The sequence below is a fragment of the Vidua macroura genome, chromosome 2, assembly GCF_024509145.1.
Source record: "Vidua macroura isolate BioBank_ID:100142 chromosome 2, ASM2450914v1, whole genome shotgun sequence".
Taxonomy (NCBI): domain Eukaryota; kingdom Metazoa; phylum Chordata; class Aves; order Passeriformes; family Viduidae; genus Vidua; species Vidua macroura.
The window spans coordinates 81476194-81620372 of NC_071572.1; the positions used below are offsets into that span (position 1 = coordinate 81476194).

The 144179-nt window shown below is 38.5% G+C and overlaps 3 protein-coding genes across 6 annotated transcripts; 2 read left to right on the forward strand and 1 right to left on the reverse strand.

Moving 5' to 3' along the window:
* Positions 1 to 9942: 9942 nt before the first annotated feature.
* On the forward strand, positions 9943 to 35089 carry LOC128804045 (putative N-acetylated-alpha-linked acidic dipeptidase). 3 transcript variants are annotated; one of them, XM_053971470.1, is made up of 19 exons: positions 9943 to 10066; positions 11409 to 11517; positions 14549 to 14735; positions 15518 to 15619; positions 17154 to 17279; positions 18616 to 18802; positions 19938 to 20031; positions 21402 to 21500; positions 23256 to 23341; positions 24340 to 24459; positions 25791 to 25873; positions 26167 to 26230; positions 26757 to 26824; positions 28755 to 28846; positions 29658 to 29748; positions 30548 to 30812; positions 31640 to 31721; positions 32989 to 33081; positions 33756 to 35089. In XM_053971470.1, exons 1-19 carry the CDS (start codon positions 9949 to 9951, stop codon positions 33943 to 33945), a joined length of 2256 nt encoding a protein of 751 aa, XP_053827445.1. In that variant the 5' UTR covers positions 9943 to 9948; the 3' UTR covers positions 33946 to 35089. The 3 variants fall into 3 exon arrangements, 2 of the variants coding, with proteins under 2 accessions (XP_053827445.1, XP_053827446.1); XR_008435915.1 differs by lacking the exon at positions 33756 to 35089 and having other exon boundaries at positions 30548 to 30658; positions 32989 to 33078; XM_053971471.1 differs by lacking the exons at positions 9943 to 10066; positions 14549 to 14735 and having other exon boundaries at positions 11509 to 11517.
* A 5888-nt stretch (positions 35090 to 40977) lies between these two features.
* On the forward strand, positions 40978 to 72445 carry LOC128803031 (N-acetylated-alpha-linked acidic dipeptidase 2-like). The gene is made up of 19 exons (XM_053969605.1): positions 40978 to 41065; positions 42553 to 42664; positions 45558 to 45744; positions 47304 to 47405; positions 48203 to 48328; positions 48997 to 49183; positions 50202 to 50295; positions 50626 to 50724; positions 52731 to 52816; positions 53434 to 53553; positions 53962 to 54044; positions 56883 to 56946; positions 58874 to 58941; positions 61961 to 62052; positions 63550 to 63640; positions 64299 to 64563; positions 67772 to 67853; positions 69411 to 69503; positions 71059 to 72445. Exons 1-19 carry the CDS (start codon positions 40978 to 40980, stop codon positions 71246 to 71248), a joined length of 2229 nt encoding a protein of 742 aa, XP_053825580.1. The 3' UTR covers positions 71249 to 72445.
* On the reverse strand, positions 71165 to 95185 carry CHORDC1 (cysteine and histidine rich domain containing 1). Of its 2 annotated transcripts, XR_008435616.1 has the most exons (12): positions 94809 to 95185; positions 91392 to 91441; positions 89304 to 89360; positions 88643 to 88803; positions 87959 to 88059; positions 86967 to 87025; positions 85890 to 85960; positions 85499 to 85604; positions 84258 to 84377; positions 83574 to 83636; positions 82856 to 83049; positions 71165 to 71230 (listed from the first exon to the last, which is right to left on the reverse strand). XR_008435616.1 is itself a non-coding variant. In XM_053969616.1 (11 exons), the coding sequence occupies exons 1-11, from the start codon at positions 95122 to 95124 to the stop codon at positions 82906 to 82908; spliced, it is 1248 nt and encodes a 415-aa protein (XP_053825591.1). In that variant the 5' UTR covers positions 95125 to 95185; the 3' UTR covers positions 81693 to 82905. The 2 variants fall into 2 exon arrangements, 1 of the variants encoding a protein (XP_053825591.1); XM_053969616.1 differs by lacking the exon at positions 71165 to 71230 and having other exon boundaries at positions 81693 to 83049.
* Between the last annotated feature and the right edge of the window lie 48994 nt (positions 95186 to 144179).

The following is a 144179-nucleotide window of genomic DNA, read 5'->3' on the forward strand; positions in this document are numbered from 1 at the left end:
AGGTATTTTTTTAACAGTGGTATAAAGGAGTGGAAGACTGGGCTGAAACAAGGAGATGAGATCCTAGCATGTTCCTCACAGGTGGAATACTCCAAACAAGCTTCAGTGTACTGCCATATCTCCCACTGAGTAGGCATGACAGGGAATGAAAGAAGTCATAAGAAGGCAGAAAAGAATGCATGAGTATCAAAAAGCCTGACCAGAGCCTCTCACATTGAATGCACGAGATTTATCGAGTGTCAGTGCAGTCAGTGGGCTGCATGTCACCAGATGCTGTCAAACTGGGGCTATGGTTTCATGAGCTTAGGCCAGTGTAAATAGATTGAATGTGTATCATTGTCTCTCTCCACAGGCTGAGGACCTGACCTGACCTGAACAGACCAGAAAAAGAGCTATAAGGAGAATGTAATCCTCAAATAATTAATTTATTCCATTGATTTAAATACATTACATAGGCACACTTTTGCACACATATAAGTCCAGATTCCTCACTTTCCCAAATGGTAAATACTGTAACTGCACTTATATAAAGCAAGCATAACTGGAAATCAGAAGACCTAAACTGCTCAATTTACAGTTGTATTTATTTTTGCTGACTTTCTTGAAAGCAAAGCAGTTCTTGTCATACTATAGTCTCGGGTCATTGATGTTATATGAATAGGAGGTGAGTATGCACCAATCAGTGGGCAGTCTGTAGCTGCCATCTGGTGGGTAAATGCAAAAATTACATAAGGAAAAGAAATACTTCCATCTCTCAATCGTCCTTTTTAAAACTGCATTTTAAAAGAATATGTATGTATTATCAGTTGCTTTTATTTAGGAGTTAGTAACATTAGGGGTTAGTAACATTTAGGGGTTAGTACGAGATATTCCAAGAGTCATTATTTACATATGCCAGTTGTCAGGAATTTAATTCTCCTATTTTACCTTTTGCTTCCAGAAATCATCAATTATTGTGTTCTCCCTCCCTGTCACTCACGTAACTTATGCTCTGAAGACTAGATCTAAAAAGACTTGCTATAATAAGCTCTAAGAAGTAGTTGCAAATAGAAGAGCAAGAGATTCTCATCCTTTTTCTAGCAGAATACCAGCTCTGCAGGCACATCCTTAGCTCCTATAGAATCTAAACAGTATTGTCAGACAATAACAGAAGGCATTGATTGGTTGTGATGTCCAGGAGATTCATATTGAGAAGGCCAAGAGCACCAGAAGAGGGGAAGATATGCACATTGTGAGGAAGTCTAATGACTGAGGTTTAATATAGGATGCAATTCTTTAAAACTCAGAATGCAATTCTATAAAACTTATGAAGGATAGATTGCTCGCTTTCACTTCCCCATCAAAACCCTTTCAATTTAGGGCTGTTCCATTTACATTTTCAAAATAGCATTCATTCTCCCCAACTTCCCTATTTCTATGCTGTCTTTTCGAATAACTTTAGCTTATTCCAACAGAAGAACAAGTTGCTATTGGAAACACTTCTTTTTAATCCCTTTCTGTAGGAATGTCTGAAGGAATCACTCTGAGGTTTGGAATGTACAACACAATTTCTCCAAGGAATCAGTGAAATATTGTAAGTCTGACTGTCTTTATTTAAAGTGTTCAGGTGAGAGAAAAATGCTTACACATTTTGACAAAATACTCATGGTAAAGCCTTCAGTCAAATATGTACGGTTAGAGTGCCACATTTCACAGGCATCTCTACATATGCATAGCACCAGTCCTACCTGAGGATGCAGGTGTGCCCCTATAACACAAATTAATAATACAGCACACTGAATCTCACATATGTTCCACATATGAAAACGAATGTAATCTTACTTCAATGATCACATTTATAGACTGGGATGCTAAATGTACCAAACCTTCACAGCTCCTTCTCAGCATCCAGAAATATCCAGTAAGTTCTCATCAACTTGCATATTTTTAGTAGTCTTTTAGCAACAAAACCTAAAGTCTCCATCAATTTCACTGACCATCATCAGCTTCTGATGGGGCATACTGAACTGATCACCATATGTACCTACTGCCATACATCTTTTCACTTCAGTCTTCCATGGAGGTGCAGGAAATGTGTTTGGTTTGCATTTCTCACATCTGTGAAGAGATCTTTTTTCATGATAATGATATTCAGCAACTAAAATAGACTAAGACATGAATGGGACCTGATCTCTAGTGCCTGCCATTCACACAGAAAGAAACAAAAAGATAGACATGGTAGGTCTCCTCAGAGTCACTGTTTTCATTTACTTCATATTTGCAGGTTCAGAGGTAGATGTAATTTTAACTGAACCACAAAGGTGTAGGAATTATCATGTTATCTCTTAACAAGACAAGACGTAAAGATATTTACAACTGAAGTAAGCAATCTTGTAGTGAGTGAGGGATGGTGTGGACCCCACAGAACCAATTTGATTCATCCTGAAAGCTGCCAGAATCTCATTTCAGTCAATTTAGTTTAATGCTTGTTTCAAGCTCCACTAGATGCATTTTCAACATAAAAAGTCTCAGCAGAAGAGGGTTTTCCTTACACTGCTGTGTAGGGCAGCCAATGTGACTGAATTCTTGAAGTGAATTTCTTTCTTCAAACAATATCAAATTCACTGACTGAACATGGAAAAACAGATGTTAGCACTTCCTTTTCACATAGAGTTTCAGAGAACTGATGACATCTCTTTAGAGGTCAGGGCAGGAGAATGCATTTTTCCCCTTACACTGCAGGACATTCACAAGAGGTTTTCTAAAGAGTTGTTTATTTCTTGCCTTGCCTTTCTTCAGCTTCTGTCTTTAATCTGAACTCTGTCCTTTGCTCACATTTTTTTTCTACAGCTGCATATCCTTTTATTGCTCTCCCAATTGCTTTTTTTATCAGGAGGTTGAGTGCACTTCAATCTGTCCTTCGCATGGTGACCACAAAAAGCTCAGGAGTCTGATTTACTTGTGTATCATTCCAATTTCATGCTGGTGTGGTTTCTTTTTAAAAAGACTAGTGAGTAAAACTGCTGTGGTTCAGGCCAACACTACAGATTTGTATGCAGTACTGAAAATCATTCAAGTATTTAGGTGTCTGTTTGGGGGACAGTTCCCAGGCCACTGGGATATTCCTCAAGGAAAGACATTGCTTGAAATATGCAGAAAAATGGAGGAGAGGAAAATCCTCCCCAATTTTTACTGACAGTGGAAATTATGATACAGTAAGTGGAACTTTCTCTGGTAGCATTTCATTTTTTCTATATGCACATAGTGAATAACTATCTTTGTCAAAACTATTTGCCTTTGCAATACCAGCAGTTGCCCATAAAAAGAATTAGTTAGCTAATCATCTGAAAGAAGAACGTAGACATTAGGAATATTACAGTCTGGATTTGGAATATTGTAGTCTTATGACCAGGACACTGGGCTGAGAAATCAGAGAACTTTATGTCTACTACAATGACCTCAGATAAGTCAGAAAGACTCCGTACTTCAGACTCTGTAAAGAATAAAAGATGTATTGTGCACGAAGTTTTTCAAACAATCCAGGAAAAATGGTGCTAAGGCCAAGTATTCTAATTTCTCTGTATAATAAAAGGAATAAAAATAAATAAAGGAGCATGAAACCTTAAACCACAGAATTGTCCCAAATAGGACAAAAATTGAAATAGACCCTGTAAACTTCTTGAGCAAGTACTTATTTCTTACATCTGGCCATAAAAATCCCACTGAGAATTATTAGCCTCTCATTTCTGAGAAAATAAAATTCACAACAGGAAACTGTTAAAAAAATAAGCTTCATATTTTGCATTACGATGTAATCACACAACAAACACAAATGTCCATAACAGCAGTGCCTATTTTTAACTTGTTTTTAAAAGTTGAAGTCACTATATCTTGTTCACCAACAGAATTGAAATGGTTTCCTGCTTCTGTCTACATATACTAAATTTCTTCCAGCTGCAATAAAAAATCTTAAAGAATAAGCAGCTAGAAGCAGACAAACAGCCAAAATGCATACAACAGTGATAATCACAGCAACAAAACTATTCTGTAAAATTCCAAGAATACACACTGGCTAACTGTGGCTCACCATCAATAAGGAGGGTTATTTAACAGGCACTACAACTTAAGTCTGTGCAAATAAGCAGAAACAGGAAAAAAAAAAACATAAAAAAACATAAAAAAAACCCTCTTTTCTTTTGCTCCTGTAGCATGAAAAAGCTGGAGTATTTGCAGGCTTCAGAGCATTCCATTGCAGCTTTGAGGAAAGCAAAAATAGTCAGGATGCTCATCATAAGGCAGCTGCAACATGACTAAACTGCAGTTTATTGATTTCTCAGAGAGGCACATATTTTGATATTAGCTATGTTCTAACATCTGAGAGAATTTCTATACATACATTATTCTGCTTCATCCTCCTTGTTTTCCACTTTGGCACCCCAGTCTTTGGTGCAAGAACAACGAAAGAAAAACCAAACTCCCTTCGGCAAATAGATGCATATTTACTTCTATGACCTCTGTAGAAGTTACTGTTCCAGCATTTCATTAGGAAGCCCCCGAAGATGGGAGCACAACCATTTCCAACACAGTAACAAGTATCACCATTCATGACAGAAGGGAGTCAACAAAAGAGTGCACCTGGATAGTTAGTTACTATGGCAAATTCATTACCCTTTCCTTTAGGTTGTAAAAACTGATTCCCTTGGAGACCTTTAAGAGCTGGGAGAGGCAGAAAGAGGATATAAAAGGAACCCAGAAGAGGAAAGGAGGACAAAATTAGTGAGCCATTACAGTAGAAAAGCAGCCCTGCTCTGTTGCTTTTTTTGAGTCACCAGAGTCACAGGAAAAGGAACCTTATCACAGCAAATACTCCACAGATCTCCAAGCTCATAGTATAGGGTTAAGGTACAAACCCAACACAGCAGGCAATAAAGGTGACTACTACTACTTGAATTCAAATCAAGGAGGTAAGAGAAATAAGGATAGACTTTTTTAGTAGGGTCTGTTTTGATAGGACAAAAGGAAATTACTTTAAACAAGGGTAAATTCAGACTAGATATAAGGAAGAATTTCTTTATAATGAGGATGGTAAAACACTGGAACAGGTTGCTTAGGAAGATTGTGGATGTCCCATGCCTGGATAGGTTAAAGTCAGGATGGAAAGTGCTCTTGAGCAACCTGGTCTAGTTGAAGATGTCACTGCCCATGGCAGGGGGGTTGGATGAGGTGGATTTCAAAGGTCTCTTCCAGTCCAAACTATTCGGTGAACCAATGATTCTAGGGTTACTTAGTGCTTTAAATAGACACAGAACCAGCATTCTGTCTTCTTTATACAGAGACCTGTAGGGAGAAAAATATTATGCAAGCTCACATTTTCTTTCCAGTACACAGCCATATGTGGCACCTTGCATAATGGGATGTTTCAGAAGCACTGAAGTGACTTGTGAAAATCAAAAGCAGGATGGTTCCTAGGCACCTTCAAAGTTTTATCTATGTACTTTCTAATGCAAATACAATGAGAAGAGTATATAGTAGGGGAAAGGAAAACATGAGTTATATATCTACTTATTATTTGCATGCCCTATGTGAATAAAAAGTGTGAAACTGATATTTTGAATTGTTTGAAAATATGAAGCTAGAATAAAATGTAAGAAAAGGTTTCTAGGTGAAAAGTCTTCTAGGTTTCATTTCATGCTCTTCTATTGACATTTTACAACAATATATGCAATTTATTTCACTCATGAAGTATATAACAATAACTTCTATCCAAACCACTTAAAATTTAATTAGTGATTCTTCCTATAGCCTAATAGAGACTTGAAACTTGTTAATTTGGGGGTTTGGGGTTTTTTTCTTTATTTTTTGTTTGTTTGTTTTGGGGTGGTTTTTTTTTATTATTTTTTTATTTTTGTTTTGGTAGTGGCTTTGTTTTTTGTTTTTTTTTTTTAAGGAAATTATTTAATCCTACAGAATCCCTGGGAAAGAGGCAAGTGTTTTTATTTTACTATTTGTTCCTCAAATTTTTAACAGAGAAATAAACAGAGAAACACAGACTTCCACATTTACAAAGCAGCCCACATATTAATTTACAAGCCACTCTCTATTACAATTACAGAGTCATAGGAAAACATTAGAAGGGACCCCAGAAGGTCAATTCAGACCAGCTCCTGCTCAAAACAGAGCTAGCATCCAAGTTACATCAGGTGGTGCAGGGCTTTGTTCAGGTGTTTGGAGAAGTTCCAAGATTTTTTAATGCCACATCTTTGGGCAGCCTGTTTGAGTGCTCCCATGCTGAAGGCCCTGTAATCATGAAACTTCTTCTAGCTGTTTAAAGAAGGCTTGACCCATTTTCTCAGCTTTATAGAGCAGTCAGTAGCAGGTGGCCCCCATGATATCTGCTTGCTGGCCTCCTCTTGAGCCCTGACATAATTCTACAGCAGAAGTCTTTGCATTTAAGCATCTTCTTTTCATCCACTCTCTCACAGTTAAAACTGTAACAAAGACTGGCAGCTACAAGCAAACACACCTTTAATTGACAAGTTATAAAGGCTGGCCTCTGACACCACAGTAGTGTTACCTCCACACTAAACTGGCTCTTCCTCCAGTAGGTTGTAAGTGACATAGCCACTTCTACCTTCTTGGTTTTCTGCCCTAAACAAAAGAATTTGGAATCTCCTAACTCAATCATCTGTCAAAATAGCTTTGTGACTCAGAGTTATGAAAGGCTACTGCAAAAACCATTACTGAGACAACTTGTCCCCATCCTTTCCTAAGTCCCAAATCTGAGTAAACTCAGAGCATACATTTGGTAGGTATATGAAGAACCCTCCCCACAAATATTTCCAAGTGTTAAGTGCAGTAAATTACTGTGACAACATTTTCACATGCTGAAGGGCTAGCAAAGAATAGAGTTATTCTGTGGGTATCTAAAAGGAAAGTAACACAGAAGTTGAACTTACTGTATCTGTGTTTGAACAACACCTTAACATACAAGTAAGTTCCTTAACACCTTCAAGTAAAGATTCTACCATTGGCTGCAACTGATCCTAAAAAAAAACAAACTGTGTCATGATAAATAAGTGGATAATCCTAACAAAAACATTGCCTAAAATCTGCATCACAAAACCCAGTTTGTTTCTTCAAGCAGATGTATTGAAACACAAAAATTTTCATACATTCCTTGAATCTCAGAGATAAGAAAAATTATTTCTAGTACTTTCATTAGTAGAAGATTTTTCACAGAAACAGGAGAAACATCAACCCTTCCTAATTTTGGTTTAGTGAAATGGCTTTGCCTACAAAGTGACCTATATGATTCTGTATAAAACAAGCATAACATTTATCACAATCACCATTTACTCTTGAATAAATTTTTTCTATGACCTTTGACTGCTGCTATTGTATATTTAAAGTCCATAATGTGCTGCCCAAGCTGCAGGCATACTGAAAAATTATATATAAAACATATCAAAGCAGCAATTCAGAACCTCTAAGTGGTGTGGGAAGGTCAGAGTACTAAACAACACTAAACTTTCAACAATATTCTCATCTCAATTTCCTCACTTCTCCTTTCCATCTTGTTTCACTTGAAAAAGTGTGGCCATACTACTACTGGGATTGATTAAATCCCTCTGGAATATTAATCAAGAGTTAAGGTATGTTTTTGTTCAGTGCCTAATCCCATGGTGCTTCATTAACCTAATTTCCAAGTGCTTCAAAAACCAATTAACTGATCCAGGAGCTCTCCCAAAGATGCCTTATGCCCAAAGGTGCCTTGGCCAAATTAATCTTTCTAAGAACACCAGAAGACATATTCATTCTTCAGTCTGCTTAATGCTGCCTTGGTTTCATCATCCACTGGTGAATAGCGGAGAAGTAACAAATACAGGCACAATGCACAGGTACAGGATGGGGAAGGAAAGTAAACTGCAGGGCAGAAGTAAAACCTTCCACCATGCACATTTCCAAATTTATGTTCCCTATATATTATAGGGGAAAGCTGGGGATTCCAGAATAGTTTATACAACTGTCAATAATCTGATGGCAACTTGTCAGGCATCTGAGTTTGATTTGGCAATGTGACAGAGTATCCTGCGCAGAGTATCATATGCAGGGCTTCTGCACAGCAGGGTCAGACTGCATACGATAGGATAAAGTAGGAGACAGGACCAATATAACAAATATAGGCTTTTTTTTTTTTTTACCTTCTGGCTGGTGATTTGCAGGGTTTTTTTGTCTCAGAAAATTTATTAGAAAAAATAATTATATTATTGGTGTATTGCTTTTCAAAGGCACTCCTGCTTTGCACAGTAGCCCTCTAGTGTTCTTGTATCAAGATTTCCTGGCATGATATGTTCAAAGTCCAATGTCTGGAATTCACCCTAAGTTCAGGTTTTGTCTGCATCAGCAAGTAGCATGGCTCAATAAGAGCAGTCCTGTAGAGAGTGCACTGTCCTTGTGCTGCTGCTGAGTACAGACTGCCTGTACTGCATGTGGACGTGGATATAACACAACTTCAGACTTTTTGCGCCTGTCATCAGCTGTCTCCCTAGCAGGCATCCAGCAAGGGTTCTGAGGATGAAAATCCATGCAGGGCTGGTAAGGTCACCTCTGCAGGCAAAGTTCCACTCTGTTCATGGCCTTAAAGGTGTACACTCACCCCAAATATGATGACTGAACTGAATGGAGAGGTTTTTCCAAAATCATACAGTGATAATTTTAAGAGGTGGGAAAAAAGACACCAGCAAAGTCAAAAGTGGACAAAGTTTCAGCCTTGTCCTCAAACTGGCAACTGTGCCTCTCTTTCGGGTTGTGCCTCCATAAAATGGAATGAAACACAGGGCATATAGGTACATGGTAGTCAACCTACCTTCACAGGGGCACACATCTCTTTGAAGAGTCATTATAGCCTGACAGAGTGTGTTAGGTATTAGAGTAAAATGTTTCTTAAAATGTATAATTTAAAATATTGGCTTTGCATTTCTTCCCCCTCAGCTTTGCCCTGCTGGTGTTGCCAGCTCTGGTGTGTGGCCTGTGGAGGATGGCATGGCATGGCACAGTGTGAGAAATCCATGGCAAACCAAGTGTGGAAGTCATTGCTCTGCATTCTCACTGCCCTTTGTAGTAAATAAAAATAACTGTGTGCTAAGGTGGCCAAAAAGGCCAATGGCATCCTGGCCTGTATCAACAATAGCATGGCCAGCAGGAGAGGGAAGTGATCATCTCCCTAAACTCAACAGCGGTAAGATCAAACCCTGAATCCTCTGTCCAGTTCTGGGCCACTCAATTCATGAAGGACATTCCAGCATCCAGAGAAGGGCAATGAAGTTGGTGAAGGCTCTGGAGTGCATGTCCTATGAGGAGCAGCTGAGGGAGCTGGGGGTTTAGCCTGGAGAAAAGGAGGCTCAGGAGTGACCTTATCACTCTACAACTGCCTGAAAGGAGGGTGCAGCCAGGTGGGGGTCAGCCTCTTCTCCCAGGCAACCACGAACAGAACAAGACGACATAGCCTCAAGTTGTGGCAGGGGTCTGGACATTAAGAAAAGTTTCTTTACAGAAAGGGTGATTAGACATTGGAATGGGCCCAAGGAGGTGGTGTAGTCACCATCCTCGGAGGTGTTAAAGGAAGGACTGGATGTGGCACTTGGTACCATGGTCTTGTTGATGTGCTGGTCATAGGTTGGACTCGATGACCTCAGAGGTCTTTTCCGACCTATTTGATTCTGCGGTTCTGTGAAACACAGGACGGCAGGATATCGCAGGGGTGTGGCAGAGGGGAGGCGAGCAGCCCGGAGCGGCTGCCAGAGCTCAGCCACAGCTCACCCAGCGGCCGTCCGGCGGGGCCGGGCGTGCCGGCGGGAGGGCCTTACCCCGGGCGCTGCGGGGCGGGGAGAGCGGGGCCCTCCCGGCCGGGCTCAGGCGGGCGCCGCGGGGCACTGCGGGCGGCGAGGCGGCCGAGCCGGGCCGGCAGCCATGTGGACGTCGCTCGGTGCCCGTTCGGAGTCGGCCGGCCCCAGGGCAGCCAGCGGCCGCTTCTGGGCTGTCGTCCTGGGAGCAGCGGCGGGGCTCTTCCTCCTCGGGTTCCTCATCGGTACAGTGCAGACTAACCCTCCTTCGCATCGGGGGCTCCAGCCGGGGGACGTGGCTCGGAGCCGGGCCGAGGAAGGGCTGGGGTGGGGAGAGAAGCGGGCGGGTTTCCAGCGCCCGGGAGTTTGTCCAGGGGTGGCCGGGGTGAGTCCGCGCTCAGCCGGCCGATACCACCCTCCGTGCCTCCCGCCCTTCACAGCGGGCAGGTGCAGTCACTGACCCTCTCTGGGATATCTCTGTTCTCCGCAGGAGAAGGGGTTTTGTGTCTTTGCTTTGTTTTTCTATTTACTTTTTGTTCAAGTAAATAGGAGTAAAGTAGTGCTGTGGGCAAGAGAAAGGGGCGCTGGGATTGTGAGGAGGGGACAAAAAACATACCCCTCGACCCTGATGCCTTAAAACAGCACCAGCCGCAGCCACAGAGGCAGGAAGGTAAACATGGGGCTGGAGGGGCACGGACAGGAAGGGAGAAATAGTCCCTCAGTGCCTCACCTGCTCCTTGTCCCAAGCAGGCAGGACAGAGGGTTGCTGCTGCAAGAGATTCCCCCTTGCTACCTTCTTTCTAGTTTCACATATGAATCATGATGAGTTTACAGAAGAAAGGAAAACAAAGGAGCCACTTGTATTTTGCAATGCCATTTGGTATGTACTTGGGATTGCTGCCATTGGGAAGCCCCGACTGAACTCCTCTCTTATGCAGAACCTTTTACTGTGCCAGTAACCAGTGCCTCACTGGTGTCAACTTGTTGCCCTCTTGAACCCACTGGTTCTGTCATTCACACTACCCATGTTGCTGCTGTTGCACATGCACTGACTGTGTCCAGTCTGACTTAAAAACAGATGTCAGGAACACTTTCTAGCCAGCTGTTCCTCTCATCACTTACTCTGGTAGTGCTTGGTCAGAAAGGGAAGGATTCCAGAAAGAAGCCAGACAGACCAGAGAGTGTGTTTCCTTACAAAGTGTGCCTGTGTTTCTGTGCATTTTTTGTAAAGCTGCTGCCTTATTATTGTGGTAACTATATAACTGACAGCATGATGTTCTGGTGCTCAAGGATGATAGATAAGTCTCCTTAGCATCTACAGGAAAATAACTGATAAATAAATGTAAGATAGTATTTTATATCCCTCAGCATCTACCTAGACAAGTAAGTTCTCCTGCTGTTTGTGGGACAAACACTGCCATCATTTTGCAGCCTGCATTAGGATGTAGCTGCTTGTATGCGCTGAAATAAAAACAGCTCTAAAATGTAAAATAGTGAAAATCTTGTGGTGACACCAAAGAGAAGTGGTATGTGTGATGGGAATATTGTTCTTATGTTTTTACTTTGGTATTTTCTTGTGTTGTACAGGCTGGTTTGCAAAACCTACAGATAAGAAGACATCTCTGAGTACTCATGAGGACATGAGGACAGCATTTATGGCTGAAATGAAAGCGGAAAACATCAAGCAGTTTCTTTAGTAAGTAGTGTGTAGACTAATCAGTTCAGACAAGAAAAAAAATCAAATGGGAGTCAGCCCAGTGATCACAGAATCATAGAATTGGTTGGAAGGGACATTAAAGCTCCTCTGGTTCTAAACGCTTTCCACTAGACCAGGTTGCTCAGAGCTCTGTCCAACCTGGCCTTGAATACCTCCATGGATGGGGCATCCACAGCTTCTCTGGGCAACCTGTGCCAATGCCTCACCACCCTCACAGTAAAGAATTTCTTCCTAATATCCAATCTAAAGCTGACCTCTTTCAGTTGAAAGCCATTATCCCTTCTTATATCACTGCATGCCCTTGGAAAAGGTCCCTCTCCAGCCTTTTTGTAAGCGCCATTCAAACACTGGAAAATGCTTAAGGTCTCAGAGCTCTCCAGGCTGAACGGCCCCAACTCTCTCAGCCTTTCTTCTCAGGATAGATGCTCCAGCCCTCTGATAATTTTCATGGCCTCCTTGGGACTTGTTCCATCAAGTCCTTGTCCTTCTTGTGTTGAGTCTCAGAGCTGAGCACAGCACTGCAGCTGGGGTCTCATGAAGCAGAGTAGATGGACAAAATCACCTCTCCGACTTGTTGGTCATGCTGCAAACAATTCAAAACAATGGAACATTACAATATAGGTATTTAAAAGTCTATTAAAATTTAATTGATGTAATAAATATTTCTATTTTAGTAACTTAGGTGCTTTAACTACAGGTACTTGTACCTGATTTGTTTTAGGGATCTTGTAAATGGATTACTTTTCTCTTAAGAGAGTGTAGTATTTGTTAAAATCTTATATTTGTTCCAGTCAGTAATAGGACACAAGTCATCATTTATTGATAGGAATTTACTTTCAGTGTAAAGAAAGAGGATCAGCTGTTGTAGGAATAATCAACAAATTTGGATTTGCCTCATACTCCCAGTTTGATTACATAGCATGGAGTTGTACATGTTAAAAGACCATTTTCAGTTTATGGGATTGTGGCAATCCCACTGCTTCCATTTTAAGTGTATTTGCCATGAACTATTGCAGATAAATTAGCTCAAAAGTACAGTCTCTTTGCTATGTAGCAGTCATGTACTGGACTATAACATACACATTCAAAACCAAGTCTTGAAGTCTTTTAAAGTCTTAACCTGTATTTTGACTTTTGCAAAGTCATCTGTTGTTAAACAGCTTTGTGAAAGGACCTTCCTGCCCTTTAAAGTCCCTGTCTCTGTAAGCAGAAAGCATTGTACCTCATTTACTGTCATGTGGCTAGTCCTGCAGTGAAAGACAGCAGATGTTTAGTCACTGCTCAGAACTACCAGTACAGGCAGTCAGATTAGAAGAGAAAATGAAGAAAACCACAATGTTCAGTTAAATGGGAGTGTAATACAGGAAAATGTTATTGCATAAATCAACTTCTAATGAAAATGTGATACTTAAACACTTGTAACTCCTATAGAAAACCATTCTCACTCACAATATCACGTAATTGTGCTCTTGGTTCAGTATATGTCATCCAGAAGATGATACTGTCACTATAACAGTGACTTTTAGTGCAGTATTAAATTTTAGCATGATCAGAGGAACATGGTTTTATTCAGCAGCATTTGGCTGCTAAGAATTTTGTCTAGTTTGGACAAACAGAGGCTGAGTGGCAGCCTCATTGCTCCCTACAGCTTCCTGAGGAGGGGAAATGGCAAAAGAGGTGCTCATTTTTTCTCCCTGGTATCCAGTCATGGGATGCATAGGAATAGTTCAAAGCTGCACCAGAGAAAATTCACACTGGACATGAGGAAGCATTTCTTTACCAAGAGGATGTTCAGACTTGAAACAGACATTCTAGAGAGGTGATCAATGACCCAAGCTTGTCAGTGTTCAAGAGACATTTGGACCATGCCATTAACAAAATTCTTTAACTTGGTCAGCCCTGAATTGGTCAGGCAGTGGGGCTGGATGATTGTTTTAGATCCCTTACAAGCAAACCATTTCTATTTCTATTTCTATTTCTATTTCTATTTCTATTTCTATTTCTATTTCTATTTCTATTTCCATTTCTATTTCCATTTCTACTATTTCTATTTCTATTATTTCTATTTCTATTCTATATATATAGTTCTTTCAAAGTGGATTTCTTTGATGGCTTGGGTCTTATATGAACTCCAGAATTTAAGTTTTTCCTAATCTCACATCCTTTCATAATTGAAGATATAATTTCCTTCATTAACACCAGCTGGTGCTACACATGCTTCTTTGGCATGTTAATGGCATGGTCATATGATAGAATGAGGACATCATGATGACAGCCTCCTTGAACTGAGGGTTTTTTCAGCTGGCTCCACAACTGGGCTTTCACAATGGTCTGGACAATTTTTTTTTTTTTTCAGACAGTGGGCTGTTCATTATTTATGCTCTCTTTCACTGTTTGTTATTCATACTGGCATGACTTTTAAGTCACAAACTGTTGAGTTTTTCTGTCCCTTGTTTATACAGTACTCAGAACTCACTCTGTTTTACTTACCACCAAGACACACTAGGAGTGAACTTTTAGATAAATCAGTATTTGTGCCAAAATTAATTAAAATTGTGGGATTCAAGGAGAACATCTAGTTAATTACATGTAAGGACTAGAGTGATTATGCACATTTCTAAATTGAATACACAAAAATAATTGTACTCAGTTCTTTTATCAGTTCACAATGATAAGGTCTTACTGTGCATAGGAGTGCACAGACCTACTGTAGCTCAGAAGACAAGGAGTAAAGAAAGAACAGCACCCCATAGCTAATGTCATCACACCATTCTTGCTAAACCATTCTGCAAGGAAGATTTAAATACCTGTGCTAGATCAGGACAGCCTGAAACCCTTAATCTCAGTTTATGTGTACAACATAACAATACACAGATGCAGAGAAGTCTTGGTCCTTATTTAGCCTGAGTATATCTGATCATCTCTATGAGGTTTATTTCCAGATAGGCTTAGAGGAGTTCTGATTATGACCTTCAATGCCTGACCCTGCTTATTTCTTCCTTTTCTTTAGCAATTTTACACAGCTTCCTCACCTAGCAGGAACAAAGGAAAATATGCATCTGGCACAGCAAGTCCAAGCTGAGTGGGAGAAATTTGGTTTGGATTCAGTTCAGTTGGTTCATTATGATGTCTTGCTCTCTTACCCTGATGACACTAAGCCCAACTACATCTCAATAATTGATGAGCATGGCAATGAGGTACAAAAACCACCAGTTTTTCCAACCAGGGAACAAAATCACTTTCATGCACCGGGGAAGGCTGTGAGGGAAAACTGTCCTCTGTTCACTTAATGATATTGGGCCTGGTAACAAGCTCATGGAAATCAGGGATTCCAGTTTGCTTTTATATTTTGCATCTTCATTTCATAATATATGTGTTAGGAATACTAATATTTACCCTGATTCATACAGCATCCTGACATATAGGTTAAAAAACAATTATGTAAGAGAATTGCTTCATGTAATTCAATTGTTTGAAAATTACTCTTGTTATTTAGAAAGAGAAAAGAAACCCTGGTCAGCACCATTATTTGCACTGATTCATTATACAGTACCAATGATTCAGCTAAATTCAGTTTCTGGAAGATGAGAATTTAGGTCTCAAGATGTGCTATCACAAGGGGGATGAGTTCATTTCATACTGGCTGAAGTGCACGTAGAAGTTTCAGGGGTGAACAGAATGCAAGCATTTTTACCACTGTTATCTAACCTGTTCTTATCTGCTGTACACAGACCACTTCAGGGAACCCTGTGTTCATTTATGCAGGATTCTCTGTGAAGAGTGGAGATGAGATTTGTAAATTCACACATTGAGCATGCCTACTGAAAAGAATGCCCAATGCTTGCTAAAACTTTGGCCACTTCTTAGGTAGAACAGAGTCCTTTCGATTGCAAATGCTTGTGAAATGTGCTTCTGAATAGAAAGTATTTCTTTTCCATATTGCCTTGTTTACCTTATTCCTTTTCTCCTTTCCCATTAGGTTTTCAACACATCATTGTCTGAGCCTCCTCCTCTAGGATATGAGGCTGTTAGAGATGTGGTGCCACCCTACAGCGCCTTTTCAGCCCAAGGAGTGCCCGAGGTAAGATAGTAGAATGCTACATAGTTAAAGAAATAGAGGTAGGAACAGAAGTAGGAAAAGAAGCAGAGACAGAAATAGAAATAATAGAAATGGAAAAGATGGAATACCACAGTGTACTGTAGCGTAGCAGAGAATATCGGAGAGCAATACAGAATAATTTAAAATTCCTTAGGCTTTAGTTCAAAACCCAACTTGTCACTAGTAGGAAAGGTGACCTAGCTCCAATGTTCTTGGGATTATTGTGATGAAGCAGTGTTCAAACTGAGCAGTCATATATATGTTTAATATTTTTCTCTAGTTTGAGTCAGAACTGGATTTTATTTTTTCTTTTCCTTAAAAACTGTGGTAATAAATCTTTAATATCAGCTGCTGTAAACCTCCCCAGACATTTCTGTAACTATGTGCCATTGTTTCCCATCTTGGTGAACAAATAGACTTTTACATTTACCTGGCCAAATGAACAATCTCACTTTTCAAAATGTTGCTTGCCCAAGCCTCACACTGACAGGTATAGCTGCACAGTGTTGAGTATGCTTGAAAAGCTTTTGCTGACATTTCTAGCTAGCAATAAAGGTGTTGGCTGTGATCTGAATTTAACACTAATCCTTCATGTCATGTTATACAGATAGTATCAGCTGATGAGCTTTCTTTGATAAAGCTGGCCTGTGTAACAGGAGTTTTCTGTTCTATGATCATTAGGGGTTTCAATTAATATTTTGTAAGATTAGAATTTCTTGGTATTATTCTCAATATCTTTCCTTTCTACATGTAGAATAATTTAGGTTGACAGAACCCTGGTCCAGGCTCTGCTTTAAAGTTCCATCTAGAAAGATGCTAATGCTTCTACTCACACAGCTCAGTATTATATCAGTCATGTACTTTGTGATGTTTGTTAATAAGCTGTTCAAATACAGAAAACAAAAGGAATACTGTATTCACTTGCCTCAGACACTCAAAGAAAGCTGGAGAACCAGGTAGATGATCTGTACCCTGGGACATAAGAGCTTTGAGTGTTCCAAGAGTTGAAGTGGGAATTTTGGAAGACAGTGTAAGATAAAATTAATGGGTTTTGACCTTTTGTCATAACATATCACCCAAGAAAGAATAACATCATTGCTTTGTTTGGTTTGATGAGATGTGAAAAATTATGAAAAGTTTAAAGAGCTTCAGCTTCCTTCTTTAGGAAATTGTTTTATTTTAATTAAATATAAAAACTTTGTTTCCAATGAAAACAATACCTAAAGACAAGATCGTCATTTCAAAATCTGATGCTTATTTTCACCTTATTACATAATAGTTTGACAAGACCTCCAGGTACTTATCTAGCGCTCTTAGCAGTAGCAGTAGCATTCTCCAGCAAGCTGTTGTCTGCATTTGTTCTGCAAAAACCACAGGAAGGGAGCATGCATAAAGCTCCTGACTGGGAATACTCAGTGGGGACAAAGCTCTTCTGAGTTCTTATTGTACTAGATCACATACTCCTTTCAACATGCTCCTTGACATTATTGTTTCAAATCCTGCCTCTTTCTCTCAGGGTGAGTTGGTGTATGTGAATTATGGCCGCACCGAGGACTTCTTTACATTAGAACGTGAAATGGGAATTAACTGTACAGGAAAGATTGTTATAGCCAGATATGGGAAGATCTTCAGAGGAAATAAGGTAATCCTGCTGTATAAAAATGTTGCTGCCCTTCTCAGTGTTACTCCCACTTCAACTGCTCTGCCCTTCAGCATTTTCAAGAGATTGAAACACTTCCCTGAGGTGTTCTGGAGATTGTAGAGTAACTGAGTTTCCATAGACCTGTGTTTGAAGATGATTATTTAGTATTTCTAGGATAAAAGCAAATCAGTTGGAAAATGTTCCATATTTTAATATTCATGTCCATGCTATAAATTGTTCCAAAATATCACTAATAGAGTGTCATACACTCTAATTCTGAACTAGACTGTTCTTCCCTGTTGGTTCAGCTGTTGTTTACCATGTCTATATTGTGTTTCTTTATAATGGCTTCTGTACATCAGAGAGAGACCATAACTATATGAAAGCTATTTTAAGTTCTGTATTTGGTTATTCAATGTCCTGTCATATAAATTTATTTTTAAACTACAGTTTATCCTCATTCTCACAGTAGTATTTCTAATGACTGCTTATATACTGAAGAATTTGGTAGCCTATATAAAATCTGGAGAACTGTACTGAAAGTTTTTAAACTTCCTAATGGTGTGCAAAAAGAGGATAGAGGATGAAGGCAAGTACTGTATTTCCTTAAAAAAAAGAAATGAAAAAAACCCTATGTTAAAATGCCCAAATTTAAAACTGTTGAGAATTAGTTGTCACTCTGTCACAATCCATCACTGTCATATCTAGTAGCAAACCAGATTGGAATGTCAGAATGATATATATTATACAGTAATAAAGTCACACAAGAACACTTTTAAAACAGCATGCAGGTCAGTCCTTCTGCCATAATGAGCCTAAAATGCGGTCTTTCTGGAGTTAGTCTTGTTCAGCCAAAGGCAGTTTCAAGCTCTCCAATTACAATCTTCCTATATGGACCAGACCCTGAGATACATTCAGAGATAATGTAAGTAAATAAGGTAGCTACAGGACTACCTGAAAGATACTGTTGCATTAATATGATACAGTTTTTTCTTCGTGATGTGTACATTTCAATAGTCAGCTGATTGTGTTGATCTGGATGACAGAATGCAAACTCAGGTTATGTAGCAATACTGTGGAGGATGTTTTCCATGTCATTGATATTATCTGCTAACTAAAAGTCAAAGCAACAGCAAATCTTTCACTTTCATATGAAACCTGATATCTGTATATATATTTTTCAGAAAATTACAAGACAGTTATGGGCCCTTGACTTATCCCAAGCACTGTAAAAGATCCTGAGGAAAAATGACTGTAATTTATACATTGTTCTGCCCCTTGAACTCTGGGGTCAAGCTATAAAGGACTGGATAGGGACAGGAGATGTGCTTTGCAGGTGAAGAATGCTGAATTGGCAGGTGCCAAGGGAATTATTCTGTACTCTGACCCTGCTGACTACTGCGCACCTGGAGTAGATCCTTATCCAAATGGCTGGAACCTTCCAGGTGGAGGAGCCCAGCGTGGAAATGTATTAAACCTGAATGGAGCAGGAGATCCTCTGACTCCAGGTTATCCTGCAAAAGGTGAGTGACTCTACAGAAAGCATTCTCTGAGGGTCTGGTTTAAGAAAAGGCAGAGGATGTTTTCTCCCTTATAACAACACACTTTCTTTCTTAGTCTTTGTTGCTAAAAGGCAGCTTTGGGTTTCACTGCAGTAGGCCACTTCTGTAAATGGTGCGTGGGAGAAAGTGAAAGGATATTAGGGGAGCCCTAGAATGCTGATCTGTATTCATCACCTCCACCTCAGGCTTCCTCAGCTGCTTGAGTTGTGCCTAAGCTGTTTCATTTTGCAACTAAACCAGATCATTTTGATGGAAATTCATTAAGAACTATTTATTCCAGCACTTGGGTCAGCATATTTGAGAGAGGCAATCACCTCAAGAAAAGCAGTCCTTAAGTGATGGGCAGTGCTGCCTCTAGGCAGCAAAACTTGTGCTGGAAGGGGTTATATATTCAAAACAGCAGCATGGCAGAGCAGACCATGAAGAAAATTTCTGGTTCCTCATGCTAGTGTCAGTGATTGCACAAATGAATCCCTGTCTCCCTCAATCACAAAGGGTCCTGGTAAGCGTTGTATTAAGGAGGAAACTACTCTGTATATGCTCTTGTCCACATAATGAAGATTGAGATTTGCAAAAAAAATTTATTTGTATTTGATCTTTGTCAGATCAAAACTTAGTTTTTGTTTTGTACATGAAAACAGCAATCCAGAATATTCAGTAGTCCAGTGTATAAGATTTTATCTGCCTCTCTTTATCAACTGGCAAATTTTTTTAGTTCCCAGCTGAATGTTCCAAGTATCACACTATGGGCTCCTTCTTTGCTCTTGTTCTTTATGTGTAGCTTAGCCTGAACTTCTTTCCCATGAAGACAAATATTTCTATGTAAGAGTATTTCACCCCCCAAAAATGAACTAATAATTAAAAAATTTCCAGCCATCTTTAAATGCATGACTGCAGACTGTGGGAGAACCTTGATTGGTGTCTTTCTGAAAACATGTTGGTAAAGCACAAAGAATGAAATTACTGGGAAGATGTCAGCTCAACTCCCAGGAAAGTGAAATGATTATTCCTGACTCCAGTGTTAAGACTGTGCTAAGAATTGTACAGCTTCTTTCTGAGACTTGTAAATACAAAAATATCTATCTTTTGCTTTCAGAATACACATACCGATTAGACAAAACCAGTGGTGTAGGTCTCCCAAAAATTCCAGTTCATCCTATTGGTTATCATGATGCAGAGTCATTACTGCGGTAAGCGCGTGGGAGACATGAGGTATTTTTAGGGGATTGTTTTTTGGAAGTTATGAGAGTATTTGGAAAGAGAGTAAAAAGACTTTTGCACTCTGCTTCTCCTGTAGCTGTTGAAATAATATATATGTTTCTCATTAGGACTTCTGTAGGAGGTAAGTGTGGTATCTATTGTTACATATGAGGTATGTGCAGAGTATCTGGAAATAGTCTTTTGTAATATGGACTAATATGTCTCCAAATTTTCTTTTCTTTAAAACTTTATAGTTATCACTGTTATCAGGATAACTGCTCATAATGATAAAGGTATAGGTTAAAAAACATCTTTTCTCCACTGCCAACTAGTAGTGATAGAGCAGATTACTATATATGTATAAATATATACTATAAATATGATGTAGAAATATATAGTATAAATATGATGTAGCCAGACATTTCTGTTCAATAAGTATTAAATAATACTAGAACTTGGTCTTAATAATTATAAATTAAACCTAAATCCTTTAAAAATACTGGGTTATTGTTTTACCTTTTGTCTTGAGAATTCATAGCATCTTGTTATTCCTGCTATCATATTTTATATAAACAATCTCCTCAGGGCCTGAAGACATGTTGAAGTGTTCTGTGGAATAAAGCTTGACTGAAGTATGTATTCACAGTAAAAGACATGCTTTCATTCACAATAAATATATTTTGCTTCCTAAGAACCAGAACATCCAGCATGCTTTCTTTGTATCTCAGAAGTTCATGTCAAAAATAAAAGTCCTTCAAGGGAATAAGTCTGGGTGATTGCAATCCACTAAATTACTGCATTTCCAGTTGTGTTAACAGGAAAAACATGGCACTTCTGACAATGGAACAAGAAAGGGTGACTTGGACTGATCGTGTTTCTGATCACGTCTTTGACACATATCAACTGCCTGTGCTACGAGATTAGACAGGGTGTGCATGGGACAGGCACCATAAAACTACTGCCTGTACTATTAAGTTATGGAATGGCCAAAGTTGCTCTCTGCTAATTCAAATGCAAATGCAGTTCAAGGCAGTAGAATGTCCCAGGGACCATTTGCAAGAGGCAGTTTATATGCAAAACCTTGTGGCCAGTGCTGTCTTCCAGGGTAGCTGAAGGCCATTCCAAGCTGATCTCTCTGCTCAGGATTATTGTTCTATGTTAATTTACTAGTATTAGTGTAGCTAAAACTCCAGATTATTCTCCTGCCAAAGTTTGTAGTATAAATTGTCTAAAACAAAGACCAACACTGGTTTTCATGTTCATGGGATCTAGCATAGTGTGGTTTCTGGTCCCCCATTTGTTTAGTGCTGTTGTAAGAGGTCTGCAACTGATAATGATTTTTTTTTTTTTTTCATAACAGTAATATGGGAGGACAGGCACCACCTCATAGCAGCTGGAAAGGAAATTTGAATGTATCTTACAACGTTGGTCCTGGCTTTACAGGAAATTATTCGACAAGGTCAGTTTTGTTTCCTAAGGAGAGTGTTCTTTGGATCAGGGAAAAAACAGGTAGAGCAATAGAATTTAACCAAAGATAGAGTAGCTGGGTTTATTTACATCATTCCTTTGGTTTTGGCTATTTTCTTGGCTGAAATGTGCTCAGTGCAAATCATTAGTACATTATGTCTTGTTTGGATGGATATGACCTACTTGCTTTAGTTTCCAGCTAGTCTTGAACCAGTTTCATTTGAAAAACATCTCACCTTTGATAAACTGTTTGTTGAGAGTGCTTTTTGGGTTTTTGGGGGTTTGTATTTTTTTGTTTTGTTCTGTTTTTGTTTTTGTGTTTTTTTTTTTTTTTTGGGTTAATTTTTTTTTTTTTTTTTTTTGTTTTGTTTTGTTTTGTTTTCTTTTCTTTTCTTTTCTTTTTAAGTTCATATGAGTCCAGGTTTTGGTCTTATCTTTTTACTTATATAAAGCAGTATTAAACTGCTTCTTATAAGCAATTAGTCCACTCAGCTTTTCCAGAAAAAGAGCCTAAACTCTGATGTCAATTTTATTGCTTCAGATTGTTTTTAACTGAATTAGTAATTACAGTTTAGGACTAAAGTCTATGTGTTTCAATGTTGTCTGAGTACAATGTACTGACTTCATATGAACTGTTTAACTTCATATAATTGTTCATACTGATCTTTATATGAACCCTTGGGGCTGAGATGTTACACCTACAGCTGTGGTACAGATAAACAACTCTTGATGTTGTAGAAAAAATCTCTTGATGCAACTCAGGTTGTCTTATTTTCTGCAGAAGTATGGACTGTGCTGGAATGTTCTTGTTTTGGTTAGGGTAGAGTTAATTTTCTTCACAGTGTCTGTTATGAGGCTGTTTTTCATTTGTCATGAATACAGTGTTGATAATATGGAAAGGTTTTTGTTATTGCTGAGCAGGGCTCACACAGAGCCAAGGCCTTTTCTGCTCTTTGTGCTGCCACACTGGTGAGAGAGTGAGGGGTACATGGGAGGCTGGGAGGAGACACAGCCAGGATAGGTGATCCCAGCTGACCAAAGAGATATTCCAGACCATCTGACACCATGCTCAGTACATAAAGTAGGGGAAAGAAGGAGGAAAGGGGAGACATCTGGAGTGATAGTGTTTGCTTTCCCAAGTCACCATTACATGTGGTGGGGCTCTGCTCTTTTGGAGATGGTTGAACAGTTTTGCTCTGCTTGTTTCCATGGCTTTTGCTTTATGCATAAAATTGTCTTTATCTCAACCCATGAGTTTTCTACCTTTTACCCTCTAGATTCTTTCTCTGCTAGTGGAGGAGTGAGTGAGTGGCTGTGTGGGGCTTGGTTGCTGGCTGGGATGAAACTCTGACATGGAGTCAGTTCTGATTTGCACCAAACTGCAGAAAATTAGAACTATTTACCTTTTTAACATTAGATGTTTTCCATTTTTCTTTCACTATTTCAAATTTAAAAACTAGCTGCTAGCAAAAGGTCTTTGGAGTTCTGATCTCATCTGTATAAATTTTATTGACATCAGAAATATTACATAGCTGTCAAGGGCTTAATGCTGTTCTCATTTGTGCAAGTGTGAATCCAGAAAAAACCTACACTGTAATATTTTCAGATTTACTTTGGTTTAATAGGAGATAAATTTGATCAAAATGCTTTCCTTGTCATTTATATTGTACACTTTTGAAAGGTGTCAAGATGTTTGATTATCTAATCTGGTGGGTTTTCTCTTTGCATTTTCTTCCCAATACACTAGAAAAGTGAAAATGCACATTCATAGCAACAATGATGTAAGAAGGATTTACAATGTGATTGGTACTATCAGAGGCACAGTGGAACCAGGTAAAATCATTTGCCTTAAGTGTAATCTGAGTGAACAGTGACCTCTACATGTACTTCATGGTTACAAGGGGGAGATGAGGAATATAGTTTTCTCTGAAATATTGTATTGCATGATCTTTGAAATGGTGTTTGCCCTGGCTTTCATATGGTTCAGAGTATGACAGCACTTTAACTGTAAATGCTGATTTTCAAGGGGGAGTCATAACCAAGATGGAAATATTTGCCTTCAGGCAAGTAACATTGCAATTGAAATAATATTTTAAAGTGGATATTCTCCCATAGAAAACATGGGAATGGATTTTGTGTGCCATCAGAAGACACTATATCCACCATTATTGACTTTTTGTCTATCTTACAGTGTCTTGTAACCAGTGTGGTTTTATAATCTAAAAAAACCCCAGATATATAGACATTCCTAGAATGATGATAAATGAATCATCATTTATCTTCTGACTGCAGCACCTTCCTTTTGCCTAAAACACAACTGTTAACCATATTATAGAAGCACAGAGACCTAGTCTGAATTTTATCTCAGTAATCATATCTCTGTCATGATTTGGACAACGGTATTTGTGATTGATTATGTATATCCAGAGAAGTACTGCATTCAGCACATGAATTCACAATGTTATGAATTTCTGTACTGTACAGATATAACTAGTGGATCAGCTTCACCATGAATCACACTATTGTGAAGTATGGAAAAATGCTTCTATCTTTAGAGGAAACGTGTAGACATTCAATAATAGAACTAACAACATGGAGTTTGAGGTTTTAGGTCTTGTGGGATCCATTTACTGGGTTTGACAAATTCTTCAACACTGACTAAAAATATAGAAAAATGTCTTCAGAAATTTAAAACTTTTTTTCCTTTCTATCATGTATATTATAAACTATTAATCTGTGTTGCTTGATACATATGTGGAAAACTAGAAATTACTTCAAGTTAACATCTCTGTGTCAGGAAAAAAGTAAACCTCCAAAATTAATTTCTCTAGACAGATATGTCATTCTGGGAGGCCACCGTGACTCATGGGTATTTGGTGGCATTGATCCTCAGAGTGGGGCAGCTGTGGTTCACGAGATTGTGAGGAGCTTTGGAAAACTGAAAAACAAAGGTAATGTAATAAAAGAAAAAAGCACATCAAAGTAGCTACTCTTAGCAATGCTCATTGATTTCTGTGAGATTTAAACATATGCTTGAAATTAAAAACATGTATCTCACTGATATCTTGAATAAACATGCTGCTCTGCACCTTGGTGTATGTGAAGTACTAATGCTCAAGAGAAAGTATACCTAGAGGGAAACAAAACAGAATGGGGGATGCTGAAATAAACACAACATTTAGGTGCAATTGACTACTCTGTATTTGGGGCAGGTCTAGATGTGTCAGTGGTGTTATAATACTGACACAGTGGTGAACTTCATCAGGGCCACAGGCTGAGCCTTCTCAGCATTTGACTGTGACTTGGAGGCATACTCAAGAATAAGTGAAGAATGTCAATGTAATGCTGAGAATGAGCTGTGCAAACATAGTAGGAGGTAATGGTTAAAAATACTTCATGCCTACTTGCATTAGAACAGGAAAAAATGTCAACTGCACCAAGTTTCTGTTGCTGTCAGAGCAAATGCTGTCTCCCTATCTGACATCCCATGGAGAGAAGCTCTAACATAAATACTATGTTAGAGAAGTGTTCTTTGCCTGCCTATTACCCATAAAACCTATTGACATTTAGTTTTATTTCCATTTCTTCCCAGTAACTGAATATCAGGGGAAGCTGTCTCTGGAATGCAAATGAGGAAAAAAATAAAGTTAAAAAAAAGGGAGTAAAAGGTGAAAAAGTTCAGTAACTTCAAAGGAAACTTTGGGCTGAGGTGCAGCATCAGGGCAATAGAGCCTGTTCTGTTTGGCTTAGGTTTAAATTGAATGGAGGACTTCAAGTGAAAGATTTTTCTTTTGAAGGTGATCTGTCAAAGTTACAGGGAATTGCTAAGGTTTTGAAATCTGGCATTTGAAAGACAGGTCAAAGACATTCTTTAATAGATATGAAAATATGTCACTTTTCTGTCAGAATAGACACTGATATACAATGTATACTAGACTGAACAGAGCAAGAGGATTAGAAAAGCCTTATTTCAAGAATTTGTGCACAGCACATTATTTTTTCTTAATCAGAGTTTTAGATTCTAGAAAATTTTCTTGCATTTAAAGGTGAGAGACAAAATACATTATTTGGCGCAATATTGAAGTAAAGGAGAGATTGCTACAATAGCAAATCATTACTAGATAAGGTTATTGAAGTTGATGTTAAAGTTACTTATGTATATCTCTTTGCCCACAGATCATGGTAAAAGATCAGCCCCCAAAAATGCCATATGTTTTCACATTAGTCATGTAACAAGCAGCCTTTATTTTTGTAATACAATTTTCATTGATTTTCATTTCAGGATGGAGACCAAGGAGAACAGTGATATTTGCGAGCTGGGATGCAGAGGAATTTGGCTTGTTAGGATCAACAGAGTGGGCTGAGGTAAACCAAGAGTGCTCAAAAAGAAATTTGCATGGTGGCTACTCTTTGGGAAATCTGCACTAGAAAGAAGCACTTCTTCCCTCCCGCCACTCCTTCCTTACACACACATTCTCTCTCTCCCTTGAGCTTCCTTTTGAATATCAAGAATCTCTAGCTTCTGCACTTTATGATATCCTTCTCTGAAATACCTGTTTCTTTTGTGAATGGGAGCAGCTATTTCAGAGAAGTCCCTCTAAGTTCTGAGGGACAAAAAATGTATCAGCATTTTCTTCCTTTTTTTTTCTTTCTTGTAGGAAAATGCTAAAATATTGCAAGCACGGGGAGTGGCTTATATTAATGCAGATTCTTCTGTTGAAGGTACATGGATATGACTTGTGTCTTATAGGATTAGTGATGGTATGACTGGGAGAGATTTTGTTCTTGGAGATTCATGAGACCTTCAATGTGATAATTTTTGTTGCATTAATTCAGAAATGAATATGGGGAGAAACTGTGGCTTGGAATCATAAAGTATCCTTCAGATATTCATGTTGTTTCAGGGAAAAAGTTCTTTACAGTAGTGACCCACTCTTTGGGAGGTCATAAGAGGGACGAGAAGTGTTGTGCCCTGTGTTCTGTAGCAACTCTTTAGAGTCAGCTTCTTCTCTTATAATGTGCCTAATAATCACAGGGACATAAGAAAAGCTCTTAAGACTTGATTCAAAAGCTGAGCTCTAATTCATCCCTACCAATAAAGTGCACTGAGAAGATCATAGGAAGACTCTTCTCAGCTTGCTCCTCATAAAGAGTGTAGCTCCCTAGTCCCTTTCTTATTAATAAATAACAGCATGAAGTTTCAGCTGAGGGAACGTCTTCAAATAAATAGTTTTTCATGTTTTTTCAGGAAACTACACACTGCGAGTGGATTGCACACCACTGATGTACAGCCTAGTTTACAGTCTGACTAAAAAGGTAATATCGCTTGAAATTTTTAGCTGGTATGTTCAGTGCTCACTTGATGGGGCTTTGTCTGTAAAAACATGGTGTCAGATCTTTCTTTCTGACTGCAGAACCCCTTTTAGGTCAATAGCTATGGAACTGGAGCTTTTTCCCAGGACAGATAAGGGGATTCCAAGCTTATACTATTAAATTAGCAACTATTTGGGGTTAGGGGATTTTCCCACTCCCTCTGTGAAAGCATTCCTTCTAAGAACAAAAGCATGCTGTGAACCAGAGGACAGAAACAAGCATATACCTGGTTGCCCAGATCAACTACTAGAATGCCCATGGTAGTAGGAGACTCTGACTCCCTTCAGGCAGGGGAAGAAGTTAGGGTGGCTACCATGTTGTTTTTGTGTGATGGTTTGGTCAATGTGCTCAGCTCTAGTGTACCCTGTTAGTTATTCTTTGTGTCCGACCATAATGCTGTCACACATTTGTGTGGCACACAAAATTGGGGGATAGGGACCTTTCTCAGGAAATAGCCACACCATCTTAGGTGTAAGATGTTCCTTGCTTGGGGAGTGGGTCTTAGAGGCTGGCATTTTATTTCTGGGGATTCTTCTGTTTAACTGTATTAATCAGTGAACATTTTACATAGTTTTGTGTATATCTTAGATGCCAATGTAATGTACATTTAACTACTGTGTATATTCTGTGAATTTACTTTATCTGCCTTTATCTGCTTTATGTATTCAGTCATTTGATAATTTATTATCTCTTGGAAGCTGGCATTAGACTGGTGCAAAAGTAAAGGAAAAGTAGTAAATCAGTATAATAATTTTTTTGGCAATTAAAAGACAGCAAATAAAATGTAGCTCTATTAAAAGTGGGTACCCAGATAAAGAGACTTCTGTCCTGCACTCAAGAAGAGTTGATCACCTGCAGTTCCCATGGTAACCTGTGCTAAGTGAAGGTGTTTGGAACTGTCAGGAAATCAGGTCAACAGAGTCTCAGTTTGGACGCCAAGTGCCATCATTAAAATCTTGACCTAAATACCAGTAAAAATGCTTGTGTAACCCTTCCTCGAGTTGGGAAGCAAAGGCTGATGAGTGCATGTAACCACAGCTTGTTGTCTGAAGAGAATGCTGATAAGGAAGCATGTCCCATGTGATCCCATCCATAGTTAATCTGTGGTAAAAAGTTTTCATGCTGATAGTTCTGTTCTATGGGCAATTTCCTTCACGGACAAACCTCCAAATAAATTAGTTTTAATTTGATTCCTATTGTGGAGTAATTCTTAGATAGAAGACAGATTAATAATGGAATATATATTAATAATCTTTAATAGATTCAAAATAATGAAACCTCATCAGTCCACCAATATAAAGGAAAGATGAAGAAACATCCACAGTATTTAAGCTGCTCAGTTACCTGCAAATTAGTCAGTGCTAGGAATGAACTTTAGAATGATTATGATTTGTATACCTCTCTAGCAGCTATAATGACATAAACACCAGGTGCTGTGCACTTTGCCCTTATAAGGTTGCTTCTGCATAAACATATTTTTTGTGAACTGAAACAAGGTAGAAACAGTTTTAAATTGAACTAATAAAAAAATTTTCTGCCAAAGTAAAGCAAAATGTTTTGGTTTTGTGAGGGGTTTCTCTGTTGAATATTTAAATGGCTGAAAATCTCATAAAGAAATATCATAATGTAAATATTGACTTGAAATGTTTTGCTTTTCTTGTGTTTTATTCCATCCAAATTTACCTATTTTTTAGCAAGTAAACTATTATTCTGTAAAACGCTATGCATTTGAAATGTTAAAATGGAAATGCAGAAAGGTTGAGGGACTTAAGATGACTCACTCATAACCCTAAGCCATAGGCTTGGAGTGATGACAGGTTGCTGACTTGTTGTTTGGTAACATTTAAAATTGTACCCTTTGTCTTTTTTCTAGATACCAAGTCCTGATGAGGGGTTTGAAGGAAAATCTCTTTACGAGAGCTGGTATAAAAAAAATCCATCAAGTGAATATAAAGAGGTCCCCAGGTCAGTGACAAAAGAAGATAAATTACATACCAAGCATTATTATAACTCGTAGAATGTGGTTTTTAAAGAAATACTCATGAAAAACTGAGTTCTGAAGAGAAATAGTGTGATTCTCAGCTGGTATAAATTCCAGAGCTGTAATGATTGCAGCTGATACACTGCTGTACAATAGGTTTGTGACCCTGCCTTTGTAGATGAGCAAGAGGCTTTATATATGAAATGTGTTCTTTTAGTTTATAGAGGTTTAGACAAATAAGGCAGTACGCACAAGCCAGTGGCAATTACACAAGATGTTAACTCAACAGTCTTCCTTTGCATTTTTTCCAGTCTTCTGGAAGGCCTCTGAGTTTGGGTGGCTGGGGAGCACACCAGGCAGGATTTTACACCATTGTTCTTCAAATTTACCAGGGGATTTCTACAGGATCTCAAAAAGTGATTTTATTCCATGAAGCCAGCCACTGTGATATCTCTGAGTTGAGAGCTTGGGATAGTGGAAGTTCAGCAGGAGGAAGGCCACTGGATCTTGTCAGTGATAAAAAAAGAGTGAGGTATATTCTCCTTTTGAGAACTGGATATTTCTGGTCCTGAGAAGGGTGACTTTGATCCTCAGAGAATGCAACTGATGAGGTGCTGGTCATTCAGGGGTCAGAGGCAGTTCATGAGGTATTGACAAAAAAGAGGCACACTGGGGAAAGACTATGTAGTGTGTAGTGACTGCTGAATAAATAACTGCCATGGTATGCTTGAAAGCAAACTAAAATTATAACTTAAGTATTGTTACTCAAGGCATTTTCCTCTTTCTTGTTCAAAGAATAAATAAACTGGGTTCTGGCAATGACTTTGAAGCATTTTTTCAACGTCTTGGCATTGCTTCAGGCAGAGCACGTTACAGTAAAAATTGGGTAAGTCTGTGTCTTTCTAGTTTGGTCTCCCTTGTAACTGCCTGAATAACTTTGCCTGTAAAGGAGCCATTTAGACTTTCAGCTTTTTAGGATAGTGTAGTTCAGTTCAGTGTGTCAGAGTGGTGTCTAATTACTACAACTCTATGTCCTACCTCAACACAAATATGTAATAAATAAGAATGATCAACTTGTCACATAGTCAAAAGGACTTTTGCTCAGGGTAAATGGATGTGCTCAAAATTACCTATGGCTGATGAAGGCTTCTAATTAGTTTATGGTGACTTTTGAATGATTTGTAACACTTTACGAAGCTTTGAATTCAAAATGGTTTGTGTTTTATTGAAAATATGAGTTGGGCTGTGGAGCATACTGTGAGAGGAGATTAACTGAGAAATGTTCAAGGAGCCAACTATTCAATGTGGTCATTTCCTCTGAGGAAGGAATATCCAAGGACACAAATTATTATTCAATCCAAGCTAGATAAGAAGTCCAATCTCACCTGGATTTAGCCAACTGAAAGTTATGTGTCTGTGCTTAGGTACCTTCTTTGGGCTCTGTACATGGTCAGTGGAGAGAGATTTCTCCAAATGACCATTCATCTCAGCATAGGTTAATGTCTAAGAGAGCCACTACTGACCAGTTCTCCTTCGACTGTCTATAGTGGCTACATAGGATTAGTATGACCTAAACACTTAAACTGTACCATGCCTTGAATCCCACAGCAAAGGTTTTCAAGCCACACTGAAATAGACATAGCTGAATAATGGTACTGATTTTGGCTTGGTTTCCTTTGTTTCAGAACGTGGCAAAATACAGCAGCTACCCAGTTTACCACAGTGTCTATGAAACTTATGAAATTGTGGAACAGTTTTATGATCCCACTTTCAAGAATCATCTGACAGTAGCTCAGGTACGGGGAGGGCTGGTGTTCGAATTGGCCAACTCTGTTGTGCTTCCCTTTGACTGTAGAGATTATGCATCAGCTGTGAGCAACTATGCTCACATCATCTATAATTTGTCAAGGAATCACGAAGAGGAGCTGGCAACATACAATGTATCCTTTGGTACGTACAATCTTTCTTCACATTCCTGCTCTGTTAATGCTAACAGTGCCTTATATTAATGGATGTCTTAGTCATGACCTGGTATTTACCTTGTGCTGTATGAACAGTAAATAAAACAAGAGCAATACCCTCCATTAATTTGAAATGGGAATATTTTGTCTCTAGCATGCCTGTGTGGGGACGACCATGCCATTGCCAAATAGAGCTAACACTTGCAGTTGCATGTGCTTTGACCTGTGTATGATTCACCAGTATTGACAACAATACATTGTCATGTTTCCTTAAAAAAAAATTACACTGTTTTGCAGCTTACCATGTTGGATAATTCTGTGCCTGAGAAACCTTTTTTTAACTAGCAACATTATAAAATATTCAGTTTAAGATTTGGCTGCTAATAGCCAATATCAGGTACATGTGCGTGTGTGTACACACAACCACACACATTCTCAATCTTTCTCAAAACTCTGTGGGAGGGATATAACCATAAAACACAGGTTGCTGGGATTTGTAAAATCTCAGACCTACCTGAACAGTCTAGTTCTGGTTCCATGATCTGGTTTTTGATATTGCTGTACTTTCTTCAAGTAGCAAATACTAAACAATATTCGCAACAATACTTACTGCTATTGTTTCTAAGAGAGGTTTTCACACAGAATTATGTATTTTTTAATGTAGGAATATAGGGTCATCTTCTTTTCCTTCAGTAAGACTTTTAACAGTTCATGATCATGATGACGGTGGAAGATAAAGCTTTAATTGAAAAATTTGATTTGTTAACTGATCTCTTCAGAATTTGAAGTTAAATACTTTGCTCCTGCTCCCTCCAGATGCTCTGTTTTCAGCTGTGAAGAATTTTACAGAAGTTGCTGCTAGCTTTCATGAGAGACTGCAACAAATAGATCTCAATAAGTAAGTTCAACTCTTTTTTTCTTCCAGTCAAATACGCCATGTAGTCCTCTAAGCTCAAGAGGGCTTAGTCTTCACTTGCTGCCACTTAATGGAAAAAAAGAAATAAAGAAGCTGTAGTTGTGGCATGCTTTTTGACGAGCTTTCAAGAAATTCTGTGCACCACCTATGCCAAAAGGCCTAGTTTGCACTTGACTTAATTCTTAATTTATTCTTTATAGGCCATGCCCAGAATGACAAGCCAAACTTCCTTTTGTATATACATATATGTATATTCCATTTCTTGGGAAGAATATAATTTAGCCATATGCTTACCATTATGGAACACTAGCTGAGAATAAAAGCCACCTTTTTAATGGCAGCAACTCTCAGATAAAGGAGTTAACACTAATCTCTTGTGCAAAAGATGACATTTATGACATATAACATGTATGTGACATTTTCAAAATGGCTTTATTGATGGATGGCCTAAATCTATGCTTTAATTAAACCAAACAGTTTCAGTTTCTGCTTGCACCACTGTAAACTTGAAAAAAAATCCTTAATGGTAGTCCTGTTTTACTGTGATACAAATTTTTACATTTTTTATTGGTGGATGCCTTTGAAGGTCTACAAGTTACTTTGGATGTAAACCACCAAGCCCACATATATTCTATATAACCTTGTCACAGTTCTTTTATTTATTAAGCATCAATAGTATGTGCAGGGCTATTAAAAGCACACAGATACAGATGGTCTCTGCTCTAGGGAATTTAAAATCTACCATCAGAAATACACAATTCTCAGAAGGCTCAAAAGAGGATTTTAACATCACAGGGTTCCTTTTTCTGATATGTTGTGATTTTACATAAAAACAAATGCCATTTTATTGAAATAATTTGTGGCTGGCTGCCTTTCTGGAAAAGAGGGTCCTTAGAAAACTGTTGTACAAAAGAAGAAAATGGTCTAAGCATCCTCATGAAAAGGAAATAAAGGAATGAGAGAAAACATGAGAGAAAACACCCAAAACACTGTATTTTGATTCTATCAGTTGGACTTCAAAAACAGCTTTAAGAGACTTTCCAGTTATGAACCAGACTCTGTTACAGGACAGGTCAGCATAATTCGGTTATGCAGGTTAGCTGATAGCATGGGCTATCTTTTGTGGGCTACACTTAAAGTTCAACATCCCAGATATACTGTCCTTTATAAATCCAGATGTGTATGCTGGGATAAGAGTAACACTGCAGTTAACATATTCAACAGATTCCCTTTTTCTTTTTTTCTTTAGCTTGCTTGCTGTCAGATCACTAAATGATCAGCTCATGTTTCTGGAAAGGGCTTTCATTGACCCTCTTGGATTACCTGGCAGGCCATTCTATAGGTGAGAAAGGCTTACTTTTCACTTTCCTCATGGAGTACGCTATGAAAATTCCTTTAAGATTTAGAAGTCTCTAAATGGAGTTATAATGATTTTATTCAACACAGCAAAAGTACAAGAGACAGGAGGAATGAGATGAAAAGGGACATTGGGGAAAACTTCAGTGTGAAATACTGTAAAGAATGAGGAAGATTCTTGTTGGAAGCCTATTCAAATAATTTCTCTTGCTTTGATTTGGCTTCTAAACAGATGGAAAAGTTTAGGCTTGGGGTAATTTTAAGTAATTTTAACTGTAGAAACTTCAGGAAGTTGTTCTTATTATTTGAAAGTGGAATAGTGTATAATTGAAGAACCTACAATTTGATCAATTTTAAGAGTACAGCTGTGCTAGTAAATGTACTGTGGAGTGCAGTACTGAAACAGCAGGGAAAGAATTCAGTGGTCTTCTCATCTTCTCAGTGGTCAAGAAGTAAATCTTATTTGAGAGGCAGTGAATAAATGGTCTTATAATGTAGCTTATGTTATTTTCTTGCTTCATGGACTTTAGCTACTATTGCTGCAATAATCTTATTTATTTACATCTTCAGTGTCAAGTGTTTACAGCTGGTTTATAAAACATAAAGTAGTATGTTTTATTTTCCTTATGCATAATATTGTTATTTTTTCCTTCCCTACAGACATGTTATCTTTGCTCCAAGCAGCCACAACAAATATGCAGGAGAATCCTTCCCAGGAATCTATGATGCCATGTTTGATATTAAAAGCAAAGCTGATCAACATGAAGCCTGGGAAGAAGTGAAGAGGCAGATTTCCATTGCAGCCTTCACTGTGCAGGCAGCAGCAGACACACTGAAAGAAGTAGCATAAATATGAACAATATAGTCATCAGTGAGGACTAAACTGACAGTTTGCAGAAGCCTTAAAAATGAAGCATTTGAAAACACTAGGAGGATTATGACAAAGAACAAAAAAATAAAAAAAACCTTGGTCTTTGCAAATAATATACCCAAGTTGAATGCATTTAGTAATGTTAACAAGGAAATATACTCCATTCTGAGAGCTCAGGATTTAGATGTCTTCTGAGTTGAGACTGATAATGTTTCAGGTTTTCTCCCAGCTTTGTATTTTAAGAATTGCTAACTATTGGATTTATTTCAGAGTTTTGAATTTTTCTGGCTTGATTATTATAGTGATCTCCATAGTTCTTCAGGAAAACAGAATTCATATCATGTTTCTATCAGTTACTAATATTGTTGTTGCCTTTTTGTTATTTACCCTGGGATTGCATAATTATACCTCAAGACAGACTCTCAGCCCTCCTTTTCCACAAAGACTGAGATGGACATGGAGATGGGAAAACTGTCACATACCATGTGCAGGATCTATAATAATCATAATAAGTTTTGGGCAGCCAGCCCAGAATGCTCATCCATGACATTCTTTTCCTCACATGCTGAACCTTGCAGCTGTTTGCAAATAAATTTAAGCAAGAAGCTTTTAGTTACTGGAATAAAAACAAGGCAGTACATCTTGTCAGACATATAGTCATCTCACAAAATATCTTTCAAGATGAAGACCCTATTGTTATTCTTTTAACCAAAATTTGTAGAGGTGTTTCTAATATGAAGACAGAAACAACGAAAACTCATCATGTCCTTAGTTTGCAAGGATACCAAATTATTACCATTTTTGTAGAGTCTGTATATCTGATGATCATGTGCTGCTTACTCTTATGATAGACCATGGGGCAACCAAGATCAGACAGAGAAGACTCAGAAAATCAGATCCCTTCATCTGAAATTTTGCCACTGGACTATTACTAACCTCTTGTACAGCTAATATTTTGTGTGATTTGGTGTGCCATCTTAGCTGAGACCTCTACCATGTCTTAAACTACTGTCCTGTGATCTGATGGTTTTCTGTACTATGGCATATTATTTTCTTTTCCATGAGGCTTCATTTAATCATAAATATTTTTGCACTTCACATTAAAACCTTTTAGACAAGTTACTCTAATTAAGTCATTATTTTGCTTAACTGTTGGTCTTTCTGATAAAATAGTCTAGTTTACCAGATAATGGGAAATGCTTTTATACCCATAGTTATTGCCTAGTTATTTTCTCTTTTTTTTATGGAACTGCTTGGAGTAAAATGATGGAGATATCTTCCCCCAAATCCAGTGCTGACTGTTTTGTCATGCTAGCTGCTTCACTGCCGAACTTTTACCAGTGGAGAATTTATTATGACTGTCTATAATCTATCTCTGAAAAAAATTAGCCAGGTTAGTTTAGTTATCTTACACTAAACGATTTTGTCTGCAGCAATCAGGACACTAATAAGCCAAATCCACCATGCAGAGAGAGGCAGCAATAAACAGCTCCTGTTGACTAGGTGGATGCAATAACAGTATTTTTCTATTGCTGAGGAGGATGAACTGAAGTGCCAAACTCCAAAATTATGGAGATCTTTCCCTATGTGACCTGTATGCTGCTTCAGCAACTTTTTCTTTCAGTCCAGAAGACATAATTTTTTCTCTGGCCTAAACATAGCATTGTTTCATTTAAGTTTAAATAGGGCCCTTTTTAGCAATAGTTAGCAGATAATATACAATGTCCTGGCTGAGGATGACACAAAATACAGAAGTAGTTAAACTCTTAAACTACAGCAATATTAATTAAAAAAACTGTGTTGCCTGTTCCCTAATCACTGCAGGGAACAGGATACAGGAACAGAAAATTTCTCTCTTCTAATGACTGCAAGCTGAAGACATAGGCTTGTGTGAACCTCATGAAGTTCAACGGGGCTCAGTGCTAGGTGCTGCACCTGGGTCAGGGAAATTCCAAGCACAAATCCAGGCTGGGCAGAGAATGGATCGAGATCAGCCCTAAGGAGAAAGACTTGGAGGTGTTAGTGGATGAGAAACTCATTGTGACCTGGCAAAGTGCACTTGTGGTCCAGAAAGCCAGCTGCATCCTGGGCTTCACCGAGAGATGTGTGGCCATCAGGTTGAGGAAGGGGATTCCATCCCCCTGGTCTGCTCTCATGTGGCCCCACCTGCAGTGTTGTGTCCAGTTCTGGGGCCCCAATGTAAGGAAGACCTGTGTAAGGAATCTAAAGAACCATTAAATCACAGGCCTGGAGCACATCTGCTGTGGAGACAGGCTGAGAGAGCTGGGCCTGTTCAGCCTGGAGAAAAGAAAGCTCCATGGAGACCTCACAGCACCTTCCAGTACCTAAAGGGCCTAAAGAAAGCTGGAGGGGGACTTTTTATAAGGATGTGTGTGACAGTTCAAGGAGGAGTGGCCTTAAGGTGAAGTGCACGGTCCCTGTGTTCAGTGCACAGTCCTTTACTCTCTTGGCCCCACTGGGTACATTTTTTTGTGGAAGAGAGGGTCAAAGTTTGCAAGCTGCACTTCTCAGCTGCCAGCAATGTAAACTTTTAGTTGGAGTCTGATAATAGTCTCCTGAAGCTCAAGATAAGAAAGACTCAGACACAAAGAATCAACATCTACTACCATTGTAATCTGATCGAAAGAGTGCAGAGGTCGTGAGAGAGTTCAGTGCAACTGGCAGAGTCAGAAGGAAACTGCTGATTTGAAGTTGCAGTTGAGAATTCCCCAGTTGCCATTTTTCCTGCCAGAGCTGTCTTTCCCACAGATCAGGGTCCCTTGATCTCTCAACCCACAAGTTCAACCTTTAGTCAGACAGGAGGTTAAGCAGCACAACAGTAGTGTATCTTTCTTGCTGCAGATAATAAGCTTTAGGACCTAGTTACTGAGCAGCTACAACCTACAGTTTGCAAGCCCTGGCATTCATACTGTGTTTCAGGTACCAAGTAATGGTTTTACTAATTGGCTGAATAGCAGAATTATGCATTCAACACACAAATGCATGCTAGTTTTGCATTTGGCATGTGTATCCTTGCCATTTTTTGAGCTTTTTTTTGTTTACCAGCAATCTATGTGTTTTAGGTGAACAGAGTATATGTTGCTACCTGGAAGTGCTCCTAGCTTCAACTGAATCTCACTCTTGTTTTCACTGTCAGAATGAGCAGTCTCACTACTCTGAACTCAGCATGAGGCATTTGCAGTAACTAATACTTTTCATGATAATTCTAAAAGTAATACTAATTTAAAGAAGTACTGTATGTTCAGGAGTTTATGGTTTGTACCCTTTTTCTCACCTGTGCTAAGGAAAGGAGTTCTTTTACCCTGTAATATTTTCACAGTTTGTTTTGTGTAATTTCTCTGACTACTTTGGGTTGGTCTTATCTCCTTTTAGCCTCAAACCTTTGATTAAACTTAGACTGAAGTGTGTGTTTTCAAATTTGAGCAAAATACTCAGCTATTATCAGCAATGCACTTGTAGAGGTACCTCACAGTGATAGTATCTTCATTCTGGCTGGAAAAGCCCCATGTAAAATAATACGGTGGCTGATGGATGTGGCCCTAATATTGCCAGGAAAGGACCCAAAAGTCTTATGCGCTGCTGATAATCTCAAGAGCTCTGAGGTCTCTCCTTCAGTACAAAATGAGATGATCAGTAACAGGTAAGAGTGAGATGATGTTTGTGTTGGAGCAGCTTCTTCCACCTTCTCACGTATGTGACTTTGCATTCCTGATATGCTTCATTTTGGATCTCACATGTCAGGATCATTTTTCTCTGACTCCAGTTATTCTGAGGAGCATTTTTAAGACTTCATACTACATCTTTGGCTTTGTGTTTGAGTAATGTGTGTAAGTGTGTGCATGTGTGTGTGTATGCACGCAACCAAACCTCATCTCACTTCCGTTTCACCTAGGTGAATGGTAGTTACTCAGCTTCATATGCTGATTTTCTTCCAAGGAGTTTGTAGGTGAGAAAACTCAGGGATACTTTTGCAACCTGTCAGCAAGCCAATACAAAATGTTTGTATATAAAACATGTATGATCCCTGGGGTACAACAAAAATTCTTGTGTAGTAATGTCACTCTTCACCGGCCTCCACAGCACACCAAGCTGATGCATAGAATACAATACAACAGTTTGGGTTGGAAGGGTCTTCCAAATACCATCTAGTCCTCTCCCCCCTGCAGTGAGCACAGGGACATCTTCAGCTGGAGCAGATGGCTCAGAGCCCTTTCCAACATGACTGAATGTTTCCAGGGAAGGGACATCCACCACCTCCCTGGGAAACTTGTGCTAGTGACTCACCACCCTCACTGTAAAAAAGATTCTTCTTTATATCTAGTCTGAATCTACCCTCTTTTAGTTTAAAACCGTGACTTGACCTATTGCAACAGGCCCTACTAAAAAATCTGTCCCCATCTGTATTGGGTTTGTGAAAACACAATGTTTCCATAGTGAAGGGCTACAGTGATGGCTTCTGTGAGGAGCCCTGGAAGCTTCCCCTGTGTCTGACAGAGCCAATGCAAACTAGCTCCAAGATAGATGCTGGGCAAGGCTGAGCCCATCAGTGGTGGTGGCCGCACTTCTGGGATAACAGATTTTAGAAGTAGAAGAAAGTTACTGTGCAGAAGCAATTAGAGCCAGACTAGAGAGGAGTGAAAAATGTGTGAGAGGAACAGCCCTGCAGAACCCAAGGCTAGTGCAGAAGGAGGGGAAGGAGGTGCTCCAAGTGTCAGAGCAGACACCCTGGCTGCACAGAGCAGTATTCAGAAGTCTCACCTGGCCTGTAGCTGTTACCCCAGAGCAGGACACAAATGCTGCCCTGTACAGGTTTGCTCTATCTAGAAGTTTAGGACATTCTGTGAGCTCCCAGATGACACTGGCTGTTTTTCTGTTAGGAAATGAACACTCTCAGTGCAGAAAAATTCTAGTGCCTAAAGTTAGGTGCTTATCACGCTTTAGATACCCTAGGATGTCTGGCCTGATCTCAGGATGGCCCTTGTGTTGCATTGGGAAACCCTATGGCACAAAGGAGTTGGGAGTAAAGAAGGTTAAGCTGAAAAAAAATGGTTGCAATGTGGGAGAAGATGTCTTAATTTTTGGCTTTGTTTCTCACTATCCAAGTCTATTTTAATTTGTAATAAATTACTTTTCACTGAGTGGAATTTTGCTAATGGTAATAAGCAAGTGATACCCCTGTGTTCACTTCAACCCATGAGCTTTTTAATATTATTTCCTGCCCCAGTCTTGTTGAGGAGGGCATATGATTGAGGACGGATTTACACTGTACATTATCCTCGCATTTAATTGTAACATAATATACTCCACCTGTGACTAATCCATAGCATGTCAGAACATGTCACAACTAATAACTAGTAGTGATAGGGCTGCATTTTAAGTGGTAGAAGCCATTTGGCTGCTGCTTGTTGTTCAATCTCAGCATTGCTAATGCCCTTGTCACTTTAAAAAGACGTTCGCATATAAATAAATGCATTTCATACATTCTCACTGTTGCTATTCTTACCTTCTTCCTCCACTGATGTTATTATCATGTGAGGTCTAATTTTGATAGCAATCTCCAAAAGCCCTTGTCACTTTACTGTCTATTATGTGCCAGTCCTACACCTGTGGTGCTATATAAATGCTAATAATACATCAATATGCTCATTCTTTGTGAGTTCTGTAGGTGGAATTCCATCTGGTTTGTATATGTCAATTCAGATGCTGGTGTGAAATGTCATTGCTGTTCAGAATTTGTGATGGTTTATGAGCAGTTGGGAAATGACAGGAAAAAAAATCACAGGACTGGACCTGCTTATCATTTGAACAAAGACATCCAGCCCTATGCCTAAGACAGTAGCTGTGACTAGTGTGGAATACCCAAGTGGTGTAATTTTTCTCTGAAAAGCCTTAGTTTAAGTAATTAGGACATTAACCTGTCTTTTCTGCTTTTTCTGAATATTTTCAGCTCATCATAATGTATTTAAGAAAGTTTTGATACTCAGAGTACTGACGTTTCTTTCACAAATGGTATCTACTTTGGACTTTGGGAATGAGTGGTAGGAATTTGGAGCATGCCCAGGCTCCCAGAAAAGCTTTCCTGCCTTTAGCCATATAACTGGTCTCAAATGGGCAGGTCCTCAGTTCCAGAAAGATCAGTTTTGGCTTCCATGTAGCCATGAAGGAACTCGGCAGCAGGGAGTGATGTGCAAGGTTAGAATAAGTTTATGCAAAATGTGATGATTCTGTGAATGTATCTTTTGGCTATTCCCTGGGCTGCAGTTGTTTCCTTCCCCGTGAGATACTGATGAATTTGACTAAATTAGACTAGGAAAACTTGATCTTAAGAATCTTGTAATCTTAAGTGCAAGTAGCTAGAGAATATAGGAAATAAATTTGTGACTTTTCCTAGTTGCAAATTGGATGATATCTGGCCAGTCTAAAGTATATTCTCAGCTGCTGCAAGTATACATTACTTGCTAGGGATCAATGCTACCAGGGATTAAAAAGGGAAGCAATTCAGCATTTCGTCGGTAAAGAGGAAATAAGTTTTCCCTTAATTTCATCTCTTGGCTACTTCCACTGGAACAGGTTGAGACCAAGCCTAAATCAGGAATTTTCAAAACTTTCAAAATCAAAAAGTCCTAATAATTAGTAGAAATTAACATCTTAAATACTACATGTACATTGCTCGGTGCACAGCCTGGATACGTATTTGTTACAGAGATACACACCCAGAGATACACACCAGAGATACACAGAGGGGCTGTCTGGTGGGGTGAGACTAAGAAATGGAAGAGTTTAATTGTATTTGGAAAACCATATAATCACCATCACCCAGGGATTAAAGCTGTTTAGTTAGCATGAGAACTGAGAAGCAAAGAAGGCAGGGACAGCCCTGGGGCTGTGGGTGGAAGGAGGAGGAGGAGAAGAAGGAGGAGGAGAAGGAGGAGGAAGGCAGCTGCTTGCCAGTCCCCAGAGCCTGCCAAGCTGCCGGCCAGTGCTGACTGTATGGCCGGGAGCAGGAGCAAGGCCACCCTCCGTGTGTGGCTCATGTGCCCTGGGCTGCTCGGCTGTTTCTTGCTGGGCTTTCTTACAGGTGAGTACGGAGACCCAGGGGCTCAGCCCCCAGCTTCTTTCCCCCGCACACACTTGTGTGCAACTCCTGTTGTGATTAACTCACCAGCAGGGAGATGATGCTACTCTTCAGAGGCATGATAAAGTATTTGTCCCACTGCTTTTCTAAGCTTTTCTGTCCAGCAGTTTCAGTCTTCAGGGAGTGAGGAACAGAGCGGCTCTGTGCTTCAGCTCAGGACAAGCCCTGATGAACTTACAGCTTCCCAAAAGAGGCAGCCAGGCATTCAAAGAGAAAAGATTAGTACAAGAGTTTGAGACTTCAGCGATTGCAAGATGTCCCAGATTTTTTTTTTTAATTTCCATTTCCTGTTTTTTCCTGAAGTTATTTTTAAATGCTCCTATTCTGCTGCTATTTTAGAAATGAAGGGTAGAATGTAGAGGAGGAGTTTGACTGACAGCCAAGTTACTGAAGTTTTCATTATGCACAATGAACTTTACTAGAGATTCTTTTCTGAAGTCACTTGCAGCATTTGATTTCAAATTAAAATTGCATGTCCTTTTTAAACTTGTGTTGTAACACAAACCTAACACTAAATCATGCAAGAAAAATCAATGATGGCTATTAAATATATAAAATATTAGTTTAATTTTGGAGATCCCTGAGCTGCTGATTTCTGGTCCTTGTGCTATGCTTATACATTTCCCTGAACAACATTTTTTGGCCCAGCTCCAAAACAGGATACTGAGCAGGATGGACTTTTAGTCTTAGTCTTAGACTTTTAGTTCAGAGTGTTACTAAAATTGTATTTAAGTGTAACAGGTCATATATATTGTGCATGTGACAGCACATGTATTTGTCTTTCTTATAAAAATTTTCCCAGTTGAGATTGTCTGGCTAAAATAATAAAAGGATTTTTTTTGTTATTGTTTTTTTTCTTAAGACAAACTCATACAATTGATATACCCTCTCCTACTACACATTTTAAAACTGGCTTGGGTGACAGTTAACTTTATTCTTTTAATTATTAAATAGATTAACCCAGATCAATCTAGTTAAATAGATTAACTTCCCCAAGTCTGTAACTATTACAATGCTGGCAGGGTAGCTGTTGAGTCCTAGACCTTCACTTTAAATATGCTTACACATCTATTTTAAAATCTAGGCATAAACTAAATAAAGTAATTTCATCATGAGCATCAGGAGTTCGAACCTCACACTACAAACAGCTGAGAATTTAAACTATAATTTAAAATTAATGAGAGATGAGTCTACCTTAAAAAGGGGATTTACGAGGGATTTAGGGTTTACTCTTTTCATTATGTCACTTTTAGGCATTCAATCAATTAAATATATTTTACTTTTCTGCTTGAGCCCTCTGACACTGACAGAGGGTGCTCTAAGCCCTGTTCATCCTTGTGGTTTTAACTGTTTAGCACCACAGGTTGCACCTGTGCTCAAACATGTGAGGACATTCTTGCTGAGTAGGAAACTTTTCAAATGTGTTTCAGGATGGTTTACAAAACTGACTGAGAAAAGCCCCAACTTTTCAGATGTGCATCAAAATGTGAGACAGAAACTTGTGGCTGAAATGAAAGCAGAGAACATCAGGAAATTTCTTCGGTAAGACTTGTGCATCATTTTTTGAACAATTTTATCATTCAAAAAAGCCAGAAAGTGAGAACATTAGTTCCAAGGAAGGACCTCTGAAAGCAGAGCTTTTAAGATGTTTTTGAAGCATTTGTATGGAATGTCTGAGGGAAGAAGGGAGAGGCTTACAACTCTTCTGTTTCCCCCCTTCCCCATTTTCAAGTCGTTGTACTGTCAAGTGTGCTTCCCTCAGCTGCATTACTGCCAGAGCTTACCAGTCTTCATGATTTAATGGAGTGTGCCTTTTTTTTTCTTCACAAGTATCTGAAGCTTTAACCTCAGATAACTGTTTTCTTTCAGACTGAGATGATTTTTCTCTGTTTGGGATATGATGATTGACATGGATTACATCTGACTGATCATCTGTTCAGTGTCTCTTTAAACTTTCAGTTTGAGTAGATAATCTAAGTAGAAAATTAATCTATTAAAAACTAATGCTACAAATTTGCATGGCACTGAGTTGCATGTATACTTACAATTTATAATTCCTTTAGTGTGGCCATACTGGATAAAGTGCTGTTAATTGGGAGTTCTGAAATCCCATTATACCCTGTCTTCTGTTCCAGAGATAAAGGACTCTGTCCATGGTCAGTGTGCATGTATGGTTGGTAAAGGCTTGCATGTTGTAACTATTAGTAAATATACTTTTTTGCATTGTAGTGCATCCATGCAGTTCATCTAAAAGACTAGGGATATAAAAATACCCTTTTGTTTTTTCCATTCCTCTGAAAATGAAAAAAACCCACATTATTGTGTGGGTTATTTATATTTTCTATAGAGGAACAAATATGCTCACATGAAAAGTAAATAAATACTCACTCTGGTTAGTAAAATGTTTGTATTCGGCATGTAAGTCAGCAGCTGCATCAAGAACATCAAAGGATTACTGACAAATTTGATTTCTATACATTTATTCTAAACCCAAAAGGTTTCATACCTAAAATCAACAAGCTTTTCAAGTCTACAGGTCTAATCTTATTTTGTATTCATTGCTTTCAGTAGATTGGAGAGTTCCTGAAAATTATGTTTGAGTGAGAATCTAGGCAACACAGTATGAAATAGCTCTGTAATTAGGCCAAAGTCTCTTGGCCGTGGGATGTTAATGGTTTCTCATTTGTCTGCTTGCTTTGGTGATGGGCCAAATGCTTCGTGCTGGTTGGGGACTTTTTTTTTTTTTTGCCTAAATTCAAATAAAAATCAGGAAATTCAGAGAAATTGTATTAACACACTGTCCAAAAAGCTTGTCAAAAATATAAAAAAATGTGAACTTGAGAATTTTGATCTATATTCTTCATTTTTCAGACAACCACATCTGCTTTTATCATGTGGGGAAAAAAAAATGAGTCTCAGAAAATGTAGACACTTTGGTTTTAGCATTTTATCAGAGCTCTGGAAAGGATTAAACTGTTTGGAAGGAAAATTTGAAAAAAAATTGTGTGTTTTTCCTGATGGCATATTTAGAATTTAGTATACTTAAAGAATTAAAAGGTACTTAAAACACTAGTGAGAATTAAAATGGAAGAAGCAAACAAGCAACAGTGTTTGGCAACGGTTGCTTCCAGACTGGTGCATAACCTCACAGTTTAAAGAGAGGGAATGACAACAGCAGAGAGCAAAAGGGTTTGGTCTACTTAGAGAATCTGGATGCATTCAAATCCTGGGACCACGTGGGACTCATGTGAAAGACCTTTATGTTATGATTGCAATGTTGCTGTAGATGAGAAATTTTGATGGTTGCAAGAGGCCCCAGGTGTCTGGAAAAGGCTGATATTGTGCCCCTCTTTTAGTAATGTCAGCCTGGAGGGACTCTGAGCTGGTCAGCTTCAGGTCTGGAAGGGTGACAAAACATCCTTCTGTAATCAGTTTTCAAACCCATGAAGGACAGAAATGTAGTTGAGAAGAGTCAGTATTTATTTACTATTTGTTTGTATGGTCAGCATATTGCCTTCTGTGCATGAGTGGAGACATTATAGTGGCTGTAACAACCTTGACTTTAACAAGGCTTTGGATATTGCTCTCCTTTGGAAACTGAGGAAGTGCAGAACAAGGGTTGAAAACAGTCTGAAATGACAGGCTGAAGTGATATTAATCATGGTATTTGCTACCACTAATTAATGGTAATTGCTGGTATCTGGTATCTGTGGGGCAGCCATTGACAAGTAGCCTGTTGGGAATTGGAAGCTGATGCAGAGTACCTGGCTGACTGATGAGCTTTCACCGTTCCTTACTTGTTCCCTGGGCCAAACAGATTGTACACAGATTTCTGCAGGGTAGCCCAGAGGGACTGGATCCTGTTTGTGACTATTTATCAACATTATGTTTTATAACTGATATGGAAGTAAATGTTAAGAAGGTTTTGTTATTCAGGCTTTTGATTAAGAAAAAAGAGCAAACCTGTGCAGATAATTTAATGTAATGATTTTCAAGTTAAACTTATTGGGACATTAGGACATGCTATGACAACAGTACAAATCCATGATCAGATACCAGAATTGTCTGGAAGGCTCCTTTCTGAATATGTAGCTTTCCTGTATTTATTCCTGCTTCTTGCATACTGCTAATATTATTTTGCTGAATCTTTGACATTGATTTTCATTGCTTGTGTGTAGAAGTGGCTATTCCTGTTATGCAAAGAAAAAAGTTCAGCTGACTTATCTTAAGGCCTCAGGAAAGATCCTCTGCTCTGAGTATATTTTGTACATGTCCTGAAGCAGACTGATAAGCAATCATGTTTTACAGCTCAAGCTTTAAGACCTTACTGTCCATGCAACCTGTCTTGAAGATTAGCTTTATACACACTGATCCTATTTCACTATTGTGTATCTCTGCATTTGCTGCTTACCAGTGGTTTTCTGTTTTATTCTAGTTCATTTACCAAGTTGCCTCACCTCGCAGGAACTGAACAGAATCTTCTTCTTGCCAAAAAAATTCAAGGCCAGTGGAAGGAATTTGGATTGGATTCAGTAGAACTTGTCAATTATGATGTGCTTCTTTCATACCCAAACAAAGAGCAGCCAAACTACATTTCACTAATTGATGATCAAGGGAATGAGGTGATCTTTTCAATGACAAAACTATGTTAATGTAAAACCTAAAAAGCCTCCAGTGATTTCCTGTTAAAAACGTGTTTTCCTCTGTATTCTCACCTACTCAGATCAGCATGTGCTTTATATTATTAAAAAAAAAAAAAAATCCAGTGCAAAGGGAATTAATATTTAGAAATGGTTTTCCAGGCTATGCAGAATACACAGCAAAGTGGCTGAGATCTCAGTGCCTCTTATGGAAGAGTGAGGATGTGTGGAGGGGCTGCAGTTAACACCAGTAGACCATAAGGTGTTAGTAGGGTTCAGCTTAAGGTTCCATCTAGGCTAATATCCTGTTTCCATAAACAGCTTTAACTGGATGCACAGGGACGTTTAAGAACAAAAGAATGTATTTCAGGCATGCAGTTCTTCCAGTGTCTAGCTGTTTTCAGCTCAGGGGCTTCTCTGAATGTGCTGCAATTAGTCTCTTGAAAAATCCTCATTCAACCTTTTCCAAGTATTTATCCAGTCAGTGACCCTCATTACATCTCTCTTCCAAGTACCTATCCAAACCCTGCTTGAACATCTGTACAATATTTCCTTCCACAGCATGCTGAGGTAAGGAATTGCGGAGATACTATCAATTTTATATAGTATTGCCTTGTTTCCCTTGCTCTGAACCTGATCCCACTGGCTTCCTATGGTGTCTCCTAAGTTAGCGTTGGAAGTACTAATGAACTAGTCAGTCTGTAGAGATCTTCTCCCTTTTGAATACAATAAAGAAGTAGATGTAAATTCTGACAAGGATCCTGAGCAAGGAGAGGAGGTGAGATTGCAATGGCAGCATTATAGCACATAGGTAAGGATGAAGAGCCAGGGTAGAAAGTAAGGAATGTGTGCTCAGGGATGACACGAGCTTAGAGGTGAAAGAGTGAAGTTCTTCCAGAAACCCTGTAACAATATCTCAGCTACAGTCTCACAAGGTGGACATGCACCTTAAAGCAACATGAGTGTTACACTGCATAATGATAAAAGGTAGCACGTTTAACTGGAGTATTACTAGATAAGAGATAAAAAGAATAATAATGCAGATGGGAGAAACCGCAAAAGACACCTGGGACGGCATGGATGAACCAGATGTCTTTTTTTCTGTCACCACCTCTTGGCAATCTTCAGCAATTTTCTTTCCTTACACGTTCAGGCAGTGACTGATGAGCATCTTCTGACACATGATCTCTTTGTATTCATATCTGCATTCTATTACAAAATTTCAGCTCTGGATCCCTACCTGTGTTTTTGTTTGAATTTATGTGTACTAGTTAGAACTGTATTTTTTTTTTTCTATCAGTTTATGGAAACTACAATTTAAACTGCTGACAAAGCTAACTAACTTGGCAAAAGCCAAGGCTTTTGGTACTTTTCATCCAAAGGACTGCAGTATTTTGAAATAGTAATTATTTGACAGGGAGTCTGATGCACAGAAACTGAATAACTGTCTCTTCTGACTTTAAACTATAATTAGCATTTGCTTAGTGTGTGAATTTGTGCCTAGAATGTTTGACCAAAAATGAGTGTTAATTTTTTGATAGGTTTTCAATACATCATTGTTTGAACCACCTCCACAGGGGTATGAAAATGTTACTGGTATACTACCACCATATAATGCTTTTTCAGCACAAGGAGTGCCAGAGGTAAGAAAATGGTACTATTACCTATTTTTTGAAACACTTTCTGGACAGATTGCTCCAACTTCTCAAAATATTTGTTGCAGTAGTTTTAATTACCATTTGTCTTAATTAAAGAACATTTAGGTACAAATAGGCCACATATTATGCAAAGGTTAGAAGTATTTTATGACCAAAAAAAGAGCTTTCTCAAATTGCTAGAACTTTGAATCACATAATAAAAAAGTTTTTATCTTGATGAAGAATTTTGGATACATCTCAGACTGCTCCATATTATTCAGTCATATGTAGAGAACTTGTTTAAGGCATAGGTAGAAGTATTAATATTTATATCAAGTGGAAGATATTTTAGATTAAATGAATGCCTTCAAAGGCCATAAAAGGTCCTCACTTAATCTGCTAATTCATTATAGAACAGGTTAGGGACAAAATCGCATTGCATAAATGAGTGAATTTATATAGTAGTGAGTGTTTGTGTATGTAAGGCATACCACTGCTTTGTCACAGCCAGAGACGTTTTTCAGTTTCCCAAAATACTCTGGTTTATTTTCCAGCCTGCTTTTAGGGCTGTTCTTAAGTGCAGGATAATAGCCAAATGCCAGAATTTTGTGCCAAAGCTTCCTATAGAATATTGTGGATATATTTTGCTATAGTTTTTATGGGCACTGGATTTTATCTATAGAAATGAAAAAAAAAAAAAAAATCCTCTGTCATAGATAGTAAATGGAACTTTATTTCTGATAATGGGCATTTTGTTTGTTGACTGACCATTTGCCACAACACTGCTTTTCTTTTCTGCCCAGGCAGATCTGGTGTATGTGAATTATGGCCGTACAGAAGATTTTTTTAAGCTGGAGCGTGAAATGGGAATTAACTGTACAGGAAAAATTGTCATTGCCAGATATGGGAAGATCTTCAGAGGAAACAAAGTAAGGGTTGTGTTTTAATTTTTCCTCTGTGGGTCAGGCACTGTTCATGGTAGAGCTTGAGGGAATTAGTAAGGGCTGTTCATTGGAACATATGAGCAGAAGGAAGCCTGCAATGTATCCATTGTGACTGCAGTCTAAGAATAACTTCCAAAACGATAAAACCAGATGAATGTATTAAACTCCTGAGACAGAGATGACTGTAAACTCCCTAGGCAGTTATTGCAAGAGAATAGTTTAGGGAATTGAGTAGTTTGTAGAGCCAAGTCTTTTGATACATGCCATCCACAGAACTGCAGTACTTTGAAATAGTAGCGTTTTGACAAGGAGTCTGATGCACAGAAACTGAGTAACTATCTCTTCTGACTTTAGACAGCAAATCTGGCAAAATTGGTGACAGTGGGGCAGTGGGGATGGTGGTAAGGTTTTGTGCCTCATTTTTATGTTCTGTTCTTTATTTCATAGCCTTGAGCTATGAATAAAGGTTTGACACAAAAAATGAACGTATTGCCTTTCACTATGCTTGGTTCTTCTGCTGAATCTGGGGTAATTTTCACTCTTTCACATACTTTTCTTCTAAAACCATGCCTGCATGGAAGCAAATCTCAACGTTCAGATTTATTGCTGCATTAAAAAAAAACCCCGCATCTTAAAACCGAGGCATTTCACAGGTTAAAAATGCCATATTGGCAGGAGCCAAAGGGATCATACTTTACTCTGACCCTGCTGACTACGGTGCCCCAGGAGTAGATGCTTATCCAGGTGGCTGGAACCTTCCAGGTGGAGGAGTCCAGCGTGGGAATGTTTTAAATCTGAATGGAGCTGGGGACCCTCTAACACCAGGTTATCCTGCAAAAGGTGAGTGCAAATTCTGTAGTCTGGGCCATCAAGTACTTTGTAAACTGTTGCTGAAAGTGTGGCACTAGAAGTTAATTTACTTTCAGTACAGATGCACAGAAAAAAAACTGCTTGAAATTGTTATTGACAGTAGTTAATTTTCTATTGCACGCTAAGTTCTGTCTGTGTCATTCTAACTGCTTTCAGGCAGTGGAATAAAGTTTCTAGGAAACTCTTTGTATTGTCCCACCCTTGTGACAAAAAAGCAGGATGTATAGGTTTACAGTCTGTGAAGCAGCAAAAAATGACTGAGAATTTATAGCAATTTAAAAATATCTGTGTTTCTCAAGAGGGCTGCTTTAAACTAGGTTATACTTTGCCATCAAAGAGGACTAATAGCTTTACTTGGAGGTATGTTTCCTTGCTGATCATAAGTTCCAGGCAGAAAAAACAGTTTAAAATACTTTTAAAGGGGAATAAAATTCCTGTAGCAAAAATTAGAGCAGCCTGGAGTCTTTCAAAACTATGATGCCTGCCAGTGCTGGGTGCTGATGGGATGACTATACAGGGATGCTTCTGGAAAGCTCATGGACTTGTGTGGCCACTGCTGGGGGCACAAGACAACCTTAACCCAGGAGAGGTTGCGTGTGCCAGGCCCAGCAGACTAAGAGAGACACTGGCTGTCTTCAACCCAGATAAATGCATCTGTGGATGTCCCCTGCAGCCTTGTCAAGCAGCTGCACAGGTGCCATCTTCACCTCGCACACCAGCTTGATTTCCCCAGAGCCAGCTTGGAGGAGATGTTATAACATGGTTGGACAGCAAATCTAACCTTGCATCAAGGGGACATATTTTGCACTGCTGTGCCGAGGCATTACTGGGTTTGCTGTTCTGTCATTACAGTTTGGTTTTCTAGAAGCAGTGTGTGAGAATTAAAAAGAATCATGCATGCTGGTGGCTGCTCTGCTCAAAAGTGTTTCCAGTTTGCTTAAAGTGGCTAAGAACGCCATAAACTTGATATTTTTTTCTGGTTTCTCAGAGTACACTTTCAGGTACAAAGTTAATGAAGGTGTGGGGATTCCTAAAATTCCAGTTCATCCCATTGGCTATCATGATGCAGAAGTATTACTGCGGTGAGTATACATCAGTCCTCTTCTCCAGAAGTCAGTATTGACAAATGTGCAGACAAATTTTTCATATTAAGATGGCAAAATCTATGCTGTTAACTTGCATTTGCTACTCTTTTGTAGTAATGAAAGTAATTCAGAAGTAATAATGTAGTAATTATTGTAGTAGTAATGTAGGAATTCCAGAAAATGTAGAAAATTCAAAGCATTCTGGTTTTGCAATAATGCTTTTAAGAATTTTGTAAAACCACCTGGGTTTTGCTGCAATAATTATTAAGAGAATTTAAGGTTTCATCCTAATGGTCAACTGCATTTATCTTGGTTTCCACTTCACAGTGCAATGGGAGGACCTGCAGCTCCAGACAGCAGCTGGAAAGGAAGTCTCAATGTGTCTTATAATATAGGGCCAGGATTCACAGGCAACTCTTCTACAAGGTCTGTTTTAAGACATGTCTGTTTATACAATATTGGAAAAAAAAATACTCCTCTGATGAAAAGACTTTGAAGCAATACATCTAGAGATACCCTGGAGATATTTACTTCCTTCTGCTAGGGATACATTTGGATATAATTATTAGAATTCCAAAATAAATTACATTAGAAAAAAATCAAAAATTAGCAGATCAGGCTACATGACAATGACATTTGGCAATAAATTGCAATAAAACTAAAGATCACTTTTCTGTAACTTTTTCACATAAAGATTATTCAATGAGGACTGTTAATGGACCTCGACGAACAGTGTGTAAAAATGGTGTATCATTATCACTACTCCATCTCCTGCATAACAAGAGTATGTCTGAATATATACAGAATTTTATAAAGATTTCATTTATCATTACTCTTTTCTGCTCTGCTTTAACACAAGCTGAAAATGAGTAAAGTAGGAATAACTAAATAAAAAAGCATATTTGACATAATTACAGTGCTGTTTGGAGTATCTTGAAGAGCTACAGTGAGAAAATATGATTCCTCCACAAAACTTGTATTTTTTGAATAGGCTTTTTAACAGCTTCCTACTTGGTAGAATAACTTTTTTTTTTTTTTTTTTTTTTTTTTTTTTTTTTTTTTTTTTTTTTTTGTAAATATGGATTAATTCTATACATACTTCTTTCTCAAAGTAGTTCCATATCAAAATGAACCTTTTGATTCTAGGTAGAAAGTCACTTGCACATGGAAAGTGTGCACATAAATGCACGTTCAAGGCACTGGTGCCTGTTACTTTCTGGGCAAAGATCCAGTGGCTGTCCTGAAGTAGGTTTTGGTTTTGACAGCTATGCAGATTTGCTACTGGAACGATAACTTCAAATGTGGATTTCCTGAAGTTTTGCCAGACACAAAACACCCCCATTGTTTGGTGCTTTGTTTCTTCCACAGCTTAAGGGGGCTGAACACTGTGTTAGTTTAGCTCTCGGAATACCTGGATTCCCTTTGTTTTTATAAAATTTCACAAGTGGATTTTACTGGTGGGGGACAGGGAAGAAAAAAATGTTTCTAGTAGAAGGTTTTCTGCCTCTAATGGAAGATTCCCTGCTCATGACAGGGAGGTTGGACCTAGATGACTTTTAAGGTCCCTGCCAACCCAAACCATTCTGTGATTCTGTGACTGACAAGTCTTATTCACTTAGATCTGCTGTCCTGAACAGAGATTTCAAATTATTCCTGTCGCTGTTGAGGCAGGACAGGAATGAATATGACTCCAAGTCAGAAGGCAAAAGAGAAGTGATTTATTTCAAATACATCACTCATTTTATAGAGCACATTGTGCAGACCAATTTCATTGGTCTTCAAGTAAAAACATCTCACACCATTGGTGTGCTGTGAATAGCACACAGTGGCAGAACATATCTATAAACAATGTGAACAGCAAGAGAGATAGTAAATTGTTTACATTCTTTTCGGACTCTTTCCCAGGCTTAGCCTAGTAGAAATTTCCTTTTCTCTCTGACTGAACTGAGAATATCCATATATTCCTGGATAAATATTCCTAATGACCCTTTCTCCAAGTTCTATACTATTGCATGACCCGTCCTAGGAAACCAAAGTGTATTCTTTATAAACATCTGCATATCCACAACTATAATTTTGGTCAAAATGTAGATGTATTTTTAATTACTGTGCATGTTTTTCAGTTTATTCCTCTAGTACACAAATATCTGATTGGTTCCTACAAAAACAAAGTTCTATAAATTCTGTAAATCTTTGCAAATTTGTAGACTGGCCCAGTTCATAGGCTTTTTTCTCTGGCATCAGCAGCAGGCTAAACTGAAATAAAAAATGGGTCTCTGAGAAAGCATGACAGTGCTGAACACACATTGGATCGGTGCTGAAAACACAAAGCAGGACAGAAGCATAAACACTCTGGTTTATGTGTTATTAGCATTGGCTTTTTATTGGCTTATTAATCAGAAATGGTTACTCCACACTCCCTTTCATTTCAGAAAAGTCAGAATGCATGTTCATACAAGCAATAAAATAACACGAATTTACAATGTCATTGGCATCCTCAGAGGAGCTCTGGAACCAGGTGAGCATCAGGTGCTTGATGATTTTAATTCCTTCTTTCTTTTGTATTTGTTGAAATTGTACTTGTGTTGTAAGAAAGTGTTTTAGATAACCATATAACATAGAGTCTTGAGATTTTTTTAGTAGTTTTTCTGTCCTTCCTATCACACTATTTGTTATTGGCATTCCCAAGAATAGCATTCCCTTTAAAATACAGTGATAGACATAGGAGAATGTATTTTTATAATGCCTGTCACTTTACAGTAGGCTTCCCCTTACATCAGTCATACATTTTGCCTTTGCAAAAATTAACATAATTCAAATTACAGAAAGCCAGTGATGGTTTGGTACATTAACATTATACTATCGATATATTATATTATTGATACATTATACTATTGTAGCAGGTCATACACAACAAAGACTTTTAGATAGAAAATATTATTAAATATTTATTGTCTTTAGTTGCAGACCTTAGTAGAGTAAGTGAATGATTGCAGATTCCCTTTAAAAAGAAACTTGTAGCACTGGTAATTAGCTTCATATTTGATTTCATACAAGTAAAGATGCAGTCAAAGGAAATCACAGGTAATCAAGTGCATTTTTAATTATTAATTGATACTGTGTGTTTGTTTCCAGACAGATATATTATTTTAGGTGGTCACAGAGACTCTTGGGTGTTCGGTGGTATTGATCCAACCACTGGTGCCGCTGTTTTGCAAGAAATTGTACGGAGTTTTGGTAAAATGAAGATGGAAGGTAACTAATTTACTACAGATGCAAAATGATGGATATGGAAAACAGCAGCTTTGAGGATCAGTACTTCCATAAGCTGTTGTATTGATTTAACTTTTCACCTCTACAGAAAGTTTTATTTCTCATTATGGAAGTTGTAGATTCATTGAAGAGATGCATATGTGGCATTGTGTGGTAGTTGGCTGAATTTATTCCCTCGTGAATGTAACGGTACCCTCTTAGCTGTGCAGAATGAAAATATTGCATTAAGAAGAAATGCCTCTGAAATAATATGTTCCTCTAATGATTTTAGAGAGGATTTTTTTACTGTTATATCAGTTAAGTGCTGGTTTTAAAGCAATTTCAATTAATTATTGTCAGTAGACTTTTAAAGTATAAGTTGAATTTTCAAGTTTAACTATGTAATTGCAGGTTGGAGACCTAGGCGAACTATTATTTTTGCTAGCTGGGATGCAGAAGAATTTGGATTATTGGGTTCCACAGAGTGGGCTGAGGTAAATAAAAAGCTGTGTAAAGCAAAGCAAAACTTGAGAGTGTGTTCCAGGTGACTGCAGTACCCAGGATCTATTCCTAAACTGCAATAAAAACCTCCATGGTAAAACTGGAGCACAATAGACTCCTTCAGGTGTTGTGAGGCACTCATGTATTTATATAAATTACCTACCTACCTAGCTTCTTACAACATAAGTGCACTAACTCTTCTAAGATTTAAAAATCTACTTTGATTCAAAGTTATTATCCCACAATGGTCTCTGTGTGGAAATCTATCTCGTCATTTAACAGAATGATAGCATTTTATTTAACCCAGATTGGTCTAACTTTCTATTGAGAAATTCCTTAGTTTCTATAAATTCAAGTTCAGATCCTGAACCTCTGATCCGTAAGCATGCCAAGCCTTTGTACGAAAATCAATCCTACTGGGCATATGAAAGAAGAGGTAATCTGTGAGTGAATAGATCAAAATTCCTGTGAATTCCAGCATTGTAGAGTCTCAGGAGCAGGACAGTCAATTAATTCTGTAGGAGGATCCTTGACTGTATACCTGCCTGAAAGAAGAATATAGGCAAATTCAAACCAAATAAGGCTCTGGGTATTTTTATCTTCCTTTTCCTATTGGGCATGTTATTTTTATCTTCCTTTTCCTGCCTGAGGGAAGAATGTTGGGAAATTCAGAAGTGAGGTTCTGAATACTTACATCTTTCTTTTCCTGTTGGGCATGTTCAGTTCTTAGTGGATTTGTTCAACCCCAATAAGGAATATAGGTCTTACAAGAGTTTTCGTTGTTTTGTCTGTAAAATCCAAATTAGAAATAGAGCAGGAAGAAAATCGCCTGATGAAGCACATTTCTGCTAAACTATATCGATTTATTAGTACTAAATAGTTTAACAGTAATGTGTTGTCTTATTCTTCTATTAGAATTTTATTTACAAGTTAATATTTAGCTGTGTGGATAGAGCTTTCAGAATGTATAAAAAATCTTTTTAGTTTAGTTTATTGGCATGTATTTCAGCAAATCACAAAATTACACAGCAAAATGGCACATGTCAGAGGAGGTAACAAACCCAAAAAAATGCTTCCAAACACCAAGGGGATTCCATCACTCCTCTGGTAACAAAAAGCTGAGATTTCTATTTCTTCAGATTTGCACTATTTTTTTCACCCATACACTGTTTGGCTTCCAGCTATAACAATGTCTTCATCTTACTGCTGGTTTATGAAACATGAAGAAAAAGTAATTTAAATTATTTTGAATCATTTACTGAGAATTTTTAAATAGTTGGCTTTAAATTTTCATCCCACCTGATCTCCTGAACTCCACTGGTGGCAAAAATATGCTGTATGTAAAACTTTATTTGTGATTTCTTTGTCTGTGTATCTCTACATACATATAGACGCTGTCATAACAAAAAACACACAATTGTTTTCATTATGAGGAATATGAAACAATGATACTTAAAAGATCAAATTCTCTTGAACAAGTCATTAATAAATTAGGGAGTTTTCTTATGTTCTATTTGTTAAATATTGCTACTGCTGTTCTGTAATGGGTTTTGTGTAATAATTTGGTATGTAGTAATCTATCATTCATTATTTCATGAAATGGCAGCTGTATAAGGTTAGAAAATTGTAAGCACAGTTCATATTTGAACATGTCTTTTAAGATTATTTTTTCCTTGCTTCATCTTGGCGGTGTGCATTACTACTCTTTTAAACCTAAATTGGATTCAGTTTCTCTAGAGACATTCCTCACAGCTTACATTCCTCTTCTCTGCAGCTGCCAGATCTGTAATGTATTAAATCTCGAGGAAAACTAACCCATGATATTCACCATCTCCTGTGTAAGAGAAAGAATTAAACTGTGGCAATATCCTTTTGCTACACAGATGATCTCCATTGCTCATAAACAGGAATTTATTTATGCTGCAAATATTATTTTGCGTATACGCAAGGCCCCATATAAGCAAGTACAGTCTTGCTCCTTCCCATCATATTCTTTTGCAGGATCTCTTCTCCTGTTTTTTGTTTTTAAGACATTAGCTTAATTATGTAGTTATCAATCACCAATTAAATTTGTAGTTCACATGACTTAAAAATTATTAGCTGGTTTATAAATTGAATGAATCAAGTAACAATTGCTAACCTAATTAAAATATCTGCCACAAAGCCAAAATCTCGTGAAATACCATTTACTGATTAGAATATCAATTTCAAACATAATAACCAGTTTGCAAAAAAATAAACAAGATGTCTGTATATATTTATTTAGCATGAAAACAATGCTTAGTGGTCTCAAAATAGTCAGTCAACTGCATTTTAGTAGAAAATTTCAGTGCTTTGACTTATCCCTTTTTGAAATGGAAGATTGTAGATATGGCTTGGTTTATCAGTGTTAAAATTGAGTTCAGTGCTGGGAGCACATATGGAAAACTAGGGATTAAAAGCATGGAGGAATGCTGGCTGACCCCACAGTCACATGTTGCATGTTCAGAAAGTCCAGAAATGCAGAGCTAAAATGCATGTAATAACCTTATTTTACTGTATTACAATTCTATTCAGTAATTTTCCTGCTCCATCTTGCTCTTGTGTGATGCAGCAGGCAGCATCTACATTTTGTGGATACTCTCCACAACAAATTAAGTCCCAGAAAGGAGTAATGAATTTCATATGCCCAGATCATTTGCCCATCCTCAAACAATATAATTAGTAAGGTACACAGTAGTAATTATCCTGACTGAGATCTTAATGGTAATGCTCTAAAAAACTGTGCACTTGACATGCTCTTGACTAAATGCCACTAATTGTAAGTAAGAATTATACATTTACAACCCTAGGAAAATGCCAAAGTCCTTCAGGAACGGGCAGTCGCTTACATCAATGCAGATTCTTCTATAGAAGGTGGGTCTTTTATTTTAACTTTACCTGACTTTACAGGTGTAATTTTTATTAATTCTCTGTGAATTATTTACTGCATGAGATAGGTATTGTGGTGTACAGAATAAGTGTAGCAAATACCAAATTAAGAGGAGAGAGAGAACAATTTTAAGTTTTCATGTTGCTTTCTTTTGCAAGTAGTGCCATTCATGAGCCGCAGTCCACTTGTCTGAGTCCAGAATGTCTCCTCTGGAGGAGTTTATTATTCTGTGCTAATGAACTGAGCATTCTGTATGTTAAACTGTCTCTTAACTGCATTAACTTCGATGTACAATTGTAGTTTTTATATATGACAGTCTGCTTCTTGTTCTGGTCACAGCTCCAGCTCCTTTCCCTGTGGAATTATAATCTTTTGAGACAATAAATTATTATGATAGTAAAACCTCAGGATTACACTTCGTGGGGGTGGGAGATGCTTTGATGCTTTGAGCCAGTGTGCTCATCTTTGTTGATTGCCAGGAGCAGGGGGTTATATATTTATTACAGCAGGACTTTTTTAAAAAAAATAAACACTGAATAGTGTTTCACAAAAAAACCTTATCCATCATTATCCGATTTACTGCGTCCTTCAGATTATGAGAAGAATAAGTCATTTAGGAATGCTGCTTAGAAACTGGCCTTTTTTTTGAGAAGGCCCAACACTATGATCTATATCACAAAATCCTTCTGAAATTATGCTGCGCTTTATTACAGAAAGACCTTTTTTACTGTTTTCTCTGCTGAAATAATAGTCAGAAGAGTCCTGTGAAGCTGCTCTGTATCATAACCTCAGTTACTCAGGGCATTACTCTTCCCATGTCAAATACAACTTATTTAGATTTCTGTGTGTGAATAAAATGGATATCTATAGGCATATTTAAGAACTCTTTTTATTACTGTCAGCTAAAAATTTTGTCTGCCACAAAAGGATTGGAAAGAAAGAAAAGCCAAGCCTAGTTTCTAAATGCTCACTTAGAGTTGGGGAATAAGGAGGGTTGGAGCTGTTCCTTCATTTATGCTGCCTACATGCTGTGTAAAAAGTAGAGCAGAATTTCACACCTAGAAAATCTCACAAATGAAATAATAGCTTTACAACTGCTTCATATTCTCACCATGGATTGTAACACATATTTTTTAGTTGGTTTGCAGCCAACATGCTGCTGCCTTAACAATTTTCTTCTAAATCTTGATTATTCAAACATGTCTCTTGCTTTTTGCATTAAAGAAAATGTGAAAGCAAAACAACTGGAAAAGAAGTGTGTAATAAGGAAAAGAACACCATGTTCAGTGCACTGGTTTAAGTATCTTGTACATGTCTCACCCGAGAAGTAAAATCCCCTGTAGACTCATACCATCCATGTACTCTGAAAATTATTTTGTTTATCATCATATGTTCTCCACAGCACTTCTTATACCACTTTTTGGACAGCAAATTTTTTCTGTTTATTGTCCTATAGCAATTAAAAGAAGCAAAGCAAGTCATTGTTTTGAGCACTTCTGTGGCTTGAATTTTCAATTTTCACATGCAGACTCTCCTTGGAAACATCATTAACATTATCTGGTATTTTTTCCATCATCTTACTTTCTGCCTTCTGTTCAAAAGCTTTGGGAAGTGTATGAGTGACAAGAGCTTGTAGCTAATGAGGGATAATTATGCATTCTTTAGAGCTATGGGAAGGCTTAATTACATCACTATGGATGTACTGTAACCAATACATTATTGCCTTGTAGTGGCAGTAGCTTACAAAGTGAGACCATGCAGTCTATTTCTGTATATATTCTGAGGCAAGATCTAAATTCTTGCCTTAGTCAAAAAGTTTATCTAAGAAAGGATTGCAGGGTTTAATCCATTAAGAAGATAATGCCACTAGTACATGAAGGGAAAATTTCCATGTTTTTGTTTTATTCTCAGGTAACTACACATTAAGAGTTGACTGTACCCCTCTTCTCTACAAACTCGTGTATAATCTGACAAAAGAGGTACAGAATCCATCTATTTTTCTGCCTTTCTAAGACTCCAAGTTTATTTGATAAAATTGGACTACTGAATAATACCAGATTTTTTTTTATTGCTGTGCTAGAAGAATCTTGATCCCACCAAAATCAATAGCAAAATATCCCATCAGCAGTACACAGTCCATGCTCACAGTTCCCCAGTATTCTTAAAAGGACTGAAATGTGCCAGTGAAATAAGTGGAATCTTATTTGCAATATACAGTAATAATAAAAGCAAAACACTTGAGCAAGATCAATCCTCTAAAGTTATTAACATTGAAGGAAAATATTTTTGACATTGGCTGGCTACCATTTTCTCTCTGTCTGTTCCTCTGAATCTTCTCCATATCTCACTGAGCCCCTGAAACATGTGATAAATTTTGAAGGATTAAGAAGGTTTTTTAATAGGTCTGATGTATGGATTTGCATTATTTCAAGTGGTCTAACTCCTTTACTTTCACCTCTCAGGATACATTATCATAAGGCTAAAAAGTTGTGATCCATTAAAGCATGGAACTTTATTTTCCATATGAGTTAACCAGATTAGGCTCCTGTCATGAGTCATTGCCACCATCCTCAGATGAGGATATGTCTCAATTAACCGAAGATAGCTCTGTCTGACTTAAGCAACACAGGCTCCCTGTAAAGGCATTGGGTAGAAATTGGTGCCTTTAGGATGAATTTGTTTGACCAGATGTGGTTGTGTACCTTTTCATGTACCTAACTCAAACTATTTCCCTCTCTGATATCAAGGGAACTCAGGTCACTTGGTCCAGTGTAAAAATCTGCCCTGTAATGGCACCTGGTAGGATGACTCCAGGTACCAGTCTCCCATCCTGCTATATGCATTCATCCAAAGTTATTTTCAAACACAGTACACTTTTACCACCTGAAATGCCATCACTTAGATCTGGGGAAGTTTATCTACGCTATTCCCATGATTTCCTTTTCTTTTCTACATTTTATTTTCTTATCAATTCTTTTTATCTTAATCTTTCATCCTTGCAGAGGGAAGAAACTGTGCTGCTCAAATATTAGCTCTGACACTTGGCATACTGAAGAGCATTCTTTTTTGTCTATAAGAATTTTTGTGTCCTTAGTGTTGCAGGGCCCTTGATAAAATAATTTACTTCCTATCTGCAGTAAGCCACTAACTCAAGAAGACATTTTACTGCAAAAGATAAACAAAGTTACAAAAAAGTGCTCTGGGCTAAAAATAGTACCTAGTTTTTGATCTTAACTATTCAGCTGTTGCTGGTTTGAGTAGAAAACTTCCATTAAAGTACCATTCAAAGTACTTGAGACTGACTTGTAAAAATAAATGTCATATTCACTGTTATTTTAGCTTTTAACAGTAGAAGCATGATGTAAACACTAGAAAACCTGGCAGCCTGATTATGCCTGTCCAAAGGAAAGTTATTTCTGTTCATAGTAAGGTATCCAACATCCAGTTGTCCAACATCCAAAGATCTCTTTGCTCTTCTTGTTTTTTAGTAAGCCAATTCTCACCAGAAAGAAGTGAAGTGTACACATGCAATGTTTTCTTTCAGGGAGTTCTGCATTTCAGTTTGGTCCAGCATACAGAAGAGACATTGAGCTGTTGACTGTCTTTTTGGCCCTGCTTTACTGCCAGGGTTTAGACATTTGGTCACCACCAAATAGCGTCTGCAATAGTTCAACTCCAATTCCCCTGTGATTATCAGTGCTTGTTTTGCATTTATACTTAAAGAGCTCTTCATCTTCTCTTGAGTTAGCAGGAAGTTTATGCTGATCCTAGATTTGGATCTAAGTCAGGGCAAATACTATGTTTTACTGTGCTCTCACTGTTGTATGAAAAAGCTGACCAATGTTTTTTTACTTGACCAGAGCTGTTAGAATAACATCTTTGCCAGAGCATAGAGTGCTTTTGCTCCCATATGTCAGAGTTCAGCTTGCTCTTATTAATGTGCAGTTTTCACTTTAGCCCTAGGACTTGACCAGATTACCCTGAAAATGACAGCAGCCAAGCAGTTATTTCACAAAGTTGTTATTTTCTTGCTAGCTGCTGACAGAATCTCAGAGGTCAGAACTCTTTGCAATTTTAATTTGGAGTCTCTATGTTTTTCAAGGCCGAATTTAAGTCTCAACAATATGGTGGGACTATGTAAGTGTCCATGAACATTTATGCTTTGTATTTTGGAAAAAAAAAAAAAAAAATCCAATCCTCTGCACATCATAACCAATCTTATACTTAAAAGACCTTGTCTATTAAAGGTTATTTAAGTGTAGTTAGAGACCAGGGCTGGAGTCTTGATTTATTTCTACTCTGCCACGGATTTCCTAAGAGCTTTGGTCAACTTATACTCTTTCATAGTTTTGCTGGCAGCATGATGACAGCGCTAATACTTACCTTTTCCATCCTGGTTACAGAACTTTTGGGGTTTTTTTTGAGGTAAGGGTGAGACCTACATTTATACATACAGTGTCCTGCACAATGATTCTCCAGACTTGGTTGAGTCCCCTTGGAGCTGCTACAATATGACTGGTTTGGACCCCTTCTTCTAGCACAGTTCTTTTGTACCTTCCCAACAGAACAAGCAGTCAAATGTTAGGTTTAGCCTTGTTGAGAGAATAGAGCTGCTGTGCAGGGCAAACCTCAGGGCAAACAGGCTTGTGGTTGTCATCTCCCCATGCCTGCTGAAAGGAGAGCAAGTTCTAGTTTCTGGAGAAGTCCCATAGTATATATACTCTTGAGTGTACACACACATTCCCCCTGTAGCAGATGAGCTCCAGGTAGCATCCTTTTATCCTGTTCTTTCCTACTGTCTGTGGTTGGTTCCAAGTACCTGTGAGATGCTTTCCTTGTTTGGCAATGCATAAATATGTGTAACAAATGTCAATATTCACTTCCCTGCATGCAGCAACACTGCTGGTTAAGAACAAAGCAGGGAGCTGCAAAGATCTCCTTTGAAAATTAATCGAGTTAGAGGTACTTCCAATGAGATTATAATATTTCCCTCTCCAGATTTTAAGCCCTGATGAGGGTTATGAAAATAAATCTCTTTATGAGAGCTGGCTTGAGAAAGATCCTACATCTGAAAATAATAACTATCCCAGGTAAGTTGTTAATATGTTTTGGGGTTTTTTACCCCAATATTTTAATCGTATCATGGCATGGCTACTCACCAGAATTTTTTTTAGATGTGCTATTTATGGCAGCAATACAAAACCTTTTAGCACAAGGTGACTCTCTAGCAATATGTTTTATAGTAAAATTTTATTTTATTTTATTTTATTTTATTTTATTTTATTTTATTTTATTTTATTTTATTTTATTTTATTTTATTTTATTTTATTTTTATTTAATGATGTTGACATTATGAAACGTCACACTTTCTAAAGTCCTTTTTATTAGTAGAAAAGCAATTTGAAAAGCATTCAAAAAAATCAGAGTGGGGAAAGAGTTCAAAACATAATCTAGTCTCCTACTAGGTAAGATAAAATCAAAATTATTAGGATAAGCAAACAGTTGAAAGAAGCTGCTAGAGCAGTAATTAAAAAGCAGTAATTAAAAAACTTGAGATAATTATCTCCTTAATTAATTATTGAGATAATTAATTCCTTGTTTATACAATGAATGTAAATGTATTACATTACAAATCTATATATGAATGTATTAACACTTCATATTTGAAGGTATTACAACTCCAAAACACTCTTTCCACCTGTGACTCAGGCTAAATCTTATTCACAGTGTGGCGTTACTTACATAAGGTAAACAGAACTGCCCCTTTTTGTGATTTGACAAAAGTCTTCTGCATGTTTCTGGCTCTGCTAAGATGAGTTTCTGGATTCATTAGACTCACTGAGATTTCTTCCTTTTGAAAAAGCTGCCCAATTTGATCTTTCTTAGTTGATGCATATAGTTCCTTGCAGAAATGTACACTAACTTCAGCTGAAACAGAAGAAATTCTTTTTTTTTAGCTGCAAAACACTAATTATTCATCAGGCCAGACATATAAACCTAAAACTTAACTTCAAACATAAATATTTGAAAATACTTAGAATGCTACGTCTGTCTACTGCCAGTTCCTTACCCCTGCCACACCACAGCTTCCCATCAGATGGCAGCAGTGGCCCACAGATGCCAAATGCCGCCCGTGCCTTTCGCAGTGGGAATTATTTATCGGTCTTGGATTCTGCTGCAGAATGTGCCAAGTACACAAACACATCTGTCTTTACACATACTGCTGCCCAATTCGTATTAGTTTGGAAATAGATGATTGATGTTTTAAGATGGCAGAGACATGCCTGATATGGCATTTTATGGCTCCTGTGCATAAAGTGTTTGTATTTTTAATGTCATCACTGCCATAATTAGGATTGCTACAATTAAAAGGTCTTCCTAGCAATATTGGATACTGAATCAGAATGTTGGAATAAAATCAGTTAAGTAATTAAGCTTGCCATTCATCTAGTCTCTGATCTTGCTAGTGTCCCTGATGTGCCCTTCAGAAGAACTGACCTCAATTTCTCTGAAAAATCTGCCTTTTGCATAAATTACTACCATACTGTTCAGTAAGTGCTCTCACTAAGATGTTGTCTTTTCTGCAGAATAAATAAACTGGGGTCAGGCAGTGATTTTGAAGCTTACTTCCAGCGACTGGGAATTGCATCAGGCAGAGCTCGTTACACCAAGAACAGGGTAAGTCTGATAGACTGCTTGAAGAAGTTTGATAGTGCTGAGCAGTCATCCTGTTAAAAGCATTTATTAATAATTAATTAGAAAGCTTCAAAGCATCTTTGACTCATTTGTATATCAGCGATGTTTCTAAATTTAGCAAGAAACCTAAATGTTTGGAGAATAAAACATGTTACAGTGATGTGTATATTCTATAGGATGTCAAGTTCACAGAGAGGTATTTATAGAGTGTGATTGAAGGTGGATAGTTTGTTCCACCATGCTATTAATAGTACCCTTATTATACAAATCTTCCATAGCTGTGTTCAGAAACAGCTACACAAGGTAAAAGGGGCTATGATTGAGGACTTTTGCTATCCAAACTCCAAACTGTTTTCACTTCTGGAGAGGGCAACCTCTGTGCAATGGAACTGAAGGCAGGTCCATGTGGGTAGAGAGAAGGAAACCTGCTCACTTAATCCTGTGCAACAGTCCACGGATTCGGATTAGTTCAAATTTTTAATACCAACACACACAAATGAAGGATATTAAATTGTGTTTTGTAGCAAATAGCTTTTTGATTTGGAAACTAAACAAAACATCAAAGTTGTAAAGGGATCAATACATCTATTAACTGCAGTCAGAATACAGGGCATTGACAAATTTGCTTGCTCTTTTCCAGAAAGCAGACAAATTCAGCAATTATCCTGTTTATCACACTGTGTACGAGACATTTGAGCTAGTGGAAAAATTTTATGACCCCACCTTCACGAAACAGCTAACAATTGCCCAGTTACGAGGCAAACTGGTTTATGAACTGGCAGATTCCCAGGTCATTCCATTCAACTCTAGAGACTACGGAGAAGCCTTAAAAGGATACAGCAACAGAATTTATAAATTGGCCAAGAAGCATGAAGAACAGCTGAAACTTCACAAAGTATCATTTGGTGAGTAACAGCTACAGGACTGTGCATTATGTGCATTAATTAGAATCATGCAGGGACATGTTACATTTGTCATAGCTCTGCAAATTAATTCCTTTCTTTCCTGTTTGAATTTTGCCATCTCAGTAATTTTTATTTTTTTCTAAACACAAGTTTAACACATTATTGTCTTGATAAGAGTTATAAGAATTTTCATGCGTATTATTAATTACAGGCATTATTACAGTGCTCATGGGCAGTCAAGGACCTCAAATGTAGGACAAAGAGGTATCTCAGCCTGATCTTCCCTTCCTTGCTTAAAAAAGAAAAGTGCTTATGGCAACTGCTTTGAAATTGAGGGACATAGGTGTCCATTCCTCTTAATCCAAAACTTCATCTGACCCTGGGGAGGTCCACCATCTCCCTTAGTGCCTCGTTGCCATTTTTAAGCCACAGGAGCACTTTTCCAGCTCTCCTGCATGAATACATCCATTTGCTGAGCACCTGAGCACATTGTTCTGGACCCCATAAAACAGGTCTAAAGGGACAGAGTGCTCAGGATCCCAGGCTGGGATAGCTTACCACAGTCCTTTTCAGTCTCCTCTTTTTTTCTTCTTTTTTCCTTCTTGCCTTCATCACTCCTTGTGTTTCTGCACCAAAGGGATTTTTCAGTCAGTCCTAATTCACTTGCTATCTGATGAACCCATGATTTAGAGATACAAATCACCTTTTGGAGATGCAGTCCTCATTTGGGGTATGTGAAACACTATAAGTAACTCAAATTGAACCCACATTTGGGGGAAATTAAAAATTACGTTTGAAATGTCATGTAATGTTTTTGGTGAAAAATTGTTGACTATCATGAAAAGACATCCTTTTTTGTAAAAAGGCCTCTTGAGACAGAGGAAGCATCTTGTGTGATGGATCATCTGGTCTGAGATTCTGTAAAACACCAAGAGTTACTGCAGTATGTTCTAGAGTTCACTGCAGCATGTAAGATCAAATCTATTTTTTTTTTTTTTGCAGTAGTAGAACATCTATCAAAATATCTCTGAAATAATTTATTTTCATTGTTTGAGTTTCTATCTATTTTCAGATTAAAAGCTGCATAAACTACCTCCTGACCAATGCATCTATTCTCATTCCTAGAATCTAGAAGCAATCTTCTATTTTTAACTTTTTTTTTTTCACCCAAATAACACTGAGACCTCTCCTTAATAACTTTATAAATGTGTCATTTTGACTATTTTTTTACAAGGCATGTTTTTCAGTCTTACCATTTTTTTCATGGCTCTTCTCTGATGCCTGATGAATTTTAAATTATTTCTTGAATGGCGCTATAATTTCTAATTTTTTATTTATTGTATTGCACCAGAGTACAATAAATAACATAGGTAGGTTTTACAATACTGTGAAAATTAAAGTTTATTTCACTCAACATTTTAATAGAATTGCTTATTGTCAACATTGAATGTCAGAAAATTGTTGATTAAGCCTGACTAAATCATATAATTGTCCTTTAAAATAATATTTGCATTTGGATTCACATTTTAGCTGCTCATCTGCAACAATAAAAATGGAACCTTTTTTTCATAAAATTTGTGCTTGTAGTCATATGCTATCAGGAAATAATCTTCTCAAGTGGGGAAAAAAGAAATGTGATGTTTTCTAAAATAACCAACATTGACAACACTGAATAGCTAGTCAACATGAACACAAAGTTTCTTGCATTATTTTTCAGATGGTCTTTTTTATTTTTTTATTTTTTTTCTGTCTTAAATCCCCTCCTACTCCTTCTGAAATATGATCTGTTGCTGTGATATGGCCATGATGTCAGCAGGGCAGGACTCTGCCTCCTGGAAAACTTAGAGCTCTTGCCACAGGGTTGTGGATAAGTGCGAATTCTCACCCTCACAAGGTGACATGTCCCTCTGAGCTGCAGTCTGTAAACAGCTTGTATACATAAAATCTGTGCCTCCAATTGCACCAACTAAGCAACAGCAATAAGACAAAAATTAAGCAAGTGTAGGCTTGTGATGAATAAATAAGTTTGCTACAAATAGAAGAGCAAACGAGTCTGAGGAACAGCTTTCAATAAGAGTCCTGGGAACAGAAAGCCTGTCACGTGAAATTGGGTGATAAATCTATAAACAGAGAATGGATAATAGTTGCCAACAGAGGACTGGATTTAGGGTTTGATCTAATAGCATGTTCCATCTTCCTGCACAATTGAAGAGAGGATACTCTGGCTTAGCCAAAGTTTTCTGAAACTTGTGGGCAAAATTTAGAAGTTTTAAACTGTCTTTCTTTCTAATTGAGTTGAGTTTTGGGGGGGCCAGAAGTTGGTGTCGTAACTGTCGTAACATCCACTGTGATTTATTATAGAAAAATTACTTTCATAAATCCATACTTTTCCCAGGTCTGTATTAAGTAGAGCTTTCCACAAGAAAATCATCACAGCTAACACTGCAGGTGTTAAAAGGAAGGCCTGCTGCTTCTCTAACGAAGTTATTCCACATGTCTCAGATGTACTGGGCTGGGACAGGGCAGGAAAAAGCAGCAGCCATTCCTGCCCACCTGCCTGCACACAGTCAGGCAATCCCCTAAGGTCTGAATGGCAGTGCTGTGGGACAGCACAGGGAACGTGGCACAGGCACCTCCTGTGCTGCAATTCCAGCGCACAGCAAGCACAGGACTTGGCTGCTTTAACCTGCTGTGTCTGTCCCTGTGTGCCACAACAGCTGTGCCTTTTGTGCCTCACCTCACACTGCTCAGTGCACGTATCACACTCTCCTGTTGTGCTGTGAATGGGACATCTTTCTCCTCGAGTGAAATCCTGCTGTTTTTCCACAGCCTTCTGGAACAGCTGGTATTTCTGATGGAAGTCAGGCTTTTTATACCTGAACACTGCAGTGCATTTGTTAAACAGGAAACTGCAGAGCTCTTTGCAATGACAGCCAGTTTTTTGCTTGCAAGGCAGAAGGAAGATGTATGATTGTGAAAGCTTTCCCAAGCAGTCAGCTTTACTGTTGGTCTCATTGCAAGAAGTATTTGCTAGTAGTGCAGCTCTTTAAAGTCTGCACTAGGGAAACAAATCAATTATGCAAAAATTACAAAATTAATGCTATTATATTAGCAAGACAAATGTAATTCTTCTCCCACTGGGCAACTGAAAGGTGTATTTGGCTTAGTGAATGCTATGAAGTTGTTCATGTAGCCTTTCTATTCCTAGATCCTCTTTTTTCTGCTGTGGTGAACTTTTCAAAGGCTGCTGCTGAATTTCACAGAAGACTTGAACAAGTTGACAAGAAAGAGTAAGTCAGAGAAAAAGATTTATATATATATGTATACATTTGTATATATATATATATATATGGGTGTGTGTGTGTATTTTATGTCCTGGTTTGCCTTAAGTATGCAAATGGCAGTTCTTTATTTCTTCTACTACACAAGGATTTTCTCTGATTAGTGTAGAACAGAGCTCTGAACCCTGAGACAGGCAGTATCTTTTAAGATGAATTAGCAGATACTAGAATGTTTCCTGTGATTGACAGTATGAGCTGTAGAGCTTATTACTAGTACCAGCTAGTCATTAAAATTACTGTAATACATGGAAAGGCAGGTAGCAACAAACGTTAAGAGCTGGATGCATGCGGGTGCCCCGGGCAGGTCCTGTCGGGGTGCCCGCTGACCCGAGAGGGTCTCCGCTTTGGGCTACACGGCCAACTCCCCCAGGCAACCAGATGCCTGAGCCCGGATGTAGTAATGGCTGCCTCACCAGGAAAGACAAGAGTGCTCTTCGTGTGGTAATCCAACAGGGTTTATTGAGGGTAGAGGCGAGGGTCCAGGAGCAGTTGTGGAAGGCAGGGAGGGTAGCAGGTACGGCTGACAGGGCAGAAGAACAACCTCCACTGGCAGGAGCCAGGCATGAAGAGCCCTGACCAGGGACAGGTCCAGGGTATATAACTTGAGGGAGGGTAGGCGGGGACAGGGTACAATCAGACCAATGGGCATGTGGACCAGGGGAGGAGCTGGGATGGGGTGATACACAATTAACCAATAGGGAACAGGGAGGGAGTGGCTGTGAAGGGAAAGCCAATGGGGAGGCTGGGAGTACAGATCTTTCCAGAGCAAGGGAGTAGACTCTGGTTGATAGACAGGTGTATATTTACATTTGGGAGCAAAGGGTTCTGAGAAGTTGTAACACTTTCTCTCCCTATTTTCAACAAGGGAGTCCTCCCAAGGCATCCCAGTTGCATTGTCTCAACCCCACCTCCCACAGACTGAGATCTCTATTTAGACACCTAGACTTGAATGTTGTAGGTGATGCTAGAATTTGTACTTTCAGCGCACTTCAAAGAGGATGATGCTTGAGAGCTTAAGGTCCCTGAAGGACTCCTGTGCCCTCTGAGTGCAGTGACACATATGGTACCAATTGTGTTTAGGCAGCTAAATCTCATCATTACTATGTTATGTATAGATTGGAACAGGACTATGGACATTTGGCTTATGGGTGGCCACCAAAATTTAGCTGTCTACATCTGTGTAAATCTCAGTCTTCTTCTTCCCTCTGTTAAGTGACATCTTTCCAGAACCATTTAATACAAAGCAAGTATCTGACCTCTCTCAGAAAGTTTCCCATTTTATTTTCCATAGTGTGAAATGTTGTTTTCTAACACAGAAATATCAATTCATTAATACAACATGGATTAAGCATCTCCATTTGCAAGACCTCACCTTTTCTTGTGAACTGTAGACCACCCTTGTCTTTTTTCTTTTTTTCTGTCAACAAAAAAGAGAAGTGTTTGAAATGAAACTGGGAGGTCATGTTTCCCCGCTGTGTGATGTTTCTCTGTCTCACTCTCCTGCAGTTCAGTTGCTGTGCGCATCATGAACGATCAGCTGATGTTGGTAGAAAGAGCTTTCACTGATCCTCTGGGCTTGCCAGGAAGGAAGTTTTACAGGTGAGGCTAAAAGTTTCTTGACCTGCTGTCTAAGGTGACCTATTTTTGCAGCTGACTGGTCAGTTGAATTGCTGTATGGATCTCACAGGTATTACAGTTCAACACATTGCTTTAAGTACAATTCAGCGAGTAGTGGACTTTGTTTATAACCCTTAAGGAGAACTCCTTGGCTACACCAGTCTTGTGGGGCCAAATTCCTCTCTTTTGATTCTTTTTATCAGCTGTGGTTAAACCACAACAGCATTATACTCTTGACATTTACTTGCAGATATGCAGTACTACTGCTGTTACAACTTGCTCTTGTGATTGTCTGCAAAGTGAGGACTGAGTGGAGAATGAATGAACTGTATTGAAAAGAAAGGTGAAAAGAGGGTAGAGTGAGGGTCAGTTGAAGAAAGAAGCCAAGAAGGGAGAGCTTGGAGAGAGTTTGGAGAGGGAAGGACCTTTCAGCACAGGATAAAAGGCCTGTGAGCTGTGCTACAGAGCCCCATCTGTCCCAGCTTTGGCTGCTTCTATAGGTGCTCCAAAAAGCTTAAACCACTAACTACTATATCCTTTCTAGAAACCCAGTGCTTTTATTAGGAATACCTGACAAGATGCCAGCTTTCAGTGTCAGGGGTGTAAGTAGCTCACTTTGCTTTCTGTATCCCCCTTTTCCTAACAACTGGATATGTCTGACTCACTAAAGGATGGATTTCACACCATGCCAGAAGTCTTTCAGGCAGGTAGAACTGAGAATCACACTTCCATCCTCATAGGGTAAACTTCCACTCACACTTTGAGAAGAATGAAGTAATTTCTTTCTTGAAATTTTCTTGTTGGGTGTTAGGTATCATTTGGAGCTGTCTGGGTTTTTTTATTATTAGTTCTTACTTGCTTGTATTTATTAATGTAATTTTAATGTTTCTTTTCATTTAGGAGGACTCTTTCACGTGGTGTAAATGTGCTTTGATACTTCATAGTTAAAATCAATTTAATTGCAGATCTGCAGCTATTATTTAGGGGGAAAAAAAAAAAAACTATACCAAAAAATAAGATTGATATTTTGTGCAGTTCTGATCCAATATGATCACTTCTTTTCTGAAGAATTCATGCTTTTCTCAAGAATTCACCCACAGATTTTTTTTCCCTCCTTTTAAATTGCTTTCCAAGATAAGTAATCTGCTGACAGTTCTGCAGCTACTTAATTGTTTTTGAGGTTTCTATTCCATTTCTCACAACACACCTATAACTAGTTGTATTCCCAGTTCCAGACTGGCAAATTACTTTGAAAAGTTTGTTGAGCTCTCATTTTCAAAAAGTATAACATGGTTTTGTTCCTAATTAGACAAATGCGTCATCTCTTCCCAAGGAGAAGGCCACCTGACCTAAATCTGTGCCCTTTCCAATAGATTTTGCTCTTGTGACTGTTTCTGTCCTTTTAAATACCGATTTCCTGTGTATTTAGTAAGTTCTGATCTTCCTGGGATTCATAGCTGTTCACATACAATGAACACACACCTCAACAATAGTTTATTTTATTTAGGATAATTGCCTTTTACTTCTTTTCCCATAGACATGTCATCTTTGCTCCAAGCAGCCACAACAAATACGCAGGAGAATCCTTCCCAGGAATCTATGATGCCATGTTTGATATTGAAAGCAAAGCTGATCAACATGAAGCCTGGGAAGAAGTGAAGAGGCAGATTTCCATTGCAGCCTTCACTGTGCAGGCAGCAGCAGACACACTGAAAGAAGTAGCATAAGATGATGGCTTTGAAAACTCCCACAGCAGTGTGGCACACAGAGCAGCCAGGCTGCTGCAGTGTCCCAGTGTCCCCAACTGCCTGCCCTGCCTGAGTCTCCAGCCTCCCAAACCACATGGTAGGTGAGCAGAGTTCTGTGTGTCAGAGAACTACTGAGCTAGGAATTGCTGCATCTCTGCTACTGACAGAACTGTAGCTTTATGAATAGCCCTGGATGGAAGCAAATTTGGGTGTGGGGAGAAGTGGGAACAGGGGGGAAGCAGGAACAGTTTCTAATTGGAATTTTCTGAGATCTACCAGCTTTGAGGACCCAATGTTTTGGATGTACAGTTATGAAAACAATTATTTGCCAAGCTACCTGCAAATTTTGTCCACAGCAGTGATCAACAGCACACATTTTGATGGAAAAAATGTAATACTCAGCCTGTACATTTTTCTTGTTCTGATAATTACTTTTATAATAGAAAACACCAAAGGCATCTCTGCATTTCAGAATTTATTCTGCAGGACTGGCAAATGCTCTTTACACTGATTTGCTTTCTATTCCTTAAAAAAATAAAGAAGTGACTCTCCTACTGATTACCAAAGCAGTACTGATTCTTGATAATCAGGGAAAACAGCTGCTTATATGCAGAAATCTAAAAGCATGGTCTCAGTGGAGTGCAATCCATCCCACTGAAAGTCTCTATGCATCTCCCTCCTTCATTTGTACTTTGGAAAATAAAGATTTTGGGGAGTAACCAAAAGCTGACCTCCCTGCTCTTTTTGGCACTTTCTCTAGTTCTAAACCCATAGCAGCTTTTGTTCCTATTTTTTCCCAGGCAATCTTTCATATTTTTTCCATCTGAAGGAGCTGAAGGACACTGTGACTATTAGCATGGTGCTTGAGATAATTCCGTCTTCAAGTAAGACCTGAAGAATGTTTCCCATAAGGAGCTGATTTTACATTCAAAGAGGAACTGAAATGCATGAGAAGGCCAGTTGTACAAAACTGTTTCATTTGTATAAAAAAAAAAATTAAAAATGTCTTGCTTCATTTGCCCTTCATTTGCCCTAGGTGTAATTCTCGTCTATATGCTTTAAAACTAAAAAAAATTGCTAGAATTTTACTGAATCACATTCCAGCTTGTAGAAACTGATATTAACCATTTTAATATCTGAAGTAAAATATACTACAGTTTTTCTTACTACAATAAATTGAACCATGTTGTGGGAATAAAATCTTCTTTGTTTTATGGGGAATAGAACAGATGTAGCCTTAAAGAGGACAGAATTAGAAAAGCAGGACAGAGTTCTTGTTCTCATCTCAGATGCCTTGAATTCAAACAAGGTTACCAGAAATAACTTCTGGGAAGTTGTTCTGAGGGAATTGCCACCAAGAAGAGAGGCTTTCACTGGCATTGCCTCCAGTATGCCTCCATGAAAGGTGTTCAAGGCCAGGCTGGATGGAGCTCTGAGCAGCCTGGTCTAGTGGAAGGCATCCTTGCTCATGGCAGGGGTGTTGGAACTAGAGGATCTTTAGGGTCCCTTCCAACCTAAACCTATTCTATGATCCTATGAACAGCGAATACATTTTTGTTGTTCTCTTTACTTTTACCTAACTGGGGACACTCACAGTTAATAAGTTCATCTCCACATCCGTAGCTGAACTTACTGCTTAAGAACATCTTGCAATGATGTGACTGGTACATAACTACACTGTTTTTTTTTTTTTTTTCCCTTTCTCCAAATCATGTGCCCTTCCTGCTCCATCATAACTTTACATTAACTGCAATGGACAGTAATGAATGTGCCCCCAAGGGAGGGTTAGGATATCTAGATGGTGGAAAAAAGCCATTAGTGCCTCTTCCATATGAGCAGCAGCCAACTTTGGATCTGCCAGTGGTTGCTGCTGTAGGATCATCAGAGTATAAGGCAAATAAGGAGTTTCCACATTGTAAAGAAATATTTGATGAAACTTTCTTCTTCCTTCATTTACAGGAATGTATAAACCAGTGAACAAATGTTTCACCAGTAACATAACTTTCAGTGGTAGCTAGCCTTTGAGGTTCTGTACTATTACCTTGCTGCTGCAAAATAACATACAATCTCTCCTTGCTTCCCTGTGCAGTTTGAAGCTGTAAGAATAAATTACAGCTCACAGCAGGCTGAATGCACAGCTGGCATTGATTGCTTTGTTCCTCTTGTCAACTTAATTGATAACTGTGTGAATGTGAAATTCATCATGACCAGCTACATCCTGAGAAGTACACAAAATACATGAAATCTATTTCCATTCCTGTCTATAAAGTTCTACTGAGGGAGAGTGATATCCAAACCCTTATAAATAAGGAAACCAAACTACTTATAAATGGCTTATACTAACTAAATTCCACAAAATCCCTTTTTCTTGTTATTGAAAGGATCAGTTACTCAGGGCTCCAACTGCCTTTCCTTCTTCAATGAGTAGAATCTTATGTTCTATAGATAAGCAAACAAACCTCTGTTGCTATCCCCCAGTGCAAAGTGTAGTTCTGCCTTCCCATAATTTTAAAGTGTGGGAAGGGAATTTTTCACTCTCTTTACACTGGATCACCTACTGTGTCCTTCCACAATTCCATGTGCCCAGGTCCTTCACTCAGCCTGGCAGAAACAATCAGCAAATCCTACAAATGGGAGAAACCAACCCTTCAGCCTAGTAGACTGGAGCTGCAAAACAATCTGGCAAAATTAAATTTGGATGGACCAAGTATCACTTGGATATTTGGGTTGTCAATTGCCTCTTTAGAAAATCAGTTCCAAAGGGACAGTGCCTGGAAGTTTATTTCAGCTTAGAGACAAACTTTTTAGTAGGCCCTGTTGCATTAGTACAAGAGGTAATAGTTTTAAACTGGAGAAGGGTCAATTTAGATGAGATACAAGTAGGATTTTTACAATGCAGGTGAGGAAACACTAGAACAAGTTGCCCAGATTGATGGTAGACACCCCATCCCTGGAAACATTCAGGGTGAGTGTTCTGAACTTTATCTAGCTGAAGATGGCAATGGGATTGGACTGGATAGCCTTTAAAGGTCCCTTTCAACCCAAACCTGCGTTTGGGTTGATCCTTTGTTTGATCCTATGATTCAGATTATCTTATGGTTGAAATACCTTTGGTTTGCCTTTGGAAAGAAATCTGTAACCCTAGGTGCTGGAATCTCCAGGTGACACTGTCAGACTCATCTGGGGACCTCTCTCTGCAGCTGGTAGAAATTGGACATGCATTACCTGTTTTTTTCCTCTCTAAATTCCCCTAGTTTTATTAATAGGATATCAGTGTACAGTTAACAGTGCTATTGAAAAAGCTGAATGATGCTGAACATCATGAACTTCCCTATGGCAGAGCAGAGAAGACAACACTAATTAAATGAAATACAGAAATCTTGCTCCTGCTGTTCGGAGCAGAACCAAAGTGCTCTGTTCCTCAGAGAACAGCACCTGCTCATATAAAGTGTCCTTAGAGAAACCAGCAGGAGCTGAATTTAGCAAGCAGTCTTTGTCAAGGTAAAAGATCGTTCCCATTACACTACTGAGACTTGTGCCAGTTGGAATCTATAAGGTCAAGGATCCTCCTGTCAACATCAACAGTGATTCTCCTGATGGATGCTGCACGCTTAAACATCTTCAGCTCAGGGAGCTTAAGGAACCTTGGAGGAGGAGTAAGAGTGCTTTGTTAGGCATCTCATGCAGGAGGGGCTGGACCTGGTTCAATTAAACTCCAAACATTCTCCAACCTTTCATTAAGGGAGAGGCAATAACAGAAAAGCATTTCACAGCAGGATATCGGATAAGAATAGACTTGCTAAGTTTATATGGCACCTTCCCCAGATGTGCTTTGCTAGCCTGCTGACAGTGCAGCTGATGTGTTCCTGATGCTGCTATCCACATTACTTCCAAACTTGGCTGTACTTTTAGAAGGAAACCCAAGTCACAGTTGCTGGACACAGAGACTGTTGTGACAACATGCCCTTACATAACCTGTAAGAAGCAGGAGTTCAGGCAGAGGAAACATGGTCAGCTGTGAACACTGAGCACTGAAAGATTTAGATCTGAGGTTGCTCATCCCTTCAGGTATTTATGGAACAACCGCCTAAAGCATTGCTTTTGTTTTCTCAGCTCTGTCTCCCAAGCCATAATTCCATACTCTCCACCAGAGCCTGCATGCCTGGACACCACCTGCCTGCACTAAAGCTCTCTTCAGTCTGCAGCACACACATTATCCTGGCACTCCCCTTACATGAGTGTGGGTACTGATAGCAGTGATAGTGTCATCCACTGCCACAGCAGAGGAGTCACACATAAACATCCTGCTGGTTTTATTACAGGCAGAAAGAAACACACTTTGTGAGTAAAGACAAGTAAAGACATTGCTGGTATGCTCAAAATCTTAACTGTATGATTGAAGAATTATTATCTCTATTATTAAAGAAAAAAAAAGAAGAAATGATAGTACAAACCTTTTAGTGGAAAAGCAGTTATAATATTTATGAGCTGTCTCTCTTCTTGGGATTTCTGTGATCCAGAAGTGCCCCTTCTCCAATCATCCCATATCAGTAGTCCTCTACACCATATCCCATGCCTCAGTTTTCAAGGCCCCTGCATGTATCGCTCTGTGACACCGCACTAGAGTCAGCAGTATGTTGCTCTATGCAGTAAACCTGCTTTAGTTTTAGTAATTATATAAAAAAATATGTCTACAACAAGCAACTACAGAATGAGAAACAAGGTAAACCAAGTCAGGCAACAGCCACCTGGACAGGAGAAAAGTTCTAACAGCCAAAGAAGCCAGAACAAAGCTGCAGGCAGGTTAAAAGAAGTTCAGACAAAGCAAGCCTGGCAAGTTCTGGGACCCTGCAGAGCTGGAATGAAGATTCTGCCATGCTACCAGCCATGGGAGTCCTGTGTTCATGGGACTGTCAGCAGAGATTGGCACCTGGGGACTATGTGGTCTCAAGGTCAAGGTCTCAAGTTTTTTAAAGAAAAATCATTAAGGACAGCTATTTATCCATAGTCATATGCACACTTAGTGTCCAGTCCTGGTAAACCTCAGAAACGGATGAAATTAATCCAGCTTTCCTTTCTGAATTTTCAAACCACCCCTGCTCACCTAATTCAGCCTGACTGGATTTTGGTTTGGCAAATATCATTCTTGTCATATGCAGTCTGATAAAAAACAACCTGCCTGAGGACCAGATATTTGTATAGGATTTAGAGTGCGACTGCAGGACTTGGCACTTGCCTCTCAAGCAGCATTACACTCTGTTTTGTATTAACATACAATTACCAGAATATGGAGAACCTCTAGCAAAATCTATCAGCTCTCTAACAGCTACTGCTCAGTCTGCACAAAACTATACGTAAAACTTCAGTGAAGAACACCTGCAACGCATGGAGGAAAAGGAAGGATGTAGGATGCCGCAGGTTGCAATACACTCCTGAATAGCTATGCTTATTGAAGTACTCTTATGGGACAGTTTAAGGTAAAACATATGTGCATTATATAATACAATTGTGAAATACAAAAACTCATTAAAATTATGCATGGTTTAGCTTAAGAATTATGCATTCAGCATTTGGGTATTACCACTAAACCACACTGAATTTTTGGCCACTTTTCATTATACAAGTCCCAAACCATACCCAAGACTTCAGGCAATCTGTGCCAAAACAACTGTTTAATTATAAATGCAATACATTTAATTGGCTGTTTTGTAAAGTAAAATGTTGTTGAGGAAAAATAACAGCAAAAGGAGCACTGACCAATGCCACTGTACTCACACAGCAAGCAGGTGAACCCTTACAAAGGTGAGAAAATTGTAAAACACTGTCAAGTTTAGCTGTTGGGAGCTGTTCCTTTGCATCATCCTTAGCATGTCTTCTCTGACTTATTTTTCAACAACAAACATGTGACAATCTTTTTCTTAAAAGCTTATTTTCAACTACATTTCAATATCCTCCATTCATTTTACTGACCTTCTCTTCTTTACAGCTGTTAATTACTCTTGGAAAGCACAAGCATCCCACTTAAGTTATTCAGTAAAGTAAAACTCTGGTAACAGAAGAGCCAACAACCTCCCAGTTCACAAAGCTGCAGTTAAAGAACCTAAACTACCTCTTTATTGTAGGTTTTGATCATGAGTAGACACTGCAAATGTTAACTGCTCTCACTATGGGCAGAACATTTAAAATTTCGGTTGTTTATTTACATAATAATATAACTTGATTAGAAGGCATTCCTTTAAAAAAAAAAAGCCTAAATTAAGTCCCTTGGGGTATAGAAGCACACTGCATCAACTCTGCCTCCTTATACAGAAGCCTGATTTCCAATTAAGGATGAACAAATTAGGTAAAGCACATTAGGCTAGAAGTATATTAGGTTAGTTTTCTCCCAAGCATGGAATTAAGCAATAATATTGCAGTATCAATATTTATCATAGGTTTAAATCACATTTCAGAGAAGAAGGTTTCTGGACTAAAAATATTTCATATATCATTGTAAGGTAAAAGATCTACCTCGCGGTAGCTTTAAATGAATTTTGTTGCAATGCACCTTTCATTAAAATTTAACAAGGAACTAATTCTTCAAATACTTGTTTCTAGTAGGTAACAAAAATATTTTATTCAAAAGGATGCTTCATTTTTTCCTTAACCACTCATTTGACTGTGGATTAGTTTGTAATGTCTGTCACAATACCATGGTTATCCTCTGGTTAAAACATCTACCCAAACTTCAGGAAAAGCCCAAATATTTATTACCATAGAAGATATCAGGCTTCAAGAGGCAAACCCTTTTCTACACTGAGTCAATGCCAGGGGTTTTGGAAAGTATCTTATTTTTCTAAGAAACCAGAAAAAAAATCAAAGCAACAGTACCTTCAGCAACTTTAGAAACAGCCACTGTATCTGGAATTATGCCACTTCCATTAAGTTTGTGACAGCTCAAAATTCTTGGACTGAACTATTTCTGTAAATGAGACAGGCTGCCATCTCAGTAACCACACTCATTTCTGCAAAACTCATATCCTGACTGGGCTGTAGCTTTAGAAAGCAACAAGCAAAGAAAAGAACTACAGGTGGGGAAAAACCCCTTGGCGATGCAGTTTCCCTCCTAAATAGACTCACATGTGGAAAATGCCTACTTACATTTTACTTCAACAACCACACTGCAAACTAACAGGAAGTTCTCACCCATAACAAAAGGAGTCAAACACAACCCCCAAATGTAACCAGCATGTAATAAGAATTTTATTGGATACATTTAGAAAAAAACTAGAGCATGAAGACACAAGATTAATTGCTGTGTGTAAGTTTTGTGAATGTGCAGAATCAAACAGCCATGCGAAAAGACATCTCCTCTTCAACTGTAATTCAAGACTCTTATAATGGCAAAATTATTACCACCCTTAAACAGTGTTCCAGACACATAACTCATTACTTTAAAAACAATCTCCTCCTGAAGAAGTAAAAAAATTTAGTAGCAAATTGGGAAAGATCATTATCATTAATAGATACAGTATTTAATCAATATTCATGCCATGTTTCAAGAATGCAAGCCAAAAATGCATCATTATGTAGAATAGGTATATTTTTTTCCAAGGCAAAATTCCTAGTAAAATTAATTCCTCAGCCTCTGAAATGGTGACTTGATAATGTACACAATCCAGAATACCATCCAATGGAAGATTTTTTTGTCAAGTTGTATCAGCACTGAAGAGTCAGAGTAGCTGATCAGCCCTGTGCTTAGCAGTGTATTAACATTTCACATAAATTCCAATTCCTTCAAGAAATGTTGTTACGGATACAAAATCATAGAATTGTTAAAATTAGAAAAACCTCTATGATCACTAACCACCAAGGTAGCACCACCACCATGTTCACCATTAAACCGTGTCCTTAAGTGCTATACCCATGTTTTTTTCAACACCTCCAGACATGGTGACTGCACTGCTTCCCTGGGCAGCTTGTTCTAATGCCTGACAACCCCTTCCATGAAAATTGTTTTTCCTAACATCCAATCTAAACCTCCCCTGGCACAACTTCAGGTCGTTTCCTTTCATCCTATCACTTTTTACCTGGGATGTAATGTTCGGTACAAAATATGTTAGATAGGAAAATGGGCTTATGTACGAGGGAAAAGATTAAGATTTCTGTCATAAACTGTATGCATGCATACAGTATATGTATACCCATGCAATTGTTTGTATTATAAAGGGATAAGTTTTATATACACCTGGACAGTCAGTTCTGACTCATGTAACATGCTTGCCTACATGTGTAACACATAAACACGGACTGAAACACACTACAGCTCTTAAACACTTAATTTATAAAAATATAGTTATACTGTATCAATTTAATTTGATAAATACAGCACAACATCTGAGAACATGAAAAAAGGATGAATTTGACACTGAGTATTTCTGTTCATACTGGCTTGCAATTTAGTGTCATAATATTAGACAGGTGAATGCCTGTGATCAAATATCACTTTGTTTACTTGACAAATCTTGCTTTTGGGAAAGTATCATGATTGGTTTAGTACACTACAGTTGGCCTTACCTTCTCTCCACACGTACTAATAAAAGTTACAACTAAGTCAATATTCCATCAAAGTGTCTGCTACCACTATGCACGTCAAGATGTCATTGCATGAAACACCAGGAACAACCCTTGGTGTGCTGAAGCCTGTTGTGAGCAACTGCTCAAAATACACAAATTCAGTGAGTGATACAGCTCTTACAGCTTCAGGATAGATGCGGACATGTGGTTATAAAAAACTGCTAAGAATTGCTGCAGTTAAACAGACAGTTTATGCCAGTCTAGGCCATCTGAAGGTTTACACTTTTATTTTGAAAAGCATTCCAGGCCACAGAAACTATGCTGTTATTGTACAATCTATACCTTCTTGCCTGACCAAAGCTGGTGGGGTTTTCATAGGTTCTTTGATTTGTTTGCTTGTTTTTTTAAACAGGTAAGTTTTAAAAGTAGTTGTATTGCCATTGATGGGAGGAGTCATTATAGAACACCTGAAGTATCTTTAGTTTTGTGCTGAAAGTATGAACAACAGGAGAAGAGCAGGAGGAATGAATAAAAAGCAAAAGCAAAATTGGAGACCGTGTTTACAGGCGCTTTCTCCCACTTATGGCCAAAGTGACTAAGCTATCAGCAGAACATAGTTTGAAAGAGTGTAACAAGTAGTTACAGGATCCCAAAGTCTACAGCATTCACAGCAGATGGCCCATTCATCCACATTTCTCTCCATTTAGGGTTTAGTGCACTAACATAGAATATGACTTATTTAAAACCAGAAATTCTGTTTTCCCAAGGAATTCCATTTTCCATGTAGTTCTTTAAAAAAGGTTTTACATTATGTAGACCTACTGCACATGAGGATGCAAATTAAGAGAAAATATGTTTTCCACATTTTTTAACATATTTAGGATATTTATATATCCATATGGATAGACACATTCAAACTTGCTTGTTAAACAAGAACTTTATCCTGGCGTTTAAGCACTACTAATTTTGCTGTCCAAGTTCAGAGTTCTGCACACACAAACACAGATGGCATGCTAGTAGCTACATCTATCTAGAATTTTTTATCCACTGATGTTCTCAGTGTCATACTAATAAGTACTCCACTTGTTGGTTCAGAACACATGAAGGAACATCTGTTCCATTTTGAGAGCTTCACCTGGCAGGCACATATTTTATAAGCTTGTACCCTATCACTTTGCAGTACCTGACATTTTCAGATTTAAAAAAAGAGGAAAAAAAGGCATTATTAGAGGTTAACAGAATCTATACAGCAGAACTTAGAGCTGAAATGTTTTAGAAGGGCCCAATGGAGCATACAACCATGCTCAAACTAAGTAACTGAGGACAAAGGATCTTGAAATTAAGATAGAGAAGCACCAAAACAATTTTATATATGTGTACATACATATATATATATATATTTGTATCACCAGTGTTAACTTCTTAGAGTTCAGGGATGGTTTCTTTGGTAATGTATTTCCTACTACTTTAAGCATGAAGTAGGACTTCAAGTACTGTTAGAGACAGAAGTCTGAGTCAAATCATACCTATGGGAAAACAGCAAGATTCTCAGAAATCTGTCTTTCACTTCAGAATGCCTTTACTACACCCTGTGTTTCTCCTGACACTATTCCAGGTCTGCCAAGGCTGGTAGATGAGCATCCACGTATTTTAACAGTCCACAAGACCTCTTGTTTACATATATAGGATTAGGCACAATAAATAATGGTGTGCATTTTTTATTACTTTAGTAGGAAAACATTTTTATTTCAGCTGCAAGCCAAAATTAAGGAACTACTCCAACCAGAAATAGAAAGTAACATTACTGTGTGTATTGCTGCCTGGATTTAAAAAAAAAAAAAAAAAAAAAAAAAAAAAAAAAAAAAAAAAAAAAAAAATCTCATTTTTACAGCTATCCTGTTTGCAGCCACACACCTTTACTGATAAACTGAAAACAAAACTAAGATCTTAATTTCTAATTACAGTCTGCTCAAAAGATACAGTATTCTTTTAAAGTATTTTGATTCAAAGGTACAATTACAATTTGAGACAGACATTTTAAAGCATGTTGTTTCTCCTAAGATTTGTCCTGTATATAACTGCAGTTCTTAGATGACTGTCACCATTCTCAGAATCAAGGATACACATATCTATGTGGAAATTGTTTTACCAAGACACCTACAGGGTGTCCTGGCTTCTCTTACTACACATATCCATCCATCTACTTTGAGTCTTGATATTTTTGGTGTTGTAAAATAGGACAAACTATACATTCTAAAGGCTGCCAAATACATACAGCACTTTGGTAATTTTATAATAGTTTCCTGTTTGCATACTCTGCACAGCTGAAATGCTAAGTTACACAGCCATTTCACTGTCCATTTGCTTTTATATTTAACCATTCAAATAGCAAACGTAAACGAGTTAAATAAATCCCTTCTTGCCACCTTTTTTTTTAAAATTTTAACCTGATCTGCTTTGATACATGAAAGACAGCAGGAGTCAGCAAGTACTGAAATCCTTGGAATAACACCGTTCATTTCATTCCTCCATAGCCAACAGGTAATTGAAACAAACCTTTGTTTCACAACATGAAAGCCTACAAGTGTACTACTACCTATTTCTGTTTATATAACCTTTTACTCTAGATGTAGAATTACATGCTAATCAGTTCAATCTCAGATTTTTGTATCTGCATTACTGTATGTTTCATAACAGTGTTGAATTTAACACGGGCTACCAAATGCATCCAGTCTAAAGGGAACAGCTGAAAAACAAAGACACTCACTATGAACAGAGAGCACATCTACTGGGATAGTCAGTGCATAGTAGGGAAGGTTGCAAGCAAAGGGCAATAGCTGTTTTACTCTGAATTCCCATGGAGACATTGCATCTAGCATAAACATACCCAGGGGAGCAAGAGCAGAAATAACTGTTACCCTTTCAAGTTTACATCCCCATTTACTGTGCGTCAAATTTCTTTCTAGAAGGGAACAGATGAACTAGCATTAAAAAAAAAAAAATTTATATAAAAGTTAAATATTTGATTACAGTAGCAAGTCACCACTTCATCATGGGAAATAACTTGTCTCTTGGAATTGTTACTGATCCGAACTCTCCTGTTTTGGTTGTGTGTTGGATACTGGTAACTCCAGACTTGCCCATAGCAGGGGCTCTGCTTTTCTCATAGTGAGCTCAATCTTTGTAGCGGTCATGTTCACATAACTCCTCTTTACATCAATCACCTGTAACAGTAAAGGTATTTCACACTTCAGTTTAACAGACTGATAGACACTGGGGAATTAAGTTAGGGAGTACCTCATCACTAAGTTTCAGTAGATGTTTAGGTAGATGAAGATCCCTCTAGTATCTTGAAAACAAGATTGTTTCCCATTCCCAAGCTACAGAATGTTTATGGCAAAAACATATGTCTATGCATATCTAACATACACTGGCTAACATATATAACCAAGGGTTTTCTGCAATACCACTACCATGGTGTTGGGATCAGAAAGGACCTTGGAAGGCCACCTTCTGTACAAAGCAGTGCCCATTATTATGTCACACTCCTGGGTCATTATATTCAGATTTAAATGTAATTACTCAATGTCATGCAACAGAAATTCTTTCAAAAAACAGAGTAATGAGGAAAACCAAACCCTTCTGAAAGAGAGGAAGCTAATGGCTTATGTTTCTGTTTCTTTCTGGGTTTTTTTTGTTTGATTTTTTGTTTGTTTCTTTTTAATAGAAAAAATATTTTTATACTTACTCCCCACAACTTCACACTACGGTGAAACTCCTTTTCTCCTTCAAATACAATATGGATATTTACCTTAACAGGAAAAACAAAAGAAATAAGAAAAGTTTATCATGTTAATAAAACATCTGACACCTCAAGCATGTTTAAACAGAATATACCATTTTAGGATTTGGATCCTACAATGACCAAAGTGATAAAATTGTCCCTCAGAAATAGAAGTGAGTATCTATTTTAATACATTCTGATACAGTTGCAGTCAACAGTGACCACTGGTAGCTTATCACTTTAGACAAAGAAATCACAGAGGCATTTTGACACCTGTTTAATATTAGTAGCTGTGAAGCAGCATACAATGAAGAATGGTATCAAATTACATTAAGTCAAATACAACTAAATGATGACTCTATAATTATTTATACGTATGATGCAAACCCATCATGCTTGGGTTTTCATTATGGAAGTCAAATAAAGATTTTTTTTTGCAGTACTTTATTGCAGCTTAAAAAAAACCCCACACATTAAAGTGCAGATGTCCAAACAGAAGGGAGAAAAAAAGCCATACATACTTGAACAAACACAAATGCCAAGAAAAAGCAGTTACTCAAAATAGAGTCTTATGCTATCTCTGCCTTGTAAATAAAGCTGAGCAGATTTTCCTAGGTTGAAGTTGCTGATCTTAAGGTAGAGGCTCACCATTGTGCTATTAGCTTCTACGTAGCTCAGATCAGGGACAGAGTTTTTAGCATATACAGAAACAGTCACTTCTCCTCCAGTCTGGTGCCAATCATGCCTGCATGGAACTACTTTTGTACCCTACATAAGGAAAAAGGCACAGGAAAAAAAAAGACTTAGAATTACATTTGAATATATTTTTACAAGATTAACAGCATAAACGCCCAGGACTTGTTTTAATAGCCAATTAGCATAGCTAATAAAGGACTATATTTCATCTTCACAGGAGACTGCAAGACTCCACTTGCAATTCTTTTTACTAAGTATTTCAGTATCTCCCTCTCAAACAAACTACAACAAAAAAAAAGTTACTTGTGGATCAACTTATTTTCCAAGACTAAAGTTAGCCAGCAGGTTATAGAAAGAAACTGAACAAAGAGAAAGAATGCCATGACTCCAAGAGTGCTTCATAAGAGACTTCTGCTTTTGCAGAGTCCTGCAAAAAAAAATGTATTACACTCTCTTCTCTGATGCAGAAAAAGTAAACTGTGAAAAAACCCTCAAAATAAAAACAAAAAGCCCAAGTAAAAAAAAAAATCATTGCTGGATAAAAGCCCATTATCTCAATACACATACAGTTAATATACACATGGTTTCTTTAAACGTGGGGAAATTCTTTACTCTCTTTTTCTACACTCTCCTGCTTTGGACTCATGTCTTCAGCTTTTTTTTTTAATCCCTACTTTATGCACTTGCAAATAATTCTTGAACAAAAACATAAATATTCAAAGCAACCAGCAATTATAAGATTTAAAGGAAGTAAAGGATTTGTGAAGTAATTGCTTTGGAATGAGGTAATGAAACTACACTTTTTATAACATATCTTTATTTTCTTCTGTTAAACATTCCTGATGTTTCCAGTGTCATACCCTTTTTGCCTCAGAAACAGACAATACATTAGTAACAAGAACTTTGTGTTCACCTGTATCCATCATGTGACCAAATAATGTTTTTCAAGTGTTTTGGTCCATTTTTATATTCTATAATATTCTTAAAGAATCAAGTATACCTGTACCACAGACTACTTCACACTCCATTTCTCAGTTTTCCTGCTGTGCACATTACGTATCCTCCACATTATGTCAGAGGTAGTAATCTGTAACACCTCAGCTACAGTAGTAACTCAATCAAGCTACAAACTACATTTCAGTATTCAAAATTCAGAATGGTCAGTTCCAGAATGCAATCTTAACACTACTTACTGCATCCTTTTTAGTCCATACGTGTGGTCCTCTTGTGCAGCCTTCTTGAGCTAAAAATGTATTGAAGTCAGAAGTTTTTCTTTTACAACAGCTCCAATACTTCATCCTTGGAAGTTTGCAAAGTAATTAACAAACAATATTTAGGACACTGTTTACTGTGAACATTTAAGATCTTTCTTTTATGCAATATTACTGTTACTTCCGTATACCCCCTTCAAGCATTGCCATTTTTTGACAGAAGAGGGAATAGCAAATAAATCAAGGCTACATCTAGCAGGAGCACACAAGAAAGCAGGAACACCAACAGATTAGTTAAAAAACCCTGAAGTTAACTGAATACTAACCCTTCACAGAACACAGGTACAAAAATGGAAGTTAGCTGAATACTAACCCTTCATGGAATATAGGTACACCAGAATGGTAGATACATACTTCCTCTGTGCTGTGTGGTCCTTCGTATGTCTGGTGGGACAAAGCATTTGAAGTGTATTACTGTTACAGGATTTGGAGCAAGGAAAAAAAATAAAACATAACATGACAAAAACCAGAAATAATGACCAAAGTATGACAAAGCTTTTGGGTAAATAATCTAGATCTAATGGCTTGTCCTAGCTTTTCCAAGTAACTGTTCTACCTTCCTTCACAGAAGGTTCTCTGGCACTGCTGAGAAGCTGTCTTTATATTAGTTCAATGGCACACATCAATGGTGACACCATCTATGCTCACAAAGGTCACTGCAGATCCTCAGATATTTCTGTCTTTAAAATACTCTGAGCATTCAGAGAAAACAAGAACTTGAAAATAAATTAAATTTGTCATTCATAAAACACATGGATTCTCTAGGGAAATTAAAATAAACAATATACAACTTCGCCACTGAGTATCAAATCAGTTCTTCCCAACACAAAGACTGCCAAAGTGCTCCTCCCACCAGAGCTTCGGTTGATAATGCAAAATCTTCCAGGTAAAATAGCTATTTAAATTTTACTGTCCCATTTTGCACAAAACAAGCCTGTCAGTGTAACTTTCACTTTGAATGACTACATAATATAATGACTGATTTTGGTGCTAGAATTGTTAAAACACTGACTTTTTAATTCTTCTTGCAGGCTCTGTTAAGATCTGTAGATGCTTCTAATCTATACACATTATCAAGAGCAACTCAAGTGTTATCAGTAAGCTACCCCTCACCAATATTATATTTAATATGTTAAGTTGAAACACCTCAGTACAATGGATTTGACAAGCTTACTAATTAGAAGTTCATGACAGGTTTAGGAAAAAAAATAATTGTTGACTTTCTGCGAACAACTCACATTTGTCCATAATAAAGCATGTTATCAAATGTGCATTTGTTAAACCCAATGGACTTTGTGCCTTTTCCAAATTAACTTGCAGCATGCTAAAAACCAAAACTGCTCACTTAATGGCTGAGCAGCTGCATTTAGAGTACAACTGAACCACTTACTTTTGAACAGCCTGCATTTTTACATGCCGTCCCAATCTTGATTTCATCACTATCTTCGTCTGTAAACAGATTATTATAGAAAATAGCAAATGAATTGTGTAATTGACTGAACACTTAGCTTTTATTAAGGACTAAACTGAGCTGAGGAGGAGATTAGAAAAACCTTCCTCTTCAAGCTTCTATTTTCTGCCTGACAGTGAAATCTGCCAGAGAGGTACAGAGAAACATTCCAAAAGCTGTATTACCTATGCATCAAATTCTAGGCTCTATATCTTTACACATTTTAAGTGAGGTAAATAAAAAAAGATGAAGAGGATCATTACAATCACAGGGGAAGTGAACAGTCATTCATCTTGTTCAGTTTTATAAAACTAAGAATGTAAAAGGCTTCAACTGTTGTCTATAAATACACACAAGGAAATAATCTGGATACCATAGAGAAAGAAGAGCTAAATTAGCTTGGCACAAGAACAAAAGAGCATAAAATAGCCACAAGTGTAGGTTGAAATTATAAAGTTTCTTAAGGCGCGGTGTAGTTCTGGAACCAAATTCCAAATAAAATGTGGGAAGAAGAAAGAAGAAAAACAGACAAGGGAGAACCAACTAGTCTTCTGAAGAATTTCACCAATTTATGAAGGCTTTATATGATACTGTCTCTGCAACAATAGGGAGTACAGCTCATTTTTTGGTAACTCTGTCAGTCACATGCAGAAATGGATGTTCCCATTATGTCTATTCTAACCAAGAAATCTTAAGAAAGACACAGTTCAAATAATGCTAGGGACAATGAACTGCTCCTGACAACCAAGTCTCCATGCTATCCACATCTGGACTTCAATCATCATTCCCTGGACTGGAAGGTATTTCCCAGATTATTATGAAAAAGAACATAATTACAGGAAACTATCACTTCAGAAATGACAAGATCTGCATTTCATTTATTTGTGTGACACTTAGCATCACATACCTACTTAATCTCCCTGTCTCCTTACCTTTTCTCCCTTCATTTTCTGATGACAGTTTCAGTTTATCAAGAGCTTGTTTCAAGGAAGCTGACACTTTCAGCTGCAAATTTGTCATTGGCTCATCTGGGCTAAAAAAAATCCATGTATTAGTGTCAACTTACTTCATGGGAAAGAATTTATAGAAGACAAAGTAGTAACTTTTAATCTTCCTACAAGGCTCTTCCTTTCAAACCTCCCTTCAACAAACTACTTTTGTAAATGCCAATCCGTACTGTTTATGAAAAAACAGACTAGCAACTTGGAAGGCAGTCTTGGCTTTCAACTGGAAATCCTAAATATTCTACAAAAATAAAAATAAATCAGAGATACTAAGAAATCTAAATACAAGCACCCCAAAATTATTTTTATTACTATTTAAAACACTTAACACAGCTTCTAGTGGCATTTTAAGCCACTATATATACTTCAATTTTTGCTTCTTGTGGATCTAAGTGCTGAAAGATCAAGTATTTCTTTGTCATAACCAGAATTCTTTTCTCATACTTTGAAGCTTAAAATAACATCATCACTTCTACCAAAATCAAGGTCTTCTAAGGTCATAATTTCAGAATTTCTACACTACATGAAATGTACAACACTGAAAAACCAAGCAAGCTTTAACTTGGCGAACTGATTACAAATCTGGAAAACCTGAAGTTTCATATACCGTACCTTGGTCTCTTAATTGTTTCCAATGGTTTTGGTGCCTGAATTATGTGTTCTTGAAATTTGGGTTTCAGTTCAGCTAGCTCCTTTCGTTCAGAAGTAGTTTTGACTTTTGGTTTAACAGGCTCAGGAGGTTTCTCACTGTTATGGAGACCCTTTGTACAACCCTATTATGGAAAGCATATGTTTTTATTTATATATAAATGCAGTGTAGTTCATATGCATTAAAAATTAACAAAAACTGCAACAAGTCTTCTTGACTCATTTCTTCAGCTCCATCTTTTCCTTTAGCCCACTCTAAACACTGGCTGCAAAGGAAAACCTATGCCTAAAAAGGAAAATATTCTCATTTTGGACATAAGTTAAAAGAAAAATGCATACTTTCTGTAGTCAAGCAAAGCAGCGATAAATGTTGACCACCCTTCTTTATTAAAAAGCAGTTCTATCAAAATCTATTTCGATAATTTTAACAATTAAAGCTTGAAAATGAGCCTTGACTTCATTATATGAAGCCTTGAGCATTATATAAAGAAAAATAGAGTATATAAGAATTAAGACTGTTTTAAGAGAAGTAGGCAAATTTAAAACATGCAAGCACATGCACCATTTAATATTAATCACAGTCACTTGACAAGTATAGAAATTGTAAATAATCATGAGTACATACCACAATGCTTAAGAAGTCAGAAAAGTCTGTTGTTCTCCTCTTACAACATGACCAACCCTATAAGCATTTTGGAAGAGAAACAACATAGGCATGACTACCGAGCTTGACAACAGATTAAAAAAAGCAAAATAATTATTATATTTCTTTAAAAGATACGGCACATCAAGCTTAGCAATTGTTTTCTTCCCTACTGTGGACAATATTGTCATCTGCAATTTTAAAAGCCAGAGAACTCTTCTAGTTTGCTTATGCTGCCTTAATCAGAAAGTTCAGTAAATGTGAGGCAATACTTCCATGATAAGTTAGGTGCCAACTCTGTATAACAGAAAACAGAAATGTTACTTCATTTCATAAAGTAACATGTAAGCAAAACAAACAAATACTACACCTGAGACCAGGCTCAATGCACAGGCCCTCTTCCAAAAATGATAGGGATTTTTTTTTTTCCTTTTCTTGAGCACCACTCAAATCTTTCAATTGCTTATTTCCCACCAACAGAGCTGGATATATGCATTGCACAACTATCCAACTACATCAATTAACACTTTTTATCATATCAACCAGAAGAAATTCAGTTTTAGAGCAAATTGCCTTGACACTGTGAATAATATACCTTAGAACTCAAAGAACAACAGTTCTCTCTCAAAGAGACAACAGTTTGACTAATGCACCAGCACTTTAAAAGCTTAAGTGGTGCAACACAATGGGTTTATGTAGGTTGTTCTAAAATACCCTCAAAATATTAACTATTTCCACCGTTGAGGAGGCAAAAGGTTCATCCTGCCCACCTAGATTATCTAAACTCATAGCATGAAGAAAACTGCTCATTTGCAATTATGATAAATTTTTAATTAGGATAAGGAGAAAGGGGAAAGTGGCACTTGTTTAAAAACAGTGAGTATGTAAGAGAAAGAGGGAGTAAAACTAAGTTTTTGAGCTAACCGTCTAATTTCTCTCTTTGTAATGACGTACAAGATTTTTGTACTGTGCTCTGAGTATGGCTATAATTTACACGTACATAATTTACAGCTGTAATTTAAATGCACAAAAAAATTTACCATTGTCTAAGCAACTGTACAGTGTTTGATCTAAGAGCATTGGTCCCAATTTGCCAGTGGCACACAATGGATGATTCTAGAGTCAGTACTGCAATATAAGCAACAGCTCACAGCAAACACACTGCCCAGCACAAACGCAGAAGCTTTCACAAGGACAAAAGATGCCACGTTGTTGGGATGAAATGTGCTTCTAGCAGAAGCAGTTTCTAAATACCAAGAAAAAAACCAACACTCACTCCCCTCAAAGCTCAGCTAAACAGCAGTTTAGTGTTTTAAGAAAAGTCAATTAGGCAACACCAGTATTAATAAAGTGCCAGGCTCCATTTTTGGACACCAGATTTCTGACTACACACAATTAAATTATTAGAATGATTTCCTCTACTGTTTCAGCAGTTGTGTCTGAGATGATTCCCTGTAAGCATTTTGTATGCATCCAGTAGATCCTGAAGAGGGAAAACAGTTTAGCACAAAACCAAGGATGGGCTGTGCAGTCAGGCCTAAGCACTGGAGACCCATCACAGGTATATTTAATTCTTCACTGAAGATGGAGCCTAAGAATCCTGGACAGCTGCATAAGAGGCATGGGTGACCAATCCTGATTCAACCAACATCCTCATTTGGCTGATTAAATGAACTGCTGTTATTTACAGCAGACAAATGTCACATACACATTAGTGCCCTGGCCACATTAGACCACAAGCAGCTGCTCTGAATTCCAAGCAGGTTAATTAACTTAAAGAATATGAAACCCCTCAATGGCTCCACAGTCCTATTTAGAGAACCTAATTAAACTGCTGAGAGACCTAAAGTCAGTTAATCAACAGGAAACAAGTCATCTAGACTTGCATGGCATTTAGACCATATGAGTGGAGTTTTTAATTTCTTTTTCAGGAATGAGTAACTGTGCTTTTCTAATTTCATGGGTCTGCTCATGATAGGCTGAACGTCAGTTTCTCAACACTGAAAGATGTGGAATTAAAAAGATGAAAAACCAAAATGATAATACTTAAATGGACAGTTGCATACTTACTTTGAGAGCATCATGAAAAACAGGCACACCTGGATGGTATGTGCATGAACCTAGAAGACAATCATTATTACTAATATTGAAGCATACCAAGAATCTTTATTCATATGATTACAAACCCAGCAAAAATGCCACATCTGCAATTTATGTATGCCATGAGCTACCCCACTTCCCTGAATGCACATCATTACTCAGAAAAATCCAGATTTCACAAAAAATGCTCTCTGAGTGCATATATTAAACATAAATAATCAGGTCTTCTTTCTTCTTATGTATAACACAACACAAACTAGAAAGCAGGTGTCTAAGACAAACTACTGCTTCTACAAGGAGCAAGTAAACATCCCTGGCCTTCATCAGTAACCGGGCCTGACTGGTAATTTTGCAGAAGAAGGTGACTCTATGGCTATGTGACCAACAGAAAATACTGATTTATCTCTTCAAATACATCTATTTGAACCTGATCAGAGTTTTCTATTGAGAAGCATTCTGTTAAAAAAGTCTCTTGATGCACATCATGAGTTTATGATTTGAACTGTAATTACCTTGTTCTTTTTTCAATGTTTGTAGTATCCTAAGCCACCTAAGGATTTGAACCCAAAGGTTAGTCTTACACACACAATTTTGATGTGTCAATACTATTTATTACTAATACATTCTGTACAAACACTACACTGGACCACAGCCTCCATTAATTAAAGTGTTTGCATTTATAGGTGTTTATCAACATTACATAGCTGTTCTCTTTTACTTGTATTCCTTTCACATGTAATAAAACTGCTCTGATTATATAACTTCTCACTGCCATTTACTGCATGGATAGTATTTTACTGACTTGACTCTAACCACTACATTTTAGCCTTTAAAGCAAAATTAGAAACACTTAAAATTTAAAGTGACAAACAGTAACAATGCATATAATAGGAAGCAAAAAAAAGAGTGATAAATAACTTTATTAGCAATCTGCCTACAGATATTTAATAGGCAAAAACCCAAACCAAACTTAGTTGTTTTTATCTTTTTTATAAATATGTAGATTTTAAAAGAAACATAATTTTGTATAATTTTATTTGATTTTATATTCAGTGCCTAGTCTAAAGCACTAATACAGTCTGAGAGACATCAGTTCCCACCTTAACTCAAAATGCACATATTTTGGGACATTAGTCCTTCAGCAAGGCTTACAAATATATCCATAAACCTTTATAAATTCCTTCAGTTTCAGGATGAAAAGCTAATGCTGGTAAACCTCGCAGGAAAATTAAAAAGGAAAAAGGTGGTTATTTTGCATAGAGACCAGGACTTCACTCTTAAATCAAATAAAAATAAAATGGAGGTTATTCTTTTCCAAAAGTATGAAAGTATGTCACTAGAAGCATCATGAGAATAAACTCTGTTTTGTAGCAAAATTTTTTTCTGAGTCAGAAGACTTAAATGACTATTTCTAATTCTTCACTAGAGAGATGCTGTTAATAACAGCAACTGTTTTAGAGACCAGAACCATCACAAAATCAACTATCTCAGGGGTGGCTATGCTCCAGCTCAAGGTAGACGCAGACAAGTGCCTGGTCGTCCATCTGGCCAAGTGCAATCCTTTTTCCTCACTCCCTGGAGCCTGCTCTGCAGTAGGTACCAGATGAAGCAAGTGACAGCCCACTTGGCTGCTGCCTCCTGACGGCCCTGCATGCTCCAGGAGAGAAGATGCCAGGACAAGGAGCTCTGCAGTGCCTCAGCAGAGCCAGCGGGATCTGAGCAGTCTGACCATTGTGCCTGCTAGAGAACAGTAAAACACCAGCTCGTCTGTGCTCTCGCTGAGTCCAACAGCTCTTATCTGACACAAAGGACCCCTTCTCACACTAGGCAGAGAAAACTGGTCAGGATACAAGCAGATAAAAGCATATTCTAGTTCGGATTTGTATGAGATAAGATTGCTGCAGCCTTTGGTTCCTATTCTACATTTTAATTTAAAAAAACAAAAAACAACAACAAAAAAAAAAAACTAGTTACCTCCCCACTGCTGTTAATATATTTATTTTACCAGAAAGACCAAAGTATTTCAAAGCCATTTTCTCTAACCCTCAGGCAATTTTTGGAGACACAAGTACCACAATTTTTCAGGTTTTTGTTTCTTTGGAGCTTTTTGGATGTCAATTTCATAGCCAAACTGATCCTACTGTGCACACACTACTATCACCTTACTGCTGCATCCTTAAAGCACTTTAACAGTCCTTTCATTAGATGTTAAAGTAGAAATTTGTAGGGGTCACCCATATGCAAACCCTGGTTCTTTGTAGCGATCTGTGTATAATTACATTTACCTTCAGAAATGCTTAGTCTAGGACACAGTGATTCCACTACATGTTCCAGCCACTTACTGAAACAAATTTCATGTCATGAAGTTTTTTTTCCCCAACCCAAGCACCACAGAGATAGCATATGGCCATGCCAACCTGACCTAGTTTACTACAGCTCGATCACAAACCATAAAGAACTGTTGCTTTTATAAGGAGTACAGGTCAAAAACTCCTAATAGAATTTTTTTTTAAACAATAAATATCCTTATCTGCTTTGCCTTTTGGGGCAAAGAGGTGCTGGGGGTAGTGGTGGAAGAGATCACTAAATGTAAGCATTCCACAGCTATGCCCACTTCTGCTGTTACAAACATTAGCAAGTCCTACTCAATATGTTGCCCCTCTCTATGCAAAAACACGTAACTGAGAAAAATAAACACTCCTTATTGCCACGGCTCTAAACCACAGAAAATGCACAAGTTAGAACATGTTAGCCTACTTCTAGCCCTAGGGGTCACTAAAAATTAAATTAAGAGAGAGCATTCTAGAAATTCAACCAACAGAGTTACTTTATGAACCAGGTGAGGGCAAGCCTTCTGAAAACTCAACTCGCCCTTCTGCACCTCTGCGGAATTATGAAACTCCAAATGACAAAGCTTTTAACACGCTTCACCAGCATTCCCAGCTAACACAGAAGTACTGCAAAGGCTCAAGGCAGTTGGAAGAGAAGGCACACGTGTGCAATTCAGACACATTTAATTACCCGCTGCAAGTCCACACACTTGAATTAAAAAAAAAAATAACAAAAACTAAACCAACCAACTAACCAAACGAAAAAAAAACCAAAAAGCCGCTGGTAACTGCGATGAATGCAACACCCACAGAGGCCCTCAGCAGAGAGCCTTGAGAACCTCTGGCACACATGACAGCGCCGTACGGCGCCGGGCCTGCCCCGGCCCCACACGCGTGCTCCCGGGGCAGGAGCACCCCGCGGGTCGGGTGCCAGCCCCGCAGCGCCCGGCCCCGCGCGGGACGAGCTCACACCGCCCCGCAGAGCCGCGGAGGCCGCCCCCGCTCGCCGCGCTGTCAGCCGGGAGGCACCGCGCCCCGGCCCCTCCGCCGCTCTCACCCTCCGTGTTGTTCTCGGGGTCGAAGCGCTGCCCACAGCCCCGGTTGTAGCAGAGCAGCGACATGACCGCAGCACCGGGAGAGCCGAGCCCGGTGAAACACGGCGGAAGGAAGAGGGAAGGGAGGAAGGAAGCCGGGCAGCAGCATCGGGGGCGGGGCAGCTCCCGCGGCGGAAAGAGCCGGCCGGAGCCTTCCGGAATCTTCACGAAGCTTCGGGGGCCGGCGAGCGCGGGCGGGCGGCCGCGCAGGCGCTGCTGCGGGGCCGCGGAACCGCCGGGCGGCTGGGGCCGGTAGTGGTGCCGCGGCTGTGCGTGCATGCTCGGCCTCCGGAGAATTTCTCGCGGTTTTTTTTTTTTTTTTTTTTTTTTTTTTTCCCTTTCCTTGCATATGAGTTTGATTTCGAATAAATGCTTGTGTATATGTGTTAAACGGCCGTCTCATCTGCACTGAAGCAGAGATGCCAGCGTCAGAAGCCTACTATGAAAACCACTAATTTATATTCTCTTAGTTGCCTGCAAGTTTGCCTGGCTGCTCCTGACAGCTGGCCAATTTATATATGCTCTATAGTGTGCATTATAGAGGTTCTCTTTAAAATCATAGAATAGTTTGGAGTTGGAAGGGACCCTTAAGATCATCTGGTTCCAACCCCACCACCATAGGCGAGGACATTTCGTGGTGCTCCAAGCCCTATCTAACCTGGCCTGGAACACCAGGGATGGGGCATCCTCTGTCCCAGTGCCTCACCATCCTCAAAATAAATAATGTTACGAATAATACTTAGTCTAAAAATTTGAAGCCATTCCTTCTCTTGTCACTACATGGTGTTCTAAATACATAACTATAGACAGCTACGTTTCTGCACGCAATTATAAACTGATTCCTTCTAGTTAAACATCTACAGCACAGCTTTTAAGATAGAATTGCCCAGGTGTTTGTGCAGCCTATGAGAAATCCTGAAGCACACATGCACAGAATGAACAAAAAAAGTGCTTCTTAAAGGGGGTTTCATGATGCAAAAGGATCATCAGGAGACTGCTTCTGATGTAGCCCTGATCTTCTGCAAACTTGTGAGTTGATGCCTGATGTCTGCTGGCATTTTTTTAATGTGTGGCTCACATAAAGATACACATTTGTTTGAGCCATCTAATACTGAGTGCTTTCCTATGATGTTAGTAATGGAGTTTGGTTCAACACTTATGAAAAGAAAAATATAATCCACGTGCTCCCAAAAAGTACCTTGTGCATATTCCCTACCTTAATTGCTATCTCACTGATATGGAGACATGCCTTTATATCTTCCAGTCAGAAATCAAAAAAAGAATGTATTTGTTTAATAATTCAAAACTCTACAGCATATGGCATTAAAGAAAATTCACCTGAAAACTGAGTTTGTTGTTAATTTTAACACACAGAGTCAGATCTCTGAAAGTTAGCGAGCTGTATCTGTCATCTTTGTATGTGACGCTAAATAGAATTAGGTGTTTTGTTTCACACAACACTGTAGAAGCAAATAATGGTTTGTAATCAGCTCTTGAGATTGTGTGTATTTGGCACAAAACACTGCAAATTGACAGTATGTAATCCTCATCTCACAGAATTCTGCACAGCTTCAAAAAGGCTTTTTTTGTGCTTGATAAGAAGGCATGAGAGGCTTTCAAACCAGTTTTGGAAAGGTAGAAAGGTAGAAAGTAACTTATTCAAATAAGATCTAGATAATCATCTTGTGGGCATGACAGACTTAATTTATTCCTATATATTTTGTGTAGAAATTTTTCATTTGAGATTTAGAGTGATAAGGAATAATGGTCTGATGGATGATCACTGGATTTTGGTTCCCTAGAATTTAAAATATGAAAAGTACGTATATAATTTTTTTGTGATGTGTCCTTTATTTTCAGTTTCAAAATCTTTCAAAGTGTTGGATTCCAGAGTGTTAGACAGCTTTTATGATGCCTTTAGCGATTGGATGTTGTATTAGGTGTTATAAGACATCTTATCTGAGAAATAGTGAAAGATTTGTAAGTGTATGATTTTTATTTTAAATACATCTGCTCTATTTTTCTCATGTCAGAAATGTTACAGTTAAAAAATTTTGGAAGCAGTGTTCTACCTTGAACAGACATAACACAGGACAATATACACTCTGGATTTTATGTATGTATGATAGCAGAGGGATTTATATCTGCCCCACCCCCCTTTTCTTTTTCCTTTCTTTCTTTTTTTTTTTTTTTTTTTTTCACAGAGCTAGTTTCTGTGCAAAAATCTCCCTGAAAAAAAGCCACCTTGAATTTCTACCAGTTAAAATTCATTGCATCTCATCCACAGTTAATGGGACTTAGGTGTATTTCCAAGCATTGGAAATGGCATAGCTTCCCTGTAAAACTAGAATCTGTAAAGAAACAGAATGTTTCAGTTCACTTCTCAAAATGTGGAATCTTTGCAAAATTGATTTCCTTCCCAGTTTGTTGAGTGAGGAGTCTTTCATCCTGGAGTCTTCAAATCAGGACATGGTTTGTACAGAACTGCTGAATATAGGATTGCAAAAAATCCCCAAACTAAACCAGTTTTCAATAAATCTAAAGGAGGGAAAGGAGAAAGTTTTCAGTACTCAAGCTTCAGGCGAGAGCTGTTGCATCACACCAGAATATTTTTGCTTCTAATCAGAGGCAGAGGGCATTTTGGGCTCCTTCAACTTCCTTGGAACAGAGAGGGAGCCCTTGAAATTTAAATGGATTCTGAGGACTCATATAAAATCAAGGCAGGTAGCTCTGTTTCAGATGTGAAAATATCAAAATGTGAAATAATTAAGCAAATTCTTTCTTTAGGAAGCTTGGCAGATGTATAAAAATACACATGTAAATCCTTGTAAAGCTAAAAGCCAAAAGCCTTTAGAGTTTGCAAGAAACTGTCCTGCTCATCTGAATATTTTCAGATTTGATGGGCAGAACATCTTAAAATGTCACATCTCATGGAGAAGCAGAACAACTGACTTTTTGGGAGAGAACACTTTTCTCCTTCTGTGAGAAAATCCCTTCTGTGATTTTTTTAAATGCCAGGTTTTCCCAGGAGGTAAGAGAGATTAAACAGCATCTGCTTCTAATAATCTGCCAGAGTGTTTGCTGCTAAAGCACGACCTGAATTTAAGTAGATGCTTCATTAAGGCTCACCACCTCCTTTGATATCAGACTTTAGCACAGGCTTGCTGTGCGATTGTTGGAATTCATTTAAGGCAGAATTTTCAAAGGTAATTTTCTAAGTAACCTAGGTGCCTGCAATATCTTGAGAACACTGTAATATTTTAGGCAGTTTTCAGAAGTCTGCTTTCACGTGCTGCTAAAGAGACTGAAAAGTTTGTTACTGAATTCAGTAGGATATGGGATAATATGTTGATGCTTCCCCATTTAAATTTTTCCATGCCTTTGACCTCACTGCAGAAAGTAAAACTTGTTTGATGCAATATGTACAGCCATTCTCCAGAGTCCTGCTTTGTCATAACTTGTAGCATTGCATGTATTATAATGACCTTTTTCATCCTTCCTGCAACTGAAACAATATTGAAATGCTACACAATCTGTGAATTATTGAACATAAATGCTATGTTGAAATGTAAAGAATTCAACTCCCTAGATGACAGAAAATAGTAAGATAATTCATGTAGCTACATACAATGCTGTGACCCAAAACAATTCAAACACAAAGTTGATTGATGGATTACAGGAATACTGGTGGGAGAAGAACTGAAACTAAGTATGCGATCCAGGGGGACTTTAGCAGACTTGAGAGGTGGGCCTGCATAAACCTTATGAAGTTCAACAAGGCCAAGTGCAAGGTCCTGCATGTGGATCAGCAAAATCCCAAGCACAGGTCCAGGCTGGGCAGAGAATGGAATAACAGCAGCCCTGAGGACTGGGGCATGTTGAGCTAAGAAGCTCAACACAACCTGGCAATGTGCACTCACAGCCCCCAGAGAGCCAGCCATGTCCTGGGCTGCATCAAAAGCAGCATGGCCAGCAGGGCAAGGGAGGAGATTCTGTCCCTCTGTTCTGTTCTGATGAGATCTCACCTGCTGTGTTCAGCTCTGGTGCTCCCAGCACAAGAAAGATGTTGGCCTTCTGGAGCAACTCCAGAGGAGAGCCATGATGATGCCAGAGGGTGGGAATGCCTCTTTTTTGAAGAAAGGCTGAAAGAGCTGGGGTTGTTCAGCCTGAAGAAGAGAAGGCTGCAGGGAGACCTTAAAGCATACTTCCAGTACACAAGCAGGGCAGCAAGAGAGCTGAAGAGGGACTTTCTACACAGACATATAGTGATGGGACACAGGACAATGGCTTTAAAGGGAAAGAGGTCAGGTTTAGTTTAGGTATTAGGGAGTTCTTTTCTGTGAGGGTGGTGAGGCACTGGAACAGGTTGCTCAGAGAATGGAAGTGTTCGAGGCCAGGTTGGATGGGGCTTTGAGCAGCTTCAGCTAGTGGGTAACATCACTTCCCATGGCAGGGGACTTGGAACTAGGTGATGTTTAGGGTCACTCATCCAACTTAATGGTTCTATGAGTCTCTAGATCAGATATTTAAAAGTTACAGCATAGTAACATGTTCACTTTAACTTGGTGGATATTTTCATAGCATGTTTGAGCTTCCATCTCCAGCTTTTAGTCCTTTTTTCTTCTTTTCCCTTGGAGGTGACTAACACAACTAAATCTGGTTGAAGTTCAGAGCACCAGTTTTAGCAACAGAAAGGGCTTATGTTAGAAGTGACCTGGCCTTAGTTCTGGTAAATAATGATGACCTTTGCTTCTCCTCTACACTTTCCTCATGATTACTTTCACCTTGGTCAGTATTACCAAACTCATTCAAGGTGCTCTCTTGGACAGTTCCCCACATCTGATGTTATTTTCAAAATAAGGGTATTTCAAATGCCTAAATACACAGTGTAAAATTTGTTTGTCATAAGGATTCTGAAACTTGAATCTAACAGCTTCAGGCTTTTCTGGAGCTATTGTCTGGCTACTTACTGAAAAACAGAAGAGAAAAAGTGCTGATTTTGTTTGGCATCTACAGAAGTTTTAAGAATAAATTGTGGCAATGGTAGAAAAGGTTATAACAGCTAAGGAGGCTATGTTCTTTTTTTCATTCAATTTACTGCAAGCAAGTATATTCAAGTAAAAACAGCTATCTGGCATACTAATTACATTTGTTTCTGATGCTGTTAGTGGGACTAATTGCACATGCAGTGGGAGAAGTGTGCAAAAGAATTTACAAGACCACTTTGTGTAAAGTATTTTTTCATAGTGTTGTTAACAATGGACTTCTCTGTTCATTGATAATGAAATAAATTGGATTGAATCACACTTTTTTGAGAGGGATAAGATGTGGAAAAAGCCCACTTAGTTTTATGCCAAGAAGTTTAATTTTTGTTATGAAAAATACAAAACAGAAGCATTTGCAAAATGACAGTTTGAGTTTTTGAGTTTTTGTGTATAACTCCTATTTATGTATTAAAGAAGATGGGCCAGTAACGTGTGAAGAGTGCAGACTGAAAAATAGCAAATGCATTATGAACTCAGTGTGTGCTGGTTAAGTAAGTGCTAAGAATTTCTGTCAGCCAGAAGGTGGTAGCAGAATTCTTCTGTAACAGCTCTGGATTGTGTTCCAGAAGCCATTCTCAATACAAAGAGATTTTGAAATGCAGTTAAGAAAACATATTTTTTTTTTGGTAGCAGGAACAAATAACACTGACATTTTTTTCGTTTGTCAGCATCTTTGAATAGAAAAGTGTCTGCACTTATGCCTGAGATGTCATGCATTGGGAATGTATGTGTAGGATCTGTTACTTGGGTTTTGTCTCTGGTTTGTTTTGGTTTTTTTTGGGGTTTTTTTTTGTTTTGTTTTTGTTTTTGTTTTTTTTTGTTTGTTTTTGTTTTTTTTTGTTTCGTTTTGTTTTTTTTTGTTTGTTTGGGTTTTTTTTTGGTTTTTTTTTTTTTTTTTGCAATTGTAATTATGGTTTTTACAGACTTTTTAATGCCAAAGGGAGCCACTTATGGACTGAAATGACAAGAGATTTATTTTCCTTATAGTATCACAAGACTGGAAAATGTCAGTACCATAAGAAGCCCAGATAACAAATTATTTCCATCCAGAAAAACTCCATCATTCTTTCACAAATGTAAACACAAATGCAAAGAGTGATATCCATTGGCTGGGACTGATGCAACACCCCAGTCATACTCTTATCAAGTGTAACAACTTGAAGATGCAAAGGGATAGGTTTTATTACTGTTTTATTGTTTTGTGATGGACTTGTGTCCATTACAATAGTTCTGTGCACATAGCCGTTCCTATTTCAATAGAGACACTCTTCATCACTGCAAGAAACTTGTGAGAAATTTAGACTCTGGAGCACAGCTTGTCCCTCATTTTTTCTTAACCATTGTGTCACAGCTCTGATGATACACAGTACTCCTCTGCAGACTTCTTTAAGAAATTGTTCTGTACCTAAGAGATAGTTTCTATGGTAACTATGATTTTTGTGGCTTCTTGGGGTTTTTCGTTTTTTTTGTTTTGTTTTTTTAAACTTACTGGATAGTTTGGAAATACAGGGAGCAAGGCTTTAGTGTGACATTGGGAAGAGTCAGAACAATAAAATAAGCTAGAAAAATAAAGCATTCTGTGCTTGATCTAGCTACCAGTAAACTGAAACATCAGTTCAAAAGAACTGGAGCTATGCAGAAAGAAAAAAAAAGAAGAAAAAAAAAAAAAGGAGGAGGCCCAGAGCAAGCTCTGTCACTTGTCACTCGTACAATTTTGCACCTGATGGCCTTTTCAAAATTGGCTTTTTACAGTGACTGCTGCTTTCATAGTCTCCTCTTACTGAAGTTCTGACTGAGAAAAGCATTATACCAAAAGATTATAACAGACTATTTTATCATATGTGCTTCTCTCCCCTTTCACTGTTGTTTACAGTATAAATATGAAGTTGTTGTGTAGAATTTCTAGTGGAGCCACAAAAATGACAGTGATGAAGATATGAAATGAGCTGGTTTAGAACACAGCAAAAGATAGAAGGAAATACAGATTATAAGTAGCTATAGATATAAATAGATATATAAATCTTAGAATACAGATATAGAAAACAGGGTAAAAACCAGGGGGTATATGCTGTGTAAAAAACATGCCAAGATATTGAGATAATCACAAAATTCAAACATCCATTTCGGACATATGCTGGGAAAGCATATTCGTAGGAAAGATCTTTTTTAGGCAAACATATAGGTAAGATTGTAGAATACATTGCAACAGCTGGGCATTTGAAAAACCCAAGTTTTGCCAACAGCCCTGTTTTCTCTTTAGGCAGAAGCTAGGAGAGGGTTAACCCAAAATGGACTTATTCAATGAAAATTCAAATGATTATGTAATAAATTTCCTAAAATTTTATTTAGAGATCATTACTGTAATGCTTACCAGTTCTTTGTCTGTATTTAACTGTTTCATTTCAAAAAAATGTGACAAAATGTTTATCTTGTGGAATCAAAACAATGACATGAAATCAAAGGGAGCTGATGAATGAAAAGATGTGCTTAGTAGAGAGCTTTGATATTTTGTCAGTACTGTTAAAAAAATACATTATCCTTCTGTTTTGTTGCAAAATGGGGGGAAAAGGACCACATTATTCAGAAATTATTTGCAGATATGGAGTCTAGTTTAGCACAGTTCTGAAGTGCACAGTGACTGCAATTTCACATGTGCAGGGTAAAAAAGTGTAGTTTCTAGATAGACAGAAGTGAATCTTTTAGAAATAATATATGATTTTTCAATCTCAAAGTCTGAGAAGTGTTAATGAAACCCAAAGATGTTCCCATTTTACTTTAAATTGGTATTTGGCATCTCCTTTGAGATTATTGAAAGTTATTTTATCTTCATATAATTCTGAATGACTATTTGCTGAAAAATTGAGGTTCTTTTAAGGTGCCTTAGGTTGGACACTAAATTAATTGGGTTATCTGAACTCTGTTAGTCCTCTGAAACAATCTGGTCTCCATTTTCTGCTCTTAGTGACTTATTAATGTGGCTGTGACAGGAGAGGAAAAGAGCAAAGGAGAAAATGTCAGTGCAGTTACTTGCGGGTAATGCTTCCATCTGGAGAGCAATCACCTCCACAGTTCTTGCAAAAAGCCTGGATTCTACAAACCTTCTGGACAGTTGCTTTCCTAGAACTGAAATGAAAACCCTATAGCAGTAAAAAGTGGAAAAGATCACATGATGTAGAGTGTCCTATGTTGATGCCTTTGAAATTTTCCATTGAGAACAAGTGAGGAATGAGGACACCCAACTACCACTTGTCCTTAACACAACTTGTATTTCCCTTTATCCTATTGCAATGATGTAAGTGAAGTCTGCAGCCTGCAGCGTCTATTAAGCTGTAAATAAATGGATCTGTCAATCAGTTAGAAATTTTAAAAGGAGGAAAACTGTGCATTTGGTCATATGTAACCACTAGGAGAAACTTAAGCACTGAAACTGCTGACATTGATCATGTTCTCAGGAATGAGTCATTAGAAGTAAGACCAGCAAAACCAGGGTATACATATTTGTAATTTCAGCTCCTGGGCTGGTCTCAAAATTCTCCAAAGTAGCATATAAATAGTCATGTGACCAGATGTTTTAGCCTAAATCCATGATAAAACTCATGAGTTACTTCATAATATATGTGAGCAGGCAATTAGTTACCAGGGGTCTTAAAAAAAAAAAAAAAAATCCATATTTGTTGTGTAAGGGAAGCTGGAGTCCTTGTATCCAGATTTCTGTGGTTGTAGATTAGATCCCAGTGGATGCAAGTGCTTTGTGCATTAAACTTGTGCTGGCAGTAAAAGAGCACAGAGGCTTTGGAACAGCTCTTCTGACAGGATGTTCAGCTGCAGAACAAGTGATGTTATGGCCAGGTCTGCCTTAGATGGTCTCAGTACCACAGATCAAAGCCTCCACAAGGAACAGTGCCTTGCAGTAATACCTAGTGGCAGATAAGCCTGGGGGCAATGGGGATGTGTAAACTACACGGTGTGGTTTGAGCACAACAGCACCTGCCAAAAGATGGGTTCTTGGTCTAGAAAGGCTGACATACTCAATGTAAAAAGTGTAACATTATGTGATACTAGACTGACCATAGATTTTTCTTATTTCAAGCTTATTTGGTGAAATTGTCTGTTTTGGATTTTTTGCTTGTTTTTTTTCCCCCATCTTGTTGCTCAGATCTCTACAGTTGATGGCAGTTTCCTTTCTGTGTCATTTTGCCTTTGTTACAGTGTGCCATAATCCTTGCTTAACATCTCCATAGAAAACTGTATTAGCAAGCAAAATATTTATCTGCATGCTAGAGCCTGTTTCAGAGCTTAAGGTGATAAGATGGGTATTTTCCTTATGATCTTCTAGGTGTTTGCGTAGCTATTCCAGATTGGAAAAAAACAATCTCATCAGTAAGAACTGTGAGATTTCCCTGTTTTCACAGTTATGTGAATGCCACCCTTCCTGAAGTAATAATCACTCGCTAACCTTGCATTTGTTGCTCTTTCAGATTTCGCAGCCAGAGCTGACATTGCCGACAGCTTGATAAACTGTCACTTACGATGGCTTTGCCTCTTCCAGGAACATTCTTTCCTGTGTATACTCACTTTAAGAACCACCCTGATTTTTATCTGAAGCCTCTGCACAAATTAGGCAGCCTTTGCTCCGGCAAAATTATCCAGGGTAAAAAATGTGAAATTGTGGCTCAAGGAAACAGTGCTTATAATAAAAGAACAAGCTCACGTGGAAGAAGAGTTCTGTGGCACTAATAATGTGGGTACCCCTTGATGTGGGTCCTAGTTTCACATGGATCTTGGCAGTAGGATGATAGAGTTGAAGATAAAGTCTGCACGTTATATTTTGCAATTCATTTCATGGTCTGCTTTGGTGATTTTCTGTTTGCTTTTTCGGTAATTTGGTGACAAATTTACCGGTAGGTGGTGCTGCTGCTCTAAATCTTCTCTGTTCAATCTTGTCTTGATAAAGGAATGCTGGCACTTGTATTTCAGCATTCCAGTGATTTCTCAGGCTCTAAAGAAAAATATTAGGAAATATTAGTCATGTGTAATATTTTCTTTGTATTCTTGGGAAGATAATTACAATAATGAATCAGGCTCTTTTATTGTAACCATGTTATTATGCTTGTATATAACATCTCTCAATACAATTAGACTCATCCCACATGTGAAAGATCTTGGACCATCTGACTCTGCTTGCCATAGTGTCAAGCAATATGGAATGAACATTTTCTTAATACACACTGAAGTAATTATTTTCATACATAATGCTTGGGAACAGAGGGAGAAATATTAAGAACAACTTGTCTGAGTCATGTGGGAAGTCTTTATCAAGACAAGGAATAAAATCCAGGTAACTTGTGTTATACCTAATTTACTTGCTGTTGGTCAGCCACTCCTTCCTTAAGAAATAATTTGAGAAAGGATGTCTGTCTTGTCTGGCTCTGAAATAAAAACCACTGTAACATCAGAACAAGCAGGAATGTGGTTATGCTACTTCTCTTTTCTAGAAGCAATGAGGCATAGCTATTTTATTACATTTGTTGTTGTTAGTCAGGGCTACTGCTTGTTTGTCCGAGGCTACCAATAAACACAGTGTGATTCATGTAGAACTGCTTGAGGGATGGCTTGACTCCAAAAGCACAGTTTAGCCTTTATTTGGCAGTTGTTTGCCTAATGCAGAAAAATGTGTATGAAAGCTATGAAAAATGAATCTCTGCTTTAACACCCAGCTTGTAAAATCCACTTGATTTATCCTGCAGAAGATATTACTATATAAAGGAATAATGAAGACAATGCCTGCCTTCATTTTCCTTTATTTTTTGGTTATGCTGTCATCTTCAATATTATTGCAATGGATTCAGGCCTATATGGAGTCATCATGACTAATAAAATGTCTTTAAAATCAAAGATGATCTGTGACGCTGAGCTTTGAAAGGGCATTTTTTAAAATCTAATTGTAACGTATGTGGAATTTCCTTTCCCTTGTATAATTACTCTGATATAATCATGAAGCGTAAGGGAGATGCAGTGGAACAGAGCAGTAGAGCATTTGAAGAGGTGTTGTTGCCTCTCCAGAAGTGGGTCATCCTCCATAAGTTCTGTGTTACTGTTGTAGGCTGATTACTGCCTCTGTCCTTTCCTCTGTAAAACAGTGGTTTCCCTCTTGTGGCCTTTGAATCTCTGGAAATCTTTGGGCTACTTCCTTTGGGTCCTTGGTCATAGAGAAGGTGTCAGAAAAACACATATTTCTTAAATGTGATCTACAGGTACTGCCATTTCCAATGAAAAAAAAACAATATCAGGGACAAAGTAGAAAAAAGACAAAGTAGGAAGCTTTGAAGTCATCGATATAAATTATGGTCCCTGCAGAAACTGGGAACATGAGGGTGAGGAATGCAGAAGTAAAAATGCAGAAACAAAAGAGATTTGTGCTGGGAATAAAGCCCAGATTTTTCTACACCCTGGTGAAGAGGGCTGAGAAGGCAATTGCCTGGAAACTCAGAGTAATTGGATTAATCTCTATTAGCAATTAAATTTGGATCAAGAGTGGACTTTTGAATTGAACTCCCATCATCCACATTTTCTCTGCTTTAGTTCAGAGTGGTCTCAGAGCACCTAAACTAGAAAGATCCCAGGTGAAATCAGGACTCCAGAGGGGACCCCAGGAGCACACCTGTTCCATTTTAGTTGTTGCAATGAGCATGCAGGAGACAGGAATAGATGAGATGTAATCTAGTCCAGTAATCTGAAAGAAACCTCCTGAAATTGTGTAGTGCAGACATCATATGATAATGATGATATAAAAGCCCTTGATGACAGGGCTTTAGGTCTGCTGATGTAGGTCACTGCTAAGGGCTGAGGACATTGCATCTTGGTGGGTGGTGTGCAATGGGGCTCCACCAGTGACCACAGTGAGGCTATGGGCCAGTGTTCACATAGAGATGCTTCACAGTCTTCACGCTTTCAAAGCAGCCTTCTCAGAAACAGGATGGCTCTCACGCATGTGTCTGCACCGGTGAGAGCTGGGTGGGCAGTAGTTGGCCCTGTCCTTGTGAGTGAAGATGAACATGGAGCTCCAGCTGGCCAAGATGATTAATGTGGGTGGAGGGTGGGCACCCCATTGAGAAGGGACAGCTGCAGCACCAGGGCCTACCTGGCTGACCAGCAAGGGAGCAAAGGTTTTAAGAAACTTGAAGAATGTGGCAGTCTCCCTGCTGGAGTCCTAGTTCTGTTCCCCTAAAATGTTAATATTGTTTTGCCAAAATAGAGGTGTTTTATTTTTTGTTTTTTTTTTTAATTTGCAGGTCCTGTTAAATACAAATTGGTTTAGCTCTACTACACAGTGTGAATAAGTCTCTTCATGCCTTGATATTGCTTCCTTCAGGGTATTGAAACCATGTTATCATCTCCCTTCAGGCTCCTTTTATCTGACAGTATATATTAGACTCCTGTTTTCTCTATTTTTTATGTCACAGTCTCAAATCTTGTCTTCATTTATTTGCCTGTTTCTGTCCTTAAATATATGAGATAAGCTAGCATACTGAGTAGAAAATTTCCTATAATTCTAGGTAGATCATTACTGCATTATATAAAGCTTCTCAGGATTTGAGTTAGACTTTTAAATATATCTACTGTATATAGATATACAGTAGATGTATTTAATATCCAGGTTCTCTACTCAACTTCGTTAAATTAGGGATGTTAAATTATATCTAATTAAAGGTATTTTAGGGGGTTGTTTTTACTTTCTTCTTGTTCTTGTTGGGTTTTTTTTGTGGTGTTTGTTTGTTTGTTTGTTTTGTTGTTGATTTTGGTGTTTCGGTTTAGTTTTTGCTTAGCAAATGAGATCTACAGAAAATGTGTTTGTTTAAAAGGCAAGTTGCAGTTCTATGAAATATTTTTTTTAATATGATTATTTGTTTCCTTTGCTTGCATAGAAGGTCTGCAGATCTGCACTCCTGCCCCAGGAATGGATGCCTTTGCATTTGGGCATAATCTCATTAGTATCACCAGGACTTTCTACAGGCAGTAAGGTACACCAATATAAATCCAGTTTAGGGATTAAAACATAGCTATGACAACATACAAACCAAAAGAAGAGCCTTAGCTAAGGAAGTGATGCATGGTAGGAGGATGAGGGACAGTTGGGAATACATGAAAAGAGCAGATTCACAACCTGCACAGAGGCTTTGTGTAGCTTCTGTGTCTGGAGCTTTCCGAGAGCAGACTGGATAAAGCCAGACACAATGGGGTGTGACCTCAGATGTGTTCTGTCTTTGGGCAAAAGACTGGACTAGAGACCTCCCAAAGTTCCTTCCAGCCTGAATTTCCCTATGATCCTAGGAAAAATGAAGACAATGTATGGGAAAATATTAACAACCCACAGGAGTAAATCAGTGTTTACTGATCTTCCTTCCGTAGTTTTTACTATATTAGATTTGAAAAACCTCAAGAAAGAATATATTTTCATTTCTTTAACAGCTGGGATCAACCAGTTGCTCCGAAAATGCATACTATAGAATATTTTCTGGTCATATCTTCAAGATGGCAGAATCAAGTTTACAAATATCTGTAGATATTTATGTTTGACAATAGAGCCTGAATTTTGGAACCACAGTATATTTTAGAAGCAGTTTGCCGAAGCAAATACCTGTTTATGTGACCATTTTAATCAATCATGATTTGTCACTGTGAAAGGGTCAGGACCTTAAAATATAACAGTACATAGACTCCCTATCAAAGAATCTTCCAATCTGCTTTAAAGTCTTATAACCTTTTATAATCCTATAACAAATTCTATAGCATCTTTCTGTAAGGGTTGCCTGCTCACAGAACCTTGTGTTCTGAACTACCAAAATGGTTTATTATTATTTTTGTAGATATATTCTTCAGAAGATCTTTCATCTAAGTATAAATTTAGTCCAAGGTTGCTTGGCATATGAAGTCAAAGGAGATCATGACACTAGACAGCACAGGGCAGGTTTGTGACATAATTCTAAATGTCCTTTAAATTAGGGAGAGATCAAGTATTTACCCACACTGGGTATTATGCCATGGTTGAATGAGATGAAGAATATTGGTGTATTCAGTATAAAGCCACTGGGGAAAAAAAAACCAAAAAAACAAACATGTTAAATAAACACAAATAAGGCAGATTTATCAAAGAAAAAAGATTAGATGTAAACATGCTTGTTATGCAAAAGTGCTTCCACAGAGATCTGACTGAAGAAAACGCCTCATGACTTGTGCTTTAACCTCAAGAATTCACTCAGCATTTCCCAATGCAATCAGATGTGTTGATTCCTGTAGCCATGGGGTAGCTGCCCATTTTCCTGCCTTCCTGCCTCCTTTGCCTGCTTCTGCCTCTCAATTTTCTTTTACTCCACTCCTGCTTTTTTCTCTCCATTCTCCTTCCTTTCCCCATGTCTCACACATCTGGAGTCTAACAGCCTATAGACATGATTTTCCTAAACATCCAGTATGTTACTACTGTAATAATACAGAAGGAAAGGGAATGAACCATAAAATCATTGGCAGATCAAGGGAAAACCTGGTCTATATCACATGGGAGCACAGGATTCAAAATAATGTGGGGGTTTTTATTTCTAAGGAAGAATTGTAATGATATGTAAATTAAAGGCAGAAGAATGGAGGCCCAGACTGCTGCATGAATAATACCTCTGTAGCTCTGAACAATGAGGATAAGAGTTTTTCAAATGGCTCATAAAGGTACCTCTACACTGATTACATAGAAAACCACATCCAGTTTTGTCCAGACATTTAAAGTGTCCATTTGGGGATTTCTTTTCAGGAAGTGTTCCTGATGACCTAACTCTGGTGGAAGGAAAAACTGAAAATTGAACAACAGACAACATTGTTGAGTCCACCTGAATGAGTGTAGGAGATGTAGCTGCTCACTTTTCAAGACAAGTCAACTGTGAACATCAAGTCTAATGTTCTTCAAATTATGAAAATAATTATTAATTGTCTCATGGCTAAAGAATATTTATTGGTATATTCAATGGCAGGGTTTTTTTTTTTTTCTTTTTATGTATAGTGGTAAAATAATTAAGAAGTGAAAAATTATTTTTAGGACTGTAACAATTAATCAAGATTGAGCATGTTATAAAATATGGCTTGGATGTTCATCTGATGCAAATAAGCTCTTGTTTGAAATCAATAGAGCTGTGGCAGTTTATGCCAGCAAAGGGCTTGGCTCTTTTTCTTTTGCATGAATAATATACCCAAGCAATAATTTTTCTTTCTTATAGTTAAGTGCCAGATTTCAACCTGTTCATTCACAAGCTGTGGAACATAATCAGTTTTAAACTACCCTGTCTCCCATAATTCAGTGCTTTCTAGGATAGGGTTTGTCACTGTCCATTTTTCTCTTTGGTGTCAGTGAGGTGAAACAATGTAATTGTGAGTTTAGTCATGCTGCTAGTCTGAAATTAACAGTTGAACAGGAATTTCTCCGTAACTGTAACTCCAAAAATCTGGTGTAATACTCATGAAGGCTTCAGTGTTACAGTAGTGTAGAATATTTCCTGCCTTTGGATATTTACTGGCATGAAAGGAAACAGTGAGTCTAGGCTGATGAGGAGCTGGTTTTTGACAGAGAGGGAGAGGTACTTTGCCAGAAACAATGTTGCAGAATTGTAGCAACAGCATAGGAGATCTCAGCACGAGATTTTAGAGAGGAGAGAGCAATTAAATTTTGAAACAGAGCTGATTTCATTCTTTAATTCACCCATTTCCACAAGCACATGCAAAACCAAATCATGTATGTTCACATATTCTGTCTCCCCTTGCAGCACCATGTGCAGGCAGGCAGACTGAGATTCCCAGTGGTGCCACAGGGACAGAGTTGTATGTCACTTCCTCAGGTAACAAACTAAAGGACAAACAGAAATGGACTCAAGTTGTGCCAGGGGAGGTTTAGATTCAACATTAGGAAAAATTCCTTCACTGAAAGGGTGGTCAAGCATTGCAACAGGCTGCCCAGAGAAGTGCTGGAGTCACAGTCTCTAAAAGTGTTCAAAAAAGATGTAGATATGGTGCTTACAGACATGGTTTACTGGGGGACTTGTTAGTGCTGGGTTAATGGTTAGACTCATTGATATTAGAGGTCTTGTCCAACCTTAATGATTATACAATTCTATGACACAGGGGACGAGAGAAACAGGCCAGGTTCTCTTCACGTCTTTTGGATTTGGCTTAGGTTGGTGATTTTGGATATGGCTTTTTTGTTCCCCATATAAACTGGGGATTAGTCTCTGCATCCTGTTCCACCTGTGACCCCTCACGATTTACACAGTCTTTTCTTTCCCAGTTTGGGTATCCTAAGAAGGAACATGGAGATATGCTAGGCTCTTGATGATCTCCTGCTCTAAGTCCCATCAGTGCATCGTTCTTCTAGCCCTCCTGCCATGTGATTCTTCGTGCTGCTTCCACACCTGTACATTTTTTTTTATTCCAGTATAAACACCTCTGGTCCAATTCTCTACGCAAGACAGATGCTGTTCTCCTAATATTTAATGTAGACATTCATGATGAATTGTGATGCTGAAAAATACATTAATAGGGGCATTACAGAACTGATATTGAACTCTTGTCATATTAAATAGCAGTATATCATCACTGGTGTATTACTTCCGACTAGAAGGAATGTTGCAGTAGCAGGACTATTATGGGCTTGAAAGCAAAGGAATATTAAGCTTTTCATTAATCCACAGCTGAGTATACCTCATAATACAGGTAATTGCTGTTAAGAGTTGTTAACATAATCTGCATATCTTCCTATCCTTGAGACCGAATTAATCTCATCTAACTATAGACATCTGCAGTGCTGACATTTACTTCTGAGATACTCAAAGTTCTGGGTTACTGGTGAAGTAAAATGTACACTTCTAACTAAGGTGCAGTTTTTTTGGCCTATTTTAGATACCAACTTTATAATAAGAAAAATAACAGCAAAATATATTTATTTTCCCCTCTCTCTCGATTTTGAAGGAAGCCTATAGAGAACAGTTCAAATATAGAAATCTACATTTAGTTAGTAGTACCACCCCAGGTGTCTACTTTCTGTAATAATGGCCCCGTAACTATTATTGTGACCACATGTGGACAAAAAAAAATTTGCCTGCTGCCCCCCAAAGGATCAAATCAGTGATGGAAATACTTCTGGAATATGAAGAATTTGAATTAAAATATCTTTTCCATGTGTATAGAATGAAGGGATTGACTTCTTTTGTGATGTAATTGAATGTATTTTCATTTAGTCAGTGGGGACAAAATCCATTTTTATTCAAGGGGAGAATCTGATCCAAATCATAATTTTTCACCTGGCACATGATAAAAGTCAATTGAATGTTTCCTGCACATGACAGCATTTTGTATTCCATTTTCTTCTTACTGAGAATAGAGTTGATAACCTATTTAGCTCCTCTGGCAGGTAAAGATCAGCACCCAACACAACTATCCAAGGCAACTGCCTTCAAGCTGCTGTGTCTTTAATATTTTGGTTTTCACTGGTTTTGACCTACTGCTGCTCTTGCTAGTTTAAAGGCTCAGATTTCAACTTTTTCACATGACCAATGACTCTCTGTTATCACTTCTGGTAAGTTACAATGTCTGTGCAACTCCTGTTCTACCATTATGGCCAAGGGTTACAAATGTGACTACTAATTTTCAGTGCTCCCTCTGGAATACTTGAATCCAGACAGAGTGGCATGGGTCTTTCTGATGACATGGCTGACAGCTCCATACTGACGTTTGAGTATCCCAGTGGATCCAAAAATAGTTCTATATGCTTATGTTTAGGCATTTGAACCCTGCTCCATCTGGTTTTGAAATTCTTGGACTAAAATGCTGGACAGGGTTTTTTTGAGCTGCATTTCAGTAAGGTAAAGGAAAACATAAATAATTTTCCTGAATAGGATTCCCTTTGAATGACTCAAGGCTTGTTCGTCTACTGAAAGCCACCTTTCCTGCCCTCTCAGAGCCCCAAACCCCAAGTTCTTTTCAACATGTGTAATTGCTATTAAATCTGAGCCAGATGTTAAGAAATAACAAAATAGTATTAAAAGCTGGTGGAAATGTTTCCATAATGGAAGATGGTCACAAATGTGAAGTGTCCGACACTGCAGTGCAAGTGCTGAAGCATTTTTCAGTTTCTGACTGCAGCCCACATTAGCAAACCCAGCCTGGTTCTTTCTTTTTTAAATTTCTTATATTTTTAATGTTAATTTCTTTGTACAAAAGACCTTAGCAAGTCATGCACTTGTGATGTTCAAAGAGCTTTCCTACAGGGAGGACTTGAGTTCTTTGAAAAAGTGTGTAGTATCAGGAACATTGGTTAATATTTACTGGCTTACAACTGTAGATAATAGTAAAATAATAACAATCTAAGTTAAATAACAATCAGTTGCACAGCAACATGAAAATCAGAGTATTTCACAGAACTACAATAAGTCCTTGAGCTTTCCTCTGTTCTAACAGGTCCTGTCAAAGCAGATAAAGAGACGGGTTCAGAAACAACTGCTCCTTCAAAATAAGAGTTGACAGCAAATGGGAGTGATTGTACTGTGGAAATGAATTTTGCCATTTGAAATGGAGAGAAAACATGTAAGAAGAGTTAAGCTTATCCCTAAGACAAAACTGCTGGAAGCAGGCTCAGTCACAGAACTCGGCTGCAGAATCCACCCCTATGAAGTGACAATGGACAACATAACAGATGTTCAAGTGCAATGCCCTTAGTTGGTGGCAGTGTGAACAGCATATTTGAGAGGGAAGCTCAGCAAGGACTACTCACTGGGGGAAGCTGCTTGTAGGAAGAGCTACTAATGTCACTGCATGACAGAAGTTTGATGATGGCTTATGGCCTTTCTGTAAAAGGATGAGAATATGCTACGGCTCTGCTCCTCTTATGACCCAGCATTCCAAATGAGTAACACATCTCTGTGTGTAGATGAAAAAACATGTTTTAACTTTCTTGTCAGGAAGGCCTACTGGCATTTTTCACTCATCTCACTTTACAAAAATATTTGCTGTATCTGCTGAGTGGAAGCCTTGACAAAAAATGAGAAACAAAAATTGGGAAGAATGTTGCAGCGCGCCGTCGGGGCGTGCTGGGCAGCAAAAGCAGGGGTGCAACCGTCCCCCTGTGAGCCCTGCAATTCCCAGTAATCGCTGGTCCGGTGCAGGGACAGATAACGATGACACGGGTCTTTGGGGTAAAGGCTGGATGAGTTAATTAGGTGGACAAAATTAAAACCAAAGACCAAAGACAAAGCTGGGGGGTGAATAGAAGTTTTTATACAGTAACTGGGGGGGGGGGGGGTAGGAACATTATCCAATGAGGGTAAGGCTGGGGAGGGGTCAAAGGTGGGAATAACATTTTATAAACCTATCAGGGAGAACAGGGGAGGGGAATAATGCAAAGTAACAAATAGGGTGTCGAGTATTACAAAACAGACAAGGAACACTCTGGAAGAAGGGGTTGGGACAAGGAGGATTGACAAGGAATGTTCTGGAGAAAGGGGTAGGGATAGGGAGGTTCTACAACTTGGAAGGGAGGAGGTTAGGGAAAGGCTTGGGAAGATTGGCAACTGGGGAGGGGAGGAGATTAGGGGGCAAACCTGTACTTTGAAACAAAACAGACCACAACAGAAGAAGGAAGTCCTTGGACTAACACTCTCAATAATGCTTCCCATCATCTTGACTTTCTTGTTCTAATTCACACTAAAATTAATGGACATTTTTTCTGTGCTGATTTAGGCCCCTGTTCAGCGTGATTACAAAATTGAAAACTATGGCTTTAACTGCCATAGTTAAAATATGGACACTGGAGAGTGCTGATTGCAGGCTCTGTTACATTATGTCAATACTATCATGTCATTAGTGTTGTGCTTTCATATTGCTTATTGTAATGATCCCCCACCTGTAGTCCATGCTGAAACTTTGCACACAGATGATCAGGCCTTGCTCTCCTTATGTACACAGCGCATTAGAGCCAATGGGTCAATAGCAGCTGGCTGCAGGATTAAGCCCTGAATTTTGAAATAACCTTTGCAAATCTGTAGTCTATGAAATAAACATTATTAATCTTAAAATACCTTCCATCTATAACCAAAACTCTGAAGTGCACATTTGGGATAGTGCAATACCTAAGGAAATATTAGTTTTAAATGTGATGGATGCTGTCCCAGAATGAATAAGGAAGAACTTCTCTAGTATTCTCAAGCAGAACATGTAATTGATACCAAAGACAAACCTTCCTTGACTTCAAGACATCTCTTGTAGAAATTGTATGACAATCTCCCTTCCAAAAACCTATCATTCTTGATTAGATTACAGTGAATACTGATAGAGAATGGAAAAAATATCCACATTGGCAGTTCTTTATTAGGACCTTTCTGGATCCGTGCCTTCATTATGTTCTTAGATTTGCATGGTGAAATATGTAGAAAGAAAATTCTTAGCTGCTCTTGTGCTGCAGATTTCACGTCAAATGTTGGGAAAATATGCAGGAGTGGAGGAGGGGAAATTCTTCTTTCTGCAAACAGCCAATATAAGCTGCATACATGCTACCACCATGACTTAAATGACTGAAGGTCCTCTCCTGGCTGTATTCATAGAGTAACAAATTTTACCAGCTTCATTAAAGTGAGCGTTTTAAAGTATGAACAGCCATTTAAAAGATGGCAGTGGAGTTCTTACTCTGCAGTGTTTCACAAAACCCTGAATCTGTGGAAGTAATTGAATGGTAGGGGTGGAAATGGGGTAATTCCCTTGTCCTAACTCAAGCTATGAAGACCAAATCTGAATGAATCATCACAGGCTCTTTCTATAGCTGGGTGTTACTCATCTCATGCTAGCACAGAGACTTATAAACTTAGCTCCCAGGACTCCAAAGTTTCAGAATTCACCTGTTTACAATATTCAGCTCTGCCTATTTATAGTAGCCTATTATTACATCCATTAAGAGCTTTTTAAGAATTTCTTTTGAGTGCTTGAAGATAGCTATTCCATAATGTTAATGAGCAGACTTTCCCTGCTGACAGATGTGGTACGATTCAAACTTATTGTCAAGACTTCTGAAAGCTCAAGAAAGTAGACACTTGAAGGAAAAGTATTTATATATATGAATTAACACAAATGAGTGACTTACAGAAATGCATTAGCTGATATAAGAAGGAAGCAGTCTAAGTCCAATGCATGCTCTTTCATTCAAATCAGTGATTTTGCACCTTTTACAACTTGGTGTCAATAGTAAGAGCCAGGGCTTTGTTTACAACACACAAGGATTCACCTTTCACAAGGATTTTCACAGTGGTAATTACAACAATTTTTTATTGCCAAATATCAGCAAAGTGTCTTGGGGCTGTACTTTGCCTCTTTCCCACTTGTCTAAGCAATCTGTTGCAAGATAAGTCTTGCATTGGGTACTTTGCCTCAAAGGCACTTTTCTGTCATCGCTGTGTATGGAGCCAGGATCTGCATGTTGTGGAAAATAGCATAGGTTAACTCCCTGTTAGGGTGCCATCTGATTTTTTTTTTTTTTTTGAGCTTTGACACCTCAGTAGTTATGCTGATGAAGTTCAGCACCTCTGTTAGGTGGGTTGAAAGCAGTCTGCAGTGCTTTTTTGCTTGAAAATCAGTTGACAAAAGTAGAACCCAAGGCGGACTGTTCTTCCTCTAAATATTAAACTCTCTTGCTTTAGAAAACTGGTTTAATGGTTTGGTTAGTAATTATTACTCTTTTTCCTTTTAATGTGGTTTAGCTCAGCATTTTATTTCACAGTACCAAAGTGAGCAAAAGCTGTTGTGCAACAGCCTTCCCATGCAATAACAGTACCACCAACTGCTTTTTTGGGGGAACAAGTGACTGAGAAAGGTTTACAGAATAAATAAAAGAACATCAGAGCTATATATTATTTCCTGGTAAACAGAGACCTAGAACTTCATAAGACTATAAGTTGGTTTCTTAATAGTAAATAAGCCAATTGCTCCCTTTGTCAGAGTGCAGTCTAATATTCTCTGCACTCCAACTCTGATAATTTTGTTCATTATATATCCCAAAGGCTGTTTCCATGCTGATCTTAGAGGCATTAATATCAACCAATCTACTTGGTAAATATCTCTGAGATGCAGCATCATGGTAGTCTAATTTACTTATGCGCTAACATTGGCCACTGTTAACTTTCTCCTGACAGTGAGAATAAGTCATGCAAAGTTGTTTTCTCAAACAGGGGCATGCTGTTTCCATTTAGTTTCTTTTGGAGAGAAATTTGATGCCCAGAAGTGGTGGTGTTGGAAGCAAAGGGGATGCTCTGGTTTGTACCAGCCAGTGTGATGGCCCAGAGCTCAGGGAACAGGGATGTGCTGCTGGGCTGTAGCACTCCAGCCTTCCTCTCAGTTCAACTTAGTGCTGGTGGCAGCAACCCTCAGGAAGAGAAAACAGGTACCTCCCATCTTCTCATTTCATGCTCTCCTTGCTAAGATCATGCACAGAAAAAGAAAAAAAGTTTTTTCAGTCTGCAGTTTGAATAATAGGGTTTGCAGAGTGAATCCTTGTTCCAGAGTACATTTCCCAAGGCATTAGGGAAATGCCCTCCACCTCCCACAGACTGGCCGTGACTGAATGGGAGAATACTCTGTGTCAATGGAAGAAGGGAAGACTATGCCAAGGTGTCATGGGTGTCATGACAGGTTAGGAGGAAGACAGAAACCTAATCTGAAGGCAGATGGAGGCTTATGGATAGAAGAAGGATAGAAGATGTCCGAATAAGACTGGATGACTAAACCAATGCTGACATATTCCTTTTATGAGGGAAGAAAGGAAACAAAGACATGCCTCTTTGAAGTATCATAAAGTGAATTTTTGGAGCAATAGAAAAAGGAAACCTTGTCCTCAGTGAGGCCTGAACTAAAACACCAATCTGTGCTAACCATTTCTGTAGGGACACAGATGGAAAGAGCCTTAATATCCGGGCACATGTCTTTGCTCAGGACCCAGCTGTGATGGGGAAGAGATCAGCATCATTCTGTTTGCTGCTGGCTGTCATTCCTTTAGTTCTGCTTTTGTGAAATAATTGCCTTTAAGCAAAATTATCTGGATCACAATAAATAATGTTATATCCATAATCCAAATTGTGCTACTGTGAATGAAATTGAAAAATGTCATGTAAACCTCTCAAGTGGTGGATGGAGAGAACAACATCCAGCTGGTGTGTGGTGACAGGCACCCGAGGTAGCATCACCCATAAGGCAGCTTGTCTACTCTTGGCTTTGAGAGTCAATGAAATTTAAAGATTAGCCACAAAATACTTACTCCATGGTGGAAAGGCTGGTAGACGGGACAGCTGGCTAAAACCATGAAGGATTTGTGTTGTTTGGTCTCAGTCTCTTCTCCCATGTTATTTTTGTTCTTCCTTCCTGGTCCTTTTCTCTGATATCATCTCTCCTCTTCCTATCTGTCAGGAAATGTCTTTATGGCTTGAAATCTTTAAATTAATTTTCTTTTTCCTCTTCCTTTCTCTGAGCTTTTTTTGTAAAAAAGGTAATCTCTTGTGTCTTCCCAAGATACCTAAAATTCCTCTGCTAAAATGAGCTATTATAAACAAGACCTTTGCTTTTTGATTTTATCTAATTTGTTTTTCAGATCTAGGATATGGCTTGTAAGGCCTCCATAAACAATAGCAGAATACAAAGGCAATCCCTGATTCCTATTGACTGTATTCAAAACTGACCTGACTGGAAATCCAGGTATATCATTTGAGGAAGAAAAAGAGGGAGATCTGGTTTTGTCTAAATAGGTAATTTAATTTGCTGTAGGTATGTGGTAGACAGCATCTAATATGTTTAAGCAAGTGCTATATATAGAAACTGAGTACCTCTAGATTTTTGAAAATCTGGTACTTGAGTTGTATTTGACCAAGGAATTTTTACTCACTGAATTTCTTGGTTGCACCAATAGATGGCAATCCATCTTCACGTTCCTTCACTTCTTCAAAAGTGAACTAAAAGGTGAGGAGGAAAGAGAGAAAACAGTTTTCCTCAAATGCTTTTTTTCCCTTTTATGTGTCAGAGTTTCAAAGCTAAATGTTCAAATGCCCTGGAAATGAGAAATTATCTGAAAACTAGTCCACTGCATGCTACCACAGCACAAATTACCCATGCTGTCCTGTCAGATTTAATCTACTTGAATCATTTTTTGAAGTGATGATATGGGATTTAGTTTCCATGTGAGCTAGTAAACTGAGATCAACACTGTTCTTGATACTACTGCATATTTTAATCTAAGATTCAAATTATTGCCCAAATTCTACATTGTGAAATATTCAATAGATATCAAAAACATAGGAAAAAAAAGAAAAAGAAATCTCAACTCAAATGGATTTTCCTTGATTTTCCAGTCTGATTGTGCTTTGTGCTAGTGTAATTCAGAAATAACTGCAAATGAAATATCTCAGTGTCAGTTTAGCAAATGTGATGGTAAAATTAAAACTGAGTCTCGTTTGCTCTGCTGCCATTGTGGGAGCACTTGTGAACTTTAGAGATAGTTTTTCCAGAAAAACTGGCCTCCGTTTTGATTGGAGAATCTGATTGTTGAATTAATTTAACCTTTTTACTCCCTTTATTTACTCATATACTACCATTACTGCCACAGAGCCCATGGGCATGTGAAATAGTTTTTAGGAGATATTTCCCACAAAAACTAATTTAATGTTACCAATTTGTTTAAAAACTGAAAAACACAGGGAAATGAATGCCTTTGCCCTGGATGTGCAGTTCTCTGTACCCAGGAGTGGTCTGGGACCAGCAAGTTCAGTTCATTTGGCAAATAATACTTATTTCAGCTGCATTGTCTTGTTGATCCAGGGTGTACCTGGGTAAGGCTTTATGTGGAAAGTGGCTAAACAGTTGCTCCCTCCAGCCTGACAGCTGGGACAAAGCTCCCTGGATCCCAGGAGGCACTGGGATAAATAATATCCCACTGGATAAACAGAACAGTATCACGGGGAGCCATGTAGCCCTGCCGCAGCCACACAGGCCTGGGGCTGCAGTGGCAGCGCTCAGTGCTCACTCCACACCTGCACGAGAGGCTGCCCTGAGCTCTGCCTCACCCCAGCCCTTCTCCTGGCCTCCTGTGGCACTGCATGACCTGCTTCCCTCCTGCAGTGCTTGCACCAGGCTTTGGGAAGATGTCTGTGCAAGTCTCTCATTCTGCCTGGCACCATCTGAAAGCCTCACGCTATTTGGGAAGAAACAGTGTGCTTCTACAGTACATACTTCTTCCTGAATTCTTGGCATCCTGTAATTTATTCTGTCCTTTCTTGCACTAGCAAAGAGAAGATGGCAAGTCAGTAAACAGGCCTTAATCTAGAGTTATTGTTACCTAAGAATGCAGGTAGTGCTGAAAATAAATTGCATCGACTAACAGTGCACATTATAAAACCAGGCATTTCTTATAGGATCCTCCCCTTTACCAAAATTAGTGCCTTGTGTACAAAGAATAGCTCTCTTATTTTTGTTGGGGGGTGCTCAGAGCTGATGAATAGAGCTGAGGCTGAAGAGGTTATTGTGGATGCTAAGGACAGTAATAGGGCAGCTAGACCAGCAAGCTAAAAGAAAATGAAGTTTCACTCATTAGTTACCCATTCTTCTGGTTTCTAAGTGTAAACATGCTGTGCTTCCACAAGCCTGCAGGTACAGAAAAGGGCATAAAGTGCATTGCACCATTCTTACCTTTCATAATATTTCTGCCCTGATCATATGCTCACGTTTTATGTAGGCATTTTATGTATTTTATGTGCTTCAGAGGTTAGGCTTTTTTGTAATAGGACATCCATTTATTTCCAGAGGGAGTATTATTCTGCCTCTTTGTATTTTATGAAGCCTTTTCCTTTAAAAAAAAAAAAATGCCCCAGCCACTGTCTAGGATTATGTGAAATGGGGAGAGAATACACAAAACCCAGCCTTCAGCCTCAGGGATGAATCTCCATAATCTGAAGCCAGCACCAGATGAACTGCTGAAGGGTTGCTGTTTAAGCCTTGATACCATTACCTCTCCTCTTTGACCTGAAGGGATTGATTGTCTGCTCCTGGAGTATTAATGAGTTTGCTGAGCTTCTCTGCAACAAACCTGTGGGCATGAACTTTCTCTTGCCTGAAGGAATGAAGGATAAATCTCTGAGCTTGTTTTCATGGCTGCAGTTTAATTGCTGATACAGGGGATTTTGTCATTTCTTCAATGAACAGCATCAGAATCTATGAATTTTATATTTCCTCAAAAAAAAAAAAAAAAAAAGCAGGAGAGTGAGGTAAATGTAAGGAAGGAATGGGGAAAAGGGGAAAACACACAAGCATTATTTTTCTGGTCTCAGAAATGTATTTAATAATGCAGTGAATAAATTTTAACAAGGCGCAAGTCTCTGTGCAGCCCCAGCCAGTTCCCCCAGTAGATCCATAGCACTCTGATCCTAGTGAAAGGGTGTCAACTTCATTAATGGCAGCATTCTCCAGATACACACAAATTAATCAAGCATGTATGAGAAGTTAATGAGTATAAAATTAATGGGGTATTTTTGATGCCTTTGGTAGATATTTCTAAGTAAACAGGCATGTTTATTTCTGGACCTAGAGAGCAAAGTTGGAAAACCACAAAGTCAATAGGTTTTTTATTCATTTTCAATGAGCTTCTGAGCAGGATCTGGTAGTATAAGCACAGCAGAAAGATGGGGTCCTGGGTACAGCACCAGGCTAAAAGTTAAAACACTCAGTTTAAAGTTAGAGTGTTAATCTACTGCAAGTTAATAGGTCACTTTTCCCTCCATGCCTCAGTTTCCCTCCAAAAGCTCTTGTTTTTCTTCAGGGTGGAATTTACTCTTCTTTATGGGGATTTACTGAACTCCAGTTGTGAGAAGGACATGGTCTTTCTGGGAGACCATTGTGGTACTGTAATGTAGAATATCTGACCTGTAATCACAGGATAGGAAATTCCTGGGCATCAATAGAAGCCCCGGGTGCACTGCTGACATCCACATGCTCTGTTCTGTGTCACTGCATGCCTTTGGCATTTCCTCTGTTTGGGTTCTGGATCCTTTCTGAGCATGGATTGTCAATTTTACCAAACAAGGGCAAAAAGACAAGCAATAAATACAATCAATTTTCAACATATCAGTTCACGCAACATTAAGTTCACTATTATGTGGATGTTATTTCAGCCACTCTGTGTGTCCTGTTTATTTCACAGCATGCTTGCACATTTAATGTATGAGTTTGAAAGGAAGAAGGAATTTAACTTCACCTGTCACCTGGGGAAAGTTACCTTGTTAATTTTCTATTGTTTGGCATTCTGAGCTCTTGAAGAAAAGCATCAGGAGGTTTGTCCCTGCCAAAGGATATGACCTTTAGTGAACTGAGAAGCACAGCATGCAGTCTCTGTCTTAAACCAACTGTTGCATTGCTTTTCATATTTATTTAAATGTCCTCCAGCATAGTGCGAGAAACCAGGAGGGATCACCTGAAAACTCACCAGGATTATGTTGGTTCATTCCCTAAAGAAATACATTCACACAAGCACAGCTTTTCTCATAATGAAAAAATAGGAGGAACCCTTGTATGCTATTGGAATGACTGTTAAATGGAAGCTGCATCTTCCACTGACAGGACCAATGGGGCCATGTTTGGCCCCACAAGTAGAAACTGGATTTATTCTGAGCCATCACTCCTTTTGAAACATTTCTGTTTAGCCAAGGACCTGTATATGGGAAGAGGAATGATAGATAGTCATATTAATTCTATCTTTATTCTAAGCTGAGACCACCAACATTAAAATGCCACAGTATTTTTTTTTTTTTTCTGTAGCATTTCCCTAGGCTAAGTTTCTGCACAAGCCCTAAATGTAGATTTCCATAATATAGTATATTGTGATGTCTTTAGCATGTTGCCTTGGCACTGATCACTGAATTTTCTGGGTTTATTGTATTGCTGGGCTTAGGGAAAAAGTCCCCTTAAGAAAGAAAGCTCTGTACAGAAGAAGGAAAATAATGATTCCTTAAGAACCAAAAGGGCAATACAGGCTAAATTACAATCCCTAGAAAGAGATTATGCAAATCAAGGGAAGGAGAAATCATTGCAAGAGAGCTGGCAAAATAACTTATGAGAAAGGAAAATTAATTCTGTCTTGCCAAGACCAAGCACCTTTCCTTCACACTATCCCCTCAATGCTTTATCCAGCTTCCTTCCTGATATCTCTTTTGTCATCAATAGGTCAAAATTTATGGAGGATTTGGATATAGTGAGTGTCCCTTCATTTTCCCTAGTGTTTTCATGGCTCAGTATAGTACATTCTTCCCCTTCAGCCTTTAAATTCTGTTCCCCTTCAGGAAAACCTCTGTTGCTTTCAGAGAATCTCTGGAGGGTTTCTGCAGTCTTCTTTGGCTGTTTTTCTCAAAAAAGACTGTCTTTTGCATTAATATCTATGTCCCCAAGCTCCAGTGAGCAAGCTTAAGGTGGCACTTTATGTCCAAATAATTTTGCTAATAGGTCTTATTTATTTGAACTTCTTCTGCCTAAGCATCAGGATTTTAAAGCATCCAGCAAGGGTGGAAATATTTCAGTAATGGGGATGGGACCCACAATTTGTTGCTGTTGCATGTTTTTATTTTGCCAAGAATATCTTATACATATACTTTCATTAATAAGACTTTGCCTGGCTGTTTGGGGATAGGGTGCACAGAGTACCAAGCATGAAAATAGTGAGTCCCTTCTGAACTCTTTCTAATGGCCTTGTACCTTAGCTGCTCTCAGCAGACCTGGATTGTGATATGGAGAGTGAAGATATGTGAAGTGATACGGGAGCAGAATTACTGAGCCTGGGCAAAGAGACTACAGAGAAGGAGTGAAAAGATGACCTAAATGGTATGGATTTGAATTAGGGCAAGGAGCAGGTATTTGGTGCACTGAAGGTGAGATGGGTGTGTCTTAGACAAGGGTCCAAGTTGTGAGGGAGCTGGAACTGACTGGGAAAGGAGCCTGGTGCAGAAGAAGGAGCAGGGAGTTGAGAACATAATGTCTGATGGCTGGGATTGGGGTGAGAGGCTTGGATGGAAACCAGTGTGGCAAGGATTAGGAGAAGAAATTATGATGAACCATGTGGAGTGGGAGGGAGAGCAAGAGGAGAGCAGGGTAATGTTGGAGTGAATCCAGCTGGGGCGGGTGAAGGGAAGGACAGACGCTTAATTCACTCACTGCCTGCCTTCCCGCGCTGGGCTGGGGTTTCCATACCATGTTTCCTTGCTCTCTGCACATGTGAAAGCTTCCATCTCCCCTATGAGAGAAACATATTCCCCACCCTCCATGCTGATTCACATCAAAGATGACAATCAGCACTTGCTTTCAATTACTTCATTAGTTTGAATTAGTTGAAAGCTATTTTTGCATCCTTCAGGGATCCAGCCTGGCCTGAGTTCTATGACTGACACCACATGACAGAAAAGCTTCTGCCTTTTTCAATTTTGCAGTTTGTCTGCATATTGCAGCAAGAAATGCTTTCCCCAAATTCCACTCTTTCTTTTGCATATTTCAAATTAATCTCCTGGCCATTCTTACAAGCTGAGTCTGGTCTGTTTATTTAACTGGATAAATGTCTGATATAAAATCTCATTAGCCCAACAATTACCTTTGACACCATAGATTAATAAAGTCTCTTTGCCATGTAAATTAGTAAATCATAGTAAGTCCCTTCCAGCTCTGAGAAGGCACACTTTTGAAAGACTTTCAAAAAGCAGAAAATCAGTTAGAGTCATTAATATTTCTGTGGTGGGTACAGTTCATATCAGACATCCCAGATACCACCAGACACAGGATTTTATTATTACTACTGATGATAAAGCTGTCCCTCTGCATGATATGCAGACGAAAAGCCTAGTTGCTACATTAATCATTCCACTGGATGATTCTGTCAGTTCTTCCTGTATGGCATTTCTTTGGAAAATTGCAAAAAGAATGAGACAAGAACTGGTCTACAAATGAAAGGAAAATCAGAAGGTGAGTCCATTCTTTGCAGTACTTCTATTATCAATCCCCTTTAATAACTAGTATTAAGCACTATTAATGCAAAAAAATTATTTACAGTATTAATGCAAAAATTATTTAAAGTGCAGGAAATTTGGATTTCAGTTTGATTTCCTCCTCCATTTCTCAGGTATTCTCTCTGATGTGGTGAAAATACTCTCTTCTTAGTGAATGTGGAAGAAGCTCAATTTTTGGGTAGTGAGGGAGCTGGCAGAAGTGCTCACTGAGCCACTTCCATCATTAGATTCAATATTAGGAAAAAATTCTTCATGGAAAGGATTGTCAAGCATTGGAAAAAGCTACCCAGGGAAGTGGTTGGGTCATCTTCCCTGGAAGGATTTAAAAGAAGTGTAGATGTGGCACAAAGGGGCATGGTTTGGTGGTAACTTGGCAGTACTTGGTTAACTGGTGGACTCAATGATGTTAAAAATCTTTTCCAACCTATATTTGATTCCAAGATTCTATGATTTCAAAGAAGTCCAAATCCCATTCAAAGCCAATGCCATTCAAGTGCCTGTGAGACTTTCAAAAATTTAGTTGAAATCCTTCTCAAGTGACAGGCACTGGAATCTTCAGTGTTTGTCTTCCCAGTCCCTCGGGTCCTTTTACAAATATTATCCAAGCAGAGTGCTGCTTGGAAATGGGAGCTTATAATGGGCTATATTTGTTCAGAGAACCTGTAAAAACGAACATAAATGTGTGCGTGCACAGAACAAAAAAGATCCTTTTATGAAGTTTTCCATTCATGTAGCTGTGTTGTGTCATTCTTTCATAATAAATGGAGCTATGTAGGTTTTCCTACATGGTGGAAAAATAATTGGATTTCAAGTAGACATGCTAGAGCCTTGTTTACTCAGATGTCATTCCTTTATGGTACAGCACCTCTAATTCCGTAGGGCTGTTCTGGCCATGCAGGTCACCAGCAGCCTCATTATTTTGTACAGGTATGGTATGCCCAGAGTCAAAAATGACTGGCAAAAAGAGCACATTGTAATTTACTCTAACATTGTAATTAACCCTAGAATGGTTCTCAACCTAGGATGATGGTTTTTAATATTGAAATTACATTTAACCACTCCAGTAGCGATGAGCAGAAAGCAGGACATGTAGAAATAAGCAAAATAATGAAGTGATTAATATTCACAGCATAAAGAATTCACTCTTCCCATCTGTTAGAGATCACTAGGCATTCCACTTATCTGTCTGTAAATCAGAAGCAGACTGATGATTTACAAAAAAAAATAGTAATTTTTTTCAGAGAACTGCACCTCTCTTGATGTTTTAGCTGGTTGCTTGTTATCTGGATTTTACAAATGTGGTTAATTGTGCATAACTTTACTGAATTTTTTTGCAAATATATTTTCATGTTTGGTCAGAAAGTGTTGTGCAAGATTATCCTAATAATTATAGTAGAGCTTGACTGTTAAGTCCACCTCTGATTTCTGCTGAAGGCAGTGGGATTTACAGCAGTGAGCTTTAAAGATGGTTCTCCTGCTAGGCCTGGATCACTTGCTTAAGCTCTACAAACTATATGGTGTTTACTAGAATAATTTCTTTGATCACTAACCCCTGGCCCAAGCTATTAGTATCTGGGGACTAGCCAGGTTTCCATTAAGAGGAGAAATTGATGACAAAAATCAGAGGGTTTTTTTTTTTTGGTACTATCCTGCTTATTTACAAAGAATATTCACAAAGTTATGCTTCCCTGAACTGGGCAGAAACCCCTAGAGGCAGCTCTTGAACACAGTTTAAAAATCTAATGCCTCAAATGCCTTTAACTTTGTCCCTTTTTCAGGGCTGCCAGCACAAAAGTGTTTTTCTTTGATTCACCACTTTCTTTTGTCTTGCTCTTCTGTGTTTCATGTCCCACCTGAACATGAGGTACTGTGCAGATGACTGAACACTGGAACAGCCTACCCAAAGAGGCTGTGGAGTATCCTTTCCTGGAGATATTCAAAAGCCATTTGGACACAAATCTGAGTAACCTCCTCTAGGGGACCCTGCTTGAGCAGGGAGGTTGGGCTACATGACCTCCAGGGGTCCCTTCCAACCTTACCCATTCTGTGATTCCGTGATTCTGTCCTTGCAAACACTGCCTTGCTGCCTTTGAGGCCAGACTCAGCCAGTTGAGCCAAGGTCCACTCTGGCTCATCTTGACCCTCAGCTACCATGGCCTCCAGGTACCGTCTTCCCTAAAACAATGTAATTTCTTCTCCTGTGGGTGAAAGATCAGTATTTAACCAATGCTGCAGTAAATGGCAGCTGCTGAGACTTTTTTTTTTCCACATAATACAAATTTTCTATCACTCACACAAAGTTATTACATGTATAAACCTGGTGGGAAAGGAAAACCAAGCTGTGAATCAAGACTGATGTTCTTTTAGAATTTTCGGGTAAAGGGGATTGCAATTATTTTTAGATGAAAAATGGTGTTTATATAATGTCAAAATGTTGTGCCTTTTCTATGTTTAAACTCTCTTTCCTTAGCAACAGTCTAGTAGGATTGCTTTAGTTTGGGTTGGTTCAGCACAGGTAAAAGTGTTTTATTCTGTTGAGTGGCCTCAGAAGTTTTAGCTTTCTCTGTTTAGTAAATTTTTATACTGCATTTCCACTTCATGCATGAGATGGAAGTTTGAGATGTTATCACTCCTGATGGTCTGCAGGCCTCCAAAGAATGGTTTCCTCCTTTCACAAGACAAAATGGATTTCTTTCCAAGCGTGGTGTGTGTTTCAAGGTAGAAATCATCTGACTCCAGTGCATGATAACAGCTGCCAAAATAATCCAACTTGTGAAAGGAAGTACAGTCATCACTCTCCTGAGGTAGAAGGCCTGTGCAGTGAGGTGGTATAATGAAAAAGCCCTATGGGGGTATTAAGCTAACTCCAAACAGATAATGTGAGACCATATCAGTAAGTCAACAGTGAAACTGTTCAACTGAACTTTGTCAAAGTATTTTTTTCCAGATAACAATGTCAAAAAAACCCCACCTGATTTTTATGAATATATTCTCAATTTTTTTTTTTGGTTAGGCTGCAGCACAGAAAACCACTGGCATGCCTATTTTTTCCTTCAAGGTGAATTTCAAACTTTATTAACATCTGAGTGTAATCCCTTGTTTGGAGATATAACCCCAGGGACTGTCTATATTTTAGTTTATTTTCATAATAAATGTTGACATGAGGTGCCAGTAAAATATAGATTTCAGATGAATCTCTAAGCTGTTACCTTTTTTTTTCCTTAGCCTTTGAGCTTGCTGTTCCTTGTGGGTCCCTTCCAGCTTAGGATATTCTGTGATTCTGTGATTCTCAGATTGGAAGTCATCTTTCAGAAAGTGTGTATTTACACTAGTTTTTCTCTAAGGCTTTTGGATATTAACAATTTTATAACTTATATTATCAGCCATTCTGTCTCTTTTTCAAATGTCTTTTCACTCCTGTGGCTTTCAACTTCTTTCAGTTTCAAACTCTTACAAATTTTTCTGTGGAAGTGACCTCTGTATACCATATTCTAGCCTACTGACAAATTCCTTTTTTTTCTTAGTTACCCTTTGCACATTCCTTAGAAATTTTCTGTGGGCTGCCAGACTGAAAAACCACAGATCTACTGCCAACCCACATCAGCTGGACTGTCCTTCTCCTTTTCCCTACTGCATATGCATGCTTTTACTTGGAGTGTATATATTCTTGGCAAATGCACAGTTTGTCTCTGGCCAAGGGATTCCAAAAGAAAAGCCTTTACCACGATTACCCTTTTCAGCTTGTATTGATTTTGAGTCTTGAGAGATTTCCTGCTGAAGACTACTGAGGTCCCATGTTAGCTAGAAAAAGAAAGAAAACAAAAATTTTTTTTTTTTTAATCAAAAGAAAAACCAAACTTGAAACAGTCAAACATCAGTATTTTCAAGACAGTCTTGGCACCAGGAAACTTGACATTGGTCAGAACCAGTAGGTTCAGTTTTCAATTCTTCTTTACACTATAGTCTTCAGCCCAAATACTGCTCTGCTACCACAGTTGTTTTCTATATCGTTGCAAGTTCTTGTATGCTTTCATAAATACTAACACGGATTCTCAGATTCTGAAAACCTGTGTCTTACTGTGAGCACCCTGCCTAGACACCTGTCTAAGCCAAGACTGCACTGAAAAAATATTGACATCTCTTTTGTGTCCAGTTCAGGTGTGTCGTCAGTAATATTGACATCTCTTTTGTGTCCACATCAGGTGTGTCATCAGTAGAACTTCAAAGCTCTTGCGAGACCTCTAATGGTGCACATGGAGCTGTATATATTACAGAAACAACCAGAAATAAGACAAGAGAGATTGAAAGTATATTGCTAGGAATGGCACGTTTGTGTATTTGTTGTAAAAAGTTATGAGCTATGACTATGCCCTTGTGTCTCTTTTGCCTTGATTCTTTACTGTGCAAACAGCAAAAGAACACAAATAACCTGCCTTTTGTGCACCTGTTTTATGGAGAATCCTTAAAAATGATGCAGTATATGGTGTGTGGGATGGTTTTGTGGGGTTATAGGGACTTCTGTTCTCTCCTTTGGGTCTCTCCTTACAAAAGAGTACTACTATATTGGCTAACAAGGAAAGTGCTTGAAACAAACTGCATATACCCACCTCTCCTATTTTAGTGTAACAGAGGGAATGCTCTTAGCTGCAATTCCAGGCTCTGCCTGAACCCTCTTTATCCAGCATTAAGTCTTTTGAAGTCTTCCACAGCATAAGCTTATTGGTGATTTAAATGCTCTTTATTTCTGAATTTAAGAAAGTTACTAACTATAAACTGGTTTCTCAAACAATATCAGGAAGCTTCAAAGCAATGTGTGCAATTCACTATAGCTATTGGGAGCGGCCAAACTGGTCCAAAGAGGAATTTGGAAAACTATGCTCTCCCAGTATGCTGAGAGTGTCTCAGAAGGCACTGCAGGAGCTCTGCTGATTATTCACCCTGTCCAAACTTAGAGGGGCAATTTGAGACAAGATGGTATTAGAAGCTTTTTAACGAGCTGGAGGAATTGGGGTTCAGACATACATGATTATGATGACTGTGAATCCTTGACACAGATCTTTGAATAGGGCAAGCTGCATAGAGCACTCATTGGATCTCACGGACAGTGGCTAGGAGGCAAATTCCAGTCAAGGGGAGTACAGACTCAGGGATCTTCAATTTTGCAAAATAGAAATATGAAAAACTGAATGGGAAGAAATCCAGTTTTGAAGCTCTGAGAAGGGAATTTCAAAAGAACTGATCTGTTTTTAAAAACCTTAAATCCCCTGAAGCTTCTGATTAATTTATTGAAAAAGTGTTCATAAAAGATGTAACCAAACCCAAATCTGTTGCTTCAATACAGAACACATTCAGGATGAAAAGCCCAGGGCTTTGCCCTACCAGCACAGAGAGAGCATTTCAGCTGTCATTCAAGTAGGCACCTGTCACTCCCATCACAGCAGGAGCAGCATGATTTCTGGCCTAATTTCTAGAACATCACTAGTGTTGAATGGAGATCTCAGACACTATGCAAAGCAGGACCCAAAACTATAAACGCTGCTTTTTTTTTTTTCTTTTTCTTTTTCTCTTCCCCTATGAAAGCCTCAAGGAATATGAAGTCATTCTTAAGTCTGTTTCTGTTCCCTAGGCTTTTCTTTCCACAGTGGTGGGCTGATCCTCATATATTTGCATGATGCTGTGACCCACTTTGAACAAAGTTATATGTGGATCAGTGAAAAACAGGATATGGTTTCCTGACTTTTGGATTATTATTCAAAGGAAAGGAAACCCAGCTCAACATGCCATGTTCACTGTTGCATTACAACACATCTGAGTAGCTAAGCTTTAGTGAAAGAGACCCATGGAGGAACAGGAGTCTGCCTTAATAGTACAAAAACTTTCTGCAGGCATCCAGCTTAGTACCAACCGGAACAACTCTGGCAAGAGCTGTGGGATGTGAGTTCTATGTAGGAAACTGAGGTTTGTTCTTTGGTTATAACTGTGGTTTAGCTGTGTATCAGGGCTGTGAAATCACAATGTACACATTAATTCCAGGAGTAGTCCAGCAGCTCATCCTGATTTGTTACCTTCGCAGACAGGAAAGTTGACAGTATTGTTCTGCACTGAAAGTCTCTTTCTAATGATCTTGTCCATACCTGCTGCTTGTACTGTCAAGTCATGCTGTCATGTAGTGGTGTTCATGCATACTTGGAATTCTGTCTTGGAATTTACTTATCTATTTTCTCTATCAAATCTGTAAGAATTAAAGGAGGATTTAATTGCAAAGAAGCATTTTGCCCTATCCTAAATTTGATTTAACTGCAAAGCAAATAATTTTTTGAATGTTTTTGGTTTGTTATCTTTTTTCCCCTAAACAGTGATTAATATAGATTTAAAAGCAATATTCATAAATTGCTCAGCTCTTTTATGTTTCATGACAATGATTTTGTGTTATGTTTACATCACTGCTCTTGTGGCTGTATTAATTGCAGGGATTATACAACATCAAGGGCTGAACAAATATACCTGTCATGGATCTGCAGTTCACCAGATCCAGTGGAAAGGATGGAAGCCTTCCATTTGGTTGCTCTTATTTTAAAGCAGAAATAGAGGTGCTGTGAGTAATGTATAAAAAAAGGACACGATCAGCTCCATCTGGAAGGTCCAGTCCTTCAAGAATTTGCCTCCTAAGGACTTTCTGTGTTGAAGGTTCCACATTTCCTAACATTCCTAACAGATCTTTGCAGAAATACATTTAATTGTTGCCATTATGAGGCCTAGTTATAAAAATAATAATAAAATATGGGTTTATGACAATTGTAATGTGACAAACATTTGGCAGATCTCTTGGAAAACTGTCTCTATTTGTGTCTTATATAGACCAGCACTCCTAAGTAATAGCAGAAAACCCCAGCAGAGATGACTGAAAATAAAATCTCAAGAGATTTTCCTAAGCTAGTTTGACTTGCTACAGATATCTGAGTACTTTTGAGGCAATCCTATGTATGTAACAGCTTCTGTGAATGAAAAATATAATGAAGGATTACCAGAACCAGACGAAGTATTTCTTCCAGTTACGCAACATTAATGCATTAGGGTCAATCCCACATGCCCTAATATAGCAAACCCCTTAAACATCTGCATACACTTAAGTCCAAGTATATTTTTGCAACTGTTATTTGGTACAGAGTAGAATAATTGAAAAATTACTCACAGATAAAATGCATTTAGCAAATTACAAATGGGTATACATAACCAAGCTACTGGATTTCTGTTTTGGGTCATGAGGTTCAATATCCCTTAACACATTGTTTTAGTCTGCTGCATACCTCATCCATAATTTAGATAATAAGGAGAGTTAAGAAAGACTTCCTTTTATATTTACATTTATCCTGCATCAGATTTTTGGTGAGAAATGGACTTGTGGCAATTGTGTTACAATCCTAAGTGAACACAAAATATTGGACCCAGACAGTGAAGCAGGCAAGAGGCACAAGAAGCCTCCTTGCACTTTTCTCTACAATGATGAGTACAATCTTAGTACAGCTCTAACTCTTATTGGGTGTGCATTTTGAACCTAAATTTGACAGGTTTTTAAGATGCCACAAGCTCAGTAGTTTGAAATGGCACTTAATCTTCTGGCTGTGTTTTTGAGGTCAAGTATGATGGTTGCCATGCTTCATGATGAAGTCAGGGCTGCCAGCAAATGTGCATGTGATCTCAGCACACCTGCCAGATTAGACCTCTCAGGTAACTTTACACAAAAAGGCACCCAGATTTTGAACCCCAAATAGCCTGAAGCAAGAGATTTTCTTGAACCTGAGCTGGGATGCTGGAGGCCAAGGTGTGCAGCATCACAACTTTAGGCACTTGTCTGTAGGAGGGAAAGGCAAGGCTGTGGGTGCTCAGATGAAGTAACATGTCAATAGCCAGTCCAACTGGTTCTTGGACTCCTGCTCCACATGCCTTCCTGTTCCTGCTCCACAGAAATGAGGAGTTCTTGGTGTTTTTACAAGGTGGCATTTAGCCCTGTGTCTGGCCTCCTCTGGCAATGTTCCCTGGCCAAGCAGCAGTGATAACAGCAGCTTCTTGTCATTGGTATTCAAGTAATATCTTGAGTGTTCAGGATGTCGTCCTGTACATACTGATGTACATCCTGCTGTCATTTTGTTCAGGATGTCATCCTATATATTTTCTACTTAAATGTAGATGTACATCCTGTATATTTTCTACTTAAACATATCAAAACGAACCCCTTCTCCAGGAATGATCACTTAAGAGAATCACTAAGAGTAGAAGTGAAAATAACTAAGCAATGCTTAAGTTAGTCATTAATTCATACAAATGGCATAAATAAATAAATAACATGGCACAAACAAATAGGGTAATAATAACTTGATTCTTGCTGTAGTTTGTACAAAGAGTAAGTACTCATTTGATATGAGCACTATAGCTATGACACAGGCAACTTTTTATAGCCTCATTTATTATGTGCAATATATAATGCAGAGATGATGAGTTCTTTACCAAGGTCAAGGATTAAGTAGGGAAGGAAGCTGCATGCAGTGCCAGACATCTTAACAACTGTAGGTGAGCACCCATGACTTCCCTGTGATTTGGTCAGTGTCTCTGTTAAGTGAATTAAGAGTGAGATTTTTCAAGCCTCCATAAGACGTTAGTTGCAATTAAAACTATGCCTTAGAGTTCCTTTTTTCCTCTTAGGAAATCCCAGGCATTTTATTTTTATTGGCTTTGCAGTATCTCCAGCTATAGACTGAGGGCAACTGGTGAAAAAACAAAATGCAAAACAAACTAGCAAAACCAAAGCAATCAAACAAACAAAAAAAAAAGACAATTCCTGCTTCCAACAGCAGCACAGAGCTAATCCCTGCAGTGGACATTTGTAACAGCCAAAGCAATAAAGGCTTCCACATATTTTAAAAGTATTTCACAACCTTTACTGATTTCTAATGAAGCTGAATTAGCAGCGTCTTTATTTTCTAGGGGCTGCATCTTAGAATCAAGGTTGTTGGAGAGGTGAGTATGAAATCATGTAGCTGTGCACAGAGAAAGAGCAGCCTCTGAAACTGCATGCTTGGCTGGAGTTCACAAAGCATAAGCCAATTTTTGTGCCCACAGAGCAGTTCATTTCTTGGCAGCTGAATCGGAATAAAGCTCCAAGGCTACAGCGGCCCACAGCCTGCTGTGACTCGGTGACCACAGAGCCTAATTTGTGCTGGATAAAGCCCTAAAGAGATTAACTGACTCATAACATATGCTACTTTACCTTCTACAAATGAACCTCAAATGCAGTGCCATGTTTCTGATCCCTCTCTAAATTTCACAAATACCCCACCACTTAGTCACAGATATAGGGCAACCTGAAGAAGAAAAAAAAATTATCATTCATACATTTTTTTACAAACACTTCAAAATGCTATATGCTTTTTCTGCCAGGAGTGTGATATTTGACATTAAGGAATCTATAAAAAATGCATACATTCATTTTAGGAAACCTCTGAGCAGCAGCAGTGCAGGTGTCTTACCTGCGGCACAACCACGTAGGTGAGGCAGCTACATCCAGTGTTGAGTTTAGCAAGGGATGGCCACATACAAGTTTGTAAAAGTCACTGAATCTCTTCAGTCTCCTGAGGCCTGTAAAGTGCTCCTTGGAGATGGTCAGCAGCTTAAAAGACAGACTAGCAGGAGCAGGAGTGCAGTCAGCAGAGTCAGGGTGTTTTTAACCCAGACTGGTGAGTGCTTGCACTGTGAAGCAGATACACTCTGTGGTGCAGCTGTTCCTGACTCCACACTGTGGAGCTGGCTGGGATGAGTTATTTTCCCCTGAGAAGAGAATAACTTACACACAACAATATTACACTGGGGACAAGGATGCTGTTATTCACCCAGATGTCATTCCAACATGGACTTTGAATGTGGGTCTGGGGACAAGCAGTACATATAGCATACAAGACTGTGAGGCTCAATTCATTTCCATGTCATGAAACCCTATCTTCCCAAAGGATTCAGATGAGGGCAGTTGGGATGGTCACATGTACAGGTCATCTTCCACAAAAGCAGTGGTCTGACATCATTGGTCTAACATTTCATAAATTCTTTTGAAAACTCAACCCCACTGCAGAAAAAGGAATTTATTATCAGTGATTTCAAATACAGCTAACTCCATTAAATTCAAGGCATTCCATTCTATTGAAATAACAATAAATATCAGTTCAAACAGACATTTTAAATGAGCTAATAAATACTGAATCAAGTAAATGATGCTGCTGATTAACAGCTCTACATTTTTAGCCTCCTTTATTATCATATTTTAAAGCCTAACATATTTGCAGACTTCAGGAACAGTGTCTAGAGGAGGGTTAAATGGGAATGAATCTGTATTAAATGGCATCCTAGAAAGGTTTTGGCTCTTGTAAGATAGTTCAGACATCCTACGCTAAAAGCCCTGTGTCTCCTCAAAACTGGAAATGTCATGGCTTTGAAGTTAACAGTTAAGATTCTTCCCGGTGTCTTTTTTTCCTGAGATTTTCTGTGTGCCCTTAAAAATCACATCATCCAAATCCAAGTGAGACTGAAAACATAGCACCTTTAGTGCCTTTTTAGAAGCATAGTCTTACACTGCTGTTCTCAGCAGATATATGTCAAGAAATTGAATTATTGTCTTTTACCTCCTAGGCATTTGCTCCAAAGACTGAGCAAAGCATGTCAGCTTCCATGATGCAATTGCACTTGCTTTGGGGTTGTGATCATGGTCAGTGGCTGTGGATGAGCGGATGAGCAGGAACTCATCAAGTAGAGCAGTTGCCAGTTATTGTGTGGAAACAGTCTAAATACAGTGAAGTTCCCACTAGTGAAGTAGTATTGTAGTGAAGTTCCCAGTATCAGTGGATTTTAAGGGAGCAAGTTCAACACCATATCCTACCAGTGTGCCTCCAGGATCATCCAAACCCACAATTCTGTCATAAGTCAAACTTGTTTTCAGCTCAGACAACCAGTCTGCACAGGCTGCACATTTTTACACTAGTAAAACTGTTTGATTTTTATGTCTGGAATCTTCTTGATTTTTGTATTCATTACTCTCCTAAAATGCATAGTGAGCTGGGCTGATCAAGTCCTTACCATAACTGATTAACTGGGGATCTTCTTTCTCTCCCTTTTCTTTCCAAACTTCTCCTGAAAATGAAACTAGATCTTGCAGCCACCAGAAAAACAAAGCTCAGAAGGTGTCAAGTTGGTAAGATGTATAAAACTGAATTATTTATGCAAATGAATGAAGCTCAGAATTTCCCCCTCCAAGCAGAGACCCTGTGCTCCCCAACCTGTTAGATGCATGTATTGAGTACGTAGTGAACAAGTCAGTTCCTCAAAGACCATAAAATTGGCACAGGCCCATTGGACTCAGCAGAACCATGCAGCCAAGGATGCTTATTTAGCTCATGGGGGAATGATATGATTTTAATCTAGGAGGATTTGAGTGTTACAAAACACTCCAGTAAAAAACTAAGGAAAAGAAAAAGGACAGAGGGGAGAAGAAGGAAGGGCGGAAGGAAGGGCGGAAGGGCGGAAGGGCGGAAGGAAGGGAGGAAGGAAGGAAGGAAGGAAGGAAGGAAGGAAGGAAGGAAGGAAGGAAGGAAGGAAGGAAGGAAGGAAGGAAGGAAGGAAGGAAGGAAGGAAGGAAGGAAGGAAGGAAGGAAGGAAGGAAGGAAGGAAGGAAGGAAGGAAGGAAGGAAGGAAGGAAGGAAGGAAGGAAGGAAGGAAGGAAGGAAGGAAGGAAGGAAGGAAGGAAGGAAGGAAGGAAGGAAGGAAGGAAGGAAGGAAGGAAGGAAGGAAGGAAGGAAGGAAGGAAGGAAGGAAGGAAGGAAGGAAGGAAGGAAGGAAGGAAGGAAGGAAGGAAGGAAGGAAGGAAGGAAGGAAGGAAGGAAGGAAGGAAGATTGTAAATATAATTATCAGCAAGAAGAGTAGAAGCAGCTGTCTCTGGCAGACATGTTTCATTCCATCAGAGAGCTGTGGGTATTTGGAAATAACCCACACTTTTTATGTATTTAACTACAAGTTTTCCATTTGGAGGCAATCAGGGATTTCTGCTCAAACAAGAACTTTTCTCAGAGTCTTTGTTCAGAAAGCACCATTTTTCCTGTGGCACCAGCATGTGAATGCCAAGGTGCCACATGGAGCATAGGCAAACCATGTTGCAGGGAGGGTTCCTGATTTCACAGCTTTTGGTCACACAGTCCTGGTGGTAGATGAAGATGTTTTCAGAATATGCCTTTCTCCAAGAACCTAAAGCTTTCATTAACCAGGCGGAAGTGGAGATGACCTTGGTCTTTGGAAGGGATAGTTGTTAAACCATGGCACCTGACAACCGTTCCCACTGATAACTCCTCAGAACTCCTGCACACAGCATTTCCTGAGGGGGACTTCACCATCTGCCATAAACTCACAGGGGATGACAATCAGGCCAGAGACTCAGACTCCTGTGTCCTCCTTAATAAGAACACTGAAAGGCTGTAATTTTTGCCTTACTAGCTCTGTCACATTTCCTCCCTATTTGATTGCTTTATTTTCTTTTCAGCTCTTCCCTCTGTTCCCTATGTAAATGCCTTCTTTTTTTTTTTTTCTTTTCATATAGCACACATGGCCTCTAGCATTTTAATTCCAGTGTTTAAGGCCTTAAATAGTATAGTACTGCTTCTGTCTACTTGCAAGACTTTCCATGGTCTCTTACTGTGTCACGGCTGTAAATATCAATTGCAAGGAGAATGTAACATGATGGAATGTAATCCCATGTCTTAGAAGCTAGCTCAGATTGCCAGCACCTGCATTCTCAAAGGAGAAAAAAAAAAAAAAAACCTAAAAAAAATGAATGGCGTGGACAGTATTTTTGCCAGTCTTCAACCTGCCTCAAAGCTCTCCTTTGCAAGTCTTAGGGCTGCTTCAAGATTGTTCAAGATCAGATTGGACAGGGCTCTGAGCAATCTGATGTAGCTGGAGATGTCCCTGCTCACGGCAGGGGGGTGGCACTAAATGAACTTCAGAGGTCCCTCCCAACCATAACCATCCCATGACCATGGTCCTGTGTGCCTGTTAGTCCCAGCCTTGCTGGAAGGAGGCTGTGTGCACTTTGCAGAACTGCTCTGTGCCATGGATACAGTTGTCTGTGGGGTCTCACAGTGAGACTAGGAGAAAACTGCAAATCTCTATGATTATAAGTGGAGGAAAATGGCCTGCTGATCATCTTGATGTAGATGTTTGCTTTCCAAAATAGATAATTTCACTGATCTGTATTAGGGTGTATCTCCATCAGAATACAAGGAACAGACAACCAGGCAGAGGGAAAGGCAAACATCTTTTATGCTGGTTTTGCCTTATAGGGATAACTCAGCATAAAATTATGCCTTGAGATACCATAATGTGGAACTGCACTGTCAGGCTCCTGAAGATCACCTCAAGATAATATGAGACAGATTTTTCAAAAAGGGCTGAAAACATTCCCTCAGCAAAAACCACTCTTGTTTTTAAATTACTCAACTGAAAGACTGCTTCCTCAAATGATTACACACATCAGAAAACTGTGTTCCTCTTTAAAAAATCACAATTTTGTTTCTCATTCAAAAATATATATGCATATTGGCCAGCTATTTTTGTGTGTGGGCACCATGATAAATCCCCATGATACATCCACGGCTGAAAATAGCAGTTCAGAATTTGCTAAAACACTGTGGTACTGTGAAACACATTCTGCAGTATGGATTTGTTTTCCACCTTTTTACCCAATAATAAATGTTAGACTCAGCAGTAAGGGCTTATAACACAGCCACACCAGTGCTGTAAAATGGAGGATTTATTACCCAGATCTGCAGAACATAAATTTCCTAAGGGCTGTAATTGTATAAAATGCTAAATGAATCCAGCAATGTAAAGAAATCTATTTTTAGGGTAAAAATTTTTCAGTTATCAGGATCTCAACCTTTGGGAATTAAAAACACTACAGGACTGAGGTGCTCAACAGTTCGTTGGAACTGGCATGTGTCTTTTGTTAAGTAAACACAAATCATTCTCAAATGCTGGGAAGACCTCTCCCATTGCCTGAACTGGTCAGTTCTGGGATGTTTCTGGTATCAGCACTTGGGTCAGCAGAAGAGAGTCCACCTTAGGGTAAGTAAAAATATTAGACCTCTTAGAGGGAAGCAGTGGTTCATAGAAAAAAAATTGGCCTACCTGAAATATTTTCATATCCTAATAGTTCTGAAGTGTTATCAAGCCTACCACAAGGTTTCACAGCACCTAAATAGCTGCAGTTGTCTCCCTTAAGCAGAAAGCTGTTTAGCTTAAAACAAAGTCATACTTTTCAGATCAGCTTCAAGAAAATGCCAACAATTCCTACTGAATTCATCTCAGTGGATGAAACTCTTCATGAATTACTGTTCCTCCCTTTCCATGCACTGGCTCTGTGCTGACTTTGCTAGGAACAAGCAGATTTTACTATTCTTCTCTCATCTCAGATCATTAATGCCAGTTGTTGTGATTATTAATATTGTACTGTGAAATCCACTGGAAATAACCTCAGAACTGCAGGTAGTTAGTGGTTTCTCCATGTCAGTGTTGAATCTACCTAGGAAAACCCAATTACAATTTTAACAGTTCACCACTTGTGTTCACAGAGTCATGAACATATTGTGAAATATCTCAAAAAAACATAACCCCCCCACACACACACCAGAATCATCATGGCCATCACCAGTAGTTTGGTGTAGTTGTGTAGTAATCGCTTTTTTTAAGACTGATTCACATATCTGAAAAAAGATGTTTCAGGTCACCACTCTGTGATACCTATTTTGTTGGCTCTTACATGTGCATCTCTAAGTCACACTGGAGACAAATGCATAAAGAAAGCCAAAGATGGTTGTGATCATGTTCAACAATGTATACATAATTAAAAGAAAAGCTAAAATAAATCTTAAGAAAAGGTGGTCATAAGCCATGCATTCAGCTTCTGTTGTGTATTTTCAGCTCTTTCTCTTTGTTTTCTCAAAACAGTGAGTGCAGGATTGTCCCACCTCACAGACTGATCTTGGCAATAAATGGATTAAGATGTAATATGTGGATGAAGTAGCACAACAGAAAACACTTCATGCTTGCATACATGAATTCTTGCATACTTACAGATTGTAGACAAACATAAAATAACAACTCCAAAATACTCTTTAAAGTGACTCATTTTATTATTATTATTATTTTAATACAATTTCATAGTTTTCTGAAGCCTAGTTCATGAGATTTAGAAGTGATTGTTCTGTGGTTTGAAGCAATCTTTAGATATCCCCCACCAGTTCTTTACACCAGACAAACCTCTAGTGGAATCTTACCTCTGAACTTTCAAAGGATATTAAAATCTGCTTTTGTGTTCTTTCTCTTTTTTTTTTTTTTTTTTTTTTTTTTTTTTTTAATAATTTTGTTCTACCATTTGCCATTTGCACATTTGTGATTCTAAAAAGGCCTATTTGGTACTTTCCCCTTAGAAGCTGTGGGTTTTTTTTGCCCTTCATAGATACTATTTGCAAAGCTTCTATTTGTCACTCTAACAAAGCAGAGCTGAAGGAGCGATTTAGCCATATAATAAATGAATTAAGCAAGAGGACCAATTGAATTGGTGCTATTATTTCAACAAAATCCTTTCAGCAATTGTCTTTCTCTTCATAGAGACCTTCATGGCATTATTTCACTAAATGACACCATGAATGTAATTACTTTGATTCAGAGTGTTGGAATCACACAGGTAACAAATTACACTGCCCCCTGATGAGTAATAATTCAATTATTCAGTGGCCTTATAACAGCTTGAAATAGCCTATTCTCATTTCACAAACATCATATTTACTGCTGGAAATAAACCATTTCTCCAAAATGAAATATTAGATCTATATATCTTAGCACATGTAAGCTCCCAAATGGATCACCACATAACTGCATATCTTTGGTGTTTTTAAAATTAAAGGGTCTGCAGAGAAGCTGAGATGCTTGGGTTACTCTGCCTCAGTAGATGTGTACATATATTTTGTCTATTTACTACCTGGTGAATCAAGTTGATTATATAGATATTGAGCAGCAATTGTGCACAGAGTGAGGTTTGAGAGATCTCAGTGACACCAGCACTGCTGGCATTCATCCCAAATTGAAAGCAGAAGCTAAATGTGCATCCAAAGAGGCATTCCTTGGACAAGACTCTTATCTTCTGTGCTCCAGCACAAATGAAGCATACAATACTGCTAAAAACAGTATAAGACAGAAGTGAAGACGGGATGCAACAACCCTGCTTGCTGAAAGGTCAGTTAAAAGTGGGACTTTTGGGGTAAAATGTGTAAAGCCCAGTGAGATTTTCAAATTCATTAAGTGCAAAACTCCTAATTATGCAATCTCCAAATCATATTTAGATATATAGGGACCTGTGAAGATCCCACAGACATGTCTATCTTCACTTTTATGTGCCCAGATATTTTTAAAAACTGTAAGTGTTTTCATCTACTGTAATGTGATTTATACAACTCGTATTCAACTCAGCAGTGCAGCATTCCCTCAGGCTGTCTGCAGGAGGCATCAGTAAGGAATTTCCAAACCCTAATTGCTGGATTTGGTCCTAAAAAAAAAAACCAGCAGCAGATGTGTAGCCCCTTTTTCATCTGATACTTGGCAGCTTGGTTTTTTTCTACAGGATATGGCAGATACGTATTCAATTTCTGAATTTTCTTGGAGATATCCAAACTTTTGCTTCCTTAGGGACTGCCTTGACACCCAGCTTATCAGCAAATTGGTGGGATAGCTTTCAGTCTTTTCCATGGGAGCTGTGCCATTATAGATGAAATATTTAGAGATATGTTAATATTTAAGAGCAAGATGTGGGCTACAAGTTCTCAGCTGAGAGACAGCATACACCACTGAGAGTGGAGGGAGCAGAGGGCTGTCTGCCAGTCACTTCTATTAAATTACTTTTACAAGAAGGAAGTGATTTTCCTCTCAGGTGAGGACTTAGTCCTAGACAATGGAATCATTCTGTCTCTGTCAAAAAATTTTCTCAACCAGAACTAAAGTCTGGTATTGTAGTGTATTTTTTCCACCTTAGTTTCAAAGCAATGGTCATTTAGATAGCTTTGTAAAAGTCAGTGTCACAATGTGGGTGTAAAAACATCAGTTTACAACTTGCAATAACTGAATTATACTAAGGAAATCTACCAAAACTTTGCAATAAATTGCCACAAAGTTATAATAAGATGAGGGATGAATCCCTCAAGCAAAACTGGGAAAATGAAAACAGATGAAGAAGAAAATTAAGCTGATTTTCTACCGAGACTCAGTGCTGCTCACCAGTGCAGAAACACACATCTCTGTAAGTCTTAAAAAAAAATCTTCAAGATTGTGAACATTCATAAGCAATATATCTGACTGTCTACATATAGAAATGCAAATCCATGTGCAAGGAAGGGTCATCAAAGACCTAAAATTTTTAATGTATTTTTCAGATGAAGACAATTTCTGGTGGCCTCATGTTTCCAGTGCTAATGCCAATCATCTCTAAAAGTCCAGTCATGTACTTTAATATTTAAAACTCTGAAAACACTTTCTTATATGATGATTTGCAGGCCAAGATCTCAGTACAAGTTTATCCTGAAATGAAATTTAGTTACCCTGATAACACAGCTGTGAAGTTCACAAATTCTGTTCACACTTTAAAAAGAGCAAACTGAATAATGAAGATTTCAAGACACCACAGTATTGCAATTAGCAACATGGAAGAGAGTGGAAAACTCAGTCCAAAGTGAGCAGTGCCTCTGTAATGCCTCACATTCTTATATTTAAGCATATTATATGTCTTTGTAGGATTAGAAACTAAACTTCAGCTATGATCTACCATGCCAAGAGTTCTGTTTAGCATAGAGATTTTTAAGTAGCACACCTCTTATTAGAGAAGGAGAAACAAAGTCACTCCTCTAAAAGTAAGCCCAAGGTTTAATCACTCCTTTAAAGCCAATAGCAAAACTGAGTTAGTGAAGCTGTGAATTCATAGAATATTCACAGAATATTCTGAGTTGGAAGGGCACCTACAATGTGCATCGAAATCCAACTCCTGGCCCTGCACAGGACCATCCCCAAGAGTCACACCACATGCCTGAGTGCATTATTCAAACACTTCTTGAATTCTGTCAGGCTTGGTGCAGTGAGTACTTCCCTGGGGAGCCTGTTCCAGTGCACAGTGGTTGAAGAAAATTTTCCTGATGTCCAACCTAAGCCATCACAGCTCCAGGCCATTCCCTTGGGTCCTGTCACTGGTCACCAGAGGGAGGAGATCTGTACCTTCCCCTCCTTCTCAGACTGCAATGAGGTGTTCCCTCAGTATCCTCTTCTCCAGGCTGAACAGACAAAGTGCCCTCAACCACTTCTCATGTGGCTTCTCCTCAAGGCCCCTCACCATCCTCATTGTCCTCCTTTGGATGCTCTCTAATAGTTTAATGTCTTTCTTCTGTTGTAGCATCCAAAACTGCCCCCAGCCTTCAAGATGAGGCTGTCCCAGTGCAGAGCAGAGCAGGACAATCCCCTCCCTTGCCTGGCTGGCAGTGTTATGCCTGATGCCCCACAGGACAGGGATGGCTCTCCTAGCCAGGGCACTACTGACTCGTGTTCACCTTGCCATCAGCCAGGACCCCCAGGTCCCTTTCTGCAGCATTGCTTTCCAACCTCTTGCTCCCCAGTTTTTACAGCCATCTACGGTTGCCCTATCCCAGGTGCAGATTTGGGCATTTCCTCTTAGTAAACTTAATATGGTTGGTGATTGTCCAGTCATCTAATTTATCAAAGTCCCTTTGCAGGGCCTCCCTGCCTTCAAGGGAGTCAACAACTCCTTTTGTGTCATCTGCAAACTTGATTAGTATCCCTTCAAATCCTGCATCCAAGTCATTAATGAAGATGTTGAAGAGAACTGGTCCCATCTATGCCCACAACATAGTGTAAACTTTTCCCAAACATGTAACATCTAGAACAGCTATTTCAGCTCTCAAAAGTATAAACTGACTCCTGTAAGATAAAGATTTCAACTTACCAGAAGCCAGAAAAGTCAAGATTATGTGTCTGCTGTTATCTGTCCTGTCATGATTATAGGTCCATTCCTGAAGTAGGTTTGAAATATAATTCAACCCCAAAAACTACTACTGT

What these genes read in the sequence shown, in the direction of transcription:
- CHORDC1 (XM_053969616.1), bottom strand. Translation starts at nt 95,124, where the DNA reads ATGCACGCACAGCCGCGGCACCACTACCGGCCCCAGCCGCCCGGCGGT. An exon ending in TTTTTCATGATGCTCTCAAA is followed by an intron (nt 89,361 to 91,391) that starts GTAAGTATGCAA and finishes AAATGCTTATAG; the next exon opens with GGTTGGTCATGTTGTAAGAG. An exon ending in AGAAAATGAAGGGAGAAAAG is followed by an intron (nt 87,026 to 87,958) that starts GTAAGGAGACAG and finishes ATCTGTTTACAG; the next exon opens with ACGAAGATAGTGATGAAATC.
- LOC128803031 (XM_053969605.1), top strand. Translation starts at nt 40,978, where the DNA reads ATGGCCGGGAGCAGGAGCAAGGCCACCCTCCGTGTGTGGCTCATGTGC. An exon ending in AACATCAGGAAATTTCTTCG is followed by an intron (nt 42,665 to 45,557) that starts GTAAGACTTGTG and finishes GTTTTATTCTAG; the next exon opens with TTCATTTACCAAGTTGCCTC. An exon ending in TGTATAATCTGACAAAAGAG is followed by an intron (nt 58,942 to 61,960) that starts GTACAGAATCCA and finishes TTCCCTCTCCAG; the next exon opens with ATTTTAAGCCCTGATGAGGG.
- LOC128804045 (XM_053971470.1), top strand. Translation starts at nt 9,949, where the DNA reads ATGTGGACGTCGCTCGGTGCCCGTTCGGAGTCGGCCGGCCCCAGGGCA. An exon ending in AGATCTTCAGAGGAAATAAG is followed by an intron (nt 17,280 to 18,615) that starts GTAATCCTGCTG and finishes TGTGCTTTGCAG; the next exon opens with GTGAAGAATGCTGAATTGGC. An exon ending in TCCAGGTTATCCTGCAAAAG is followed by an intron (nt 18,803 to 19,937) that starts GTGAGTGACTCT and finishes TTTTGCTTTCAG; the next exon opens with AATACACATACCGATTAGAC.